Source organism: Coregonus clupeaformis, chromosome 15 (genome assembly GCF_020615455.1).
Source record: "Coregonus clupeaformis isolate EN_2021a chromosome 15, ASM2061545v1, whole genome shotgun sequence".
Taxonomy (NCBI): Eukaryota; Metazoa; Chordata; class Actinopteri; order Salmoniformes; family Salmonidae; genus Coregonus; species Coregonus clupeaformis.
The window spans coordinates 61704314-61820365 of NC_059206.1; the positions used below are offsets into that span (position 1 = coordinate 61704314).

At 44.3% G+C, this 116052-nt stretch overlaps 3 protein-coding genes across 4 annotated transcripts in view; 2 read left to right on the forward strand and 1 right to left on the reverse strand.

Moving 5' to 3' along the window:
* LOC121582277 (lysyl oxidase homolog 1-like) overlaps positions 1-12478 on the forward strand; it is a 13073-nt gene extending 595 nt beyond the window's left edge. Inside the window, exons 2-6 of the mRNA XM_045225464.1 lie at positions 273-410; positions 3812-3968; positions 5234-5329; positions 6820-6935; positions 10740-12478. Of these exons, the coding sequence (XP_045081399.1) occupies positions 273-410; positions 3812-3968; positions 5234-5329; positions 6820-6935; positions 10740-10746 (514 nt within the window). The 3' untranslated portion in view covers positions 10747-12478. The remainder of the gene's footprint in view (positions 1-272; positions 411-3811; positions 3969-5233; positions 5330-6819; positions 6936-10739) is intronic.
* Positions 12479-24354: 11876 nt separating this feature from the next.
* On the reverse strand, positions 24355-29799 carry LOC121582291 (secretory carrier-associated membrane protein 5). The gene is given in 6 exon segments (XM_045225465.1): positions 24355-24468; positions 24470-24547; positions 24761-24878; positions 26137-26238; positions 26522-26678; positions 29655-29799. Coding segments are annotated over 6 exon segments (714 nt in total).
* Positions 29800-43604: 13805 nt separating this feature from the next.
* Positions 43605-103106, forward strand: LOC121582906 (immunoglobulin superfamily DCC subclass member 4-like). Of its 2 annotated transcripts, XM_045225268.1 has the most exons (21): positions 43605-44040; positions 71765-72085; positions 74704-74845; positions 77805-77938; positions 82085-82222; positions 82826-82978; positions 84732-85142; positions 85358-85522; positions 87657-87794; positions 91893-92066; positions 93185-93421; positions 93623-93724; positions 93871-94054; positions 94317-94444; positions 95628-95798; positions 95940-96074; positions 97234-97336; positions 98418-98655; positions 98796-98924; positions 100196-100435; positions 100646-103106. In XM_045225268.1, exons 1-21 carry the CDS (start codon positions 43896-43898, stop codon positions 101324-101326), a joined length of 4269 nt encoding a protein of 1422 aa, XP_045081203.1. In that variant the 5' UTR covers positions 43605-43895; the 3' UTR covers positions 101327-103106. The 2 variants fall into 2 exon arrangements, with proteins under 2 accessions (XP_045081203.1, XP_045081202.1); XM_045225267.1 differs by having other exon boundaries at positions 43614-44040; positions 100196-103106.
* The last annotated feature ends 12946 nt before the right edge of the window (positions 103107-116052 follow it).

The following is a 116052-nucleotide window of genomic DNA, read 5'->3' on the forward strand; positions in this document are numbered from 1 at the left end:
TGTATGCCTGTCCACTACAAAAGCTTTCCTTGCTACAAGACTGAAAACATGTGCAGCAGGCTATGTAGATTAATCACAGTAATCTGTAGTGTGAATTATTTATTTAACATATTCCTTCCCTCCAGCTCAATTCTGTCTATTTGCAGGAACACATTGTGAGCCTGAGGTATCAGAAACTCACCGGGACAACCCATGGGAGACTAGTTCTCTGTAGCCATCTGTACTTTCCTTCACTCATTGCTATTCCATACTTTGTGTTTGTCTCCCCACAGCACTGCCTATAGCGCTGACACTACAGACTATGACGTTAGAGTCCTGCTTCGCTTCCCACAGAGGGTTAAGAACCAGGGGACAGCTGACTTCATGCCCAACCGACCCCGACACACCTGGGAGTGGCACAGCTGCCATCAGTGAGTAACCAGTCTCCCCAAACCCATATGCTATTGGGTTATTATACTCATCTTTGCTATGCTAAAAACTGTAAGATCCTTGCTCTACAGGGTTAGTCAGATTTGCTGTTTCATGTGGCTGTTTAGCTCATTCGTTTTCTATTAGTTTCGTTAGCTGAGGTCAGTGCGTTCACATTTGCTCTTTTTGGTGATATCATGACTTTACTTAATACATTCTGTCATGACATCAATGATATGTTTGGACACCCTCTGCCCTGCCCTTTCTCTATGACCTTGCGTTCCACAACGACTTCATTGGTCACAGTATGTCTGGGTTCCTTGGGTTTGTGCAACAAGTCTCAGGCTGTACTTACTGTCCTCAGCTCTGTGGAATGTTGACTGCCCATTAGCCGATTGGCAATGTTGCCTGGTGACATCACTGTTCGTTTATACATTGGTTTCCAGGGTGGGAGTTTGCCAATGCAACAGCTCGATATGACTGGCCAATGGAAAAGGGAATAGAATCCATAAATGTTCCTGTCAATCGGTGCCCTGGCATCATAGGCCTGGTGCCTGGTATTATATGATGACATGGATTTGTGTTAGTCGAACAGCACAGAACACAGTTACAAAGTGTGCTTGTTTTGAGAAAAGAACAACTCTTCCCCAAATTCTCACAATAAGCTTTACTGTCCTACATTCTGCCCCCTGATGGAATATTGGAATGCAATGTGTAGTCAGTGTATGCGCTCTCAATCCCTCCGGATTTTAATTTGTGTATTGAGCAAATGTTATGCGGTACAGAACGCTTAGGATAAAACCTTAGAATCAGTGTTTTATGGAGACAAACAGATAGCATGATATCTGTTTAATTTAAATACAGTGTGGATCATTATATTTAGATTTCTCTATAAAAAATGTGGTACATCTCAATATTAAATTTCTGTCCATTTACACAATAGAGTGATCAATAGTGATCAATCAGTACAATAGATGTCCAGAGTTAAAATCCGGATGACGTACATGCAGATATTCAGATGATGCTCCTCTTTGCTTCTCTTTATCTCTATGTAGCACAAGCATACAGTGACCCCTGACCTCTAAGTTCAAAGGCCATGGCTACTCTTTGTCCAGGTGCTATGTAATACATTTCTGGGCTTCCTGTAATCTGGTTGCACTGTATGGAATGCAAACACAATCCACTAAATATTTCCCACCCTTCTCCTGCCTGGCCTCCTGGAAGTATTTGTATTGCATTGCAACACAACTGGAAAATGACTCATGGGTATACAGTGCAAAGTTTGATTGGAATGTTTTGTATATTAGGATTACAAACCATTCTTATTCCAGCCTACTCCCTGTGTCCTTCCAAAAGTGCATTCTCTCTAGCTGACATTGTCACAGGGGGAGATCCAGGATTCCAAGGCGAGGGAAAGGGCCCTCCAGTCCAGACAGCTCTAGACCCAGTATCTCCCTGTCTGTCCCACTCTCACAGAGAGATAACAATCTCAAGGCTTCCATTTAAATAAACGTCTATCGCGGAAACCATATTTCAAACCCCCATTGCACTGAACACCCGCCTCCAAACCCCTGCCCATAGACACATACACACACACACACACAAACACACACACACACACACACCACATACAGAGGGTGTTTTACAGAGAGCTGCCCTCTCAGGATACCCAGTGTGCAGCCTTTCAATTCCTCTGTGTTTACAGATTCCCTGTGTAGTCGGTGCAGATCCCCCTTGGAGAATCACATGGTGTAGCTTTTAGCCTGTGGAAACACACTGTTCCTCACCTGAGAGGAGCTGTTTACCATCTCCAACTGCTATGGAAAGAATGACTTCTTCTTTCATTTGTCACCTCCTCCATTGGTGGAAAGTACCCGTCTGCCTTTCCTCCAAGCCTCCATTCAATCTTTAATGACTACGCCAGTAAAAGTTGTAGCTATGTTAAAACAGGGAGCATGAGGTAAGGGGAGGTTATTATTTATACAGTCTGAGTCCTACTGACTGAACCAGCTCCAGCTCATACCACACCTGCACTACATTCACCAAAACAAACACTGACAAAATTCTTAGTGTCTGGAATCTGGAATGTGACTTTCAGTAAAAATAGCAAGAAAGGGTGATTCATTTCAATAATTAGGATTAGGATACATTTAAGTGCCTGTGAGATGAATAGGTTGACAATGCACTCCAGCTTTTCAGCCATTAGACGCAGTGTTCACAGTTCAGATGACGTCTGTTATAGGAAATCTTACTTGGCTGAAATACGAGGCCATTACTGTATCTGGGAATCAAGATGCAATATGTTTTACATTTACCATGCTGCCATTTATTCCAAATAGCAGGAGACTGAATAAGACAGAGGAATCCTTCTTATTCACTGTACAACACTGTTTCTAATGCATATTTAAAGGAATCACCCATGTAAGCCACTTGTATTCTCAACATTACAGTGTATCAGTATCTGTCTGATTTATCTGCGTACTAGAGAGTTAAGAGTTAGTATGGAAAGGATATTCACAACATGCTGGTCTGCAGAGGGCAACAGTAAACAGCCAGCCCTCTCAGGTCACTGTCTGACACTTGGCATTGGTCCACATCCCAGCTACAAGATTGTGCTAGGTTATTACAGTAAATTATTTCAGATGGAGCAGCACCAGCAGTACACTGAGATACAGAGTGGTGTAACTCATTTCACATTCTGATGATATGATTTGTTCTCATGGGTATCCAGGCTAGCAGTGGCAAACCCCAGCATTCCAAAGCTGTTAAAGCTGTGTAAACACACACCATACACAAATGCAAGTACTGACACAGACACATTCACACACACACAACACGCACACATGCTCAATCCTTCACTTATCTTGCGGTAGTGATTAAAACATTCCAGATTGATATGAAGTAATTAACAAGCCCTCATACATCAATAGATTGTTGATGTCTTGCTTCATCAGTGCATGATTGTAGCTATTAATTAGATTATACTCTCCTTTTGTACTTTGTGATATGCTCAGTCAAGCTGCACCGAGTTTAAGTGTTGACAGGTGAGGGCAATAGGCTGTTCAAATAAAGAAGTGCATCTTATTTAAATATACGTACGGCTTGACTTTGAACAGTTTGCTTTGTGTTGGTTTACTGATTATCATGTAATTATATTTTATGCAAATTGAGCACATCTCTAGTATTGTTTGTTATACCTGTCATTTACTGAATTTGTAAATGTTAAAATTGGACTCTCCTTTGTTCCCCTACTGACTACCCTGTGCCATGCCTCTTCTCTCTCCTGCGCTACACACAGACACTTTTTACCTGTCACAAATGCATTTTTATATGGTAAAGATTGACATTTACTCCCCTCTATTTGCACTACCGACCACCTATTTGCCCCTCTGTCTACCCACAGACACTACCACAGCATGGATGAGTTCAGCCACTATGACCTGCTGGAGGTCACCACAGGAAGGAAGGTGGCTGAGGGACACAAGGCCAGCTTCTGTCTGGAGGACACCACCTGTGACTTTGGTCACCTGAAGCGTTATGCCTGCACATCTCACACTCAGGTAGATACACCAGCACATCTCACACTCAGGTAGATACACCAGCACATCTCACACTCAGGTAGATACACCAGCACATCTCACACTCACGTAGATACACCAGCACATCTCACACTCAGGGCACTACAGAGAGTACACCAGCACATCTCTGGCACTCCGATACACCAGGACATCTCTCACTCAGGTAGATACCAGCCTCTCATACTTAGGTCAGATACACCAGCACATCTCTCACTCAGGTAGATACACCAACACATCTCTCACTCAGATAGATACACCAGCACATCTCTCACTCAGGTAGATACACCAGCACATCTCTCACTCAGGTAGATACACCAACATATCTTACCGCACTCAGGTAGATACACCAGCACATCTCTCACTCAGGTAGATACACCAACACATCTCTCACTCAGATAGGTACACCAGCACATCTCTCAAGCTCAGGTAGATACACCATGTCACTTTATCTCTCACTCAGGTGGATACACCAACATATCTGCACTCAGGTAGATACACCAGCACATGTCTCACTCAGGTAGATACACCAGCACATCTGACACTCCGGATAGATACACCAGCATATCTCTCACTCAGGTAGATACACCAGCATATCTCTCACTCAGGTAGATACACCAGCACATCTCTCACTCAGGTAGATACACCAACACATCTCTCACTCAGGTAGATACACCAACACATCTCTCACTCAGGTAGATACACCAACACATCTCTCACTCAGGTAGATACACCAGCACATCTCACACTCAGGTAGATACACCAGCACATCTCACACTCAGGTAGATACACCAACACATCTCTCACTCAGGTAGATACACCAACACATCTCACACTCAGGTAGATACACCAGCACATCTCTCACTCAGGTAGATACACCAACACATCTATCACTCAGGTAGATACACCAGCACATCTCTCACTCAGGTAGATACACCAACAGATCTCTCACTCAGGTAGATACACCAACATATCTCTCACTCAGGCAGATTTGCCAATACACTTGGCATGGCATCATTCATTTGTCTGAAGGCAAGTCGGTGTCTTGGTCTTGCACCAGGTACTGCAACAATGTATAATCATCTGAGATTTCAGCTAGCAACCACAACATGACTCTTGTTTAACAGTTCTTCCACCCCACTCAGTCGTTCTATGAGTCAGAGATGGTGCAGGCACGTCTCTTTGGTGCTGAGCTATAGGCATAGTCTGTTGAAGTTCCACATGAATAACTCTCCTCTATGTTCCTCCAGGGTCTGAGTCCGGGCTGCTACGATACGTACAACGCTGATATTGATTGCCAGTGGATTGATATAACAGACATCCAACCTGGGAACTACATACTAAAGGTAAGACTAAGAGCAGAGGAAAGTTCAGCTGTGTACTTGGTAATCTTCCAGGAAGGCAACATTCCAAAGGCAACATTCCATAGGAAAAGGTACGCTCGACCAGGTTACTGGAACAAATAGATCTGAAAGTTTTACATTTGGAAAGTTGTCTAAAGCTATAAAAGAGTACATTTCCTAGACTGTGGCTCATACTGATCTACTAGTTTTGACTGTCATTCAGTCCCATCGCTGTCTGCCTTTCTGTGATCACTGAGGGACGAATCCTAACTTGGGTTGCATGTGGTGGACAATAATATTTGTCATGTGTATATACAGAATATATGATATTATAAAACCCTGCAACTCGTAATAAGACTAAGCAATTAGCCTATTAAAATGTTTATCTGACTCCGTAAAGATAATCAAAATATACAAGCAAGCATTAGGCAATGAGTTAACGTTGACTAGCATGAATTGGTCTGAGAATTGTCTATATCAAAGGCAGATATTTAATTAACATTGTACAATGAATGGATTCACCTACAAGGCATAAAGCTTAAGTTACAAAGCATTAACAAGCATTACAAGGCATTATTCTAAGCATATAGATCCTAAGGTTAACTTACAGGACAAAGCATGAACATGGAGATGCTTACTAGTCCAGAGGCCTAGAAGCCTAAGAAATGAGAATTGATCGTACAAACTTCCTCCATGGACTGGATACAGGATAAGATCAAAGGTATTTCATTCCATTTATAACATCTGAAGGTGTAACCTTTCAACCCAAAACCAACCACCATTGATCAAATGATACCAAGTTTACAGTAACCTAAACACTCCCAGGCCCAATCTCCACAGGGTGTCACAGCATTTAAAGGCTTGTGTGGGGGTTAAGATCAATGTAAATAAGACAGAATTCTGAGAGGACTATAAAACCTTTTTGCATATAGTAATTCAGAGTTCACCCTATACAGATACAAGTAACCAGAGAGATCATACAGACTGTACATAAAGATAGCATCAGAGTTATCCTCAGTGAACAAGTTTCAGATAGAAACCATACGTGGATACTATAGTATTATTCTATCAAATTCAATATTCAGTGCTCTGGATACTGTAACAGAGATAACAGAGATACAACAAAGGACAATACCCAAGGAATAGTCAGCCCTTCCCCCTCTGAGGGGGAAGGGCTGACTAGTCCTTGGGCATTGTCCTTTGTTCCTGGACCATTTGCCATGCAACTCCAGGTGTCAGAGAGTACATAAATTGGATCTGACTCTAAAGGACACATATATCTATCTTGATTCCTCATCAATTCCCCATTGATATCAACAGATGATTTAAGCAGCACTTCAAATGTTTTATTCACACATACAGTATCTCAAGTCAAGATTCTCCCTCCGATCTCTGACCAGAATTCCACTGATTAAAGTACTGTGTGAGTTATTGTTTTATTCCTACCTGCCTAGCTGTAGTGGTATCATCTTGTGTCCTCCTCTGCCTCTCAGCTCCAGGTCAACCCTAAGTACCTTATCTTGGAGTCAGACTTCACCAACAATGTGGTGAGGTGTAATATCCACTACACAGGACGCTTCGTCACAGCAACCAACTGCAAGATATCTCAGTGAGTACAGCAACGTCTCTTTTATGACACTATTCAACAGACAAGCTCTCATTATTATGCCAAACGACCTGATAGAACTCATGTTTTTTAGTTCATTACCTAATGATTCTGTGAATCATGTTCATCAATGTCACCAAGATGAATGATTACTGACGGTTTTCTATTGCCCCTCAAAAGGAGCAGTAAGGCTATTGGTACTTGCAATGGGTTGATTAGGAAGTGTTTTATTACACTCTGAAGTACTGCTAAATCCAACTCTTTTTATGAAAGAGACTCAGCTTTAGAACATACTTTATCTGAGCAATGAAATGTTACAAGTGAGGTGGCAAATCACCTCTAGTTCTGTGGAGTATATAGGGAGTACACAAATAATTAAATGGTGAGTGGGTTAAAGCATTCAGAAAACCAAGTTACCCTATGATACAGCAGTAATTTGTGGAGTTTTATTTGACATTGGAATGATATAGAAACGTATAATGACAGTATATACCCTCTGTGTATGTTATAGCTGTGAATAACTAACAACAAACATGGTAGGCTATACACTGACCCTCCTGAGCCCTCAGTCCAAGGTTCTTATAGTTTGTGTTTGTGTTTTCATTTCTATACTTTTTATTTGAAATTCAGTTTTATTTATATAGTTTGAGTTTTATAAAAATGTTTCCATTTCGGTTTTTTATTGTTTAGTTTCAGTTTTTGTGTTAGGGACAGAGAGCATGTGGGGAGGCTAGGAGCCATTTGTATTGTAAAGTGTGTTTTTTGGTCAGGTCATAGGTTAGGTTAAATTTAAATTATAAACTCAATCTCAATGTGACTTAGATTTAAATAGAAAAACGCTGAGACTGGTGCAAAAAAATACGGTGGAAGGAAACTCTCTCTCACCCATGTTTACACCAATCCAATGCTTTTTAACTTTAGTGGTACATATAAGAAGAACAGGGGCGGACTGGGACCAAAAATCGGCCCTGGCATTTCTAACACGCCAGCCATTTTTTTTCAATTGAGGCCTCATCACCAGCCCATTTTATTTATTTAAGACCCCCATTATTAGCCAGATAATGATGGTTTTGCGCAACAACAAAAAAAAGTTAGACAGGCCCACTTGGCGAAAAATGGACCAGCCCATCTGATATTTCGGCCAGTCTGTTCCTAAAGAAGAATCAAGTTAGCTACTTCGCCAATTTTTTCCCTGTTAGCTAGTAATAGCTAGTGATAGTGATGCACAAACTAGGCCTATTTGAAACTTTGCCATCTCCTGGCAGCATTTACCCGCCCGATTCAGTAGCTTTAAAACACTTCAAAAGCATGAAAACCCCATTGAAAACCCCTTTGAAAACCCCATTCGATTTCTGTTTTAGGGGAAAAAATGAAACTGAACATAATGAATGATGGTTATATTTTCTTTTAGTTCATTCAGGAGTCAAAGATTCTTTAAAAGTAATTTCCTCTCAATCTTAAATAAACATGCCCCATTCAAAAAATACAGAACTAAGAACAGATAAAGCCCCTGGTTCTCCTCAGACTTGACTGCCCTTGACCAGCACAAAAACATCCTGTGGCGTACTGCATTAGCATCAAATAGCCCCCACGATATGCACCTTTTCAGGGAAGTCAGGAACCAATATACACAAGCACGTAGGAAAGCAAAGGCTAACTCTTTTCAAACAGAAATATGCATCCTGTAGCACTAACTCCAAAAAGTTTTGGGACACTGTAAAGTCCATGGAGAATATGAGCACCTCCTCCCAGCTGCCCACTGCACTGAGGCTAGGAAACACTATCACCACCGATAAATCTACAATAATCGAGAAATTCAACAAGCATTTTGCTACGGCTGGCCATGCTTTACACCTGGATACATACCCCCCCCTCTGCACCCTCCGCTGCAACTTGCCTATGCCCCCCCCGCTTCTCCTTCACACAAATTCAGACAGCTGATGTTCTGAAAGAGCTGCAAAATCTGGACCCCTACAAATCATCTGGGCTAGACAATCTGGACCCTTTCTTTCTAAAACTAGCCACCCGAAATTGTCGCAACCCCTATTACTAGCCTGTTCAACCTCTCTTTCGTAATGTCTGAGATCCCCAGAGATTGGAAAGCTGCCGCGGTCATCCCCCTCTTCAAAGGTGGGTGACATTCTAGATCCAAACTGTTACAGACCTATATCCATCCTGCCCTGCCTTTCGAAAGTATTTGAAAGCCAAGTTAACAAACAGATCACCGACCATTTCGAATCCCACCGTACCTTCTCCGCTATGCAATCCGGTTTCCGAGCTGGTCATGGGTGCACCTCAGCCACGCTCAAGGTCCTAAATGATGTAATAACCGCGATCGATAATAGACAGTACTGTGCAGCCGTCTTCATCGACCTGGCCAAGGCTTTCGACTCTGTCAACCACCGCATTCTTATTGGCAGACTAAATAGCCTTGGTTTCTGAAATGACTGCCTCGCCTGGTTCACCAACTACTTCTCAGATAGAGTCCAATGTGTCAAATCGGAGGGCCTGTTGTCTGGACCTATGGCAGTCGCTGTGGGGGTGCCACAGGGTTAAATTCTTGGGCCGACTCTTTTCTCTGTGTATATCAATGATGTCGCTCTTGCTGCTGGTGACTCTCAGATCCACCTCTACGCAGACGACACCATTTTGTATACATCTGGCCCTTCATTGGACACTGTGTTAACAAAAAGAGAAGTAAAAAAAAAGAATAAATGCATGCTCTTATCGAACGCTGCTGGCACCCGCCCACCCGACTAGAATCACCACTCTCGGCGGGTCTGACCTAGAGTATGTGGACAACTACAAATACCTAGGTGTCTGGTTAGACTGTAAACTCTCCTTCCAGACTCACATTAAGAATCTCCAATCCAAAGTTAAATCTAGAATCGGCTTCCTATTTCGCAACAAAGCCTCTTTCACTCATGCTGCCAAACATGCCCTCGTAAAACTGACTATCCTACCGATCCTTGACTTCGGTGATGTCATTTCCAAAATAGCCTCAACAGTCTACTCAGCAAATTGGATGTAGCCTATCACAGTGCAATCCGTTTTGTCACCAGAGCCCCATATACTACCCACCACTGTGACCTGTACGCTCTTGTTGGCTGGTCCTCACTAAATATTCGTCGCCAAACCCACTGGCTCCAGGCCATCTATAAATCACTGCTAGGCAAATCCCCGCCTTATCTTAGCTCATTGGTCACCATAGCAACACCCACCCGTAGTATGAGCTCCAGCAGGTATATCTCACTGGTCATCCCCAAAGCCAACACCTCCTTTGGCCGCCATTCCTTCCAGTTCTCTGCTGCCAATGACTAAAATGAATTGCAAAAATAATTGTAATTATTTTGCACTATAGCCTATTTATTGCCTTACCTCCATAACTTGCTACATTTGCACACTCTGTATATATATATTTTCTGTTGTATTTTTGACTTTATGTTTTGTTTACAAGTATGTAACTCTGTGTTATTGTTTTTATCGCACTGATTTGCTTTATCTTGGCCAGGTCGCAGTTGTAAATGAGAACTTGTTCTCAACTGGCTTACCTGGTTAAATAAAGGTGAAATAAAATAAAAAATAAATAAAAAGATAATAATTTAAGTTTTTTAAACTGGTTTGTTAATTATTTTATTTCAGTTTCTAAATAGTTTTTTCATGATTGGTTTTCGGTTTAGCTTCAGTTTAAGTTTACTATAATAACCTTGCCTCAGTCTACAGAAAAGGCATTTTATTGACCACTCTGTCTCTATGTGTTATGAACACCAGCCTCATATTGTTGTTTGTTCTGTGTCCAACCTGAAGGTCCTGATTGGACGTGGGAAGGCTGCCCAGCCAGGGTGAGTCCTCCAGGACAGTGCTGTTCCATTGAAATGTGAATGGAATTATTTTTGTTGCTGTTGTTTTGTTTGTGCTGTTTTTGGTTTCCTGGGCCCAGAGTGAACAAGGGTTCCAGTGGCACTGAAGAGAACATGGGGATATTTACACAAGCACACACACTGAAAAACCCATACTAAACTCAACATTCCAGTCTCCCACAGTCTCCATTGTTGTTTCCCTTCTATGTAATCCATAACCTTCTCTCCCAGACCAACCCCACTGCTCTTATTTCTACTCTGACAGCTTTAAGGAGGCTTTTGTACATGAAATAGGAAACATCTTGGATATTGTGAGTGGCTTGGTTTGGTTTTAAATAAGTTGTGAAATGGAGCTGGTGCTGAAATTAGTGGTCCCAGACGAGTCTGTGTTCAACTGCAATCCAACCGAAAAAAAAATAATTGTGCATTCATCCATGCTGTCTGGGAGGAAGACATGCCAGCCCAGCCAGTGACTCACAAGGACCATTATAGTGCTGTTTTTCATCTTCTCTCTGTCTCTTTGTGCCAGGTTGAAAACAATGTGATTCTCTGAGCACATCTGCATAGTGTAATATTATCGAGAGACTAGAGAGAGGGGAGAAGCCAGGTCTTGTTTGTTTAAATACGTTAGTCTCCATCAAGTAGTCAGTCAACATAAAGAGGCTGTCAGAACCCAGAGCGTTACTGTCTCTAAATACCGTCAAAGTCAGTTTTGTATTTGTCTCACAAGAAAACACAAAGCTTAGCTGGCAGAACTGCCATTTGTTTTCAAAGAGGTGCTTTCCAGAATGAAACTTACATTGGGTTTTTCTTTTTCAACTACCAACACTGGTCAGATGCCAAATAGGTTATCTGTAGCTTTGTAAGAAGAATGTACATGACAATTAACCCACTGATGCATGGTTTTAGCTATGGAGAACTGTACTTGTTTTAATTGATTGTATTTTGATTATTCTCTTTTTTAATGAAAGGGTCTTTAGTACTGTGTTTGAATTGTTGCTGTATTTGTGAAATTCCAGGAACTCATATATCGTTTTTTATTGTGAATCCAGATCATACTTTTGGTTTGTTCAATTGAGTGTGTTGCGGCAGAGAGTGACTGTAAAAAAGAAACTACTGTTGTTAAAACCTATCATTGTTATGCCATTACACTAGTAGGTTTAGTTTGGCGTTACAGACAGACAGAGTGCCGAAATGCCATCTCTACCTACCTCTAAAAGAGTGAGCTATTGTTTCCAGTTGAGTGGAAGGTTTGTATTAGACATCCCTGTGATGGTGGCCCACTATGGCCTCCCACACACTCCGTTGCAGCACACACCTACAGTAAAACACTTAAGGGAAAGGATTTAGAAACATGAACAAGTGCAGAACAGGCATAGTCTTGTATTCTGTTTATATATCATATTACACATTAACATTTTAACATTGTACATAGTAGTCTATCAGTGCTATCATTGACCAACACTTCTTTGTATTCTGGTTGCTCATGATATTGTATGTTTACCAAGACAGGTGGGAAGTATTATTAGGAGATTCTATTCAATCAATGGAATTACAATATTAGACTTGTGGATTATAGCAAGTATCATTAAATATATGAGTGTATGTTGATTGGCTTGAATTCTTCTGTTCTTGAACACCTGTCAAAAATGGCATACCCAATAAAGACATACATTTACACCTCTATAAGGTCTTTGGACTGACATGTGAATGTTGTTTACAGGCTGTGGTTACCGATGTGGTTTCTGTCATTGTGTTAAAAAATGTGTTGCTTTTTGTGGGGATAATAGCACAATAATGGATAAAAAATGTGTTCAAGGTTGTTGGTCATCTGCATGTACTAGACTTAAACATTCGGCCAAACTTCAAAGCTGGAAAGTACTTAAAGTTCCAGTTTCATGTTTGTATCTCATGTTAGGATTTGGACATACATCCATTTTGTTGTGGCACCTTCATTTTATTGTCCCTATTATGAGTAAATAAGAATTCCATGGTCAGTTTGTGATTGCACTGCTCCAGAGCGTTCACATAATAGGCCACACATCCAAACAAACAGTGCTGTTGATTCTGAAACGCCCTGAGATTTGAATATTGAAAAGTTATTTATGGTTCCTACTCTGAAAATGTCAGGTGCGGTATGTTTAATGCATTATGGCATTTACTGTAGGTCTGTCTGTGTAGTCGTGTACATTTATCATGCACCACCCAGGCAGGAATGCAAAACAGACCTTTTCAGATTCACAAAAATATACAGTGAATACAAATATACAGACAGCTCTTCATGGCCAAGCAAGAGACACGGCTATCTCATTTGTATCATGCATTCATCATGTGATATCATACAACCAATTACTTTGTGTCTCCGAGCAGGCTTGGTGGTCATCAGTCTCTCTCTATGTTAGTAAGCCTGAAATGGAGCACACATCTCCTGTCCGGAGACATGTTGTAAGATCAGCTTGATTGGGTTGGCTTTACATTTGAACATCATTATGGGCATCCAATGCCATAATGTCCGTATAAGAATATGGATATGGACACACAGTGCCTTCGGTAAAGAAACAAAAATAAGTGTAGCCTTTTTTATAAAAAGCAAAAGCTTTCTCGAATGACCCCAATACTTAAAAGTTACATTTGTTGATGTGTTTCTCTATAATGATGCTTTTCCAACAGCAGCTGAAGGGCTAAGGCTTATTTTACTGAGCATTCCTGACCCCACAGTACAGGCCAATCTAAGCAGACTACAAATATGTGGGTTAGTGATACACACTTAGAGCAACACGAGGTAACAGGAAAGCCTGAGTAGGGGGTATAGAAAATATCACAGCAAGCAATATCCGCCCTTTTGAAGACTTCCTAAAAGGAGCAATCACCTTCAGTAGAAAGGGTTATTAGAAGGTTCTCCAAACATAGAAGAGTTGATTTGGTTTCTTTGAAAAACCCAATGGAAGAGAATGAAAGGAGAAGAGAATAGACACAACCCACCTACACACACACACACACACACACACACACACACACACACACACACACACACACACACACACAGTCAAAAGAAAGGAGAAGAGGCTGTGTGAAAGTGTTTGAGGATATTTCACAGGCTTGTCTCACCAGGAGAGTGGAGCAGCCTAGATTCATACTGTGAGGGAGGGACTGTTTGCCTGTGTAACTGTTTGCCTGTGTTACCTGTATTACTAATGCAGCAGGATAAGATTTTAAAAACATGGATTTGCCCTCTGTTAAACTCACTTAAACTTTACTTTTACTGTGATCTTTGAACGGCCCGGTGCAGTCAAAAATGAGATTTTCCAGTAAGGTACTTAATTGTTACCCAGAAATGTTTGATATTGAGATAAAAACGTCTGCATTGGACCTTGAAGGGAATTTTTTATCAAGCACTAACTGTATAGTTTATTATATAGCACATTATCGCTTATGATTGCGTAATGAATTATGATTTGAATATGTTGGGTGATGATAGTCAGTGGTGTTTGCTCAGGAAGCATTGTCATCCTTTGGAATGAAAATATTTTCCATCTCCGGAGAACAAAATGTCTAATATTTCCTGTGTCATCCCGATGGTTGTTATGTTCCTCCTGTTTGTCCCTGTATTACCCTGACCACTCTGAGGGGACTTCCTCTCTGTGATGGCTATTTGTTCAGGCTGCTCTCAGCCTTTTCCTTACAGTACACAGACACTTCCAAATGTACAAGACAATGTCAGTCCTCCAGATTATTGTGTGTGTGTGTGTCTGTGTGTGTGTGTGTGCGTGCGTGCATGTGCATGTGTGTGTGAGTGTGCGTGCTTGCTTGAAAGAGAGGACAGAGTAACAGAATACATTACAGTGAGTTACTGTACATAATTTGAAATCAGCTTTATTAACAGGGTGGGGAGGCATTTCTAGGCTCTTACTTGGAAAAGTGTGAATGTAATCAGAGTTATGGCAAGTGATTCAGTTTTGTGTAAACATTGGGAACACATTTTGGCCTCTAAGAACTCTCATGCTACAGGTGTGGCTCTATGGGGATCAACTGAGGTCTAGTACTTCTTAGGCTCTAGGAAAGGAAGCAGTGGGTGTGAAGAGGGTAGATGAGGGTGATGAGTGACTTGTAAAATGCATGGTGAGCTGTACAGTGTTGCAGAGTTAAATCTGACAATATCCTCATTGTGAGGGTGTCACAGACCGTCACTCATGACAAAGTTGAGGTCCATTCGCACCCATAGGAGAGGTACAGGACAGCTTATTGTCCTAGAGATCCATCTGTTAAAACCCACGAGGCCAGAGTGAGTGGACAGATAACTGAAGTATCTAATAACCAATCACAGAACACTTAATCATGCCATAGCTACATGGATCTTCATTCCATGGCCTGTCTATCTATCTCTGTATGTCTGTCTCCTCTCCATCAATATTAATTAGTCCACCTTTGGTCTTTACAGGGCTGAGACAGGGTGGGAGCCTGTAGGGTCTGTAGAGCCTCCCCTACCATCTTACTTCCTCTGACACAGTTACAAAGCTTCTAAGTGTTCTGACTTGGCCTTAGCATTCTATCCTTACTTACTCTCGGATCAATGATAGAACTAACTACCTACAAGCTCACTAAGCACTCCAACATAATTTGACCAGCTGGCTCGCGATGAGCTGAGGCTTGAAGACAACTTGAGACCGCTATTCTCCCCACTCAAGCTTTCTCTTGGTGAGGATAATTGATTTTAGAGGAAGGAGAGAAAATGAACTATTATGCAACCAGACAGTGCCAAAAACGAACCCCCAGACATGAGGTCTCATTCTGCAGAGCAGAGCCTGCCTGCTGCACACAGATTCTGTGGCACAACATCAAGGTCACAGGTAATTTGTCTTCTGGCTGTTACTGTGCTTTTCAATTGAATTCAATGAATAAAGACTCACCTTCGTTTTCAGGGAGGATAAACATGTTGCTCTATGGTTACAGATATTGTCTTTGGGAAAGGAGGGAAGAGAGAGCGGGAGCAGGAGAGATGGAACAGTCTGGTCTCATAGACTAGACGTAATATAGTCAACGTAAATCCGGGACACCAAATTAGAATGATATGTTAAGTTTGGTATGGTTACATAAGACAGAAGGTTACTTAAAGCAAAAACTAAAGGAGGGTGGTTGGTCGGGGAGAATGGGTCAGCATATAACACGAACGTCTAGCAACCCAACAGTAGCATTTTAGCTATTTAGAAACTTTGCAACTACTTACTACTTTTGAGCTACTTTTCAACTACTTAGCATGTTAGCTAACCCTTCCCCTATCCCTAACCTTAACTCCTAACTCCTAACCGTAACCCTATCCTTAACCCTTTGCTTAACCTTAACCCCTAACCCTAACCCCTAGCCTAGCTAACGTTAGCCACCTAGTTAACCTTAGCATTAGCCACCTAGCCACCTAGCTAACATTAGCCACAACAAATTGGAATTCGTAACAAATACGTTTTGCAAATTCGTAACATATTGTACAAATTGCAATTCGTGACATATCATACAAATTCTAATTTGTAACATATCATACGAAATGGATGATGGACATCCACAAATTAATACATACCAGTGGAGGCTCCTCAGAGAAGGAAGGGGAGGACCATCCTCCTCGGTGAATTTCATACAAATAAAAATAGCGAAACATTAAAAAAGTTATCCTTTTTAGATAAAACTATACTAAAATATATTTACATCACCAAATAATTGATTAAAACACACTGTTTTGCAATGAAGGTCTACAGTAGCCTCAACAGCACTCTGTAGGGTATCACCATGGTGTAGCCGGAGGACAGCTAGTTTCCTGACTTCAATACAAAACCTAAGGCTCATGGTACTCACCCCCTTCCATAGACTTACACAGTAATTATGACAACTTCTGGAGAACGTCCTCCAACCTATCCGAGCTCTTGCAACATGAACTGACATGTTGTCCACCCAATCAAAGGATCAGAGAATGAATCTAGTACTGAAAGCATAATCTACAGATAGCTAGCACTGCAGTGCATAAAATGCAGTGAGTAGTTGACTCAAAGAGAGAGGAAGACAATAGTTGAACAGTTCGGAACAAATTAATTTCTTTAAAAATGAGGGAGAAGCAAGAGAGAGAGAGAGCGCTAACAAATTAGCTAACAAATTAGCCTACTCAAACACCTGGCTCAAACAGAAAGGGATGCTATGTTAGCTAGCTGACTATGGCTATCCAACACTGGCACTCTTCCAAGTCAAAGTAAGCTTTTGGTTTGATTAATTTATTGTCACCGGGGCACGCCGGTGTAACTGCTTGTAGCGGGTTTAACAGCATGTTAGTTCTAGTAGCTATGTTGACTAGATATGACGTTAACTAATATGTTGACAAAGATGTAGGCTGTGTGTAGCGGTTATGATATGAAGGTTTGGCTTGCAAAGTTATTTTTGACTGGTCACAGACAGCTGATGTGTTGAGCACTGAAGTCTGCAAATGTCCATCATTTGAACAGTGAGAAAAATTTTTATTCTGATTTACATGCAGCTGCAGTCACTGGCTCATTTGTTTTGATAATGGCTCATCCTGCCACATCCTGCACATATTTTATACAGAGCCGAGTGTGCCGTATATATCTGAGATTACAAACATCTCACTTTTTTGTGTTAGCGCTCTGCATCGAAAGCGATGGGCGTTATACAAGGCAGGGAAGCAGCTTGAGTAGTAGACTGACGACACACTCGAGCGCACAGCCTGACAGTTTAAATGCCTCCTGCCTCATCTCTGAAACATCTGGCCCCGGCTTTGGTGTCGGCAGCAAAGATGTATTCTTCTTCAAACTTGGTTTCTCCCACTTTCTCCACTCATCATTATGCAAATATTCGTTCCTTCAGTATCCCTTCTTTGAAAGGGGAAGAAATTGAAGTTGGGATATTCGTGTTTATGATCCCAGACAATTGAAACAAATGACTGGATGTTCAGGAGGCGAGATGGGACTCCCCCAGTTAGTGAGGGGCCTCTGTCTGTCAGTGTGTATGTATGTCGGAAGACGTCATCCTTCCCAGTGGGCTCCACAGGGAAAGCTGATGAAGTCAGCCACAGGGAGTGATGGGGCCTCGGCTGCAGCCGCCCACGCCACTCTGCTCAGCATCTCCCCTCCTCTGACAGCGCCATATTTCACTGGACTCATTCTACACTACAGCCTGTACTGTCCCTGTTTCCTCTGGGTGTCAATGGGACGCCTCCCATCATCAGATGGGTGATTTCACAACCCGGTGGCGGCAGTGGTCTTTGCTGTAGCTGAGTAACGTGGCCTGACTCCAGACAGCTTGGTGACCCCACCTTAGTTCTTGGCTGGCTGCTCTGATCCATCTCGTAATGTGCGTGGAAGATGAGCCGGGTTGTGAATTCTTACCACATGATGCCTGCTACTCTTGGAGAGAGTATGTGTGCTTGCCTGTGTCCGGAATACATAATTTTGGTATGTACGGTAAGTTACACTCAAGAAAATAAGAACAGGAGATGCCTGTGGGTTTGCCATACTGCCTTTCTGTGTGCCTTCTACTAACAATTAATCACTTTGTTAGTTAACCGCTAAGCTGGTGATGTATTTATCCTACTGAGCCACTCGATGAGAGAAAGTCTGGCCTGCCAAGAGGCCTGGTCTACAAGGCCAACTGAGACCAGGTCACACCCAACCCGATCTTCAGCACCACCATGGTCCAGGTGACTCACCACACGCCTGAGTGATCCCAGAGAGAGAGCCTGAAGTCCAGGTTTGGTTTAGGTAAGTGACCGCAGACACACACCTCTTGGAGCATGGTTTAGCAGTAGCCAGGGTGTGAACCCTCAGCCCAGGTTCCTGGGAGTGTTTTTAACAGCCTGAAGGGGAACTCTCTGTCTGTCTCTATGCTGAATGGTAGCACATAAAGCCCCTCTGTGTTCAGCCTGCTCCAGGTCATACACTGTGGCCTCTGTGTGGACCCCTCCTTCCTAACACTGCCCTCCACCGCCTCTCCTCTCATGTAAGCTTGACTGATCGTGCGGAAGAGATGTGTTTACTGTATGAGGGATTTTTTTGCAGTTTACCATGGTAACGGTAATCAAAATATTGAAGGCGGAGGGGGATACACAGCCAGGTCAAAAGTTAATGCCGACACATTTTGAGGAATGGCTATTGACTTTATGTTGTAAATGCAACATCGAGAGCAGTTTTCACATCTTCGCTAAGACCTGGGTGAGATGTAGCTAAGCTGAGTTCCTGGTGTAGTCATGTCTACTACACTATCATGAAAGCCAAAACGATATGTTTTAAAAATAGCAACTGTCTAAATACTATTAATGTTACTAAATGCTTATAATATGCTGAGTATGATATGCACTATAACTATACAACCTTAGTTGTTTATGAATCAATGATGCAATTCCATAGCTGCCAACCAGAGCAATTTCATATTAACCAGAAGGCATCTATCTGACTTGTTCTTTCATAAAACGTGGGCCCAATTCAACAGATAGCTTTTCATGTTTATACCAATAACAGAGCTGGTCCATGACTGCTGGTGGGTCCTCTGGGTGCCTATATCACTGTGTATTTTCTTCTCCAGCTCCTCTGAGTGATTATATCACTCTCAACACAGGGAGAGTGGGAAGGCAAGGGGACATCCACAGTTAAAGGGCTTTTGAATCTAATCTATGATGAGGCACCTTCTCAGAGGATGTCCAGGGTGAAATTGTGCTCAGTAAATTTGAGTTGACCAAAAGTAAAGTCATTAGCCAGACAAGTAAATGCTGGCCGTATCGCTTTTATCACCTTGACTATATGGGATTTCTTTCTGTTCATGTTCAGGGCTGTGTCTCTGGGGAAATCACACCCTGGCAGAGAGAAACACAGATCATATACTGCCCCCAGTGGGTAGCTGGTTGAACAGTTAACAGCCCACCACTCACTCACACTGGATCAACACTGCCACCTATAGGCAGTCTCTGGTCACTGCCACCTGGATGCACAGGCTCACACTAGGTTTTCTCACTAGATAGAGAATAAATGTTTCTTGGTTTCATTTGTTGTGTTTAATGTTTTGGAAAGTATTTCAAAATCACATTTTAATTATGAAATGCAACTTCTTGATTAAAATGAAGAAAAGGCAATTGCAACAAATAGGTGCCATACATTGTGAGATGCTTTAGTGACTGCAGATTAATGATCTGCACAGAGACTGTGGGTAAACAAGGGACATGAATAACTTCCAGACAGCAAGTTAGAGATTGGAACAGGATCTTAAAGCGGCAATCAGCAGTTGAAACAATAGCAAAGTGATGTCCCTGCTCCCTGTTTCGGTAAAAAGCTGAGGGATGGGGCTGGAGAAATGTAACCACTCTCAAATTCATAGACAGAGCTATGGAGACAAGACTGACCATCCATGATATAAAACGTATAGTTTCAACCATGTTTTTATTCTATATCGTGTTTGTTTACATTTACCTTGTTAACAAACATTGGAGTAAAACAGTTGAACTAAGCTCATGAGGCAATTATAAGTTATATTCTTCAAGATTCAATGTCAACAAATTGATATAGCAACTGCAGATTGCCCCTTTAAGCACTTAACATATTGTATGAATTGGAATTTGTAACATATCATACGGATTGCGGGAGTGTTTCAGGACGTCTCATATCATATGAAATGGATGACATTGTACACAATTGTGCACAATTTCCGGGGACCCGTTTTGGCTCGTGAGCGCTACTTTGGCTCATGAGCGCTACAACCTTCATAACGCATATTTAACTGCCTGGTTCCAAAATCAGCATGGGACTGGAGAGCTATTACAGTGACAGCAACTAATAGACAGTCCCACTAACACTCATACCATGGCTCCACTTCCCGACAACACACAGTCAAGACACACAAAGACCAGAAAATATATATTCATAGCATAAGATGGAATAGAGTTTGTTTATTGTCCATAAGGGAATCAAAACATAAAATGACAAGACAAAACATTTTTTTTTTTTTATGTACATTACAACGTTTACACTTTATAATAAAATTCCCCTTCTAACTGTGCTTCAGAATACTGTCTAGTTGCCTCTCCAAGATGACCACACAACCTCACATGATCAGCATAAAGAGGATATCCCACTGGTTCAATGATCTCCTCACACATTTAATGACATGGACATGACAAAGAAGCAGCAGCATCTGCTGGTATGAGCTACGGTGGTTGCACGTGAATGTGTACCAGGGGAAAACTTTGGTCAATGCTTCTGCTTGATTACTGCAGAGATGCAGCTTATTGAATACTGATTATATCACAGTTTAAGCTAACAGTGCTCTACACATCTTTACATCAGTCGCTGGCTAATCTAAGCCTAAACAACTGTACTTACAAACACATCCCTTCCATAGTCAAGGGCTAACTGCATAGTTTACACCCCAGTTCCTACACTGGGTACATAGCTGATACCTTTTAGATGTAGGAGAGAAAAGAAGTATAGGTTTGGGGGATTTCTCTAAAGTAATGTGCATAATAATGTTGAATACAGCTACTTGAGGGGTTAAGAGGCCTTGGTATAGATAGATTAGGCCAGGTTAGGGATCTAGCTAGAACATGAACTAATGAACACCTGAGGTACACTGTTTTTCTACTGCTCTCTCTCTCCTTCCCTCAACTGGAGGCCATTTAGGTCATTTTCAAAGCCCTACTACCCCAGAGAAAGTGGTACCCATATTGTGCCATGAATGTCTCTCTTTCCCCTACAGCATAGAGCACACTGTAATGTGTTCACAGGGACCGCCTGCTCAGCCATCTGCCCCTGTGAGAGAGAGAGGTGGCAGGAGGGCATTATGAGCCAGGCTGAGGCTGACTGGAGCCCACTTAGATCTAAGGCTCTATCTCTCCCTTCCTTCCTGGTCACAGGTAGCTACCACCTGGGAACAGGAGGAACCCTTGACCTGTAGACTGAATACTGACTAACCTATAGGCCTAAAGTCTACTGTATGAAGAGCCAGACGACTGAGTGCAGGCAGCTTGTTTATCAGGGATTTTCTCTCATACAGATAAAAGGAACCATCAGCGCCCCTCTGTGGTCAAACAACCATACAACAAGCCATTCAGTCCAACGTTGCTGTCTAACAATGTCTACCATATAAGTACACACGTTTAAAAAAGAGCACCCTCTAAGACATGTAGACATTCAATGCAAAACAATTACATAACGAGAAACAAAATTGAAATCATAGCAATTAATTTATAGCTCACATTGATTCATTTACATTAGATGTTACATGTCTATCTAAAGCAGGGCTCTCCAACCCTGTTCCTGGAGAGATACCCTCCTGTAGGTTTTCGTTCCAACCCCAGTTGTAATTTACCTGATTCAGATGATCAAACAGCTAATTATTAGAATCAGGTGCGCAAGATTAGGATTGGAGCGAAAACCTATAGGACGGTAGCGCTCTCCAGGAACAGGGTTGGAGAGCCTTGCTCTAAAGACATATTGTACAATAGTCCCCTAAAAATAGTTCATTGTTTTGGTATGCATTCATTACTTCTCAGACTATTAGAAGAAAGTCCCATTTCCATGACTGTGGAAAATGAAAATGCGACTGGCCTGTAATCTTTCATCTCAGGTTGGGAGCTGGGAGCACACAGTTACCTCTCCATTGAAGCTCTTTAAAACAGCCTCTGAGCTAGCCTGATGAAAGATATCAGTGTAGACAGTGGGCCCCAGGGACACCAACACCAACATCCAGGCCAATTTCAAAGGAAGTGGAGTTCCAAATCTCACTACCTCCTCAATATTAAATCAAAGGCGGTGTATATTATGAATATGATAAAAACAGGAGTTATTGCTTCTTTCAGTGGTATCCAAATTCAGACGTCTGCAGTAAAATGTGAGATACTGCCATTTTGAGGACTTTCACACATTCAGTAGTTGAGTGCTGCTCTAATATCAAGTTTAAAGGGTTAAAATAATATTGATAAATAAGAGAAAGGAGCGTACTTTTCTACACGTCTCTAATACTACAGTACATACTGACCTTTACCTCACAGTAATACCTTGTCTTATTTTAGTGCAAACATTTTTTCAAGTTACATAATGAATCAAATAAAACTAATACTCCTGAGGCAACCGGATTATGGTTTCATTTGAAATACATATTATATAAGCTATCAAAAACATACACATGGACGTAAACAGAAAAGGTTCACAGTTTGTGTTCAGTGTTTATAGCTTTGCTTTACCTGAGAATCACAAAGCACCCTGATAGCTCAGAGGATAGCCCTTTTTGTTCAATCAACTGGAATTCACTTGATTGAGTAATGCATTCATAAACATACATATGTATTACCAAATAAGCTATCTCCTACTGTACATAAACACTCCTGGTCAAATATTAAAGTTATTTCAGTGCTACATTCTGTAATAAAATGTTTTTATCAATTTTTACATTTCAGTAGATAAAATAAATATGTTAATAGTACTGCATTCAAACACAGTCATACACGCCTCTCTTCCTACAGCCACTGACTACATTTATTCACGACAAAACCTAGAGTCCAGTAACTTACTGTATAAAACAAACAAATGTATAATTTAAATACTATATCATAAGCATTACTTTACAAGTCAAGAGCAGGAGGAGGCTACCAAAAACCACCACCACCCCAAAGACCACTGAGGAGAGGACAGTAGGTGATCAGAATGAGCTCTGACAAGCAGAGTTGATGCTGTGTGCAGGTGGCCACAGGGCCCTGCTAACACAGTGACATAACATAGGGACACATCTTTGATGTGACACGTCAAAACAAAGCAGCAGAAGCAGAAATATGACATCACACAGTAGAAACCAGATACTGTCATTCAGTGTAGATGCTGAGAACATGAAATGTCTTTACATTATGGGTGTTCCGAGTCAGCTGGTGTAGTGTGGTAGTGTAGTGTATTGCCCTGTATCAGGGGTATATCGCTAGCAACAACAGAATAAATGATTACAGTAGAAAAGAGGAGAATATCTTCTTTCTAATGATGTCAACATTATTTCTCAACTCCTAATATAGAGCATCTTACACTTGTTGGAGCCAATTACATAGGCTACCAGTGCGTCAAGTGCCACTGGCTGCTGGTAAGCTTTCTTGACTTGGACATACATTTTTGCCAACATATGGCTAACCTTTTGTTCAACCAGCTTAACAGCTGCTTTTAGCAAAAATGTGTTTGGAGTTACCTTTCTAGCTAATAGGCTATGTTAGAGTTTACACTTCCTTTCCCAATTATAATGTGGGGAGGTCAAAATAATGAAAAACTATCTACCAAATCTACTCATTTTTTAAATGTTGATTATTTCTCCTTGCCATTATCATTCACTTGATGTTAAGACAAGACATGTGAGAAGAAATTGCTAACGTATGATGGGGGTCCCTGGGTTGCCCGTTTGCCTGGGAGGGGGTCCCTGGGCAAAAAAGGTTGGCGACCCCTGCCCTATAGAAAGAGCTGCTGCGATAGAGACACACTTTATTGGGATGGGATAAACAGATACCCAACTCCTGCTCATGCTTTGACATGCCTCCCCTCCCTCCACTTCATCCCCTACATCTGGTTGTCGTTGTACTGTGGGGTGTTGCTGGAGTACTGTTGGTCCGGCATCATGGCCCCGTGGCGGCCCCCCATAGCTGCCTGCTGTGCTGCCTGTTGGATGTGGGGGGTTCTTCCAGGCCCCTGTGGTCCACTCCTCCTGGGCCTTGCCTATGCTGCCCCCGCTGCCACGGTAGAAGTTATGGACCTGGAGAGAAGGAGCAGAAGGACAACAGGAAAATGTCAGGCTGCACATAAAGATGACAGAGAGCAATGGAGACCTTTGTTGCTTCCCTATGCACCAGCCGGCACAATGGGCATGAGTGAGTGACATAAAGATCACCAGTCCTGTGAAACCATAAACATCTTCATGCTCTACGTTTCCCATGGTTGTGACGGAACACAGAGGACACAGACTTGCCTTGGTGAGGGCGATGAAGGACAGCGTTGCCGTGGCAGTGAAAAAGAGGGTGGGGATGAGCATCAGCAAGGCGATCCAAAGGTTGTAGCTGAAGAAAGAGATGGTGGCTAGCCAGCCGCTGACAGGTGTAGAGGAGAAGAAGACAGTTAACATTTGCTCCATTACACTGAGTATACCAAACATTAGGAACACCTTCCTAATATTGAGTTGCAGCTCCTTTTGCCCTCAGAACTGTCTCAATTTGTCAGGGCATGGACTCTACAAGGTGTTGAAATCGTTCCACAGGGATACTGGTCCATGTTGTTGCTTTCCACAGTTGTGTCAAGTTGCCTGGATGTCCTTTGGGTGGTGGACCATTCTTGATACTCATGGAATATTGTTGAGCGTAAAAAACCGAGCAGCGTTGCAGTTCTTGACACAAACCGGTGTGCCTGGCACATACTACCATACCCCGTTCAAAGGCACTTCAATATTTTGTCTTGCCCATTCACCCTCTTAATGGCACACATACACAATACATGTCTCAACTGTCTCAAGACTTTAAAATCCTTCTTTAAAAAGCTTTCTCCTCCCCTTCATCTACACTGATTGAAGTGGATTTAACAAGTGACATCAATAAGGGATCATGACTTTCACCTGGATTCACCTGATCAGTCTATGTCATGGAAAGAGCAGGTGTTCTTAATGTTTTGTATACTCAGTGTACAGTATGTCTGCAGGATAAATGCTTTATGAGAACACTGATGCACTGAAGCTAAAGCTAAAACTCTCATTGATGCTGAAAATAAGACTATTATCATCCTCATCATCGTCATGACAATGGTATCAATTGTAGTAAAGTAAAGTAATCCACTTCACAAAATAGTAGAAGACATGATGCTATAACGAACAGTTGAACTTAAAATGACAGCGATCAGGATCACTTTATGTAGTCGGTTAATATCATGGATCATCCTTAAAAAGGTTTTATGTCCCACACATATAACCATCCATTTCTGAATGTTGACATTTATACACTTGATGGAAGCTGCCATTACAATGATATCTGCTAATCAAAGTGAAGCCAGGTGACATTTAGCCCTTAACAGCCTTAAACTCAAATGACAGAATTAAGTTATAAATGTCCTGAGTGAGGCTATTTCCTGACTGTCACCTACGGCATTGTTAATGATATGACAGGGTGTGGTAATGTAGGAGGTTATACTGCTGTCGTTTTAAAGACATAATTTTTTTGGCTAAACAGAGTTTGTCGGTTACACAATAACTTTCATTTATAATACTTTATGGAGAATTTCTAAGCATTAATACATGTGTATAATCATTCATAATGGGCTTATTAATTAAGGTTATTTTAATGTGTAACCAGTTAGTCTTACCAGTTTCCCCAGCCTGGGATCCCTATGCATTGGATGATACTGATGCCCACCTGGGCCATGAACACAAAGAAGAACGCCATGAAGTTGAACGAGCTGTCAGTCCTAGGAGAACAACAAAAGGAATTGTAAGTCCACAGACACACAACACATTATACAGTGTGGTACTTGTTAATAAGTAAATCACTTTTCAAGATTTCTCTTGGCGGTAACTGATTTCCCTTGACTGACAGTATATCACTATGATCAAGCATAATGGTGTCAAAGTAGGACTGGAAGGTTTTCCTGACCACATAGCCTGATCAAGAAAAACTATGGGCACTAGTTATAGCTTAAAATGATCTAGTGATAGTTGGATACCTTATGGGTGTGTCTGAAATCCACTTACTTGAAGGCCTTGTAGATGGGCCTGAACCAGCACACATAGGAGCAGGGGGTGAAGAGAATCAACCATATGATGGCCATGCCAAAATTTGTCACGCCCCCTCCACCCAGCATCCAAACAAAGCAGCCCACCAGATTCACAGCCAGGGTGATTGCATGCACTACAAAACACACCACCGGGAGAACACACTGTTATTCACACCAGTAGAACAATGCAAAAGTATAACAATAACACCAGTCAGGGAACAATGGTGCATGGCAGGATAGAGAGCCAGTAAGTGCTACACTCCACTCAGTCAGAATAGCTCTTAGATAAATGTGCACTTTCTGTCCACTCCGGTTCCTTGAGTGCCCTTTCTGCGGGTGTCCACATTTTCTTTCTTCTTCTCTGTTTTGCTCTGTCTCAGTAATCTAGCAAACCTACTCCTCTTAAGATGGAATTGGTTGTAATAAGAGCACTGCGTGAGCTAGGGGTTCAGTTCCAGCCTGCTCCACAGAACTGCCACAGGCAGCCAATCAGCTTCAATTACTGGTCCACAAAGGGAAGAGATATCCCTACATCTGAGCTACAAACCCAACCAAAGCTATAATAATAGACTCATTAAGTGATTAGCCTTTTTTCATCTCCGGCAAAGAAACGAAGTGAAGGCTAGAAGTACTTTTGTTGTTTTCTGTACAATTCTGTCTATTCATTTAATGCAACAAGGGTGACTATTCAATGAGATGAGTTTAAGGGATTAAAATACATTTTAGAATGACTGAAATCATAGAAACATAAACTCATAGAAACATCAAACATGCAGAGCAAGCACAACACACAAAAGGAATGAGAGGAAGGATATAAGAGTTTATTCTATCAACACTGTTAGTGGTGTAGAAGTGCAAACGCAGAGGTACAGAATACCTGTTTAAATGTTTAAAAATCACTTAATGGGGGGATCTGCAGAGAGAGTAAAAGATAAGTCATTAGATGAGAAGAAGGGGCAGCAAATGCATAATCTCCCATGGGCCTGGATGACAAATACACCAGTGGAGGCTCCTCAGAGGAGGAAGGGGAGGACCATCCTCCTCAGTGAATTTCAGAAAAATGTAAATAGTGAAACAATAAAAAAGTTATCATTTTTAGATCGAATTATACTAAATATATTCAAGTCACCAAATAATTGATTAAAACACTGTTTTGCAATGAAGGTCTACAGTAGCCTCAACAGCACTCTCTGGGGTAGCACCATGGTGTAGCCGGGGGACAGCTAGCTTCTGTCCTCCTCTGGGTACATTGACTTCAATACAAAACCTAGGAAGCTAATGGTTCTCAACCCCTTCCATAGACTTACACAGTAATTATGACAACTTCCGGAGGATGTTCTCCAACCTATTAGAGCTCTTGTAGTATGAACTGACATGTTGTCATCCCAATCAAAGGATCAGAGAATGAATCTAGTACTGAAAGCATAAGCTACAGCTAGCTAGCACTGCAGTGTATAAAATGTGGTGAGTAGTTGACTCAAATTGACAAAGACAATAGTTGAACAGTTTTGAACAAATTAATTTTTTCAAAAATGAAGAAGCAAGAGAGAGAGAGAGAGTGAGAGAGAGAGAGAGAGAGAGAGAGAGAGAGAGAGAGAGAGAGAGAGAGAGAGAGAGAGAGAGAGAGAGAGAGCGAGAGCGAGAGAGAGCGAGAGCAAGAGCAGAGCTAGCTATATTTAGTTGTATTCTTTTTTCACATTCACTTTCACTTACCTAGCTAGCGAATGCAGATAGCTAGTTTAGCCTACTCAAACACCCAGCTCAAACAGAGAGGGATGCTATGTTAGCTAGTTGGCTATGGCTATCCAATACTGGAACTCTTCCAAGTCAAGGTAAGCTTTTGGTTTTTCTTAATTTATTGCCACCGGGGCCCGCCGGTGTAACTGCTAAACTGCTTGCTGTACACTGTACTGCATGATTGTAGTGGGTTTATTAGCGCATTACTTCTAGTAGCTAGCTATGTTGACTATGACGTTAGCTAATATGGTGACAATGATGTAGGCTGTGTGTACCGGTTAGCAGTTATGGTATGAAGGTTTGACTTGGAAAGGTTTTTTCGCCTGGTCACAGACAGCTGTTGTATTGTGCACTGAAGTCCACAACCGAAGGGAAAATGTGAGAGGAGAAGAGTGCGTAGATCTGAGAATAAATTATACAACGAGTAAATGATCATGCTGTTTGTATGTGGCTACTATGAAAGTGAACTGTGTTTGCGGTGATCATGGGTGTATTCATCCCGCCAAATTCTGATTAAAAACGTTTCTTAAACGGAAGCAAACGGAACAAAACTGGGATAAATCATACGTTTGCAACTATTGGACTTATGATTACGCCCTTAGATCAGCTAGATGCAGGCAAGAGTGTGCAAGGTGGTATTGAATGTGTCACTGTCTGTCACCTTGATTACTCACATTTTTCTCTCGACTCTGTGCACCTACATTGTAAACTTTAATTTGTTGGCTAGATTGTAGCAACCTCATGATGGGTATAGGGATAATTTGAGTATCATGTAGTAGCCTAAACCTATCGATGTTACAATGAGCTGGGTGAATGTAATATGAATGACTGTCATCCAATATGCTGTAATAGAAATAAAGCCATGCTCATTTTTAAAAATGGTCCTCCCTCATCTTAAACGGCACTGACCGCCACTGACATACAAATATCTAGTTACAGCAGAACACCCTCTGTCATTCTTTGTAGCTGTGGTGGATAAAGACAACCCATGTGGCATGGGAGAGGATAACTGTCAGCTCTCGTGTGTTCACCACAATGATCTAATCTAAACAGTAAGCTACACTGGAGAGAGGGCTACACAAAAACTCTGCACAGAGGGGAAACTTGTTTCACACTATTGTGGCTTCCTGAACCGTACTGTCCTTGCACAGTTATTTTCCTTTTACATGTTCCTTTCCAGCACAGTTCCAGCAACTATGGTTGATGTGTATTCAGGCCAGCGCAGTGCAGCTTGGCTAGGCTCACTTGGCTAGGCTCAGCAGTGTGAAAGAGGTATAACAACTCATAACTCCTAAATATGTGAACTCTATGACAGAGTGGCTGACTAGAGTTGTTCTAGTATGGGCTGTGGGTAGTAGGCCGTGGGCACTCACAGATCCACAGGTGGTAGAGTCTCTTGCACATGGTGCGATGCTGTTCAGGGATCTCCTCATCAAAGTCCTGGTAGAAACATGGCTGCAGGGGGATGAACCCCGGTATTGGAGGGAAGTTATTCTCTGCTGGAGAAATGGCAATCATTTCATGAGTCAATAATACATCGGTGGCATTGGTAGGTGTGTCATGTTAGGGTAGATACTAGTGTTTGTATGATTGGTTGATGAGAGACTAGCCAAACATTACAGTAAATGACTTTTATAGAACACCATGATTATGTACCAAAACATATGCATGCGTGTGTCAATTTCAATTCATGCAAATCCTTACCAGATGAGTGTTGATTTTGTTGTTTGGATTGTTTTGGTTCAATCTTTGAATTAAAAATAAAGGAAGTGTAGCTTTGTAAATGAGTATTTAAAACTCAGTAACAACACTAAACATCAGCTTTCACTCACAGGGAAATGTATTTGCACATTATATTAGTCGCCTAACATTATTAATTGAACAAAGATTATTGAAAGAAAAGAGATTAACTCAATTATGGCAGTGTGAGCCAGTGTGAACCACTTATGATATACTGTAGTATGCTTATCAATGCAGTGTTTAAGATCATAATCTTAATGTAGTACATTCGATGAAGAGATTTACTGACACACACAGAGACGGTTGGAGGAGGTAATGGTGGTTAGTTTAAAAAATTTGGTGTGGGAGTAAAAGTGGACATAATAAAGCAGCCAGAGTATTCACGAACACCCCAGTAATAACTAACATTCGCAGTGTTTTTGATTTTAATTTGTGAATAGAACCATATACTAGGTACTCGTTAAGTAAAGTATCTTTATAGTGATCCTGATAGGGACTCATCTGACCCCAACTGCCTGCATAGAATTCCTTTGTAAACATAATCGGCTTACCTCCCCCCCGTCCTGAGCGCACCGTTGCTATTTACAATGCTTCTGTCCCTCCGCTGCATGCGTTATCAGTTCACCTCATCGAATATGAGGAACGAGAAAGTCGATAATAAAGAGATAAAGTAGAATAAATCACCGTTCTTTTTTACTTTTTTATAGAGATCGTGGAGGTAATAAATAATGGAGTATATGTGGAAATCCTGTGCATAGTTCTGAAATCACACTGCCTAACGCGATATCTGCGTTTTAACATTAGTTCGAATCGCTACTTGCTCTCCCTCGTTCATGGCGGCTGCCTCAGGAGCTGAAGTTAATTTCCGTTAAGAGAAAGCATTAATCAGTGACCTATCTGGTGTATGGGATCATTGACTCATGATTGTACTCAAATGAATGTTTTGAGATTAATTAAATAGAGGATTATTGATCAATAATGATCAAGTAGTAGGTAATTTTGAGTTAATATTGGATAAAATATTTCACTTAATGGAATTGAGAAATAATGGTAGAAAGGTTGTGAGGGTTTATTTAGCATGTTGAATAGGGGCATGGGGTTTATAGGGAGGATAACAGTGTTTAAGTGTGTTAATGTTAGCAATAATGATAAACAGAAGGGATGTTAGCAGCAGATGGCATGTTGATATTGGTTGGTTTTGGTTTGCCAGCTAGGGGGTTCAGTTCAGTACAGCTTTATGATTAGAGTTACCCATCATCTATCTATCCCCTTGACATAATCCTCTGAATGTTTCATCTAACAGAGTAATATGACATTTATTTTGTAAAGATTTATGATGGATGAATTTAGCATGTGGATTTTTACTAAGCTTTCTTGTTTACAGTAAACCTCAACCTTTATTTTAACACTGGTTAAACATTTAACATCTATTACAACAGTAATGACTGGCATACCCAAAATGCACTGTCTGGTATAGGCCTTGTGTCTCAAATAGGCTTAGCATGACAAATTAGGATGTATTGACTATAGAGCCTCTCCAGCCCTTTTCACTACAGATAAGGAGCTTAACTGAGTGAAATAAGAATATTGATTTACACTACTTATTTTTTGTGATTAATTGAATTTTAGTTATTTAGCAGAGTTATCAGAGCGATTACAATTAGTGAGTGCATACATTTTTTCATATGGCCCTCATGGGAATCGAAACCACAACCCTTGCTTGCAAGCACCATACTCTACCAACTGAGCTACAGGGAGGGTTTTAATCCTCATAACTCAAAGCCCTGTAGTAACCTGATTCTGGTGTTGGCAGGCAGGGGCCTTGCTTTGAAAGACTGGAGGATGCCAAGAGCCCCATGCTGAGAGGAAGGGGGTGGGAGTCCTCACAACAAAGAAGGAGAACACAGGAATCCCGCAGTAGCACTCCTGTTGAACAACCATAGGGGGCACCTGTGATCCACCTTTCCTCAAACTGAATGAGTGTGATGAGCGTGGTCAGTATGCTACAGCTACTGCTACTGCTGAAGCTACCTTGGGTGACTATGGGTCGTTTTCCTGTACTATTTTAGATAGCCTAATGAAGATGATTTTTGGAGTGTTCCAAAAAATTGATTTGACTTGTGTGGTTACCTAGGAATAGTTGCTGTGCCATTTCTCGTTTGTGTAAGTAACTATTTTCATAGCTGGGGTTACGTTAGAGGTGGTTCTCTTTCACACACACACACACACACACACACACACACACACACACACACATACACACACACACACACACACACACACACACACACACACACACACACACACACACACAACAGAAAGAGAGACACACTCAGAGAGTACGCACTCTATCTCTTTCTCTCTCCTCCATCTTATCTCTCTCCTATCTCTCTCTCTCTCTCTCTCTCCTCTCTCTCTCACTCACACTCACTCACACACCTTTCCCGCTCCCTCACTCACCTACTCTCACTCTCTCTTCACACAGACACACACACACACACACACACACACTCACACTCAAAGTATATGCAGAGTAAATGCAAAACTAACATCCACATACAGAGACACCATGTTTGCACATGCACCAGTGGAGGTTGCTGAGGGGAGGACAGCTCATGATAATGGCTGCAGTGGAGTATAATGGTGGAATGGAGTGAATGGAATGGTATCCAAAATATTTATCATTCCAGCCATTATTATGAGCCGTCCCCTCAGCAGTCTCCACTGACATGCACCCAGTGCATGTGAGTTAAAAAACACTTCACTTGCATAAAACACACACACACTTACACACAGCATCCACATAACCCTGAGAAGGTGTTGGTATGTGTAGAGATGCATTGCTGTCTCAGGCTGCCAGTCGTGTAAACCCACAGCCACTTGGAGGCCAATACAGTAATGTAAGATGCCACAGACAATAGAACACTATGGAAAATCTGAGAAACCAGGCCTGCTATTATAGCAGACTTCGAAAAGGCATTTGATAAAGTAGACGGGTTTATATATAAATGCGGAGCATTTCAATTTTGGAGAATCTCTTATAAAATGGGTAAATTCATGTATAGTAACCCTAGGTGTAAAAGAGTAAATAATGGTATTTCTCAGAAAGTTTAAACTGTCAAGAGGAGGAAACAAGGTGTACTATGGCATATCTATTTATGTGTGGTATCGAGATGTTAGCTATTAAAATCAGATCCAACAATAATATCAGGGGATTAGAAAAGGGCTTAAAAACAGTATTGTACCGCTGATGATATGTTTTTTTTAAATCCACAACTAGAATCCCTCAAGCCTAGAATTAGATACATTTTTAACCCCCCTGGATTACAACCAAATTATGACAAATGTACTATATTACATATTGATCACTAAAAAATAAAACATTTTACATTAGCATGTAGTTTACAATAAAATGGTCTGATGGGAGTGGATATACGAATACAATCCCAAAGGAAATAAATGATCTCACTTCAATACATTTTAATAGAAAGTTAGCAAAAAAGATAAGATTTGTACATGGAAAGGTAAAACACAATTTGTGGAAAAATCACCCTGATTAACTCTTTAGTATTATCCCAGTTTACCTATTTGCTTATGGTCTTGCCTACGCCTAGCGAACAGGTTTTTTAATTATGGGAGAAAAAAAATATTCATTTTATTTGAACGGAAACAGACAAAATTAAAAGGGACTATTTATATAATGAATATAAATGGAGGATAGAAATTATTAAATATTAAAGATTAGACATCAATAAAAGCTTCAGTCATACAAAAGTTATATTAAATCCGAACTGGTTCTCAAGCAAATTAGTAAGATTGTTCACCCAATGTTCAAGAATGGCCTTTTAAGATAAACCACTCACAGTTATTTGAAAAGGAAATAATCTCCCAAATATCACTATTTCTAAAACAAGCTATAGAAAGTTGGTTGCAATTTCAATTTAATCCTCCAGAAACGACAGAACAAATAATGCAACAAATATTGTGGTTAAACTCAAATATACTAATTGACAAAAAACCCTGACAACATAAAAAAAAAGTATAATTTCGTAAATGATATATGGTAGGAATGGTGGAGTTATGGCTCGCATATGCAGCTAACAAAAATATATGGAAATGTCTGCTCTACCCAAAATTACAACCAAATAATTGCAGTTACTCGCAAAAATGTAAGAGGAAAGTGGAAGGGGGAGAAAGTAAGGAACTTGTCTGCTCGACCTTGCATTAAAGAACATAATTGGTTAAGGAAAACTGTGATAAATAAAAAAGAATAGTTCATAGGACTAAAGGATTGACAGCGTCCCATATAGATTGCAAAACAGTTGGGAAGAGATTTTTGACGCACATCCATGGCATAGTGTTTATGAACTGATAGTAAAACGACACCGGATTAAAATTAGAATCTTCAATTTAAATTATTATATACAATTCTTGCTACCAATAGAATGTTATTTATATGATGGATAAATCTTCCCAGCTGAAGATTTTGCTGTGAAGAGACAGAATCATTAGATCATTTGTTTTGGTATGTCATTTGTAGCTTGTTTTTGGACACAGGTCAGGAATGGCTAAAGGATTGCAATACTTACCTGGAGCTAACCTTGCAATAGATATGGGGATCTGAAAAGTATAGTAATGATCAATAACAAATAATACTTTTAGCAAAAAAATATATTTTAATTACAATCTGTAGAAACAATGAGAATAGAAAGGTTAGAACTTTTGTAAGACATCACAGTACAGTTGAAAATATATGGCAAATAGAAATCCTGTATGGACGAGTGTAAAAGATGATGGGAGGTGTTGAGGGAATTGAAGGATTGGACAATAACAACTAACAACAACTAATAACAAGGTAACTAATAATGTAAGCATAGTGTATAATAAGTATATAGTTGGAGGTTGGGAGCTTTTGTGAAAGAGACAAGAAAGATATATATAGAAGAAACCAATGGAATATGAAAATATGGAGAGGGAGAGAGAAGAAGTTAGGAGAAAAACAAACAAAAATATAATTATTGTAGATTGACGTGTCATAAAATGTAGATAGTAAGTATAAGCTGGAAGTAAAGGCCTAAGCATGTGTTACTAGTTACTAAGTTGGAAAGGTGGTGGGGTTGGAAAGTAAAAAGGGAAATATATAATATTTAGAGGATGTGATGAATGTATGTATGTATGAGATGTATGTATGTATGTATGTATGTATGTATGTGGGTATGTATGGGAGTATATATATATGTATATGTATGTGTATATGTATGTATGTGTGTATATATATATATACAGTGGGGAGAAAAGATTTGATACACTGCCGATTTTGCAGGTTTTTCTACTTAAAAGCATGTAGAGTTGTAATTTTTATACAGGTAACATCAACGTGAGAGAGGAATGAAAAAAAAAATCAGAAAATGACATTGTATGAATTTTTAAGAAAATAATTTGATTTTATTGATGATTAAGTATTTGATAATCAGAAAAGCAGAACTTAATATTTGTAAGAAACCTTTGTTTGCAATTACAGAGATCATAGCTTCCGTAGGTTTGAAGGTTTGCACACACTGGAGAAGGGATTTTACCCAAAATTAGATCCAGGGTGTGCTGGGCAATAAGATCAGCTCCCTCCAAAGATTTTATTGGTCAGGTTGGAGACTGGTAGGACAGGATGAGATGATTTTAGGAGCCACCTCCTTATGGGGGGGGTGTCATGCTGGAAGACCCAGCCACGACTCCATCTTCAATGCTTTACTGAGGGAAGGAGGTTGCTGGAAGATCTCACGATAATGGCCCATCCATTCCCCTAAGAGTCCCCTTTGCAGAAAAGCACCCCCAAAGAAGCTATTTTTGTTATCAGACCACATGATCCCCCCATTCCTCCTCTGGATCATCCAGATGGTCATTGGCAAACTTCAGACTCGGGCCTGGACATGGGCTGGCTTGAGCAGGGGGACTTTGAGTGGCTTGAGGATTTGAATCATGAGGGATAGGTGCATTACTAATGGTTTTGAGACTGTGGTCCAGTCTTTCAGGTATTGACCAGGTCTGCTGTGTATTGGGTGATCCCTCACCTTCCACATGATCATTGATGCCCCACGAGGTGAGATCTGGATGGAGCCCCGAGACCGAGGATGATGAGATTTGAACCTTTATTTTTAATAATTGGCCAACAGTTGTTGCCTTTCACCAAGCTGCTTGCCTATTGTCCTGGTAGCCCATCCCAGCCTTTGTGCAGGCTCCACAATTTATCCTGATCCGCCATTGGGCCAGAGAGGTTGGAGTGTTGATTGAGGTGTGGACAGGTGTTTTATAAGGTAACGAGTTAAACAGGTGCAGTTAATACAGGTAATGAGTGGAGAACAGGAGGGTTTTAAAGAAAAAACTAACAGGTAGTGAGGAGCCGGAATTAGGGATAGGTGATAAATACTTAATGTATGCAATAAATGCAAATTAATTATTAAAAATCATACAATTGATTTTTGGATTTTTGCTAGATTCGCGTCTCTCACAGCTGATGTGTACATGAGTAAAAAATACAGACCTCTACATGCTTTGTAAGTAGGAAAACCTTCAAAATCGGCAGTGTATCAAATACTGTTTCCCCACTGTATATATATATAAAACATGGGGGATTGGAAGTGATGCAGACAATTACATTGATGGAAGTTACAATCTATCTGCAATATTAAGCTGATCTACCCCCCCACCCAAAAAAAAAAAGAAGCAAAAAAAAAGATGTCACAGACAAGCCTCTCTGCAAACACGCATCACGAACTCACACACACACTCTCTTCCTCTCTCTCTCTCCCTCTCTCTCTCTCCCTCTCTCTCTCTCCCTCTCTCTCTCTCTCCCTCTCTCTCTCTCCCTCTCTCTCTCTCCTCTCTCTCTTCTCCCTCTCTCTCTCAATCTCTCTCTCTCAGTCTTATCTCTCTCTCTCTCTCTCTCTCTCTCTCTCTCTCTCTCTCTCTCTCTCTCTCTCTCTTTCACACACACACACAAATACAACACACACACACACACAGCTTCAGGGATAGGAAAGATTGGCCTGCACACTGTTTTCTCTACAAGAAGGTTGTTTGGCAGCCCACCTCATTCTTCTCCAATGACACAGAGAAGTATTTTGATGGCAGTTGACATGTCTGGCAACAACAAAAAAGCTTAAAATACTCATATTATAAAACCACAAGGACTATTTTATCTGCCTGATGTGTCACATTAAGAAGTTATGGCAGTAAATGTCAGTGATGAAATCCTTAAAAATAGCACGGCTGGCATCTGCTCGCCCAAGGAGACACAATACAGTCATTGTCTCGTCTCCTCTTCTCAAAACGCATGACACACATCACATACTATACGATTTAGCCTGTGTAAAACTGACAGTATCAGAGAGAGAGCTCTGAGAAATGAATAAACAAGCCAATTAGTATTCAAAGGCCCCCGTCTGCCTGTCCGCTGTTGCAGGTAGGCATCTGTCCACTTGTCCTCACTAGAGACAGGGGTGAGACAGGGGAGAGTGGCCTGTGAGAGAGAGAGGCACCGCTGGGCATCACAGACCTCCCCCTGAACACCCTGGCCCCTCAGCTCAGCTCAGCCAAACCCTCACTGCCTCCTATTGATCTGCAGTAGATGACTAAAATATCCATATTTCTCTCACCAACTAACGCAGCGGATGGATACACTTTGGAGCGTTGAGGATAAACAGGCCGTATTTAGAAAAGCCACATGGTATTTGGAAATTTCACCATCATTGAGATGAGCTACTACATCCTTAGAAAGAAAGGTGCTATCTAAACCTAAAAGGGTTATTCAGCTGTCCCCATAGGAGAACCCTTTGAATAACCCTTTTGGGTTCCATGTAGAACACTTTCCACAGAGGGTTCTTCATGAAACCCAAAAGGGTTCTACCTGGAACCAAAAAGGGTTTGCCTATGGGGACAGCTGAAGAACCGTTTTGGAACCCTTTTTTCTAAGAGTGTATAGTCCCAAATGGTGGATGTCATGTTTGAATCATTCCCCCAAATCTTCCCAGCCAGAAGAAATGTCTGTTTCCAGTTTATAAGATCTCTATGTTGGAATGGCTCTGAAGCTTTTCAGACGTAACAGGGGCCGACTGGGGGTCAGCACATCTCTGGGAGAGATCCTTCTTGCCTCCCTGGCAGCAGAGAATGCACAGACATAAGCTCCATTCTCTTTATGTGTGTGTATCATGAACATATTCCATGCTACACATAATCTTCATCAGAGACTCATAGATGGAAATGTGAATGTCTTTGAAATGTTCTGAACAGGCTTTCAGGAGCTCCTTGCTTCCCTTCTTAAGTCTGCTGCAACTCTTTCCTCTTATCTCTCCCCCTCCTTCCCTCCTTCCCCCCCTCTCCCCCGTCCTTACTCCTGTTCCTATCTGACCCTCTCTCTGTACTCAATGAATATTCACCAGCGGCAGGCCCAGTCTCGACAGTGCTTATTAAAACCATCTATAATGACATGCACCTTCAATAGAAAGTCAAAACACAGATAAGAGTGGGCTGGTGGTGGGGGCTCTCTCTCCCACAGCTAACAAGGCCCACATTGATGGGACACTTGAGACGACGACATGTTAGCAGAGCAGGACCGAGCTTTCCTTTCACAGCAACACAGCCTTTTACTGAGATTTAAAATCTACTTTTAAGCTAATTAGGATAAGAGCCGCTTCCTTCACAGAATATTGGTTATAGCCTGTGTTCTGAGGGATTCTGCCCACCCTGCTTCCCCTCCACTCCTCCTCCCTGGCTTCCCCTCTCTTTGCCCCTCTCAGCGGAGGAGATTAGGATGGGAAAGTCAGCTTTACCTCATCAGCTTGGCCAACACTGCATTGATGAGGCACAATGAGCCTTTTCTTGTTCTGGTTGATTACTTGATATATCTTCCCCTAGACAGAGGGCACATACTGTAAGAAATTAGGACTTGATGATGAGATGGTGAATGGTGCTACTAGTGGGTGTATTCCCTCTAGTGGGTGTATCCCCTCACCTCTCCCTCTGTAGGCAGATTGGTAGGAGTGGGCAGAAGGCTGGGCTTTTGTGCCTTTGCCCATGAGATCATAACCCAGGATGTGCTTAGAATAATGAAAAGAGGGAGGCATTACATCATGAACACTCACACACACACACACACACTGGTACCTCATTGAATAGTATTGTGTGTGTGTGTGTGTGTGTGTGTGTGTGTGTGTGTGTGTGTGTGTGTGTGTGTGTGTGTGTGTGTGTGTGTGTGTGTGTGTGTGTGTGCGTGTGTGCGTGCGTGCGTGCGTGCGTGCGTGCGTTCGTTCATTCGTTCGTTTGTGCGCATGTGTGAGTGTCTCTGTGTGTGATGTAAGTACATATTTGCCTTGTTAAACCCTGAATATGAATGTCCTCCTCCCACCCTGTTCCCCCCTCAGTGCTCCAGGGTTGGGCATGCTGCCAGTGCACCCTGGTGGTATTGTACTACTAAAGTAAACCATTTGCCCAGTCACCCTCTATGCCCATGTGCCACCCCTAAGTCTTGGTTTCTATGGAGACCCCTTCCTCTTTGCCAAGCATGCACTCAGCACCCCGCCAGTGGAAGGGGGTGGGATAACACCAAGCCGGCCAATCACACACACTAACCTCATTTACATATGCAAACATGGACCATGAACTTCACCATAGTGCACAGTTTGCTCCCCAAATTATTCTACTAGTGTTGGTTGAATGGCTGTTCTGAGAAGAAAAAGGGGTAGTAAAAAGCTATTAATTTCACCCAAACCACTTTTGTTGTTTGAGTTGCGCACAAATTGCATCATCTGACGTGTAAATGAAAAGATAAGCACATAAGATACTTATTTTTGTATTTTGTCTTTTCTCGTCCCCAGTAGCATGTTCTTTGTTAACATAACTCATGGTATGTTTGTCTGATGTAACTTCCCCTCAGCTCTTCCACCAGAGGGCAGTGTTCTGTCAGTGTCTTCTCCTCTCCTTATCGTAGGGCAGTCGTACCGCTGCTTGTCAGACAGATAGACCTGACCTTGGGGGGATGAAATGCAGCCACTACAGCAGTCAGCACGACCAAAATACAAACACCTCAGCACTTCAACAACACTGTGACCTCTACAGAGCACAAAGGCCAGGGCAGGAACCACAGCCAGAGACAGAGGCCAGGAGAGATATGGGACCGTACAGGTGGGTGGGAGGGGCGAGGCAAGAGAGGAAAATGGATGCTTATCTCAGCTAATTTGCATGGCCTTTTTGACAACCATTAAAAGTGTACAGCGAGACAGGACAGGGTTTGGGCCTGTTAAGTTTTACAATCGCTCTGCCTCAGCCTGTCCTCTGAGCATGGTAATCCTGTCTACTACTGCCATCCATTGTCCAAGATGTAAAACCCCACACACAACTAATTACGTTTTAACAGGCCCAAGGAGAATAAGGAAAAATCTGATTTGTTCACATACAGGAAAAACACAAACGTTTGGTTCATTGCCAAAAAAAAAACGACTTTCCCTGTTCACTCAAGCCTGACAACTTTACTATCCCAATTGGCCTCATTAAGTGGAACCTCAAAGTGTTTAAATAATTTGTCTGCAATAAGCTTGCTCTATCTTTAGCTCTCTTGGCTCGCTCTCTCTGACTTGTTTACGTCGTGAAGAGAAAGGAGGCCCAGAGTTAAAATAGCAGTCCATAGTTCCTGGAGCAGATGTAGGATCTTAATTTGATCACCCTGTTGAAGAAGGACGTTCCAGCAATTTAAAACCTGTATTGTATTTGAGTTTTAAAAAGGCGTCTGAAGTTTGTAATTCCCACTTTTAAATTTCAGACTTGATTTTCCCTTACGAAAAATGTATCAACCCCTACAAAATGTCCATCGATTATAATCCACATCATAATTCACATTTCCTGTTGTTGCAGGATTATTTTCTTGCTATAGCAAACAAGCTCAAATTAAGATCCTATATCTGTATTGTGTTATCCTGTGTCAAAAATAACCTTTGATGTGGTAATGAGAGAGACCAGTGTAGAATCGCAGCGCCACAGACCTCAAAATGCGTTCCATCTGAACACAGTCTACTGCGAGGCTTGTTTCTGTAGTGTTAACAAATCACAGATGGGGTACTCTTGTTGATGTTCTGGTGGGTTCTGTCGGTCTATGGTTTGGGGGGATATTGTGAATTAGGATCAGAGCACAGTTGCTCAGGACCATGTCTCTTCTGCTGTCTCTAGCTCTTTGGCACTAGGAGGACAAATCACGTCTCATCACTATGTAAACATGCATGTCTGGAGCACTGCGACTTTGTTTCTACCATGGGCTAACTAACATTCATGTAGTACCGGGATGGGCAACTGGCGGCCCTTTTGTAGGCCCCACGGATCAATTTCTGAAAAATATTTACAAAGAATAATTTGCTAAAATAATTTCTGAACTTGGTCGGGGTCTCAACTTACTATTGAGAGTTGGAATAGTAGAACACATAAGGTGCAATTTCTATATTTGTTTTGTGCATCAGCAGTTTTTTTTACTTCTTATGTCAGTCACTGACAGTCACCCATGTCAGCTAACGTTTGTTAGATTGGTTAATTAGTCTAGCCAGCTATCTAAACTTGTAGTAACCGTGGTCGAATTACTGACCTGGGGGCCCCCATTGATTTTGTTAGTCACTCTCACTCAGATATCATATTAAAAACTGCAAACATTTCTCTTCACTCTATAGCAAAATGTGTAGAATTGCAGGACATTAGCTGTAAAACTGATAACTTTTCTTCTCTGCCCGATCACGAAATGAATAGAATTGCATGAAACTTGTTATAAAATTACAAAATCATCTCTCCGCCCCATGGCAAAATGTGTAGAATTGCAGGAAACTTGCTTTAAAACTACAACATTGCACCCTTTGCTCCTGTCATGTTACATGTCACATGTCACATGTCACACACATAGAGGTTGTCCTCTCTGTCTCTTTTTCTTTCTCAATACTGTTTGAGATCACACTTTGAACAAACAACTTTAAAAGGCATTTCTAAAGTCTTCCTAAGCATCATATAGCTTATAAAGGGTTTATAAAGGCTTCATTCATTTATGTTTTGGTTAAAGTAGGAACATATTCCTTTTAGGTAAGTAATCACTTTTAGAATGCAGCCTACTACACTTTGCATGGTGATGGAGAGTTTTAATTACAGGGGTCATACTATTTACGGTACTACCTCTCACTGACAGCTGTTCCTGTATTGAAGTAACCAATGCACTCAGTATTTTAATGACGGCTGAAGAAAGGAGAGAAAGCGTTGTCAGACCACAAGCACTCAGGTCCAAACCACATCTGGTATTACGCTCAAAAGGAACGTTACTAATCCAATAACAAATGATCCAGATAACAACACAATCACAGGATTTGTGTCCGCACATGGTATTGAAATTCATCCCACCTGGCCCAAAACACCAATCTCTCTGAATGTGGCCATAATCCAACCACACAGGACACATTTCAACACCAGGTGTAGAAAGAGAGCATTGTACATTGGCGAGGCATTGAACAGGAGATGGGAGGAGTACTTCTTAGCCATTCACCACAATGTGGTCCTCTGTAGCTCAATTGGTAGAGCATGGCGCTTGTAACGCCAGGGTAGTGGGTTCGATCCCTGGGACCACTCATACGTAAAAATGTATGCACACATGACTGTAACTCGCTTTGGATAAAAGCGTCTGCTAAATGGCATATTATTATTATGACAGGACAGACTCAGATCGACCCGTCAGATCCTAGAAGACCCTGGAAACAATGGTCTGCAATGCAAAGTGTCTGTGCAGACACTAATCCCTCAGCCACATTTCCCCAAGTTGACCCAACCCATCTCCTCCTGTATGCTATACCATTCCCCTGGCTGCAGAGCGGAAATGGCACATGGGGCTGCTGGGTATACCACAGCATGTTATTGTCTCCTCTCTCTCAGAGGGCTGGGGTCCAGCTGGCTCCTGCTGTGTGTTTGCATGTGAAAACCAAAGGCGGGTCCCTTAACACATGGTGCAGGGCAGGGCAGGCCAGGCGGCAACTAGATGGGTGATTGGGATGCATTTAGAGCCCCTTCACTAGTGCGGGAACACATGTTCCATCCCTGGTCCCCATCTTTACCTTTTTCCACCTCCCTCTCTCTTCTCTCCCCCTCTCTCTCTCTCTCAGCTCTCTGGATAGGGGAGAGGGTGAGGCTGCCTGCCCTGAGAGTTGAGCTAAAAAAATTATCTATCTATTCAACTGATTCAAGGGTGTTGGTTAAACCATGGAGCACTAAGGGGCATATATTATGTTGGCTATCATAATGATGTGTGATATGAATAGTTATCTGGGAGAAAGCTTGTTTTGCTGTAGGCTGTATGAGTGCCACATGTGCATCTTGAACACTTGGCATGTGCACCCAACCTCTGGTTGGACACCACTTCTGTTTTAAACATCAGCTGATTCACCTGCGCAAGCTGTGTCTTCCAAATGAAACTGCAGAATACAGGGAGTTTGATTCTATTCGCAAGTGTAGAGCTCAACAACGAATAATGGGGGGTAGGTGGGGTGAATTATTGGCAGCGTTAATTATTGGCAGCGTTTCAGGTGACTCCAGTGGACACCTAAAGCAGGATTTGCCAGTGTGTTCGAGGGAGAGTGTGTATGTGTGCATACGTCCGTGCTTGTGTGTGTGTACGAGTGTGTGTGTGGAGCAGCCAACACACTTGCATTCGCTCACAGCATGGCGATGAAGCGCCGAGAGACACGACGGCTCTCTCCCGACTAAATGCGACCCTGTTCTGAGTGAAAGCAGGGGACTATGCCAAAGGGATATACATTAACTAATAGCCAACTAATATTCTACTTCAGAGAGGAGATTATTGCGGATTCCATTATATGCATGTTGCTAGCGGTATAGCTGGCTGTAGAGACCCACACGCTGCTTTACCCCTCTGCTGGAAATCAATGCTTTACATGGCGGTGGAGACTATCTGGTTTTTCTATCTACTTTCGTTGGGCTTCTGTGGACCATCCGTTCAAGGTAAGTCGCGTATCTTAATAGAAATGTAATTGACTTGCGCATGCCTTTCAAGTTAGTAGTGTATTCTATTATAGTTATCTGTCAGAACATGCAGGTGCGATAAGAAGAGATTGGTTGGTGAACACATTTTGCACCTTGCTCGTTACAGTGTGTGTATCTAACTGTTTAGTCTAGGTATCAGTTCTATGGTAGAGCTATCTAGCAAAGGCTGTAACATTCTTACTTTTTTCAATAGCCTATTCGTCTTCCAACACACACTGTCGGTTTTCTCTTTATACCCAATGCTGGACTGCCCGTTACAAAGTTAGTTGCACATCTGCAACTATGTAACCATTATCAGCACATAACGTATTTAATGTTACAGTGGAGGCATGCGTTATTTGAAGAGGTGCTGTGGAGTTGAGTTTGAGGAATGTGGGGTGCGTTTCAAGAGGTTTAAATAATGAGCGTTAAACATGTGGCCTGTGGCTTTTCTGCACAAATATCATTTTTCAAAATTAAAAAACGTTGCCGATGGTACAAAATAATTATTCAGGCATCACGATTTATAAATCCAATGCAAAATGTAGCTTAGCCAATACCCCATATTGCTAGGAGAGGAGTTTGCCTCTAGTAAGGTGTAGGCCTAAATAACACTGTTATTACAATTATTAATGAGCTGCTCTCATACCTTACACACGATCTGGATTTTAAAAAATGCCTTCAAAAATAATGTTTCTTATCTATTGTCACACAATTTAATGTATGTTTGTGCTCTTGCCTCGAAACAAATGAAGGCTTATTATATTTTGTGATGTTTCAATCGTCCTATCGAACATCGTGCCTTATGTTTTGGGGGCTTGGGAGAGGATGCATTCGCTCGCTGCCTTTCAGGCATTGCGGTGGCCTTCAGATCCAGAAGGGAAGCGGTGAGTTGAGAGTCAGGGAGCCACCGATAGGCGGCGAGGTAGGGGAGGGGAAGCGGGGCAGGCAGGCAGGCAGGCAGGCATTGAGCGAGAGACCAGCCACAGCATTTACATGACAAAGAACAGTTCAAGAGGAGCACGGGAGTAAAAACATGAAATAGGCTGATGGGATTTTGTTCTGCTTTAGCCAATCTGGCATAGCTCAGGTTAGAGGAAAGGCAAACATATTGGATCATTGCTTTGAAAAACGTAGAGGGGTGGTGGTATCAGGACTGACAATGATTTCCTGTTCATCAAGATTGACATTTTAGTCATTTAGCAGAGGCTCTTATACAGAGCAACTAGGGTAAAGTGCCTTACTAAAGGGCACATCAACAGATTGTTCACCTAGTCAGTCAGGGATTCGAACCAGCAACATTTCGGTTATTGTCCCAACAGTCTTAACCGCTAGGCTACTTGGAGGAGCTTCCCTGTTCTACCTGTAGATGTACAAGTGAGACTTCCAAGTATGGCTCGCAACCCTAAAGGATGGGTAAAGAAGTTGTTGATAATGTAATTTGGACTAATGCATTTTCAATGCTCAAGAGCACGAACTGTGTTCTATGAGAATGCATTTTCTACCCACTCTATCCATAATGTTGTCGCAATGTGGTTTAAGATGGAGATACAAACTACAGTACATTACCTTGAGGGGTTGTGTGTGTGTGTGTGTGTGTGTGTGTGTGTGTGTGTGTGTGTGTGTGTGTGTGTGTGTGTTTGTAGCAGGCAACAGTGGCATGTGCTCATCACAAGGCCCACAGTAGTGTGTGTGAGCATCTCCCTCAGCCCCCATACACCCTGGGGTGTGTTCCCACAGCCCACAGTCGAGCACTGTAGAGCCTTCGCTGGACTGGTGGGAGCATTCCTGTGTGTGTGAGTGTGTGTGTGTGTGTGTGTGCCAGGTTTGGAGAGAGGAATGTTATGGGTGGTGGGTTGGTTGGGAGGGCATTGTGGGAACTGGAGCTGGCGAATGAAGGTTGCTGGGTGGGAGTAGGGGGTGATAGTGGGGCAGGGATGAATTGACGGGAGAGAGTTTGGGTGCATGGGATGTCGCTACATCAGATCCACAAACAAAGAGCTTGTTTTTTCCATTCGAAAGATCAAATGAAAATATGTCAACTCCGCTGAACTCCGCTGAACAAATGAGTGCTGTGAGAGTGAGTGAGTGTGTGTTTAGACAAGCTCTCTCTCTCTCTCTCTCTCTCTCTCTCTCTCTCTCTCTCTCTCTCTCTCTCTCTCTCTCTCTCTCTCCCTCTCTCTCTAACCCGGGACTCCTGCTAGGAGTGTCACATGCACACCGACCAAATTATTGGGCTTTCACTGAACCCTCATCACTACTTCACTCAGAGGAGGCCTCCTCTCTATGTTTCCCAGCACTGTCTCCCATTCTCCTTTTACTCTCTACTCTTGACTCCCCCTAGTCATCCTATCTCATCCATGGTCAATGATTTAATGCTCAGTGTTAATCAGCCCACTGACCCCTACTTCCAATTGACTCCTCCTCACTCTCTTCCTACCTCTGTCTGAGGCTCTACTGACCTCTGGCCCTCCTAGTGCTTCGTCAGTGGCCCTGTTCAGTGCATCCCTCCCCTTTATTCCTACCTTCCTTAATGTAATCACAGATCTAAACTGGTTGTGATTGGTGAAAGTAGTAGGTTGGTAGGTAACCTTAGTTACCCATCCAATCACATATACAGTGCCTTCGTTAAGTATTCAGACCCCTTTACTTTTTCCACATTTTGTTACGTTACAGCTTTATTCTAAAATGGATTAAATAGATAAAAATCCTCAGCAATCTACGCACAATACCCCATAATGACAAAGTGAAAACAGGTTTTTAGACATTTTTGCAAATGTATTACAAATAAAAAACTGAAATACCTTATTTACATAAGTATTCAGACCCTTTGCTATGATACTCGAAATTCAGCTCAGGTGCATCCTGTTTCCATTGATCATCCTTGAGATGTTTCTATAACTTGATTGGAGTCCACCTTTGGTAAATTCAATTGATTGGACATGATTTGGAAAGGCGCACACCTGTCTATATAAGGTCCCATAGTTGACAGTGCATGTCAGAGCAAAAACCAAGCCATGAGGTCAAATCAATTGTCCGTAGAGCTCCGAGACAGGATTGTGTCGAGGCACAGATCTGGGGAAGGGTACCACAACATTTCTGCAGCATTGAAGGTCCCCAAGAACACAGTGGCCTCCATCATTCTTAAATAGAAGAAGTTTGGAACCACCAAGACTCTTCCTAGAGCTGGCCGCCCGGCCAAACTGAGCAATCGGGGGAGAAGGGCCTTGGTCAGGGAGGTGACCAAGAACCCGATGGTCACTCTGACAGGGCTCTAGAGTTTGTCTGTGGAGATGTGTTAGAGTGGCCAGACGGAAGCCACTCCTTAGTAAAAGGCACATGACAGCCCGCTTGGAAACAAGATTTTCTGGTCTGATGAAACCCAAGATTGAACTCTTTGGCCTGAATGTCAAGCGCCACATCTGGAGGAAACCTGGCACCATCCTTACGGTGAAGCATGGTGGTGGCAGCATCATGCTGTGGGGATGTTTTTCAGCGGCAGGGACTGGGAGACTAGTCAGAATCGAGGCAAAGATGAACGGAGCAAAGTACAGACAGATCCTTGATGAAAACCTGCTCCAGAGCGCTCAGGACCTGACTGGGGCGAAGGTTCACCTTCCAACAGGACAACGACCCTAAGCACACAGCCAAGACAACGCAGGAGTGGCTTCGGGACAAGTCTCTGAATGTCCTTGAGTGGTCCAGCCAGACCCCGGACTTGAACCCGATCTAACATCGCTGGAGAGACCTGAAAATAGCTGTGCAGTGACGCTCCCCATCCAACCTGACAGAGCTTGAGAGGATCTGCAGAGAAGAATGGGAGAAACTCCCCAAATATAGATGTGCCAAGCTTGTAGAGTCATACCCAAGAAGACTCGATGCTGTAATCGCTGCTAAAGGTGCTTCAACAAAATACTGAGTAAAGGGTCTGAATACTTATGTAAATGTGATATTAACGTTTTTCGTTTTTTATAAATTAACAAACATTTCTAAAAACCTGTTTTTTTCTTTGTCATTATGGAGTATTGTGTGTAGATTGATGAGGGGGGAAAAAAACAATTTAATCAATTTTAGAATAAGGCTGTAACATAACAAAATGTGGAAAAAGTCAAAGGGTCTGAATACTTTCCAAAGGCATTGTAGATCTGTTTTTTCCCAGCAGTTGAGAAAGGAAGGATATCTTAATTGGAACAGGGCCTATATCCACCCAATCCATTTCTATCACGTGCAGCTGACAGTCCTAGTCTACCTCAGCCCCTGTCTGCAGCACCCTACATCAGCCCCTGTCTGCAGCTACCTCAGCACCCTACCCTCGAGGATGCTTGTGAACAAGTCCTGCTTAATAAAGATAATTGCATTTCTTTGTCCTTAATGAGCTGTTCTGTAAATTGAGTAATTATGTTAAATCTGTTGCATCAATGACTATGCTCTTGGCTAAAGTCATTAGCGTTATTTGAACTTTGTCTGGCAACAATCTGCTTGTAATCCAAGCCGTCTTATTTTATTTATTGTGCCCATATCTCAATCCCTTGGTCATTGAGGTGTGATTGCTGTGTTTCTGACAGCCCAGTGGGTTGGAAATGGCATGTTTATAAGCATGATGAGAGTATTATGTGTCTGACTGTGTGTCTGACTGTGTGTCTGACTGTGTGTCTGACTGTGTGTCTGACTGTGTGTCTGACTGTGTGTCTGACTGTGTGTCTGACTGTGTGTCTGACTGTATGTCTGACTGTGTGTCTGACTGTGTGTCTGACTGTATGTCTGACTGTGTGTCTGACTGTGTGTCTGACTGTGTGTCTGACTGTGTGTCTGACTGTGTGTCTGACTGTATGTCTGACTGTGTGTCTGACTGTGTGTCTGACTGTGTGTCTGACTGTGTGTCTGACTGTGTGTCTGACTGTGTGTCTGACTGTGTGTCTGACTGTGTGTCTGACTGTGTGTCTGACTGTGTGTCTGACTGTGTGTCTGACTGTATGTCTGACTGTGTGTCTGACTGTGCCTACGTGTGTGCCTACTAGGGTTGGGAGGTATCCAGATTTTCATACTGTCATACCGTTTCTGTACCATACCGGGGTATACGGTATTACTGAATGTGCACACATGGGGGGCAATTTTTTTGACGCACAAAACAATTTAGGCAACAGCTATCTTAATCCAGGAGGGGATTGAATGTCTCTGCTGTAACCAAGAAACTGGATCTTGACATCTAGCCACTTAGCTAGCAAGTTAGCAAACCAAATGCATAGATGTAGCCCTAAGCTGGATATCATTTATTTATCTTAGATTTCTTATAGTTATACTTAACTTATAGTTATAAGCAGTGGCATAGGACGCACACCCCGCAACAGTATTGAAAATCATAACGTTGGTATTTCGAAATATCCCAGTATACGGTATAAATGGTATATCGCCCAAGCCTAGTGTCTACTCTATTTGTATGTGAGTGCATCTTGATCCCCTTGGAGATAGCCAGCTAAATTAGGATACATATTATTTAAAGAGGCCCCAGGCTGAATTTGAGCTGCATATCTTTGTCCAGTGAAGATGTTGGTTTGTATGGCTGGCTGAGTGTGTCTATTCATGTTTGGTAGTGTCAGAGGACCAATCCCAGTCCCAGAGGTGGTATAAGGGACAGTTCAGTGACAGAGGGAAGCCTGGCTTGAATGAGACAGGAAGTCTTTCACTTTTCCTGTATGTCTGGCCTCTGGTGTTTACTGTGCTCTTTATTGTGGTCGTCTTTAGGTTCAGGGTTTCTGTGGTTGCACAAGTTGGTGGTTGCCTGTAAGTGGTTCAGAGAGCTTCCCTTTGACTTTAACCACATTACTGTCAAACATTAGATGAGTAGTCAGAAAGCTTACGATGCAGAGGTATTCATGTTAGTAAAACCTGCCTTTGTTGTGGATTACAATACCAGTCAAAATGTTATTCACCCAATTTTACGATAGAAGTTCCATGATTATTTCACTCAATACATTTCAGTATCTGGAAATATTTGACTGGTTACACTTCATACTATCATGTGTGTGTAGTAACACTGTAATTACCTCCTAGTAACGCTATTGTAATGGAGTGGAACGTCTTTTGTTGTTATTACTGGTGCACCAGTTAGACTTTTCTGTGGTATACCTTTGATCTGCACCAGACAGTTTTATTTGTATGTGTAATGTCCACCATGATGTTGAGATCCATCCACCTGTGAATGTAAGACTTTTATCCTCCTGCACTGTTAGAGATGTCTGGTCTCTAAAGCCTCTGTCCCTGCTCTGATGGCTGCCAGCTGGGACAAGAGCAGATCCCATTCTGTTCAATTAGACTGCACCTAAATCTCTGTAGGCTGACGTCTAGGATTCCTCGAAGTTTCTCAAAACATCCTTAAGCCAACTCCGCACTAAAAAGGCTAATTGGTTTTTAAGTTATCTATAGCTACTTATTTGCCTTATCTCTGTAGTCGGTTTGGGATGATTATTTAATCAACTACACCACAACGCATAGGCCTACTCCGTTTAGATGGTCACAGACGACTGCTGCACTGCATGACTCTCTCAAGTCCATTCCCAGTACTGGCTGTGGGGAGTTCAATGTTTTGATGTTTTCTAGAAACTTCAGAGAGAGCGTTATGAGTATTGATGCCCCCCCGGCCATAAACAGCCCAGGATCAATCAATAGTGCTGGATCAATATGCTGTGTGATACGTTTGTCACAAGCTCAGGGATGGGTCCAGTCAGGTGATCCCCAGAGCATTACACTACAGCCAGGGCTGAATGTTAAACACTCAGGTGCTGCTGCTGTGTGCCCACTGCCTACTGTCGGTTCCTTTTAACAAGATGATACTGCTATCTTGAAGAAAAGTAGTTATATGATTTGCTTGATTCTTTTTTTGTATTGTATAATGCCACACGGTAGCTTCATCAAAATATTTATTTTAGATTGTAGTCATTTATTATGTCTGATTCATCATGGTTTGTGAGCTGTGTTATCTAAGGGATAATCATTTAGCTGTTAAAAGATGTGTCTATGTGTGGTAAGCGATTCACAAGCTATAGGCTACATGTTTTTGTTCTGTTGCTAGTGTGTATGTGTGTGCTTTAGGCAGAGATGGTGATTTGTGTGTGTGTGTGTGTGTAAGAGCAGGGTCTCTTCCTCACGGCGCTGGTTGGGTAAACAGTCATGCGATCACATTCCTTCCATTCCGCACTGCTGTCCGCTCAGTCACATGACCAAGGAGGAGTAGCATGGGGCTTGCAGTGGGGAGGGGGACTGAGTAGGGGGAGGGGCCGCTGCATGAGGGGAGAGAACCCTGATTGAGTAGGCAAGGTGCAGAGTAGGGCCCAGTCCCAAATCAATCCCTAGCCCCTACCTCTAAACACTTTTTGCATATCTGAAAAGATAAGAAGGGTATAAACAATATGGTATGGATCTACTTAGCCGTCTTTTATGCTAGGTGGGGTTTTCCACCATATTTGTTAAATTTAAATCCACAGCGACTTACAGTTAGTGAGTGCATCATATTTTTTTGTTTATATCCTCCTAATCATGACTGTATATATGAATGGACAAAGCCATTGATCACATGAACCCATTCATTCCTATGTGAAGACTCAATAGCACTTGAAGCCAAATTAAGTTGGTTAAGATGGCGTCTCATAGAGACATAACATGCGCAGTTTGAGCTACTCCAGGAAGTGACGTTGCATGCTAGCTCAGTGCTGCCCCCTTCTCATTGAGTAACTCAATTTGAAGGCCAACCGGGGTACGGTATGCTGCCATTAGCAACTAAATTAGCCTTATAGCTTCTTTTGTGTGCGATTTTAAAATAATAATTTTAAGGACATACATCTGGTGTATTAGAAGCAATTATTTACATTTAGATTGACCACGAAGATCGCCATTTTTCCATTAGCTATAATGGGGGATCCTGTTTTCTGCTAACAATGCCTGCAATACCGTGTCTTGCCTGGCATTCTTTAGCGAGAAGAGGGGGCTGCGCTCTTCCCCTGAAGAGAATTGAAGAGTGTGGAGGGGCCGGGGGGGGGGGCTAGGGTGGTGGAAAGAGGAAGAGACACACACGGGCGTACAATATACACAGAAAACTCTGTAGCCTGTGAAACAAATCCAACCATAATAATAATAATATGCTATATAGGAGACGTTTTTCAGAACGCACAAAGCTTGCGTACAATATTTATGGGTGGGCGAAAACCCCTTACGCGCGCCCACCACCATGATGTATGTATGTACAGTATGTACAGTTGTGGTCAAATATATTGTCCCCCTTGCACCATTCACTATTTCTTCTAAAATAAGTTGAAATTGAAATAACTTTTGGTGTTCACACGTATTTGTTTGATTTACAACTGCACAGAACCCCCCCCAAAAAAATCTAAACTTAAATTGATATATTTCACTTAAAAGTAAAAAAAATTACCTGGACTAAGTTATTCAAAAATTTGAATTAATTTGGTTGGTCGCAAGTGAGTCTCGTTTACTGTGTAGTTTATCTCACCTTGGTAAGTTGCAGGTGGCTACAGGGTGAAAATAGCAATTTAACCAGTTGAAATAAGAGAAAACAGAACATTCTAACCAGTATATGACCAATATATCATCTTGATTCATAACACACCACCACTGTCTATCAGTGCTGTTGATATCTGCCTCGTGGAACTATCAAGTGTCTCCCTCCGAAACCACTTGGTTGAATTGATCAAATCAAATCTCACAGACACAATAAAACGTCAGGGGGGAGTTCTGTTTTTTTAAAAGTCTATGTCCCTCTCTCAACAACCCTGCAGCTACAGTATATGACCTTGTGGTTACCCTGGATGGGCTTTCCCTTCCTGCAGCCTCCCGTCCGTTCCATGTTAGTTTTGTTGCTGGTGTTGTTGACCCATTGATGTAGCCGTGGCCGCACGGAGGCCCCTAGCCCCATGCTGCTCTGAGGCCCTTTGTAAAGCCTATAGGAACACAAGGCTGTGATTGGAGCAGCCCAGGATTTGCATGAATGAGTACTGTACATAGAGCGAGCACACCAGCAGTCATGAAGCACTGGAGGGGAACAAATGTTAGCTCAGGCCATGTTTCTCTTCTCTGTTGTTTCTCTCTCTCTCTCTCTCTCTCTCTCTCTCTCTCTCTATCTCTCTCTCTCTCTCTCCCCCTCTCTCTCTCTCTGTTTATCTCTCTCTGTTTTTTATCTCTCTCTCCATCTATGTATCTGTCTGCCTCCTATTGTTAATATGTTGCAGACTGTCCTTTCAAGTATAAATGTATACATGAGTTGGGAAGAGTTTAGCTCCCTGGGCCTCTGCTACCTCTCCTGAACTGCATTATGATTGGTCATTTTACTGTAGGCCTGGCCTATATGATAAACAGTAGAAATGTGATAAAGAGTATAAATTCAGCTTGTGCCAACTTGAGAGCGGTGTGAAAACTCATGTGGGTGACTGTGTGAATCATGCTGTAGCTGAACCGCTGGCGGGCGCAGCTGGAACGGCCAGCACCTGACACTGCAGCTGCTGCTGGGGTTGCGTGCCTGTCTCCACTCAGTGTGTGGCTGAAACTCTACTCAGTCTGCCCTGTCCTGGATGGAATTACAGCATGTGGATATTACTCTTGAGAATCCAACTGAAAATCACCACCAAGGCAATGTAGTGTTTAGTGTTTCCCAACTTCTCCATTGTTGGGTCCAGAGCAAGACAAGGTACATAGATGGAGCGTAATGGAAATGACTGTGTGAAATCTAAGGCAATATGCAGTATATTCCATGTCATTTGCCAGAAATGGACTGGCCATAGGGCAGTTTTGGCAAATGCCAGACGGGCTGGTCCATCTTCAGTCCAGTGGGCCTGTCTAACTGCGTAGAATGATCATTATTTGGCTAATAATGTGGGCCTAGAGGAAAAATTGTGACTAAAACAAGAGCCAAAATGTGTAAACAGGGGAAGGTCCCCTTGCCTCCCCTTCAGAGAGACATATTCATGTGCTTTACCTCTTCACCCTCAACTTGAGAGTGGCGACAATGATTCCGTTTTTTCCATGAAGGATCTGATAACATTATACCCCCACTTCAGCAGGCCATAGGTGGCGCAGATAAAAGCTATTAGGTTAAATGTTTAGACAATTGTGAGGTATGTTTGGCTGTATAACATTGGCAGCATGTCAATGTTATTGTACACGGAGCTCCCTGGCTCGTGGTGAAACTGGAGAGTCCCTCCCTGCCCACCTTGGTTTATGGCTGCCTGGGACTTAGCCTTTCTTCCTCCTCGTTGCTGCAATGTTTGACAAATGATTTTGATTACCCTTCATGCTATGCATACCTGTTATGATAAATGTCTTTATTGTACAGTTATTCATTTAGAGACAATATCTGGTATTTGTGTAATAATTATGAGGATATGGTCATTAGCAGGTACCTTTTCCAAAGCAACATACAGTTGATATACATGTTTTCAACTACTGTAGCTAAGCCACTTGGACCACAAATTGTAAAAAAATATATATATATATATATATATATATATATATATATATATATATATATATGATTTAATATTCCTGTGAGTGAGTGGGTAGGCATAAGCCCGTTGTCTTCATGCACATAAAGTTGGTTGATTTTTATGCTGACACACACACAAACAGGGGCAAACGCATGTTCCAACGTCCTGCTGATCATCAGACTGTATTTGCACAGTGCTATCAATCAGCCCATCTGTCTCTGTCCACCCATTCTGTGGGGCTGGCGCAGTGCACATAATGTTCCCTGCTCCTGTAGGCACACACGTACACACACACGTACACATGCAAACAGTCATGCACGTGCACACACACACATACCATGGTTTCCGTTAGCCGTTATAGCATTGCTGCGCGTATAATGAGAATAAATAATAGTTTATAAACATTTTAAGCTAAACGTTCTAATCTGTTGCATGAGTCACTTTGCTTTTTCATGTTTTTTTGTGAATTTGGGATCTATTGTCCCACAACTGTCCCAGAGTCAGTTTGGAATAGGCTATTTCTTTCTCGCACAAAACGACAAGCAGACCAATAGAATTGGTCAACTTGTCTACTATGGGGGATAGTAGATTGACATAGGCTAGTGATTATAAGGGATCGGGGTTTGGCTGGGTCTAGACAGAGTCTGACACTCCCCCGATCTACAGAGAGGGGGAGTCATCAGACTCGATCTGTTTCACCTGAGTTCTGAGCACCCCTGTCAGTAATTAGAGTTAGGATATAAGGTGTGCTCAGAAGTTCAGTCGGTGCGAGGTATTGTTCCATCGTGACTTGCTAAGCGTTTTGTTCAGAGAGAGAGAGAGAGAGAGAGAGAGAGAGAGAGAGTTTGTTATTTTGATTACCAGTGTATCAGACCTGTGCTTCGTTGTTTGACTCCCCGAATTGCTTAATCCTCTGCTTGTTTCTCCCAGTGATTACCGTACTCTGATCCTGTGCCCGTGCCCTCGACTACGACCACGCCCGCTCCCTTTGTACCTCTGCCTGTCTCTGCCTTGCCCGGTTTTGACCACAGCTCGCCCGACCACGATTAAGCAATTCCCTTGTCTGTACTTTAATAAAACATCGCAATTCTGCGATTGGATCTTACCACTCTGTCCGAGTATTCATTACAGAATACCTCGCCACAACCATGGATCCAGCGGAATTACAGAGGCGATGGGAGATACAGGAGAAACGGATGGATGAACTCCTGCAGCTACTCAATGCTGGTGCGGCTGAAGGCACCACCCCGAGCACGGTCAGTCCTCGTCATGCACCTCCGATTTCTCTACCGACAAAGTACGACGGGGAACCTGGCAAATGTCAGGGGTTTCTACTCCAGACGTCCCCTGTATACGTCCTATAATCGTACTATGTTTCCCGATGACCGTAGCAGGGTGGATTTCATGATTTCTCTGCTAACGGGAAGAGCACTGGATTGGGCTACTGCGCTGTGGGCAGCTGAGGTCCCCGAATTGAATGCGGAAGTTCAGTTTAAGAAACTGTTCCGAGAGGTGTTCGACCACCCAGTATCTGGGCGTAGTGTGGGAGACCAACTATGCGAACTTCAGCAGGGCCGTCGCACAGTAGCCGACTACGCATTAGAGTTCCGTACAATAGCAGCCGGTAGCGGATGGAGCGAGACTGCTTTGCTCACCGTTTTCCGAAGAGGGCTGCGCAAAGAAGTGCAGACTGAGTTGGCATGTCGGGGAGATATCACTGCGCTGCATGAGTTTATCAACATAGCCATCTCTATTGATAATTTGTTAGTGCAACACAAGGTATCCGCAGTCCGGGAGCCCTCGGTCACTGGTCCTAAGCAATCGACAGAGCGGAGGAGAGAATCTGAGGAGGAACCCATGCAACTGGGACGGTCACCCTTACAAAGCTCGGTGAGACAACAACGTCGGCAAGACGGACTATGCCTGTACTGTGGTCAGTCGGGTCATTTCATTCGTCAATGTCCGGTGCGACCAAACCGTACCCCAGAATATCGCCTCGGAACTGCCAAACCGGTGAGTGAGACTCAAGTTTTCAACATTACATCTAAACAAATGTATGTGCCAGTTACCTTATCTGTCGGAGAGAGAGTGCGCAGGTTGGAAGGTCTTATTGATTCCGGGCGGCTGCCAGTTTTATGGATGTGGGCCTCGCTGAGGAATTGGGAGTACAACTTATCCCAATTCAACCACCCCTGCGAGTCAACGCGCTAGACGGTGAGCCCATGGGCACTGGGTTCATTACGCACCGTACAGAGGTAATAAAGTTACAAGTGGGCTCCATGCACCATGAGAACATCATTCTGTTCGTCATCTCCGCTCCACGGGAGCCGCTAGTTCTCGGCCACCCCTGGCTGCGTCACCCATGATCCGGTCATCTCCTGGAAATCTGGTACTATCACTGCTTGGAGTGAGGTATGTAGGGCGGAGTGCCTTAATTTACCTTGCAAAACGTCTACTGTGGAGGATGCGCAGGGTGCGGTGTCTACTGTCGTTCCAACAGAATACCAGGATTACGCGCAGTTGTTCTCCAAGGAGAGGGCTACCGTGTTACCACCTCATCGGGCCTGGGACTGCGCAATTGATCTGCTATCCGGGGCTACACCTCCTCGCGGAAGAATTTATCCTTTTTCACAGCCGGAACGAGAATCTATGAGCAAGTATATTGATGAGGCGCTACAGCAAGGGGCCATTCGCCCATCCACGTCTCCCGCCGCATCCAGTTTTTTCTTCGTTAATAAAAAGGATGGCGGACTGCGTCCTTGTATAGACTATCGAGGTTTGAACGATATTACCATTAAAAATCGTTACCCTCTTCCTTTGATTCCGGCAGCCCTCGAGCAGGTGGGGCAGGCCTCAATCTACAGTAAACTGGACCTCAGGAGTGCGTACAATCTGGTGCGCATTAGAGAAGGGGATGAATGGAAGACCGCCTTCATCACACATCGAGGGCATTATGAATAGTGCTTTTGAGACTTTGAAACAACGCTTTACCACCGTTCCCATTTTATGTCAGCCGGATCCTACCTTGCCGTTTATCGTGGAGGTGGACGCCTCGGAGGTTGGAGTTGGAGCCGTGCTATCCCAGCGCCAAGGTGAGCCGCCTAAATCACGACCCTGTGCTTTCTTTTCTAAGAAACTGAATTCGGCCGAGCAGAACTACAACGTGGGAAATCGTGAATTACTGGCGGTGAAGTTAGCACTGGAGGAGTGGAGACATTGGCTGGAGGGAGCAGATCATCCTTTCCAAGTGCTCACGGACCACCGCAACCTGGAGTATCTTCACAGTGCTAAACGACTGAACTCCCGACAGGCAAGGTGGTCTCTATTCTTCAACCGTTTCCGATTCACGGTCTTTTATATCCCCGGGTCCAAGAATGGCAAGGCGGACGCGCTTTCCCGACGGTTCGAGCGCGCGGAAAGACCCGTGGAACCAGAACCTATCCTCCCCATGAGTTGCCGTGCTGGTCCTGTGAGGTGGGCTATCGATGACACTATTCAGGAGAGCCTACAAGCGGAACCAGCCCCTCCAGAAACCCCGGTGTCAAAGGTGTTTGTACCAGCTCTGCTTCGACCTCTGTTGGAATGGTGCCACACGTCGCTGGGATCTGGTCATCCCGGAATCACTCGAACTACACGACTCATCAGCCGAAAATACTGGTGGGATTCCCTAACAGATGACGTCAGAGACTATGTCTTATCCTGTCCAGTATGTGCTCAATCCAAGGCGCCTCGTGCACTACCGGAGGGTAAGCTGATGCCATTTCCAACTCCTCAACGACCCTGGTCTCACATTGCAATGGACTTTGTTACAGATCTACCAGAATCAGAGGGCCATACTGTAATTCTCGTGGTCATCGACCGATTCTCCAAGATGTGCCGGTTAGTACCCATGACCCGTTTGCCTAATGCCAATCAGATGGCTGAGACTGTGTTTAACCAGGTGTTCCGGCAGTTTGGAGTTCCGGAGGATATTGTGTCAGACCGAGGACCCCAGTTTGTATCCCGGGTATGGAAGGCCTTCTGCGAACGCTTGGGCATCTCGGTGAGCCTAACCTCCGGATATCATCCCCAGGCCAATGGGCAGACAGAGCGGCTCAACCAAGAAATTGGGAAATATCTACGGCAACAATGTTCGCGGCAGCCGCAAGAGTGGAGCCGATTCCTTCCTTGGGTAGAGTATGCTCAGAACTCCCTCATTCACACCTCCCTACGTCTAACACCCTTCCAGTGTGTTCTAGGGTATCAACCACCCCTGTTCCCGTGGGATACCGAACCAGGGATGGTACCGGCTGTAGACGAGTGGTTCCGTCGGAATGCGCAGGTCTGGGAGACGGCCCATCAACATCTCAGTCAGGCCTCACAACAGCAAAAGACCTACGCCGACCGACGCCGGAGACCTACTCCCACTTATCAACCCGGGCAACGAGTGTGGCTGTCTACCCGGGACCTGCGTCTCCGACGGAGCTGCAAGAAGCTCCAACCCAGGTACATCGGGCCTTTCAAGGTACTGAGACGTATTAACCCTGTCACCTACCGTCTGTTACTCCTCGACACTACAGGATAGCCCCTACGTTCCACGTCTCTCTGTTGAAACCTGTCCACTATAGCCCGATGTACCCCCCAATCGCTCAACAACCTACTACACCACCTTTGGAGGATGAACAGGACACCACCTATACAGTCCACGAGATACTGGATTCAAGACGGAGACGAGGGGGCATCGAATATCTCGTGGACTGGGAGGGATATGGACCTGAGGAACGGTCCTGGATCCCTGCTAAAGACATACTGGATTCCGCTCTCAAGGCCACTTTCCACGCTGAACACCCAGATCATCCAGGACCCCGACCCAGAGGAAGACCACCCGGTAGAGGAAGAAGGCCGTCAGGAGCCGGCCCTGGGGAGGGGGATACTATAAGGGATCGGGGTTTGGCTGGGTCTAGACAGAGTCTGACACTCCCCCGATCTACAGAGAGGGGGAGTCATCAGACTCGATCTGTTTCACCTGAGTTCTGAGCACCCCTGTCAGTAATTAGAGTTAGGATATAAGGTGTGCTCAGAAGTTCAGACGGTGCGAGGTATTGTTCCATCGTGACTTGCTAAGTGTTTTGTTCAGAGAGAGAGAGAGTTTGTTATTTTGATTACCAGTGTATCAGACCTGTGCTTCGTTGTTTGACTCCCCGAATTGCTTAATTCTCTGCTTGTTTCTCCCAGTGATTACCGTACTCTGATCCTGTGCCCGTGCCCTCGACTACGACCACGCCCGCTCCCTTTGTACCTCTACCTGTCTCTGCCTTGCCCGGTTTTGACCACAGCTCGCCCGACCACGATTAAGCAATTCCCTTGTCTGTACTTTAATAAAACATCGCAATTCTGCGATTGGATCTTACCACTCTGTCCGAGTATTCATTACAGTGATGTTGCTGTTCATTAGGCCTTCTCGTCTTGTTGGTAAATGTGGACAGTTATTCTAACATCTTCAAATTGCGCATCGGAATTCAGATAGATGGATGCACGCTGTTGCATCATCGACTTGCAGGTTCTGTTAAAATGAATTACCATAATCTAAATGTGATTTCTGTCATTCTGAGCACCGTGGGTGGACGCCCTAATCAGATTAAGCACCCAATGCATGGGTCCGGTACATTTCTTGAATGTCCGATAAATTAAAATGCTACGGGTCAAATGTCTGCCGCCACATTTTCCTAATGGAAACCCTGAGATTAACACACAAAAGTACAGGCACTCTTCCATGCATCATACATTCGCGGTTCAACAAGAAAACAGCCGTTGTGTGACAGATCCCAGTATGCTATCTATCGTTCCTGAATAGATATGGACAAATGTGTTTAAACTATTTATATTGAAATATGGCCCATTTAGTCAAACCAGAGCCACTGTTATGTGCTGTGATAATGTTTCTGATAACAATAGAGATTTATATCCAGACAGTTCATTGATTGAATGACCAGTGTCTGTATGTCTGTATGGAAGTTACCTTATCATTTGCTTTGCTAAGAAATAAAAGCCCAAAATAAAACAGCAAAAGAGATCCTAGAAATACAATTATTTTGGGTTGTATATGCTTTAGTGAAAGTAGAGTTAATCTATTTTATAAAGGCCTAGCTGATCTAGTCTTTTATGACAACTGGTGTATGTCCTATATACATTATCCACCTGTTTACACACTCTCTCTCTCTCTCTCTCTCTCTCTCTCTCTCTCTCTCTCTCTCTCTCTATCTCTCTCTCTCTCTCTATCTCTCTCTCTCTCTCTCTCTCTCTCTCTCTCTCTCTCTCTCTCTCTCTCTCTCTCTCTCTCTCTCTCTCTCTCTCTCTCTCTCTCTCTCTCTCTCTCTCTCTCTCTCTCTCTCCCTCTCCCTCCCTCCCTCTATCTCTATCTCTATCTCGGCTCCTCCTCCCAGTGACTCTGGTATGCAGGACTTGCCATTTCCTACCCTCTAGAAGTTATTAGAAGGGTGAGATATTGTATAACTAAACAGCAGGCATGGAAACATTAGCCTCTCACTCTCTGCCTCTCTACCCCTCTCAAATCAAATCAAATTAAATTGTATTGGTCGCGTACACATATTTGCAGATGTTATCGCAGGTGCAGTGAAATGCTTATGTTTCTATCACCAACAGTGCAGTAATACCTAACAATACAAAACAATACACACAAATCCAAAGAATAAAAATTAAGAAATTAAGAAATATCAGAACGAGCACTGTCAGAGTCCGGAATATATATATATATATATATATATATATACAGTGCCTTCAGAAATTATTCATACCCCTTGATTTATTCCCCATTTTGTTGTGTTACAGCCTAGGAATGGTCGATATGGCCAAAATATCATATCACGGTATTTGACAGTATTTTATATTTTTGAATAATAAAAGTTCAAAATTTGCTTTATGAGTAGTGATTTCAATGGGTCTTTCTCCATTCTGATTGTTTTAAACTGTTCACTTCAACTTCAACCTAAAATAATTTCCTGCATTTCCATCAATTTCTGCACTTCCTGCACTCATTTGAGATAATTTCCACGCTGCCACATAGGGCTGCACGATATTGGCAAAAAAAAACTAGGCCTTATTTTTAACCAAATGTTGCAATTGCCATTTGACTTGCTATTTAGATCAAACCACTTGGGTGAACTGTTGGAATCATGGAAATAGAAGGATTATTATAATTATATAGTTAGAATATAATAGTGGGCACTTTGAATACAGTGTTGTTTGACATGACAATTAATGAAAATGCCAGGGAGGAGTTATTGTGACAGGGTAGGAAACCAAAATGATGGTCAGTGTTTCCTAGGGGACCCTATAATATTTGGCTACATTAAATGTTTCTTCATGTAGCCAACATATTCATGCTTTGCCTATTCCTCTTTGATATAGAAGATACTGTTGCACAAACAACATGCTGATTTAGGCCTACACCAGCACTGGTATCAGGCTGTATTAGCTACTGTAGCTACGTTTGCTCTGACTTAGTACATTTATTAGCTAGCTAGCCAGCTAACTAGCGATTAGCATTAGTGGCTAACACAATTTAGCTTAAACTTGCTAAGAAAAGACAAACTAGCTGTTTGCAGATGTAAGAAATACAAACTAATTGTGTAATTATAGAACGATTGTGGATTTATAGGTTATTGTCCTGCTGAAAGGTGAATTTGTCTCCCAGTGTCTGTTGGAAAGCAGACTGAACTAGGTTTTCCTCTAGGATTTTGCCTGTGCTTAGCTCTATTCCTTTTATTTTTATCCTAAAAAACTCCCTGGTCCTTGCCGATGACAAGCAAACCCATACCATGATGCAGCCACCAGCATGCTTGAAAATATGAAGACTGTGTTGTGTCGGATTTGCCCAAACATAACGCTTTGTATTCAGGACATAAAGTTAATTTCTTTGCCATATTTTTTGCAGGTTTACCTTAGTGCCTTGTTGCAAATAGGATGCATGTTTTGGATATTCTGTACAGGCTTCCTTCTTTTCACTGTAATTTAGGTTAGTATTGTGGAATAACTACAATGATGTTGATCCATCCTCAGTTTTCTCCATTAAACACTGTGACTGTTTTAAAGTCACCATTGGCATCATGGTGAAAACCCTGAGTGGTTTCCTTCCTCTCTGGCAACTGAGTTAGGAAGGATGCCTGTATCTTTGTAGTGACTGGGTGTATTGATACACCATCCAAAGTGTAATTAATAACTTCACCAAGCTCAAAGGGATATTCAATGTCTGCGTTTTTTTTTTACCCATCTACCAATAGGTGCCCTTCTTTGCAAGGCATTGGAAAACCTCCCTGGTCTTTGTGGTTGAATCTGTATTTGAAATTCACTGCTCGACTGAGGGACCTAACAGATAATTGTATGTGTGGGGTACAGAGAAGCGGTAGTCATTCAAAAACATGTTAAACACTATTATCGCCCACAGAGTGATTCCATTAAACTTATTATGTGACTTGTTAAGCACATTTTAACTCCTGAACTTATTTAGGCTTGCCTTAACAAAGGGGTTGAATTCTGATTGACTCAAGACATTACAGCATTTCATTTTAATTCATTTGTAAAAATTTCTAGAAACATAATTCCACTTTGACATTATGGCTTATTGTGTGTAGGCCAGTGACACAACATCTCAATTTAATCCATTTTAAATTCAGGGTGTAACACAACAACATTTGGAAAAAGTCAAGGGGTGTGAATACTTTCTGAAGGCACTGTATGGACATATAGGTAGGGGTAAAGTGACTAGGCAACAGGATATATAATAAGCAGTAGCAGCAGCATATGTGTTGAGTCAAAAGAGTAAGCACAAAGGGGGGTCAATGCAGATAGTCCGGGTAGCTATTTGGTTAACTATTCTTATGGCTTGGGGGTAAAAGCTGTTCAGAGTCCTGTTGGTTCCAGACTTCGGTACCGCTTGTCATGCGGTAGCAGAGAGAACAGTATATGACTTGGGTGGCTGGAGTCTTTGACAACTTTTAGGGCCTTCCTCTGACACCGCCTGGTATAGAGGTCCTGGATGGCAGGGAGCTCGTCCCCAGTGTACTGGGCCATACGCACTACCCTCTGTCATAACCACAGGAAGTAGGGGTGCTGAGGATGCTGCAGCACCCCCTAAAAAATCAGGAATATTTAAAAAAAAAAATCAGTTACGGAATTACTGCAACTGAATTGGCTACAATGGGAAATCATAATAGTCACAACCCACAGTTGAGTTACCTGCTACTGTCCCCTTCCACTGGCATACTGTTATGTTCAGCTCATTACTGTTTTATTTGTCTTTCTGTTGTCTGGTGGTCAAACCAAGAGTGTTGAAACAGTCTGGACAACCCCTCCCTATCTCTTTCCCTCTCTCTGTCTCTGCCTTTCTCTCTTTCTGCCTCTCTCTCTCACTCTCCAGCTAATGTCACCTCTCCCACCTCTTACTGACACCTACCCATGAGCCCCCTCTCTTTCCATTTACTTTAACCAGCATCCTCACCCACTGAGCACCGACCATGGATGTTGAAAAGTACACTATAAATACAAAAGTATGTGGACACCCCTTCAAATTAGTGGTTGCTTACAGGTGTATAAAATCGAGCACACTGCCATGCAATCTCCATAGTCAAACATTGGCAGTAGAATGGCCTTACTGAAGAGCTCAGTGACTTTAAACATGGCACCGTCATAGGTTTGTCAAACTTCTGCCCTGCTAGAGCTGTCCCGGTGAACTGTAAGTGCTGTTATTGTGAAGTGGAAACGTCTAGGAGCAACAACGGCTCAGCCGCAAAGTGGTAGGCCACACAAGCTCATAGAACGGGACTGTCGAGTGCTGAAGCGCGTAGCGCATATAAATCGTCTGTCCTCGGTTGCAACACTCACTCACTAGTTCCAAACTGCCTCTGGAAGCAACGTGAGCACAAGAACTGTTCGTCGGGAGCTTCATGAAATGGGTTTCCATGGACGACCAGCCGCACACAAGCCTAAGATCATCATGCGCAATGCCAAGTGTCGGCTGGAGTGGTGTAAAGCTCGCCGCCATTGTACTCTGGAGCAGTGGAAACATGTTCTGCGGAGTGATGAATCACGCTTCACCATCTGGCAGTCCGACGGACAAATCTGGGTTTGGTGGATGCCAAGAGAACGCTACCTGCCCCAATGCGTAGTGCCAACTGTAAAGTTTGGTGGAGGAGGAATAATGGTCTGGGGCTGTTTTTCATGGTTCGCGCTAGGCCCCTCAGTGGATGGAAATCTTAACGCTACAGCATACAATGACATTCTAGACGATTCTGTGCTTCCAACTTTTTGGCAACAGTTTGGGGAAGGACCTTTCCTGTTTCAGCATGACAATGCCCCCGTGCACAAAGTGAGGTCCATACAGAAATGGTTTGTCGAGATCGGTGTGGAAGAACTTGACTGGCCTGCACAGAGGCCTGACCTCAACCCCATCGAATTGGAATTGGATGAATTGGAACACCGACTGCGAGCCAGGCCTAATCGGCCAACATCAGTGCCCGACCTCAGTAATGCTCTTGTGGCTGAATGGAAGCAAGTCCTCACAGCAATGTTCCAACATCTAGTCGAAAGCCTTCCCAGATGAGTGGAGGCTGTTATAGCAGCAAAGGGGCTGTTATTGCAGCAAAGGGGGAACCAACTCCATATTAATGCCCATGATTTTGGAATGAGATGTTTGACGACCAGGTGTCCACATACTGGTCATGTAGTGTAGTTGAAATTTGGTCAGTGCACCCTGGCGTTGATGTTAACGTCCACAGACAGACTGGACTGGACTAAATCTGAACCTATAATAGACATATGTTTCACAAGTTTGGATATCGCAGTATTGTACAGTACAGTGAGTAGAGCACAGTAGAGTACAGTCCAATCCAATATAGTAGTACAGTACAATACAGTACAGTACAGTGAAGAAAAGTACATTATACTGTACTGAACTATACTGTACTCTAGTGCACTGTACTGAACTATACTCTACCCTACTCTTCAATGATTATCCATGATAATTCTGTGGACCAGACCAAGTTGAATTAATACTACTCTTTTGTCCACAGATAGCCAGCCTAGCTGCTTAAAATGCTCGACCTCCAGATGAGTATGAGGGGGGAGTTTAAGTACAATTCTTACAAACTTGTTTTGCCTGGTCTGCTGGTGAACAATGATGTGCAGGCATAATCGAAGTGACAACAAGCGCACTTGCCAGAGTCTATAGCTAGGTTTCCATCCAATTGGAGACAGATTTTCATGCACATTTTCTAAAATCCGCATAAAAACAATATGCTCATTTCCCCCATCAGAGTTGTGTTTCAATCAAATTGACTTGTTGCGGATAAAAGTTTGTGCATAAATACGTAATGCACATAAAAAAAACTTTTGAGGTTAAATTCCCATGTACGGAATAAAAATACCAGTTAAATGGGTTTCCATCGCATTTTCAACTCTCGACCTACTGATGGTTATGTCACTAACAATGTTCCGTAAATATAGCGAATGTGCCCACATTGTCACATGCGCTCTAGCCAACAGCTCACAAATACAGTGTGGGTATAGTCTACATGATGAGATTATTATGGACAAAAGTGCAAGATTATTTTATTTGTCAAACGGTAGCCAAGCATCGATCATCATGTCACCAGAATATAACCCTCGATATTTAGCATTGAAGGAGGATCAAGCTCATCACCGTGCACTATCACCACCCTGTGAAGTTCATCATTATTTAATTAAACTGTAGCCTAATAAAATACATGCTTTCCCGAATCGTAGTGGGAGGACCACACACCATATCATCACGTGACTCCAAATTTACTTCGATATGATGGTTATTATATCAACATTTGCGCATAAAAAACGTTTCCACCGACATTTCTCGCATAATTTCAAGACTAAAGGCTGGTTTATACTACGTCTATGGACAATTGTCGCAATGACATCATGAACATTCTATTGTCGTCCGACATCAAAATTGTCGTTGTCATTATGAAAAAGTATTAACTCTAAAACTACAGGCTGCATGACATCAGCAGCCTGGTGGTCCAAAAATGCATTACTGGAGTATTTTAACACCAATAACCCCACCCGTTTAAAAATGAATTTAGTATATGTCAATCTAGCAAACCAGGCAACTAAAAGCAACTTTCTAAACAATGTTTTGGTTCGTTTATAGCTTGTTAGCTAGCTAGCTAGCTAATGTTACGTTAGCTGGCTTGCCAGTTCAAATAATGACCATATCATATAGCTGACAACGTCTTCACTTTAGCTCATTTGTATTCATTATTACAGGAAAATAAACTCACAACAAGATCATTATTTACAAGTTAATGGCAAGCCAATTACAGAAAATAGCTTACGGTTGTGAGTGTGATTACATTTACATACATTTTAGTCATTTAGCAGACGCTCTTATCCAGAGCGACTTACAGTTAGTGCATACATTATTTTATTTTTCATACCCCCTGTGGGAATCGAACCCACAACCCTGGCGTTGCAAACGCCATGCTCTATCAACTGAGCTACATCCCTGCCGGCCATTCGCTCCCCTACCCTGGGCCAATTGCACGCCGCCCCATGGGTCTCCCGGTCGCGGCCAGCTACGACAGAGCCTGGATTCGAACCAGGATCTCTAGTGGCACAGCTAGCACTGCGATGCAGTGCCTTAGACCACTGCGCCACTCGGGAGACTAAATAAAAGCAAGGCATTCTTCCGGAGAATTTTACGAACGTGGACACTTTGGTGCAGGTCATGTTGTTCTTCACATTGCTGTCTCTGGCAAACACATACAGTGCATTCGGTAAGTATTCAGACTCCTTGACTTTTTCCACATTTTGTTACGTAACAGCCTTGTTCTAAAAATGATTAAATGTTTTTTTTATCAATCTACACACAATACCCCATAATGACAAAGCAAAAACAGGTTTTTCAATTTTTTTGTTAATTTATTAAAAATTAAAAATTGAAATATCACATTTACATAAGTATTCAGACCCTTTACTCATTACTTTCTCCCCTGATTGCTTAGTTTGGCCGGGCGGCCAGCTCTAGGAAGAGTCTTGGCGGTTCCAAACTTCTTCCATTTAAGAATGATGGACGCCACTGTGTTCTTGAGGACCTTCAATGCTGCAGAATTTTTTTGGTATCCTTCCCCAGATCTGTGCCTCGACAACAATCCTGTCTCAGAGCTCTACGGACAATTCCTTCGACCTCATGGCTTAGTTTTTGCTCTGACATGCATTGTCAACTGTGGGACCTTATATAGACAGGTGTGCGCCTTTCCAAATCATGTCCAATCAATTGAATTTACCACAGGTGGACTCCAATCAAGTTGTAGAAACATCTCAAGGGTGATTAATGAACGTTACTACCCTGCATGAATGATCAATAACGTTACTACCCTGCATGAATCTGCAGGTAGCTAACCAACCAGGTTCAATGTTAGTTAGCTAGCTAACATTAGGCTATAACTAGCAATGCAAATGACTCTGTGATACGAATAATATTACTACACAGATCATACACGTAACATTAGCTTGCGAGCCAGCCCGCTAACGTTAGCTAGCTAGCTAACAGTACACTTTAACTTGCAATGAAAAACGAATTTCTGACAAAATTAGAAACAATAAATGTCTGATTGTAGCTAGCTAGACTGGTTGCCTTTAGTTTGAAGAGACAGGTGTTTTATACAACAGCCTTCTGTGTGTTCTCTTTTCGACTCCCTCTGAATATTTTCAATCAAACGCCAGAATTTTCTCCATCTCCTTAGCTATCATACTCTGCTTCCACCGGGCATTCCACTGATTTCAAAACTCGGTCCTCCAGAAAGTGGAGAGCAACACTTTTTCAGTTCTACTACGTGATATCTTTTTTTTTTAAAGCCACGTTAGAAAGGATTACCTACACATACTGACCAGCTCATGTTATAGACAGAAGCGTGCTACATGGCAGACCAATCCGAACTCATCTCTCGGCATGTCCAGTCCATCCATTACCTCAGCCAATCATGGCTAGCGGGAAGGTTCCTGTCTTTTTCCGTGGCTAAACCAACTAGGCTTGTAATTTAACAATTGTATTCATATTTACAGATGGTATACAAGTTTGTTATTAAGGCACCTGAAAGTTCACATGTTCCAGGAGGCATTTCTGCCAAAAAACGCATTTTGATCAACAAAAAAAATGTAGTGACGCGCGACATACGCCTAGTTTCCTGAAACGAGTCACAAATACAGCAAGACTGTCCTGCTACTGTGCCTTTCTAGACCTTATAAACTGTCAAGAGTAGACCCACAATTGATCCAAATGGAATAAAACATTCAAATCACAGGGCTTTTGCGTCATTATTCAAATGACATTTTTCACTAGATTAGGATATTGTACTCACATGAAAATAATAATGCAATTATTCATTGCATTGTGGTGTTGTAGGCTAGTCTAGGATAATTGTATTGTCCCTTAACAGGATCAATAGGGGAGCTTTTTGAGCTGCGTGTCTCATGTCTTTACTGTTCTTTCATGTGCAATGATGCACCTGGCCCCTCCTCTGCCTATCAGCTATTCCTATTTGTTCTTGTGGATTCACATTGAAAATTGATGCAGCTTTGAATGCTTTTATGTGTGGTACGATTGCTAGTTAGCCTATTGCAGATCTGGACAAACGATCCACCTACCACTATTGTCACTATGAATGGTGGATAGAGGGCAGGATATACAGTTAGACTGGTAGACTATATTGACCTGTGGTATAGTCAAAGTTAGCATGTGGAAAAGCGTAGTGCATAAGGGAAGTACCAAAGCAGCCTTGATATAGGGGAGGCTCATGCAAACAGATGAGGAAATGTGGCTAGGATGGAAGACATTATATTGTAAAACCTGCAAAAGATCTCATGTTTATCAGGAAAAAAAACGCACTACCCTCCTCTGTGCCCAATAAAAACCACACAACACTCCCAAAGCAAAGAGTTAGACACCAATTTAGTTTTGGTACATTTTGTATGGTTTGATAAACTTGAGTTGCCCAGCATCCACCCCCATCCTGTTGCCTTCCTCACCTCCATCCCTCCCTCTCTCACTCCTTTTCTTCCCCCTCTCTGTATTGTGATTTTTCTCTCTCTTGCTTCCTCTCTCCCTCTTTCAGTCTCTCTCTCTCTCTCTCTCTCTCTCTCTCTCTCTCTCTCTCTCTCTCTCTCTCTCTCTCTCTCTCTCTCTCTCTCTCTCTCTCTCTCTCTCTCTCTCTCTCTCTCTCTCTCTCTCTCTCTCTCTCTCTCTCTCTCTCTCTCTCTCTCTCTCTCTCTCTCTCTCTCTCTCTCTCTCTCTCTCTCTCTCTCTCTCTCTCTCTCTCCTTCCCTCCCTCAGCCAGAGTGTGTGCGTGTAAGCCAGGAGCTCCCTGCCATGTTGTCCATTCACCATGGCTCAGTATGAATGCCCAGCAGGGGTCTTCTGGAGTGGACCCCACCCCCTGAGCCCCCTGAGCCCCCACTCTACTGCACATGTTCAGATGGATAACTCACAGCCCCCCTGCTCGCCATCCGTACTGGACAGGCATAGCATCTCTGAGTGCTGATTATAACTTTGTGTGTGTGTGCGCGTGCGTGCGTGCGTAAGCGTGTGTGTGTGCCTCCGTGTGCGTTTGTGTGTGTGTTTATGTGTCTGTTAAGGACGGTCTGCTCTAGTGTAGTCTGTCTCAGTGCTGTAATATGTTGCGGTTGTGGTCTGTCGCTCTTCACAGGGTGGTTGATGTGATTACTATAGCTGGAGGTGGTAGTGTGGGTCGTTGTGTGTATGTGGGGTAATGACTTCCACACAGAATGGTCCAGAATCCCGGCTAAGTAAAACCTCTGGCAGTGAGAAGGGAAATGGCTGCAAACGGTTTAATGACTTAATAAGACCCAATTAGTGTAAATGGAGGAGAAGAGAGAGGAGCAGTGGAGGTGAGCTGGGGTGACTGAGTGTTCCTTGGCTATAGCAGCCAGCCCTCTTCTATTAGCTGATGAAAAGTAGGCCTCTGATGTGTTTTCCATCCCAGGAACACCTCTGGATAACAGAACAGCACACTGCTGCTTTCGGGTGCTCTCGTGCTATCTCTTTCACACACACACACACACACACACACACACACACACACACACACACACACACACACACACACACACACACACACACACACAACAAACAAACACAAAAAGCCATATGCCCACATACAAGGACAATGGAGTTTTGTGTGTGTAAGTGCGTGTGTGCGTTTGTTATGTGTGTTATGTATGTATGTGTGTGTTACAGGTGTATGCCAGGGTGTGGTGTGTGTAGTGTGTAGTGGAGCCTTTGAGAGCATTACCCTGCTCTGAGACAGGGGTGGTGGGGGGTCAGCCCTCATTTAATCAAGGAAATAATTCCATCTCCCATTAAGTTAATTAATCCAAGGCCTTGCTCAAAACAGAACCAGAGGGAAACACACCCGGAACACTACTTGTGTGGGTGTGTGTGTGTGTGTGTGTGTGTGTGTGTGTGTGTGTGTGTGTGTGTGTGGGTGGGTGGGTGGGTGGGTGAGTGTGTGTGTGGTGTACGCACACGTGTTTGAGTGAGATGTGCATGTTCAGTTATGCTCCTGTATGGTTAGCCACATGGTTCTTTTGACATGAACAGTATGTTCACTAGGAGACAGCTCTAAATGGTACATTGATCGTGGCTTTTCAGCCAAACAACAGAAGGAAATCCACTGACACCAACTATACAGATCAATAGATACAAATCCTTGTTATTTGTTGTTTGCAATCAATGTGTTTTTGGACTTTTCGGTATGGGAATAGTCTCTCACTTCAAAATGTATGATTGTTGGTTGTTGTTTGCCCAACACTTTTCTGGGCATATTACAACTCCGTAAACCTGTTAAACTCTCATACACTGACAGTACACAGGTTGATCAACAGGATGTGAAGTTGTTTACCTATGCCGCTGCAAACGGGGTATGCATACAGCCAAAGATAAAAACTGGAATGTGCGAACTACAGGGAATAGCCTTGAAGCATTCTAAAGATATCCAGTTGAATGCAATTTAACATTTTCTGGTTTGGCCCCTTCATTCCTTCTCTCCCTCCGCCATCTCTCACGCTAACCTGTCTCCCCATGCACACTAATCTCAGACCACTCATGTCAGTCAGGATTTGGAGTCTAACTCTCTCTCCCCCCCCTCCCCCCTTCTCTCCCCCTCCAGAGAAGCCTGTGATGGTGGAGCTGAGCTGTGGGGCAGGGCCTGTCCTCGTGGTACTGGAGCTGGGACAGCCCCTGCTGTTGGAATGTCACCTGGGGGCCACGCCCCTGGACACGCCTCTCAACGTCACCTGGCTGCAGGATGGGCTACCCGTGCTGGAGGGGGAGGGGGACTCCCTCAGGACCCTGGCCAACGGCTCACTGCTGGTGCTGCCCACCTCTGTGGATGGCCGGACCCCTCAGGGGGTGGAGGGGGGCTACAGCTGTGTGAGCGCCGGCCCCTTTGGAGCCCTGACCAGCCGCACCATCACCGTTCACCTGGCCAGTGAGTATTACTATTTCTCAGACAGGGCGGGGCTGTGCCCGCTCAACTCCACCAGGGTCAGACTCACATGGAATGGCATGATGGTCTGGTGTCCCCACACAGGCGCACAGCCACATTCCTCAGGGAGATTTCTGTGCTTGGTTGAAAATGATCTTGGTCCTCCTCTGTCTCAGACAAGGGTTTGATTATGTGGCTGGTCGGCCGCACCGGTGGTGTCCTGGGAATAGGTAGGCTCCACACCGGTGGTGTCCTGGGAACAGATAGGCTCCACACCAGTGGTGTCCTGGGAACAGGTAGGCTCCACACCGGTGGTGTCCTGGGAAAAGGTAGGCTCCACACCGGTGGTGTCCTGGGAACAGGTAGGCTCCACACCGGTGGTGTCCTGGGAACAGGTAGGCTCCACACCGGTGGTGTCCTGGGAACAGGTAGGCTCCACACCGGTGGGCTGAGGACAGACAGGGGGAAGGGGGAAGAGCAAGAGAGTGAGTGGGATTGAGAGAGAGGGAGGGATAGAGAGATAGAGAGAGGGTAGCAAGAGATCCGGCTTACCCCCTCTCCTCCCTCTCCCCTCTCCTCTCCCCTCCCTCTGTCCTCTCCCCTCACTCTCTCCTCCCGTAGAGCTGCTTTCATTATCCTCTGTAAAAGTGGCAGTCTTTATTCAGTCATTAGCTTTGTGTAGAATGGGACTGTATCCTCTATGGAGGTTCTTCCTTTTGTCAGCTGTCACATGCCTATTTATGAGGATGCCTTGTTTGGGGGGAACGAGGGGACAATGAGGGAGGGCGGTGAGGACTGAGAGGGAGGGAGGGAGGGAGGGAGGGAGGGAGGGAGGTGGCTGAGGAGTTAGGATTGGTGAAAAGAGAGGGAAGTAGGAAGGTAGGGGAGGATACGTTGGGGAGGAAGGGGTGGGAGATTTGGGTGGGAGGTGACTGAGGAGTTTGGGATGGTGAAGGCAGAGGCTGGTCTGGGAGAGAGACTAATAAGTGTGTCCTTCAAAAGGTGTCTGTGGAGGGAGCTGTTAATGTAATGTGCTGTAGACTGCTACTGCTGTGAGATGGATGGGCTGCTGGAGACAGGGCCAGGGGGCTGCATGCAATGGGCCTCAACGAGCACACTGACATTGAGCAGACAGAGCAGAGGCCCCTGTCTGTCTGTCTTTCTGTCTGTCTGTTTCATGTCTTTACCACCACCAATTAGGAGGCAGAACAACATCACATGAGAGAAATGTGTGACAGTCCTTTGTCTTCAACACCCTAAACATGTTTTATTTGCATGGCTCTTCTAAATGCTCCCTTCGTGTGACTTTGTCCAAAAAGCAAGTGAGTTTGTTAAAGAGAGTGGGGGGAGGGGTAAATCGTGGTAGAGAAGGAGGGGAGGAGGGGAGGAGAGGAGTTGGTGGACATGCCGACAGACAGAGAGCAGGGAAGCCATGGGTTGTGGTTGGAGAGTACAAGGGGAGGGGAAGAAAGTTGCAATCTGATCGCTGAGGGGCCAAAGAATGGGGCAGAGACAGAAAGAGGGAGAGAGAGGGGGAACGGAGAGGACAGGAGAAAGAAAGAGAGGGGAGGCACAGAGAGAACAGGAACAGACAGAGAAGGGGGAGACTATAGATAAACGTGCTATGGATTGAACTCATAGAGCACAAGACATGCTAACAGATTTAGTAGGTACAGTAATCAATTTCATCTGGTCCATTCACTCAGTAGGTTAATCATTAGCCCAGTTGGCCACAACAGTTACAAGTGCTAGCTTACTTTACAGTATTGGATGACCTGTTATCTAGCTAGCTGCTCTGTGTGCTCATTGAGAAACTTTGCTCCGTTTGGGCTTTTGTGTGTGTGTGTGTGTGTGTGTGTGTGTGTGTGTGTGTGTGTGTGTGTGTGTGTGTGTGTGTGTGTGTGTGTGTGTGTGTGTACAGTAACTCGTTTTTGCCATGACAGTTGCTGAGCTTATTTGTGCTGTTAGTCAACTGATAATATGTGGCTTTCTGAAGAACTGTGCCATGTGAGAATCTGCTCAGACAGTCATGGAAAGTAGTTGTGACAGATTTATGTTTGGTCGCTAGGTAGGATTAGTCCTTACATGTTTTATGAAGCATGGCTAATGCGTCACATTTGCAAATCATTTCCACATTTATTTTTAAGTGCATGTCTTGGGCATTTACAGTCCAATGGAGAAATTAGGAAAAACTTCAGGATGTAAGGATGATTTCTTCAAGTGCTTTATGTATGGCTGAATGTGTAGTCTGTCACAACGGTTTGGTGAGAATACAATTTGAAGGTAATCTTGGATTGGTATGTTCAGTTCTTTAGGACTGCGGGCTGGACAGAACAGCTTACAACCCTGGAGCTGATTGATAAGGTAGTCAGAGCTCTTGTGTTTCCCCATAATGCCCCAACTCAGTCTGGCCTGAGGTCGGGGCCCCCTCAGCCCTATAAGACTCAGCTCCAGGACTCACTGCTGCCCCCTGCTGTTAACTACATTTATTACGTGTGGGCTACAGACTTGCTGACTGCATCTCTCTCTCTGTCTCTCTCTCTTTCTCTTTCTCCCTCTCTCTTGATGTCTGTCTCTCTATCTCTATCTCTCTCTCCCTCACCTTTCTCCAACACTCCCAGCGCTGTCTCGTTTCCATCAGGACCCAGAGGCCCAGGTGGTGCCCGTGGGGGGTGCTTCCCGCTTTGAGTGCCAGATAGACGGAGTGCCCACGCCAAGGATAACCTGGGAGAAGGACCAGGAACCCATCCCCAGCCAGCCTAGGTGAAACTCACGCACACACACACACGCACACACAGACACACACACACACAGACACACACACACACACACACACACTCACAAACACACATGGTGATGCACTCCAGTAGAGCCTGGCAGTAAGTGATTGTCTGTTCTACTTGGTCCCAATGTTGTCCCCTGAGAGAGCTCCAGCTGGCCAGCAGAGACTGGATCTGTACTAAGGTCCATGCTGACACTGATCATGTGAGGGCTGTGCTCCCTCCACCATTCTACTTCATTGCATAATGGCAGTCAGGGAATATCCTGAGAATCTGGTTGGAAGTTAAATGAAACGAGTACATTTTGGTCTTTTTCAGTAGTGCGGAGTTCAGCGATAAGGGATGGACACAGGTCTGTTGCTTTCCTCTCTGTCTGTCAGCCAGAGGCTGAAGGTCAGGGCCACAAAGTGCAGCCTGGTCACTTCTGTCTTCTGTTTGTTCTACTCCCAAAACCCCTCCTGCATCTCCCTTTCACATGGCTACAGGCTGCCAGTCCAGTGCCTAGGAACTGATGTGCTTTGAATCTAATTGGGTGGAAAGATGCACATAATCTACTGCACATGACTCCGCTCCCTCCCTTCTCCTCCCTGGCCTTTCCTCTCTCCTCGCTCCCTTCGTCTCCCTCATGGGAGAGATTTGGCCCTTTTAAAATTAAGTTACACTTTTTTCCACCTGCTCTGTCCTTATCAATCGTAGAAAGACTGGCAGCTGTTTGTTAGTAATTTAGATGCATATCACACACACACACTTATACAGTATACAGGATAAAGTGAATGACTGTTCATGGCTTGCCTCGGCGTGATCATGTGTTGAGTTGATGGCCTGTATATTTTTGCCCTTCAAAGGCCATGGCCAACATATGGCTGTTCACATTACTACTTGTTTGTATGTGTGTAACATGGTTAAACTGACTAACATTATTATAACGTTTGAGGACCCTTGCCGCTGAACATTCTTGACCACACAGAGTGGACAAGGGCATCAAAGGAACAGAGAGGGGGGCAGGACCAGTTTGCTAACAATACCCTGTGCATTGACAGCCAGGGCTGAACAGTGGACAATCATGCAGCGCTACACTCAATTAAAGCCTTCCCGTCTGCCTGAAAACTCAAATGCACACTCTCACAGCCGAGCAGCGGCTACACACACACACACACACTCTCACTAGTCACCAGAAACGGTCACACTCTCATGCTCATTTACCCAAGCACTTAACGCTATTGATGTTTCTGCCTCAGCTCTGCTGTTGGCTATACATTTGTGCCTGCCTGACATTATTAGAGGCATCTGGCTCAAAAAGGGTCTATCCCTGTGTGACCCAAAGCCCAATGCTGAACCACGCTGTACAGTGCTGTGATGTTGTTGGGCTGACACACAGTGGTACTAATGGGCAGCAGTAGAGATGAGACCCAGACCAGAGACCAGGGTTGTGTACAGTCTCTCTGTTACAATGATGAGCTCTGTCTGTCTGCCTGTCTGCCTGTCTGCCTGTCTGCCTGTCTGTCTGTCTGTCTGTCTGTCTGTCTGTCTGTCTGTCTGTCTGTCTGTCATTCTGTCAGGGGATTAGTAGTCCATCATCATAGAGTTAAAAGGCTGTGGAATAGGAGTTGAATAGTTGAAAGCCCAGGCCTCAGGCTCAGAGGATCCATCCAGACGTGAGTGTGTGTGTGTGCGTGCGCGCGTGAGTGTGTGTGTGGAACCTGACCTGTCTTCCATGGCAGAAGGGAGGGAGGGAGGGAGGGGGGAGGGAGGAGGAAGAGGAGCTGGTGGGATAAATATTGACAAGAGTCGGCACAACCAGAAGCCATGGCTGCTTCTAAAAGCTGTTTTGCAATGCGCAATCTCTCTGACCTAGATTGAGAGCTCTTTGTTCCCTTATATCTATCAGTAAAGATTTTTCTGAGTGTTTTCTAGTCTCTTCTTCTTCTCCCCTCTTTATGTCTTCTCTCTCATTAGGTAGGCAATGGGAATACTATGTATCTTGTGTCATTTCCTTTTTTTCCTTTCTTTTGTCTACTTTTATTTTACATTCTCAATGTTTGGACGGTGTTATGCTAAATAGCTGTTAGATGTAAGGATAGTGTAGCCTAATGGCTGTCCCTGGAGACCTACTCCTGTAGTTCTGTATGGTGGTAATGAGCTGGGGAGAGAGTGTACACAGTGGGAGATTACCAGTGAGGTGTTATTATCAGTGGTGGAGAAAGTACTCAATTGTCATACTTGAGTAAAAGTAAAGATACCTTAATAGAAAATGACTCAAGTAAAAGTAAAGTCACCCAGTAAAATACTACTTGAGTAAAAGTCTAAAAGTATTTGGTTTGAAATATACTTAAGTATTACAATTAAATGGAATTGCTCAAATGTACTTAAGTATCAAAAGTAAAAGTATAAACCATTTCAAATTCCTTATTTTAAGCAAACCAGACGGCACCATTTTCTTGTTTTGTATTTATTGACAGATCGCCAGGGGCACACTCCAACACTCAGACATAATTTACAAACGTAGCATTTGTGTTTAGTGACTCCACCAGATCAGAGGCAGTAGGGATGACATGGGATGTTCTCTTGATGTGTGTGAATCTGACCATTTTCCTGTCAAAATGTAACAAGTAATTTTGGGTGTCAGGGAAAATGTATGGAGTATGAAGTACATTATTTTCTTTAGGAATGTAGTGAAGTAAAAGTGAGGCAAAAATAGAAATAGTAAAGTAAAGTACAGATACCCCAAAAATCGACTTAAGTAGTACTTTAAAGTATTTGTACTTAAATACTTTACACCACAGGTTATTATATCTCACTTCTGAGATCTAAGCACTAGTTCTCACTTTCTCCTTTCTCTCTCCCCCCACACTCTCTCTCTCTCTCCTTCCCACCCTCTCTCTTTCTCTCTCCCTTTCCCTCTCTCTCTCTCTCTCTCTCTCTCTCCATCCCTCTGTCTCCAGGTTCATCTCTCTCCCTAACGGTGTGCTCCAGATCTTGGGGGTGGTTAAGGAGGATGGGGGTGCGTACCGCTGTGTGGCCTCCAACTCTGCCCGGAAACGCTTCAGCCAGGATGCCATCCTCACTGTCACTACAGGTATGTTATGCTCTCTCTCTCTCTCTCTCTCTCTCTCTCTCTCTCTCTCTCTCTCTCTCTCTCTCTCTCTCTCTCTCTCTCTCTCTCTCTCTCTCTCTCTCTCTCTCTCTCTCTCTCTTTCTCTCTTTCTCTCTCTTTCTCTCTCTCTCTCTCTCTCTCTCTCTCTCTCTCTCTCTCGCTCTCTCGCTCTCTCTCTCTCTCGCTCTCTCGCTCTCTCTCTCTCTCTCTCTCAATCTCTCAATCTCTCTCTCTTTCTGATGAAGTCTGTAGGCAAATTATCCCTTTGGATGTGCTTGATCCCTCTGTCTGGGTCTGCTCTTTCAATGCCCTATTTAGTGGATGGCTTCCTGCTTATATGTATTTCCTGTAAGTGTATGCTGGAATGAGAGAGCTAAAGAGACAGAGATGGCTTCAGACCTATGGTCTCATGTCTGATATCAGCAGGCTGGAAGCAGTATACACAGCCTCGCTCTGCTCTCCACACCCACGTCTCTTCACTTTGTACTAAAGGTACATTACTAGTGGAGATCAATCCTAGCCTTTAATTGGCTCTGTTAAACTTTAGTGTCTGTGGAAGGTCTATGTCTAGGTCTATTTCTAGAGAGAGAGAGAGAGAGAGAGAGAGAGAGAGAGAGAGAGAGAGAGAGAGAGAGAGAGAGAGAGAGAGAGAGAGAGAGAGAGAGAGAGAGAGAGAGAGAGAGAGAGAGAGAGAGAGAGAGAGAGAGAGAGAGAGAGAGAGAGAGAGAGAGAGAGAGAGAGAGAGAGAGAGAGAGAGAGAGAGAGAGAGAGAGAGAGAGAGAGAGACAGAACTCTGAGCATCAGAAACATGTCTGAGTCTTAATACTCGTTGGCCCTATTGAGCTTGTTGCCTGGACACAAGACTGAACTGTGTGGAAATGCCTGCAACCTGTGGAACAGCAAGGGAAACAGAGATGACTCACCGCTCTGCACCCTGCAGCATGTCCACACACACACATACACACATAGAGACACGCACACACACAAATAGACATGCACACGTAGAGACACACACACAGGCAGACGCCCAAAAATCTTGAGATTCACAGAGACATGCATAGAAACAAATGGTAGACTGATGGTGAGGACATTAAATTCACTCATTCAACTGTGCGTTATATTGATGACTCGATACTACTTGACTCACTTATACCTTCTCTCTCTCCCACATATGCACAGATGCGCACACAAACACCACACACACTTTCACATGCACACACACATAGTCACATACCACACATATTTCACACACGCAGAAATGCACATAAACACGCACGCACAGTCACACAGACAGCCTGAGCAGGAAATAAGTGAAGAAATTACAGCATTCCTGCCTTTTTCACACCACCCAGTATCCAACAGACTGTGTGAAGTGATGCTAACTTACAGTAGCAGGTATTTGGTGTGACCCCAAGCCTGCTGCCTTAGAAACCTGGAGGTCAGAGAAGAAAGCACTCCCAGATTTTTTATGAGGTGTTACGTAAAACGCACGTCAAATCTAATGCCATCACATCTCTTGCCTTCACTTTGGAAGAGGTCTATGAATAAAATGCCTGAACACCAATGCCATCTTCCTGACAGAATGTTGGTGAGCACATCAACTCCACTTATTCAATTGTACATTATGTCTATACCTTTATATTCTGAACAAAAATATAAACGCAACATGCAACAATTTCAACGATTTTACTGAGTTACAGTTCATATAAGAAAATCAGTCAATTGAAATAAATTAATTAGGCCCTAATCTATGGATTTCACATGACTGGGCAGGGGCGTAGCCATGGGTGGGCCTGGGAGGGCATAGGCCACCCACTTGGCAGCCAGGCCCACCCACTGGGGAGCCAGGCCCAGCCAATCAGAATGAGTTTGTCCCCACAAAATGTCTTTATTACAGACAGAAATACTCCTCAGCCCCCCCCGGTTTATGGTAGAGAAATTAACATTAAATTATCTGGCAACAGCTCTGGCGGACATTCTTGCAGTCAGCATGCCAATTGCACGCTCCCTCAAAACTTGAGAAATCTGTGGCATTGAGTTGTGTGACAAAACTGCACATTTTAAAGTGGCCTTTTATTGTCCACAGCACAAGGTGCACCTGTGTAATGATCATGCTGTTTATCTTGGCAAAGGAGAAATGTTCACTAACAGGGATGTAAACAAATTTGTGCACTAAATCTGAGATAAATACATTTTTTGTGTGTATGGAAAATGTCAGGGATTTTCAGCTCATGAAACATAGGACCAACACTTTACATGTTGCATTTATATTTTTGTTCAGTGTACTTTCTCTCTCTCATCCACGCATACACACGCATGTGCGCTTGCAACGCACACACACACACGTACACACACACTCTGAGCACAGAACTTACACAAAACCATATCAAGGCACATCCTGCAATCCTGGGAGAACTCGACTGGCCCATTTAAAACCCTGAGCCCTCATGCATAACCAAGTAGTGCTGTATGTATGCTCAATTATTAATTTATAATGTGCTTACAGTATCCCAGGAACCCTGCTGGAGCTCATTATCATAATGTAGGCTCTGAGCAGAGAGACAGGCAGAGCACCCAGTCCCAGGCAGTGTGATGGGCCTCCCTTCCTACAATAATTGCCCCTAGAGGCACTCACACAGAGCCACTAAAAATAAGGGCCTCATCTGCTCTGCTAATGCACACTTTTACTCCTCCAAGAAAATGATGGAGATTTATTTAGTCATATAGTTTGGCAGAATTACAGCACCATGCTCTCAGAGTAAGGCCCTCACTGCCTCTCCTCCAATATCTGATTCACCCCTCTCCCTGAGATGCCCTCACTTTCTTTCTCTTCCTCCCTCCATCTTCCCCTCATTTACTCTCTCTGTCAATCCATCTCAACAATAAGTGACTCCAAAGAGGTTTAGCATACTAAATATAGAGCCTTCTTCTCCTCTCTTAAGCCCATTGGGGTAGCTAGCTAACCTGGTTAACATTATTTCTGGTTTAACCAGGCTAATAGCTAGCTCTGTCTCCTCCACTCCTCTTCCTGACAGAGCTGCTAGTTGTCCTAAACAGTGTTGGCAACAATTTTTCAGTGAGAATCTCTAGAAGTCGCTAGATGACGTTTTGCATTGCTGCGACGACGTCACAGCACCAATTTGCCTTGCTGCGGCACAGCTGCGGTCCCCGACATCACATTTTTGCCCCCTCTCCTGCCGCAAACCCCCTCCCCTTGTGCTTCTCTACCTGTGTGTGCGCCGTTGTTGTGATTTCTGTTACACAGACAGCTTCTCCCATTCTTGTTAGTGGCAGAATTGTGTGGGAAAAGTCGCTAAATGCTATCAAAACCATAGAAACTCCCCAAAGGCAGCCTGAAAAGTAGCTGAATTTGTCGCTAGCCTCTTACCAATAAAAGTAACTGGAGGGGTCTGAAAACTTGCTAAATATAGCGACAAAGTCGCTAAATTGGTAACACTGGTCCTAACTAACCGAGAGGGCCAAGCTTTAATCCCTGTGGGCCCAAGGGGAAACTAGAGTGGTGTCAGGTGATCTTACCTCCCCTATTGAGAGCTGCTGTGATGTCATAGTGATGGACAGGACAGGACAGGACTGGTGGTGCTTTCAAGACAACTGGGAACTCGGGGAAAAAATATGGTCAAATCATGACGTCAGTGATCTTCAGGTCAGAAAGTCAGAGTTCTAGATAAATGCCAGAGTTTCCAACTTGGAATTCCAAGTTGGATGACCATTCAAAACGATTTTCCCAGTCAGAGCTAGTTTTTTTCTGAGTTCCCAGTTGTCTTGAACGCACTGAAGTCGGAAGTCTGAGATTTCCGAGTTCTGAGTTCCTAGTTCCGAGTTGTTTTGAACGCGGCATCGGTTCTGCTCTGCTCTCTACTGCCCCCTGCTTCCTGTCCAAGGGACCCAGCATTGTCTTACATCAGATAGCGCCACAACTCTGCCTGCACTGAGTTCATTAGTAGGGCATTTGTGACACGTGGCGTTAGAATGACGCTATCTGATATAAGACATTGAGGGTTAGAGGTGGTTGTAAGGCAGTTGTTGATTCCTGTGTCTGTCTGTGTTGTGTCTGTGTTGTGTCTGTGATGTGTCTGTGATGTGTTTGTGATGTAACTGTGTGCCCAGGTCCTGTCCCTGCCCAGAGTGAGGTGGTGATCATGGCACCTCCTCAGAATGCCACGGTGGTGCAGGGGCATCCAGCGGTGATGGAGTGTGTGGCCCAGGGGGGGCAGCCCAAACCCCTGGTGTCCTGGAGCAGACAGGGTAAGACTCTCTCTCAATCCCTCCCATCGGTCCCTCTTCAGACTCACTACCAATGTCACAGCGAGAGCCTGCTCCATACTTTGGTACTAAGCTCCTGTGTCATTCCTGTAATATCATCTTCATTGTGTTTCATATTTGTACCATCGCATTCGATCATCCATCTGTTATTTACAAGCTGTAATTGTTGCCTTATCCTTCCAGTTTCAGTCATTTCATTCATGTTAGTAGTGACTCATATCATTGATTTCAAGGATAAAGCGGGGTAAGCTGACCACTAATGAATGATGTTGTTGGACTTACTTGACTCCTGTTTTTTGAAATGCTTAACAAGTCTTTACCTAAGGAGACTTGTAAACAACATAGTAGAGTGAGAATGAATGACGCCCTGTGAAATTTGAGGAATTCCCTCCTCCTGCTGTCAGAGAGTTGGCAGCTTCTCCACTGTATCCTCCAGCTCTAGAGCAGCAGAGACAAAACAACTCCCCTGTCATCACAGAGATCTCACAGTGCCACCTAGTGTTTTTAATTGCTTTAGTTTGGTGTTTCCTGATCTTTTTTCTCTGAAATCGCTTGCTTCCTTTCTGCTCTCACTCCTGGACACAGATGGGAAGCCCATCGCCACCGACGTGGTTGTCCTGGAAACCAACCTCGTGATCCCCAACACACGGCGTTACCATGCGGGGGTCTACGTCTGCCGTGCCAACAAACCCAAGACCCGCGAGTTTGTCATCGCTGCGGCTGAACTGCATGTGCCAGGTAAGAAGAAGAGTATGTGAGTGTGAGAATGGGGTATAGATTGCATGTTTGGCTTCGATCTTAGATCTCTGGTCCTCTAGTAAATTGTAATACAGTGGGGAGAACAAGTATTTGATACACTGCCGATTTTGCAGGTTTTCCTACTTACAAAGCATGTAGAGGTCTGTAATTTTTATCATAGGTACACTTCAACTGTGAGAGACGGAATCTAAAACAAAAATCCAGAAAATCGCATTGTATGATTTTTAAGTAATTAATTTGCATTTTATTGCATGACATAAGTATTTGATCACCTACCAACCAGTAAGAATTCCGGCACTCACAGATCTGTTAGTTTTTCTTTAAGAAGCCCTCCTGTTCGCCACTCATTACCTGTATTAACTGCACCTGTTTGAACTCGTTACCTGTATAAAAGACACCTGTCCACACACTCAATCAAACAGACTCCAACCTCTCCACAATGGCCAAGACCAGAGAGCTGTGTAAGGACATCAGGGATAAAATTGTAGACCTGCACAAGGCTGGGATGGGCTACAGGACAATAGGCAAGCAGCTTGGTGAGAAGGCAACAACTGTTGGCGCAATTATTAGAAAATGGAAGAAGTTCAAGATGACGGTCAATCACCCTCGGTCTGGGGCTCCATGCAAGATCTCACCTCGTGGGGCATCAATGATCATGAGGAAGGTGAGGGATCAGCCCAGAACTACACGGCAGGACCTGGTCAATGACCTGAAGAGAGCTGGGACCACAGTCTCAAAGAAAACCACTACGTCGTCATGGATTAAAATCCTGCAGCGCACGCAAGGTCCCCCTGCTCAAGCCAGCGCATGTCCAGGCCCGTCTGAAGTTTGCCAATGACCATCTGGATGATCCAGAGGAGGAATAGGAGAAGGTCATGTGGTCTGATGAGACAAAAATAGAGCTTTTTGGTCTAAACTCCACTCACCGTGTTTGGAGGAAGAAGAAGGATGAGTACAACCCCAAGAACACCATCCCAACTGTGACGCATGGAGGTGGAAACATCATTCTTTGGGGATGCTTTTCTGCAAAGGGGACAGGATGACTGCACTGTATTGAGGGGAGGATGGATGGGGCCATGTATCGCGAGATCTTGGGCAACAACCTCCTTCCCTCAGTAAGATCATTGAAGATGGGTCGTGGCTGGGTCTTCCAGCATGACAACGACCCGAAACACACAGCCAGGGCAACTAAGGAGTGGCTCCGTAAGAAGCATCTCAAGGTCCTGGAGTGGCCTAGCCAGTCTCCAGACCTGAACCCAATAGAAAATATTTGGAGGGAGCTGAAAGTCCGTATTGCCCAGCGACAGCCCCGAAACCTGAAGGATCTGGAGAAGGTCTGTATGGAGGAGTGGGCCAAAATCCCTGCTGCAGTGTGTGCAAACCTGGTCAAGACCTACAGGAAACGTATGATCTCTGTAATTGCAAACAAAGGTTTCTGTACCAAATATTAAGTTCTGCTTTTCTGATGTATCAAATACTTATGTCATGCAATAAAATGCAAATTAATTACTTAAAAATCATACAATGTGATTTTCTGGATTTTTGTTTTAGATTCCGTCTCTCACAGTTGAAGTGTACCTATGATAAAACTTACAGACCTCTACATGCTTTGTAAGTAGGAAAACATGCAAAATCGGCAGTGTATCAAATACTTGTTCTCCCCACTGTATATGTGTTGCTGTGAAGGATTTTTTTTCCTAAGAAGGATGTTTCTCTATTCGTATTCTCCCAGCCCCACCAGTGATCCTCCAGCCCCCAGAGACGGTGTCTCTCTCTCGGGGAAACACAGCAAGGTTTGTGTGTAACAGCTCTGGGGAGCCTCCCCCGGCGCTGCACTGGCTGAAGAATGGCAAGCCGGTCAAGTCTAACGGGCGGGTGAAGACCCAGAGCCCTGGGGTTCTGCTCATCAACCAGCTGGGCCTGGATGACGCAGGGTACTACCAGTGCATCGCTGACAACGCTCTGGGAACGGCCTGTGCTACAGCCAAGCTGTCTGTCATCGTGAGAGAAGGTCTACCCAGCCCGCCACGCCAGCTCTCTGCCACACCCCACTCAAGCACCACCGCCCTCCTCACCTGGGAACGGCCCGAACACAACAGCGACCAGATTATAGGCTTCTCTGTGCACTACCAGCCAACTTCAGGTGTGTGTGTGTTTGTGTGTGTGTGTTTGATGGACAAACCTATAGGCCTGTACGTATGATATCTATGCACAAGGATGCTAGCTAGTTTCAAGTGTATAGGCATTAACATGCATTGGTGTCTGGTTCATCGGTAGCATGGTAAAGAATGACACTGTCAGGTCAAGCTGAGTGTGTCCTGTGCTCCTGGTAAAACACTGAACTTGTATGGTCCACAGGCTCTGATAACATGGAATACCAGTTTGCTGTGAACAACGACACCACAGAGTACCATGTGAAGGAGCTACTGCCACACACAACCTATACCTTCTACGTGGTGGCCTACTCCCCCATGGGAGCCAGCCGCCCGTCACTGCCCGTCACCGTGGAGATGCTGGAGGACGGTGAGTAGGCATGAAGACCAAAGACCTCACTTCTCAAAGGAAAATAACAGTGACACAGTTAGATCTAATGCATCTATATGACAGCCTACATGAGTCATCATACACTTGAGGATAAATAGAACGTATGACACGGTCAATTTTAATACAACCTATTTTATACATGAATGACGCACCAAAGTAGATATTGTTGCCCGATAATGTAATGAATAAAGTGGTATAGTGGCCTGTAGAATAGTATGGGGGATGTGTGGATACTAACAGTGTCCTTGTACCTGATCTGACATGATCTACTCCCCAGTGCCCCTCCAGAGTATATGATAGGCTACTTAAGTCAACAGACACTAGCTGTAATGCAAACTACAGTGCATTCAGAAAGTATTCAGACCCCTTGACCTTTTCCACATTTTGTTACATTACAGCCTTGTTCTAAAATGGATGAAATTATTTTTTCCCCTCATCAATATACACACAATACCCCATAACGACAAAGTGAAAACAGGTTTTTAGAATTTTTTGCACATTTATTAAAAATAAAAAACAGAAATATCTTATTTACGTAAGTATTCAGACCCTTTGCTATGAGACTCGAAATTGAGCTCAGGTGCATCCTGTTTCCATTGATCACCCTTGAGATGTTTCTACAACTTGATTGGAGTCCACCTGTGGTAAATTCAATTCATTGGACATGATTTGGAAAGGCGCACACCTGTCTATATAAGGTCCCAGAGTTGACAGTGCATGTCAGAGCAAAAACTAAGCCATGTGGTCGAAGGAATTGTCCGTTGAGCTCCGAGACAGGATTGTGTTGAGGCACAGATCTGGGGAAGGATACCAAAAAATGTCTGCAGCATTGAAGGTCCTCAAGAACACAGTCGCCTCCATCATTCTTAAATGGAAGGAGTTTGGAACCACCAAGATTCTTCCTATAGCTGGCCGCCCGGCCAAACTGAGCAATCGCGGGAGAAGGGCCTTGGTCAGGGAAGTGACCAAGAACCCGATGGTCACTCTGACAGAGCTCCAGATTTCCTCTGTGGAGATGGGAGAACCTTCCAGAAGGACAACTTCACCAATCAGGCCTTTATGGTAGTGGGCAGACGGAAGCCACTCCTCAGTAAAAGGCACATGACATCCCGCTTGGAGTTTGCCAAAAGGCACCTAAAGGACTCTCAGACCATGAGAAACAAAATTCTCTGGTCTGAGGAAACCAAGATTGAACTCTTTGGCCTGAATGCCAAGTGTCACGTCTGGAGGAAACCTGGCACCATCCCTACGGTGAAGCATGGTGGTGGCAGCATCATGCTGTGGGGATGTTTCTCAGCGGCAGGGACTGGGAGACTAGTCAGGATCGAGGGAAAGATGAACGGAGCAAAGTACAGAGAGATACTTGATGAAAACCTGCTCCAAAGCGCTCAGAACCTCAGACTGGGGCGAAGTTCACCTTCCAACAGGACAACAACACTAAGCACACAGCCAAGACAACGCAGGAGTGGCTTCGGGACAAGTCTCTGAATGTCCTTGAGTGGCCCAGCCAGAGCCCAGACTTGAACCCGATCGAACAACTCTGGGGAGACCTGAAAATGGCTGTGCAGCAACGTTCCCCATCCAACCTGACAGAGCTTGAGAGGATCTGCAGAGAAGAATGGGAGAAACTCCCCAAATACAGGTGTGCCAAGCTTGTAGCGTCATACCCAAGAAGACTCGAGGCTGATATCGCTGCCAAAGGTGTTTCAACAAAGTACTGAGTAAAGGTTCTGAATACTTATGTAAATGTGATATTTCAGTTTTTTATGTTTAATAAATTTGCTAAAATTCCTAAAAACCTGTTTTTGCTTTGTCATTATGGGGTATTGTGTGTAGATTGATGAGGGGGGGAAAATAATTTAATCAATTTTAGAATAATGCTGTAACATAACAAAATGTGGAAAAAGTCAAGGGGTCTGAATACTTTCCGAATGCACTGTATATGATACATGAATGATGCCCCAAAGTAGTTATCGTTTCCTGTCAACTATGTGATTCTACTGGGTTGTTAAGTGATAATGTGATGAATAAAGTGGTTGACCTATACGTATAGCCTTGATTATATGTTCAATGTATGGATACTAAGAATGTCCTGCCATGCTCTACCCCACAGTACCCAGTGCCCCTCCACAGCTGTCCCTGCTCAGCACCTCCCCTACAGACATCAGAGTGATGTGGCTGCCCCTGTCCTCCCAGCACAGCAGAGGAGCTGTCACCCGCTACCGCATCGACTACTGCAAACTGGAACAGGGTGAGCACAGCGCCATCTACTGGCACGGATGCCACAGGACTACACTGCTGTCCTGTATTATTACAACGCTGTCCTGTATTAGAATGTGGTGGTACATGTGTTCATGTTTCAGTAAGGCACAAACCCAAATCAGTGCATGATTTATGCAACCATAAAGCATCGACATCTAAAGTTAGGATTCCTGTAGTAGCGTAGGATGTTAATTATGCCTGAATGTGTGCCTGTTTGTGTGCTTACATCTATGTTTATGCCCTGTTGGCATGTATATCAGTATGCAACAACAGAGAGACAGACAGGCAGTAGTTGTTGGGGAGTGTGTCCTGAATGACTACAAAAGACTCTTAAACTCAGTCAAACACATTTTGGCTCAAAGAACAACTGTGGATTCTAAGCATTAAGTATTGAAGAGTGACTTGTGGTATAAGCCCAAAGCATAAAGTGTTCTATGTTCTATCCATGGTATATAAGGAGTCATCGGGTCTTGCATAATAAGTGTGGCATACCAGGAGGTTTGGTCAAGACGTTTACACAGATCAGACATGGACAGAATTGTATTAGCTCGGTTTCAATGGTGTTTATTTAAATAATAAACAAAGAGAAAATAATAGGTCTCCTCCAGGAGACCTCCTCCGGGATACCGTCTTCTGGGCTCCGGTGTCTTGCTGTATCCTGTAGGGAACAAAACCGAGCTCCCTCCGTTATCTCTGGTACTGAGCACGAATATATGGGAGTAACCTCTCTTCCCCACCCACATGTGCTGACCTTCTGGCAGCTTTATGGGACTCATCCAGCTGGTGAGCAATCAGCCCCTTGATTACTCACCAACCACAATCAGCTCCAATTAGTCCTGGCCGGAGAGCCCGTCGAGACCTGCCCCGTCCAGCAGAGGGAGCCATCGCTGCGTGATGTAGACTCGACGAGTGTCCCCCTGGTGGCGAACCTGCGGTACGCCACCCCCCCTAGCTCTGACGGGGAGGGGGCTGTCGTCAATGTGACGTATGTCTCCCTTCTCAATAGGGCATCCGCGTTCCCATGCTTCGCCCCGACCTGTGCCCAACAGAAAAAGAGAAGCGTTGAAGGGACAAGAACCACCTGGTGACCCGATCATTTTTGGCCCTTCCCCTGGCCATCCAGACCAGGGGAGCATGGTCTGTGACCAGGGTGAAGTGGGTGCACAACAGGTAATACTTGAGAATGTCTAGCGCCCACTTCACCGCTAGACACTCTTTCTCGACAATCTAGTACTTTTTTTCTCTGGGTATTAGCTTTCGGCTTATGTACATGATGGGGTGCCCCTCCCCATCGTGTACCTGGGACAGGACGGCCCCTAGTCCCGTGTCGAATGCGTCCGTCTGGACCAACATCGGTCCCTGGAAATTGGGCGTTACGAGAATCGGATGAGAGCACAGTGCTTCCTTCAGGCGGCTGAACGGCGCTTCGGTCTCGCCCGTCCATTTCACTGTTTTCGGGAGGCGGGCCCTGGTTAGATCGGTAAGGGGGAGGCTATAGCCACAAAGTTGGGGATAAACAGGCTGTAGTATCCTGCCAGTCCCAGGAAGGACTCGACCTGTGTCTTGGTGCGTGGTACAGCCAGTCACGTACCGCGTGGACCTTCCTCTCTTGGGGCTTGACGTTCCCCTGTCCGATCAAATACCCCAGGTACTCCACCTCCTCGAACCCTAGCTTGCATTTCTTGGGGTTCGCTGTCAACCCGGCTTGTCTGAGCGTGTCCAGCACCGCCTGGAGGCGCGTTCAGTGCTCTTGGCTGTGGATGATGATATCATCCAAATAGGCCGCTGCATACTGTTGTTGGGATCGGAGGACTCGGTCCATTAGGCGCTGGAACGTGGGCGGGGTTCCGTGGAGACTGAATGGGAGCACCCGGTACTGATATAAGCCGTCCGTTGTCAAAAACGCTGTCTTCTCCCGGGAGGAGTCTGCCAACGGTACCAGACAATATCCTTTGGTCAGGTCGAGGGTGCTGATGTATCGGGCCTTTCCCAATCGGTTGATGAGCTCATCCACCCTTGGCATAGGTTAGGCGTCGAACAAGCTGATGTTCACACACAGGAAGTCATTACAGAAGCACAGGCCACCGTCCAGTTTGGGCACCAACACGATGGGGCTGCACCATGCACTGTGGGACTCTTTGATCACCCACATCCTCAGCACGGTCTTCCTTCGGGCCTCGGGGATCCGGTATGGCCTCTTTCGTACCGTTTCCCTGGGCCGGGTGTGGACGTGGTGTTCAATGAGGGTCGTGCGGCCCGGCTTCCCGGAGAACACCGCCGTGTTCCGATCAACGAGCTCCCGGAGCGTTTGCTTCTGGGCTGGGTCGAGGTCCTCATTACTCGGGACCACCTCTGGTACCTTTGGTGTCCTGGGTCCCGACCATCACACGGCCAAGGCTGTCCTCTCGTGCCACCTCTTCAATAGGTTCACATGGTACATTTGTTGGGGTTTCCGTCTCCCCGACTGCCGTACGCCCTATGGATGGATTCCAGCTTCTCTATCACCTCGTACGGCCCGTGCCATGTTGCCAGGAACTTACTTTCTGCCGTGGGGATTAAGACCAGCACTTTGTCTCCCACCTGGAATTCTCGGGGCTGGGTTCCCCAATTGTAGACCTGGGCTTGGGCGCGTGGGCCTTCTCCATATGTTCCCTTACCACTGGCCATATGGCTGTCATCCGCTCCCTCATCGTCTCCACGTGTTCTACCATGCTGCTTAAGGGGGTCGGCTGGGCTTCCCACACCTCCTTGGTGAGGTCCAGTATGCCGCATGGCCTCCTCCTGTAGAGGAGTTCGAATGGGGAAAACCCAGTGGATGACTGGGGCACTTCTCGGACCGAGACCATTAGGTGGGGTAGTAGCTGGTCCCAGTTCTTCCCGTCCTGCTCGATGACCTTCCGCAGCATTTGTTTGAGCGTTTTATTGAACCCCTCAACGAGCCCATCCGGCATCCCCTCGGACTCCGACTCCGGACCCGTAGATACGGGGTATGTCAACCATTTGCTTCCGGGCCATGCAGGCGATGGGCCACGAACCTCCAGTCGTGGACCAGTTGGGCTCGATGGGCCTAGGCTGTACCCGTAGCGGCTGAGTATCTCCCGTTTGAGACCGTTGTAGTAAGCCGCCTGTTCGTCGTTAAGGTCACAAATACGCCTTTTGGGCATTCCCGGACAGGAACAGGGCCAGCAGACTTGCCCACTTAGGCCTTGGCCATCCTTCCCGTAGCGCTGTCCGTTCAAACGTGCAGAGGTATGTTTCGATGTCGTCGACCTCTGTTAGCTTGATTAAAAACTGGTTTGGATGCGATTCAGTAGGCGTTCCTCCTTGCAGCTTCCTGATTTCCTCAACGAGGCGGACATTTTGTAGCCGCTGTTCCTCCAGCGTTCTTTCCTGAACCGTCTGTTTTGCTTGTTAGGCCCGAACGAACTGAGGCTATCAACTCGTTTATGCTGATGCTGCGTACCCTGATCTGACCACGTTATCAGAATGCCCGCATCCTCCACCACTTGTGGCAGACCAGGGGGTTTGGTCAAGACGTTTACACAGATCAGACACGGACAGAATTGTATTAGCTCGGTTTAAAGGGTGTTTATTTAAATAATAAACAAAGAGAAAAGAATAGGTCTCTTCCAGGAGACCTCCTCCGGGATACCGTCTTCTGGGCTCCGGTGTCTTGCTGTATCCTGTGGGGAACAAAACCGAGCTCCCTCCATTATCTCTGGGACTGCGCACAACTATATGGGAGTAACCTCTCTTCCCCAGTCCCCACCCCCATGTGCTGCCCTTCTGGCAGCTTTATGGGACTCGTCCAGCTGGTGAGCAATCAGCCCCTTGATTACTCACCAACCACAATCAGCCCCAATTAGTCCTGGCCGGAGAGCCCGTTGAGACCTGGCACGTCCAGCAGAGGGAGCCATCGTCGCGTGATGTAGACTCCGTCTGTCACCAGGCCTCGACGAGTCTCCCCCTGGTGGCTAACCTGCGGTACGCCACATAAGATAATGGATAATGGTGATAGTATGCCATGAGTGGCCTTGCATGAAGATGGGCTGCATCTAATGTGTGTGTATGTGTGTGTTTCCTGCAGTGGACAATGTGTTGTCTGTGGAGGTGGGGGGGAATGAGACTCAGCTTACCTTGCGGGAGCTGCAGCCTAACCAGGCCTATCGACTGCGGATGGCAGCGGGAACGAGAGCAGGCTTTGGTGTGCCATCTGAGTGGGCTCAGCACCACACCCCAGACCACTTTAACCACAGCATGGGTGAGACCTCTCTCTCTTTCCCTCTTTCTCTCTCTCTCTCACACACACACAAACACACCCTTCAACTTTGGCATCAATAGCCTACACTATGTGAAAGTATCCACCACAATCAGTGACCTGACCCGGTATGGTCCTTATTTTATTTAACCTTTATTTATCCAGGTAATCTCAATGAGATCAAATCTATTTTTCAAGAGAGACCTAGGTCCAATCAAGACAGCAGCAGGGGGGAACAAAGTTTCAGACACATCTCAGGCATACAGTAATAACTTAAAGACAGAAGCACACCATAAACAAATTATAGATGTAGACAAATAGATATCCATATATATTATTATTATCCTTGTCCAAAGAGCAGCCTTCACTTTCCCATTATCATCCTATAACTGTAACCATACTAGCACTGAAAAGAACACTGCAGCCTTTCATTCAAGCTGACTGTTCATGGCTGGGCAATGTCAGGTTGTGTATACACCTTCTCCTACACATTTGCATCAGCCATACAATTGCTCTCCATTCAGGAGCAAGGCAACGCGGCTGACTCTGTGCCTCTTACAATGTGTGTGTGTGTGTGTGTGTGTGTGTGTGTCTGAGGTTCTTGGGAAAGGCAGAAGATTAATTTCTAAGAAATAGACAGAAATCTATACAATCCTTTTCTATTGAGTGACTGAGCTCTCACAAATTCCCTTAATGCACACGAGAAGAAAATCTGTTAATGCACACAATAAGAAAATCTCACTGAATAGGACCTCATTGTCAGTTCATGTGGATTACTGGAAGCTGCTGAGGGGAGGACGGCTCATAATAATGTCTGGAATAGAATAAATGGAATGGTATTAAAACGCATAGAAAACATGTGTTTGATGTGTTCGATACCATTTCATTAATTACTATAAGCCATTACTATTACTGTAAGCCCGTCCTCCCCACTTAATGTGGCACCTGTTCTAGTTACAGGTCTATATAATTACATGATTTACTGTTATAGCCATTAGGAGATTGGTAAATTGAGTTGGTAAAATAAATCAATGTCTGGATCTTGTTTTCTTGAATCATGTTATGAGCGCTAGTAATGTTATTTCACGCAGGCTCCTTGTTTGCTTTTCGGTCTTTCCCAGTGATCTTTGCTCCCACAGAGCTGAAGGTTAGGGCCAAAATGAACTCCCTCCATGTCACATGGCAACCCCCGCCCAATCACACGCAGATCTCCGGCTACAAGCTATTTTGCAGGGAGGTGGTTGGTGAGGATCTGACCAATGGGGAGGCTCATCCTGAGAGGGAGAGGGTCAGGAGGATGGAGGCCCATACCATCAAGCTCCGTAAGAGAATCAAACATCATGAGGTCACTAGTCTGGGTGAGTCTGGGATGTTCACATGCCAATGTTGTTTAAATCACTTTCTACTGCTACAGGTGATATTATTTGTATGGAAAAATTTGACTATTAATAATATGTTTGGAACTCGTGGTCATTATGCCAGGCTTTCTTGTGGTTATGTATAATTTGGTGTGTTTATGTGTTGAGATACATTTCTATATATTTATGTGTGTGTGTCAGTTCCTGACAGACTATATGAAGTGAAGGTGTGGGCCTTCAATAAGCAGACGGATGGCTATGCTGCAGGATGGAAGGGCAGGACGGAGAAGGCACATGGCAAAGGTCTGTCTATTTATCGGTGTGTGTGTCTCTGTGTGTGTGCGTGCGAGTTTGTGTGTCAGTGTGTCTGTCTGTCAGTGTTAGAGTTAAAGAAAGTCTGTACAATACCAATATTTGTGTATAAACTGTCTGTGTGTGTGTTTTTACAGCGCCCCCTAAGGGGAACCCCCCTCCACTGCCCCCCAGCAGCATCAAGGCTACAGCCAACAGCTCCACATCCATCTGGTTGCGCTGGGAGAAACCTCGCTTCAGCAACGTCCGCATCATCAACTACACTGTACGCTGTAGCCCGGCCGGCATCAGAAACGCATCGCTTGTGTCCTACTACACCAGGTCAGTCAGGGACCATCACCACCCCAAACTGGACCTGGGTCACACACAGGATAATTGAAGAGATATCCAGCCTCTCTTGGAGGAAAATGGAAGTTCCAAAAATGGAAGTTCGATCAGATTAAAGAAGCGCTTTTTATGAAATGTAATATTTCTTCCAGAATGGCTAAATCGATGTTCAGGTTATGAATGGAAGAAAGGATGTGTCCCATTTGTGACTCTTCATTCATTCATTAATTTTTTCTCTCCCAAACGTGTTTTGCAGCTCTGCTCAGGAGATCCTCTTGGGGGCGCTAAAACCCTACACCCGCTACGAGCTGGCTGTGCAGTCCAATGGAGTAGACGTGGTTGGTCCCTTCAGCGGCACCGTGGAGGAGTCCACTCTCACTGACAGTAAGTCTCTACTCTTCTCATCAGTGTAGTGGAAAAATCTATGCATCAGTGTAACATATAGGTGGATGTTTGTATTCAATATGCTCTGTCGCTCACTTTCTCTTCCTCTGTGTGGGTGTTTTTTGTTTCTGACAGTGGTGTGTAGTTGGTTGGTGTATGTGTGTGTGTGTGTGTTTTTGTTTTACTATCCTTGTGGGTGCCATAAGTCCTATATAGTAAAACAAGGAAAATTTGGACCAGTGGGGAGATTTTGACGGTCCCCACAAGGAAAAATTATATTTTAGGCTTAGGGGTTAGGTTTAGGGTTAGGGTTACAATTAGGGTTACAATTAAGGTTGGTGTTAGGGTTAGGGGTTACGGTTAGGGTTAGGAGTTAGGGTTAGGTTAGTTTTAGGGGTTTGGGGTTAAGGTTAGGGTTATGGTTAGGTTAAGGTTAGAGTTAGATGTAGGGTTAGGGTAAATGGGATTTTGGATGGGAATCAATTATTTGGTCCCCACAAGGATAGCAATACAAAACTCTGTGTGTGTGTGTGTGTGTGTGTGAGAGAGAGAGAGAGAGAGAGAGAGAGAGAGAGAGAGAGAGAGAGAGAGAGAGAGATAGAGGGAGTCTGAGCAAGTGTGATTGAGGCAGGTTAACAGAGAAGGGATTAATCTTTAGCGGCGTAGGGAGATAATTGGCTGTAATTAAATGTCCAGATGGAAGTGGCCCTTGTGTTGGCCAAGAGCTGTCTGGGACAGGGCCCGTCAATCAGCTCAGCCAAGTGGTGTCAGGGAGGGGCCAGGGACGAGTGCTGATCTAGGATCAAGTCCTCTCTGTCCATATAATCTTATTCATTACGATCTAAAAGGTCAAACTGATCCTAGATCAGCATTGAGACACTTTGTGAATACTGGCCAGGAGGGGCCAGCAGGGGATTCGTTACCAGGGCAACGAAGAAGGGGTCTTTGGTTTGACACAGCAGGGGTAGCTGCCTGCCGGACCCCATACTACCGCCCTCTGTCACCTGAGACCCAGCCCCAGTCCCTGCCCTCTGCCCCCCCTCTATGACCAGGTGGCAAGGGTACCTTGTCCCAAAGGGGTGGCACACCTGTCCCAGTCAACCGCACAAAGCCTGTGTGGCCAGCCCGCTGTGGTGCTTTATTTCTGGGGTGTAATTACTGACTTCACCCCCTGTGTCCCCAGTACCCTCCACCCCCCCAGCGGAGCTGCAGCTCAGTGCCTTGGACTCCTCCTCTGTGTTGGTGAACTGGCGCCCCCCTGTGGAGCCCAATGGCGTCATCATCAGCTACAGGATCCTATACACCATCAACCTCAGCCAGCCTGAGCATCTGTGGAACAACCTCTCCCAAGATGGTGGGTGGCTGAAACTGCTGCTGTTGCGAGGAACTGTGTGGGTGATATAAGTGGATGCAAATGTGACTGTTAATGTTAATGACTGTGACTGTTAATGACTCACACACACTCGCTCTCTCTCTCTCTCTCTCCCCCTCTCAGGGACCATCATGAGTGCTGAGGTAACAGGGCTGTCTAGTGGGTCACAATACTTCTTTAAGATGGGGGCGTCCACTGAGGTGGGGGTGGGGCCTTATTCCCCAGTGAAGGATGTGCACACTCCTCCCAAGAAATATGGTGAGTGGGTCTACTGTCTACACATTCTGTGATGGTGTGTGTGTGTTTGTGTGTGTGCGTCATCACTTACATAAGTATCTCTCAACACTCTCAATCACACACACACACACACACACACACACACACACACACACACACACATACACACACACACACACACACATAGTCCTTTAAAGTAGTTAATCCATCCCTGTCAGTGGGAGAGAGAGAAGCCTGCAGGAGACAGTCACTTTGGGGAGCCTGTGTAATTTCTCTCCTCACTCTCTGGCCAGCTGAGGTGAATATTAAAGGGGAGTATTAAAGGGGTGACCACAGCAGCCGCTGCACCCAGAGAGCTCTGTGAATCAACTTCATATCTGACTTTGAGAAGCAGAAGAGCTGTGGATGAAACCTTATCGATAACCACAGTGAAGGGGCCTGTGACAGAGCGGCTCGTTCTACAAGGGCAGGGAAAAAGAAAGCTAGATATGTGCACACTGTTGAATGCTCCTGCAGTTTAATTGGGCTTCTCGAAGAGACCTCCATCAATCATCATCTATTTGTAGCCCAATGACACTTTGTCCATCAGAGAATAATGAACCCAACAGCTAAACTTGAGAATCTAGAAGCAAGCCAGGAGAGAGCTCCATTCAGAAACTAAAGGTCACAATATTGTAACTAGGGGAGTCCATCCTCCTCTGGTTGGCACAGGGCATTAGCTGAAACCACTGAGACGTAGAAAGACAGTGTAAGAAGACTGAGTAGCAGGTTTATTCTGGTCCTGCAGAGTTCGCCCCATATTGGGCTCCATCAGTCTTGCCAATAGTAAATGCAATGTGAATGAGGGCGACGTGGTTGGTGGGCGAGCGAGAGTAGACCGAGCACCATCTGTCCTCTCTCCACTCTGCTGCCAGATAGACAGCCATTTTCCCAAGCTCAGTTAATATCTCCCTCCCTGGAAGTGTGAATTGGTTCCTTCATGGTCCGCTGAATTGATTGAGAGGTGACAGAATGGGTTTCATCGTACTGCATATACAGTATGTTATCATCCATCCTCCCACTTACCTTCTGTTCTCTAACTGTGTCCTGTGCTGACAGGTTTAAACACTCATCCAGTATCTTGTCTGCTTTCTCTCCCCTTTCCTGCATGCCTTCCTGGGCTGTTCTCTGTTCTCTATAGAGCTGGACATCCATGCAGTGACAGGCATCATAGTTGGTGTGTGTCTGGGGCTGCTCAGCATTCTCCTTTGTATGTGTGTCAGCTTCCGCAACGGCAAGGCCAGGTAAGAAGGGGCCACTTGAAAGCAAATTACTGTGTCTATTTTAGTATGTCTACTTCAGTATGTACGTCTAGGATTTTAGGATCATTAAGCTTTCACTGGCATTGTAAGATTTAAGGGAAGGTGTGTGTGTGAAGCTGCAGCTGCAGAGAGACAGACAGGCAGATGTTGGGGAGTGTATCCTGAAAGACAGAGCACCACAGATGGCTGCTCTTGGTCTATTGTGAAGCTGTGCGATTAATGAGCAGGAAAGAATATGAAATATCATGTTTCCCTGCATTGGGTTTGGCAGGGTGTGCAGTAAACTGATTTAAATAGAAGTGGAGGATTTGGAGATGTTTTGTATAGCTACAGTATTAGGGTGACTTTTGTGTTAGACCCAGGGGGGGTCCATGTCTTCATGCTGCACATTTGACATTTCAGATTTGAATATTTTTGAATAATTTTGCATTAATACGGAACCATTATTATTACTGTCTGTTTAGCTCAACTGTTTGAATTTCAGTGTGTACTATAGTGAATCCAGCTAGCCATCACAATTTGAGATGGTGCGACAATATTTTGTTCATCTTACTGTTATAGTTTTAATGACTGCCTATGACAATGCATTCCTCATATTTGTTTTTAAAGGGATACTTCGGGATGTTGGCAATAAGGCCTTCCTTTATCTACTTCCCCAGAGGCAGATGAAATCATGGATAACATTTTTATGTCTCTTTGTCCAGTATGAAGGAAGTTAGAGACGGTTTTGTGTTAGCGCAATGACTGGAAGTCTATGGGTATCTGCTAGCATGCTAGTATATACCCATAGACTTCCAGGCATTGCGCTAACGCTAGTTAGCATTGGCTTGAGAAACTACCTCCAACTTCCTTCATACTGGACACATAGACATAAAAATGGTATCCACAAGTTCATCTGACTCTGGGGACGTAGATAAAGGGCCAAAATCCTGAAGTATTCCTATAAAAACGACAATTGTTTAATGATCATCCTTGTATTTATACTGTGCTCTGAGTTGAGACCATGTGCAGTGAGTTAACCCTAACCCCTAACCAGTGTCCCTCCTCTGTGCTGTGTAACCAGAGAGGTGTCTGGGGGGCTGGACTCCACAGCTCTGCCCCCACAGTACCGTCGTGGGGGTAGGTCTGTACCCACCATGGTGCCAGAATGCAGTGATTGCCATGAGCTAGAGACCCTGATGCCCCTGGGCAGCCTGGACCATGACCATGACCCCGCCCAACCCCTCACAGAGCCCACTGAGGAGCACAGCCTCATGGGTAATGTAGGAGTAGGGGACGATGCCCTAGGAGCTGAGCTCAAGGTGAGTAGTCAGGACACAACTACAAATGCAGCACTTAGTGTGACAAATATAGTACTTTTCAAGGTTACTTGTGTAAGTGAGGAACCGGTTGTCTTCGTTTGGTTCAGTCGTGTTTTTCTTCTGACTTTGTCATTCTCCAGGCTGCTTGGAATGGGTCAGTTAGTCGTAACTGGGCCAACCGGATCACCAGATACAGGGATACCATCACAGAGGACTCTCCAACTCTCAACAATGGAACTCTGGACATGGCCAAAACAGAGAATGGCAAGGTATGTGAGCAGAGTTTGTGTGTATGTGTGTATTTGTGTGTTTGTGTGCGTGTGTAAAAGAATAAGAGGTAGATGGGGTAGAGAGTGGTTTGTGTGTGAGCGTAGTTTGTGTGTGTGTGCGAGTGTGCGTGTAGAAGAGCAGTAAGAGAGAGTTGGTGTGGAGGTAGAGTGGTTTGTGTGAAAGCTGAACAGGAAGTAATGAAACAGTGAACGAGGGACTAATAACAAATAACAACAAATAATAACAAAGATAGCTAATAATGTAAGCATACTGTGTCCATAATAAGTATATAGGTTGTATGTTGGGAGCTTTTGGGAAAGAGCACAGTTAGAAAGATATGGCATTTAGAAGCAAACCGGATGGACATCATGAAAATGATCGGAGAGGTTGAGAGTAGAAGAAGTTCAGGAGCAAAAAAATAAATAAATATATATATATATATATATATATATATATATATAGATAGATATAGAATTATTGTAAAATTAACTCTGTCCATAAGGTGTAGATAGTAAGTATAGACCGGAAGTAGAGGCCTGGGCGTTGTTGTTCACTAATTTACTCCAAGTAGGGAAAGGATGGTGGGGTTGAAAAGTAATAAAGGGGAATATATATATAAAAAATAAAAATAAACATGGGGGATTGGAAGTGATGCAGACAATTACATTGATAGAAGATACAATCTATCTGCAATATTAAGCTGATCCATCCCCCCAAAAAAATAAAAATAAAATAAATAAATAAATAAACAGTGAACGAGGTATCAGGATGACGTATAGCTAATTAGAACGTGACACTCTGGCTGAAAACTAAATGAGCCGCTTGATCATGCATCTGATAAATGAATTACTCTGCCACTGTTAAGGCGCTCTCATACCCTTCAAAAGTGTGGGAGTGGAGAGCTATAATTAATCTATAATGAATCCCTAATTTATTTTGCAGTCACGCCACATACCACCACTGCTCTATTTTGCTGGTGACATTTAAATCGTATTCTCAATGATTTAATTTAGACAATGGTATGCAGTTCAGAAAGCTGGATAGCATAGCAAGAAATAATGACTGTGTTATATTGTATTATGGCTGCCTTTCTGTTATGATTGACACCACTGCTGTAAGGTCATTTACAGTTGTATGTTAATACAGAACAACAGGAGTAAAAACACACTGCCTTGTAGGACTCCACTGTTACATGGGCTGACTGTATGAAATTAAAGAATGAAATGTCTGCTAACTGTGTGTGTGTGTGTGTGTGTGTGGTGTGTTTCAGGGCGACCCTGAGGACCGACTGGGCTCCTCCCTGTGCAGCAGTAACCAGGTGGAGGCAGAGGTAATAGTTCACTCTGAGCTGTCCGACCTGGAGAAGGAGCAGCAGGAGGCGCAGAGTGACGGGGAGGAGGACTCTCAGGCCACCAGGGGGCCCTCACTGTCCGAGGCATCTTACTCCCCAGTCAGACAGCCTGCCCAGGCACCACAACATCCACGAGAGCCAGTCAGACAGCCTGCCCAGGAACCACAATATCCAGGGGAGCCAGTCAGACAGCCTGCCCAGGCACCACAACATCTAGGGGAGCCAGTCAGACAGCCTGCCCAGGCACCACAACATCCAGGGGAGCCAGTCAGACAGCCTGCCCAGGCACCACAACATCCAGGGGAGCCAGTCAGACAGCCTGCCAAGGCACCACAACATCCAGGGGAGCCAGTCAGACAGCCTGCCCAGGAACCACAATATCCAGGGGAGCCAGTCAGACAGCCTGCCCAGGCACCACAACATCTAGGGGAGCCAGTCAGACAGCCTGCCAAGGCACCACAACATCCAGGGGAGCCAGTCAGACAGCCTGCCCAGGCACCACAACATCCAGGGGAGCCAGTCAGACAGCCTGCCCAGGCACCACAACATCCAGGGGAGCCAGTCAGACAGCCTGCCCAGGCACCACAACATCTAGGGGAGCCAGTCAGACAGCCTGCCAAGGCACCACAACATCCAGGGGAGCCAGTCAGACAGCCTGCCCAGGCACCACAACATCCAGGGGAGCCAGTCAGACAGCCTGCCCAGGCACCACAACGTCCATCACAAGGGGAGGAGTCCCTAGAGACACAACCCCTGCCCAAGGTCCCATCCGGCCCTGTCCTGGAGCCAGTGTCCAATCACAATGGGCAGCCAGAGGGCATGGTTGGGGGCATGATGGGCGTGGCAGTCCAACTGACTGTAGATGTGGGGCGGCACCCAGGAATGGGGCTAACCAACGGCTTCCACTCCACCAAGCCCCTGCGGCCGGGGCAGGAGACCCTGGGGAACGGGGACTCCAGACACTGCCCTGCTCCCCCGTCCCCCTCTCCTTTTGTCAGCGCCGGCCTTGTCCACTCTAACTCAGCAGCGCACAGCTACCTGTGCCCTTAGCAAGAGGAGAAACAAACCCCCACACCAAGACTAGTTGGAATTCTTTCTTTTTCTCATCCATGATGAATCAAAGGATTTTTTTAAAAGCGCCTCAGTATCTGATTTTCTTCTTCCTGGCTCGGTTTTATAGGTACTTTGAATCCATTGTTTTATATGTGTATATATACAGTATATATTTTTAGTGCTAGTATGTATGGGTATTCATTTTGTTGCATAGCAGCAGTATGTTAGTCTGGCCTTACTCTGTACTTTGCTACAGGCTCCTATTACAGACGTACGACGACGGAAGCATATTGTAGAAAGGAGGCTATTCCTTTTTTCATAAGCCTTGACCTGTTGGACCTGTTGGACTCTGAGAATGAGCGTGGGTGTGTGGTACATCAGGACCGACCTTTGGTTAACTGATTATGGTGGAGAGGCTCTTGATTCAGCACCACGGATGAAGATAGAGCAGAACCATGACCATGTGGCCCTTTCACTCTCACCCTGGCTCCTTTCAAATGACTGAGCTGTTCCTATTGGCTTCACTGTATGGATGCTGCCTGCCCCAGCACCAGGAAAGAAGCCTTATATTTACACACTCTGAGAGTGCAGACCTCCTGTCTCTCTCTCCAACCTCCTGCTGTCTCAGGATCCACACACACACAAATGCAAACACACACACACACACACACACATTCCCTGACTGGAGCTTGTGGGTCTCAGGTGCCTAATATTTTAGGCGCATTTTTAACCTCTGTATATTTATATAGATGATTATATTCAATAAAAATAGGACAAATATGTTGAAAATGAAGAAAAAGGAAAATAAATGAGGCAATTGAAGAAAATATGAAGGAACCGCATACAGTACATGTAGTTGATATAGGTTGCATTATTTTGGGGGGAGGACTAGATGAGACGTGTACTGTAATCTTATAGCAGTGGTCTCTTGGTTTTGCTCCCAGTCAACAGCACTACCTCATTTCTTTACAGGATGGTTTGTTGGTGATTTTAATAGTGTCGTGCAGATAGGTGCAACTTTTAGAATCCGTTTTTTAACTGTTTGATTCAATACTTTCATGAATAACTGCCTATCCTCTTCTTTCTGTGTACATCAATGTGTATTACATTTACATTTTACATTTCCATTTTAGTCATTTAGCAGACCTACAGGAAATGACACGTATGGTACATAACGGCCTGTCTCAGATCTCTGTTTATTGCCCTTTTCCTCTTAATCAGTTGTTCCATTAGATCTGGGTTTCCAACTGTCGTCACTCCCCCCAATGTTACATCTACTTTGGATGGGAGCAGAAAAACATTTTTTATTTACCAATTACCTCAAATCACTTTTCACCTTAGGTAAATAATGCAGCAGTTTAGTTACCAGGCCTACTATATGGTAGCCTGTTACTAGACCTACTACAAATGAACAAGCCTCCATCAGGAGGCCTCACCCTTTGTGATGTCATCTCACTCATCCTTTCTCAGCTGTGTCTGAGCTCCTCCCTCTGCAGGTGAGAGGGGGATGGAAATTTCATAGAGAAATAGACCTAGAAACCACTTCTATTTTCAGCCATATTTCCAGTCTTTCTTTGTACTTTTGACACTCGCAAGCCTGAGGTCTTTCACAATACCGCATGTAAAGTCTACACCACTTTGAACTTTTTTCACATTTTGTTGCGTTACAAAGTGGAATTAAAATTGATCTAATTGTCTTTTTTGTATACTCTGTAATTTCAGTGGAAGAAAACGTTTTTTAAAGATTCATGAAAAATAAAACACGAATATACCTTGATTAGGTATTCACCCTCCTGAGTCAATACATGTTAGAAACACCTTTGGCAGCGATTACAGCTGTGAGTCTTCTTGGGTAAATCTCATAAGAGCTTTGCATACCTGTATTGTGCAATATTTGCCCATTATTCTTTTTACAATTCTTCAAGCTCTGTCAAGGTGTTGGGGATCATGGCTAGACAGCAACTTTCAAGTCTTGCCAAAAAATGTTCATGCAGATTTATGTCAAAACTGTAACTTGGCCACTCAGGAACATTCACTGTCTTCTTGGTAAGCAACTCCAGTGTAGATTTGGCTTTGTGTTATAGGTTATTGTCCTGCTGAAAGGTGAATTCCTCTCCAGGTGTTTTGTGTAAAGCAGACTGAAGCAGGTTTTCCCCTAGGATTTTGCCAGTGCTTAGCTCCATCCGTTTTCTTTTCATCCTGAAAAACTCCCCAGTCTTTGCCGATGGCAAGCTTACCCATACCATGATGCAGCCACCACCATGCAGTTACTCAGTGATGTGATGTGTTGTGTTGGATTTGGCCCAATCATAAGGCTTTGTATTTAGGCCAAAAAGTCTATTCATTTTGCCGTGTTTTTTTGCAGTATTACTTTAGTGCCTTGTTGCATACATATGCATGTTATGGAATATTTGTATTCTGTATATTTGTATTCTTCTTTTCACTCTGTCATTTAGGTCATTATTGTGGAGTCACTACAATGTTGTTGATCCATCCTCAGTTTTCTCCCATCACATCCATTGAACTCTGTAACTGTTTTAAAATCACCTTATGACCTAATGGTGACATCCCTAAGCAGTTTCCTTCCTGTCCTGCAGCTCAGTTCAGAAGGAAGACTGCGTCTTTGATGTCTCTGGGTGATTTAATACATCATCCACAGCATAATTATTGACTTTGCTTAAAGAGATATTCAATGTCTGATTTGTTATTGTTACCCATCTACCAATCACTGCCTTTTTTTATGAGGCTTTCCAAAAGCACACCTGGTCTTTGTAGTTGAATCTGTGCTTGAAATTCATAACTTGGATTAATTTCCATGTGTCCTACCTTACAAAAAGTATGTCAACCCCTATTATTTCACACAGAGCGAGTCCATATAACTTATTATGTGATTTGTTAAGACAAATTTTACTTCTGAACTACTTTAGGCTTGCCTAAACAAAGGGGGTGAATACTTATGCAACAACTATATTTTAGTTATTTAATTTTTATTAATTTATAAACATACCATTTTCTTTTCACTTTCACATTATGGAGTATTTTGTGTAGATCAATGACAAGATAAATACAATTAAATCTACTTCAATCCCACTTTGTAACGCAACAAAATGTGAAAACAGTTCAGGGGGGTGTAGACTTTATATTGGCACTGTAAATAATCCTTCTGACAAACACTGATACTCTATTTCGTATTACCATCATGTTTTAATTTCTTCCTTTATAGCATTTTTAAACAAGGATTATTTAAACTTTTTATGGACGCTTACATTTCTTACACTTACCTTTGTGTACCCTAACAAAATATTTTTTTATTCAAAATAGTCTCTCCACACAAGGACAAGAATATCTCGTCATACTTTGTGTGAGGCTTTTTGTCTAAATTATAGTATACCTATATCAAAGACTACACAGGTATACTGGGCCTGTTGTAAACGTGGCCCAAGACATTGAGTCTTATGGTCTGTCAGGAGAATGAGGCCTCAGCTAGTCTAGATAGGTGCTAGAACTCAGAGGCATATAGAAGATCCTCATAACTAAAGCATTCCAGTTTTATACTTTGAACAGACCTCACTCAGGATCAGGCATGCTCAAACTTTCTCTAAGCAAAATAATGTCCATTTTGTGTTCTCATCTGACAACCCTTAAATGCATTGAAAACCCCATAAATTCTCAGTTGCGTACACTACATGCACTTGTTCTGGCTTTTTTTTCTCAAGACATATCCTTCTGGTCTATTGGGAACAATAGATCAGCACTTTGTTCCTCTGCAGCATGATCTTCAGGAAAACTTTCTCAGTCCATCTATAATCTATACAATTAGTCCAGTCATTATGGACACAAAATTCCTTTTAGAAATGGATCATTGTGCTCTGATTAACTCATTCAGGTTTATTTAGTCAGTTACATTTTGATGAAAGTGTCCACCCAATACAATATTTAGTAGGACTGAGTGTACAGTATAACTACCAATATCTATTTTAGACTGAGTGTAGCTGTGAGAAGGTGATTGTTTACAGCTAATTATAATATCACAAGCATACAGCATATTGTATCTTTGTAACATTAGAGAAGGTGTTACATGTTCTTTACTCACATTTCTACTGAAGCGTCTGTTTTTAATATACACATCTTGTAGTGTCAATCTTAGCTCGGTTTCAAACTCTTACTCAAGGGGCACCTATTGCAGCGGCTTTGTGTGGTCTGTTGAAAACAGCCAACATTGAAGACATAAAACCGCCTCCAGCATAAGGAATGTGTGCTCTCACTGAAGAAGTTCAGTTAGTTATTTTTACTATTTCCTTCTAACTAAATATCTTACAGTACATAGTGTTCCTTAGTGTAAGCATCTTTGCCCAGAGTAAGCAGATATGATGCTCAATGTAGTAATATCTTGCTCTAATTTGATCAAATATGCACATTAGTTCAATAGCGGGATCCTATCTTTTTTATAGAAGTTTTATCAATAGAATACCTCATTTTGTTGGTTAATTGTTCATTTAATGAAAATCATTACGAATAAAGAAATTATGTTTATGAGAATCCTTTTGTGGGAGCCAAGCTTGCAGAAGATTACGTAATACATTACACTGATTGTCTTGTCTTACCTCAGCTGGAAATATCACTTGTTGTAGTGGATTTCTTTTTGACTCTAAGCATAAACCCTTGAGTGGTGAGTGGATGCAGGTGCAGGACAGGGAGGTAAGGGGAGGAGGGTGAAGGCAAGTAGGGGTGAGGTTAGGGAAAGTAGTGCAGGGAAACCCCTGTGATATCAGTGCCAAGAAGAGTGGAGTTGTGGAGCTGTGATTGATTGTTGAAGAGGAATGTCTCCCTGCAGGTCTTACCTCTCAGTGCAGACATTTCTGTAGAATACTGGTCTTTACTGTTCTCTACTCAGGTGGCCTGTCTTTGCATAAAACTGTAGAGGAACATGCCAGCATGTACAGTATACCCGACTCTGAAGCATGTCATTGGTGGTCAAAAAAAACCTCACCACTTGTCCTCCTGAAAAACACCAAACAAACGCTGATACACAGATTTGGATAAAAGTTTCTGCAAAATGGCATATATTATTTTGCTTTTAGTTTTGTAAAACAATAATAATAATCGAAACAATGTATTCTGGCTCTGTGTCCTCTCTGGTGCTTTGTGGTGAGCTACCTTGTCCAGTGATGTCACATTTGTGCATTCTTCTTCTTCTACTTCTTAACCAGCTGAAATGTGCTTTATCCAGAATGTCCAAGCATAGAGACCCTGGTCTTGTGCCACCAGCTGAACTCTGCAGTCTTTTTTTACAGTACATGATTTTGATTGTGTCGTATGTATGCAACCTCTTTCACGTCATACTCACTTGCGATATCATCATCAACTCTTGTTGTTGGAGCACTTCTTGTGAATTAGCACTTATATTATCTTCATATGTGTATGTGTGCAGTGTCTTGAAAAAGCGTTTGCATTGTAAAAGTAGGAATAACATGTTGCCGGTGGTATCACTGCGTGAGAGAGGCAGTAGACGGTGTCTAGTCGGTGCTACATTACGTACGTCGGGCAGTGCTCTGATGCTCTTCTCTCGCTCTCACACAGTGTCGTCTCAGCCATCATCGCTGATTAACACACCTGTCCACTGCTGAACACCTGTCCATCAATACACATGGCCCCTTCCCTGTTGGCATCAGCTTTGCACAGTAATATGTCTTCCCCTTTTTATGCATTCCAGCATTGGTTTTATTAAAGTGTTATGGAAGTTGGGGCCATGGCAACTTCAGACTGTCAGTCTCAAAAATGTCATGAAGTGCAATTTAACTTGGTCTTTAAAAATGAGAGGATGTTTGGAGCCATAAATCCCTGATGAAACCTTTCGTTTTGGAGGTGGCTGTAACACCGCTGAGTGTACAAAACATTAGGATCACCATCCTATTATTGAGTTGCACCCCTTTTGGCTGGATGTCCTTTGGGTGGTGGACTATTCTTGATACACATAGGAAACTGTTGATCGTGAAAAAAAAACAGCAGCATTGCAGTTCTTGACACACTCAAACCAGTGCGCCTGGCACCTACTACCATACCCTGTTCAAAGGCACTTAAATATTTTGTCTTGCCCATTCACCCTCTGAATGGCACCCATACACAATCCATGTCTCAATTGTCTCAAGTCTTAAAATTCCTTCTTTAACCTGTCTCCTCCCCTTCATCTACACTGATTGAAGTGGATTTAACAAGTGACATCAATAGGAGATCATAGCTTTCACCTGGATTCACCTGGTCAGTCTAACTCATGGAAAGAGCATGTTTTGTATACTCAGTGTACATATGGCTGGTCAAAGTGGTGGACATGGATGAGAAGTAATCTTGTTTTTTTAGAAGTTTATCCACACTGTGTTACCATCTGTGAACTTGTCAAACTCACAGCAACTCAAGATGTCTGAGCAAACTACTACAACATCTTAATAAAGAGATTAGGATAACTGAGCAAAGATTTGTCTGACTGTTTCTAACCCTTCGTTGACCACCTTCTGATAATCTTTGGTCTTGATGTTTCACTAATATTACAGTCACCCATGAACAACCATGCATGGATACTTATGGACATGGAGAGCTCTGCCTTGACTGTTCTTGGTTCTCTGTTCTCTGTGTAACCGGTGTCAGTGCCCAGCTAGCACATAAGATCAGGTGTGGCATCAACGGGCGCGGCCAACACACCTGAACACACTTAACAAGATAGAGGATAGAGAGAGTTTTGTTGACACTGAGAATGGAATGTATGTTTTTAAATAACATTCTTAGAAAGTTCTTTGAACTTTACTGTTTTCTTGTGGTTTTTATGGAAAGTTTTCTTAATGTTCTGAGAACATGACTTTAAATAGAACAATGAGGAAACCTGCAGAAAACATTATACTGAAGTACTGAAATTCCCACAGAAGAACATTGTTTCTTAAGGTTCTCTGAACGTTTTGAGAACATTACTTTAAATAGAATCATGAGGAAGCCTGTAAGAAACGTTATGCTGAAGTATTCAAATTCCCACAGTATTCAAATTTGACATTCAAAATAACCATAGGACAACCACGCTCTCACCAAGCTCTAAGAAACATTTGGTTCTCAGAATGTTATTGAGTGCTTGTTTCCTTTTAAATGGGGTCTGTTTGAATAGACTAAATTGAACAGCTTTGTATGAGTAAAAAAAAAACATGGCATGCTAGCTCCATCCTTGTCACGCCCTGACTCAGGGGATTCTTATATGTTGAGTCAGGGTGTGAATGTTCTATGTTGTATTTTCTATGTTTGTGATCTAGGTTGTAGTTCTATGTTTGGCCGGGTGTGTTTCCCAATCAGAGGCAGCTGTCGCTCGTTGTCTCTGATTGGGGAGCATACTTAGGCAGCCTATTGGCATTCATAGGTTGTGGGATCTTGTTCCGTGTTTAGGCTAGTTTTGTGTTCAGCCTTTGGACTTCACGTTTCGTTGGTTTGTTGTTTTGTTAGTGTGTTAATCGTTGTAATAAACATGTACGCATTTCACGCTGCGCCTTGGTCTGACCCGTCCTTAAACGAACGTGACAGAAGATCCCACCAAACACGGACCAAGCAGCGTGCCCAGGAGCAAACACCCTGGACACAGGTGGGGAAGATTTGGTCTTGGGAGGAGATATTTGCGGGAAAAGCACCCTGGGCGAAGAAGGAAGCCCAGGCAGGAGAGGAGCAACGACAACACAGAAGCCGGCCGAAGAGGAGGCCCGAGAAGCAGCCCCAATAAAACATTTTGGGGGGGGGCTAAAGGGGTGGTCGGGGAGCGAGAGAGAAGAGCCCCTACCACTGCACCCGATGGGTTTCCAGATTGATTCCCTACAACCATGGGAAGAAGAGTGGGAACAGTTCTATACGGAGGAGTCGGAGGATGACGACGACGATGAGTTTCTGTTCCCTAACTCGTGGGGGCTCCAGGAGGAGTCCTCACTGGAGGAGGAGTGCCGAGAGAGAGAGAAGGATCTGCAGGGTAAGAGAGGAGGCCACCACATTACGGGGGCTGATAGATAGAATAGAGCGGGAGAGATCCAGTCAAGAGGAGGCACTGCAGGAGGCTCATAGGGAGAAGGAGGAAGTAGAGGCATGGAGAGAGGAGCTGGTTAGGCAGCAGAAGGAGCGGGGGTTAATAAAGGAACCCAGTCCTGCTCCCCGCTCCAAGCCAGTGGTGCGTGTTCCCAGTCCGGTCCGGCCCGTTCCTGCTCCCCGCACCAAGCCAGTGGTGCGTGTCGTCAGCCCGGTACGGCCCGTTCCTGCTCCTCGCACCAAGCCAGTGGTGCGTGTTCCCAGTCTGGCCCGGCCTGTTCCTGCTCCCCGCACCAACCTAGTGGTGCGTGTCGCCAGTCCGGCCTGTTCCTGCTCCCCGCACCAAGCCAGTGGTGCGTGTTCCCAGTCCGGCCTGTTCCTGCTCCTCGCACCAAGCCAGTGGTGCGTGTTCCCAGTCCGGCCCAGCCTGTTCCTGTTCCTCGTACCAAGCCAGTGGTGCGTGTTCCCAGTCCGGCCCGGCCCGTTCCTGCTCCGCGCACCAAGCCAGTGGCTACGGGTATTTAGGAAAAGGAGGGAGAAATAACAGAGAATATTATGAAGGACTTCCTGCATACAGCGCTACAAATCCCACTCGAGGCTGTCGATAAAATCCAACTCGAACGTGTACACCGTTTCGGAAAAAGAGGACAGAAATATGAGCGCCCAATCGTTGCCAAATTTGCTTTTTTTAAGGATAAAGCAATGGTTAAAAGCCTAGGGAAAAGACTTGCTGGTACGAAAATAGGCATGAATGATCAGTTCCCGAGGGAGATTGCAGAAAGGCGCAAAGTTCTGTATCCAATCTTCAAGGGAAACAGATTAAAAGGGAAACGTGTTGCACTCGTGGTGGATAAACTGTATATCGACAACCAAATGTTCAGAGACACAAAGATTACTCCATGGCTATTCTAAAAGTTGTAATAGAGGAGTCGAATAATGGAGCACCCAATACTAGCAATGATAGGGATTGTAATATTAAAGAACATTTATAGTAAGTATAGTATTTTATAAAAGGATAAAACGATATAACAAGAAAAGATAACAAGCAGAATAATACATATTTAAATACAAATAATTAGAACATGGCTTTTTTGGCGGGCGGTTGTTGTTTTGGCGGATGGTTGTTGTAGTTGGACCTGTGTTCTCTCTGGCGTCCTTTTCCCCTTGCGGCAGGTGTGGATGCGGGTGCGTTTGCACACTCGGCCCATTTCTACCGCAGTCAACCATGTGGTGTGCATTTTTGTGTTTGAAAAGGTGCGGCTTTAAGTGAGTGAGAGGGGAAATGGTTGCATATCCCAGAGCCGACGGGGGTCTATGAGCAGGGGTAGTGAGAGAGAGCTTTCAATTTTGTGTAGATGAGGGATATACATTTTTAAATATAGTATACATCTAATCTAATTTTTTATTGTCCTATCATGATGGAAAGATCCCTAACCCTATATCGTGGACACTCACCTGAGCGACCCATACACCAAAGAGAAGTTCCCATCTCTTTTATGGACCTGCTGTGAGTATGCAGCCTAAACAGAGAAATAAATGCGGTCAGAGACCTACTTGAGCAGCACCGCCCCCTCAAGATTCTGAGCCTGCCTGGCAGGGTTGGTCCTACAAAGCCAGAGCCCCCTGATGGGAGAGCATTATATACAAGGAAATTCTCAAAGCTGCTAATGAGAATCTTGACGACCTTTTACCTAGCCGGTGGGGATTCCGGTCGGGTACCCCCACCCAGGTAGTGGCAGTGCTGGCAACACTGGCTGCAGTAACCCATGGGGAGGGGGTCACACTTGGACAATCAGAGAGGGGGTTTATCATTGTGGCACAGGTGGCACAAAATAATCAATGGTCTGACTGCACGGAGATGCTTGGGAAAATGGTTACAACAGGGGATCCGCGTGTTTGTGTCTCAGGTGAAGAGGGTGGATCTGATCTCCATCACCTAGGACTTGACATAGATTAAGTAGATTAATCAAATCTCACATTGTTGTCAATTTCTGCTCAATCTGCATGCTTTCTCAATCAGCTTTAACTGTATGTGCACTCGTAAATCAGGTCCTTTCTTGAGTTGGGCTCTGGGATATAACAGCCGTTGAGTATCTGATTTTATGATGGATTGTGGAGGAGGGGGGTTGAGTGTGTTGGAGTATGTGAGTATGTGCGTGTGTGTTTGTCCGGCATCTGTTGTGGGGGGGTGGGGATGTTGGGGAGGGGGTATGGGATGGACCATGGGAATTATTTGCTAGGATAATAATTGCTTGTCAATAAATTAAATGTAATACAATGGCAATCCGGGTTATATGTTAAAATCCTAACAATGGATTAATTATATTACGCATATTAATTAATAATGATGGAAAATAGGATATGCATATTTTTTTTTTAATAGTTATATATATAGAGAGAGAGAGGTGACAGCATTGGAAATGCTTTTGGCGGTTAATCTGCTTCTGTTTTGTGGGTGGCACTGTGTGCTGTTTTCGATGGATGGGTCCTGGCCTCTCGGGGCCTTAGGGATCCGGAGGGACGTGGGTGGGATGCTGATCACTGGGATGACGGCTCAACTTGGGATGGGGAGGGGCTTTAGCAGGGGAATTAGTGGAGAACAATTGAAGGGTTACTCAGTAGCAATGCAAATATCACGGTACAGCTATATGGACACTCAATCATTACGGTATTTTTTATTGGTAAATTTACAAACATATACAGTGGGGAGAACAAGTATTTGATACACTGCCGATTTTGCAGGTTTTCCTACTTACAAAGCATGTAGAGGTCTGTAATTTTTATCATAGGTACACTTCAACTGTGAGAGACGGAATCTAAAACAAAAATCCAGAAAATCACATTGTATGATTTTTAAGTAATTAATTTGCATTTTATTGCATGACATAAGTATTTGATACATCAGAAAAGCAGAACTTAATATTTGGTACAGAAACCTTTGTTTGCAATTACAGAGATCATACGTTTCCTGTAGGTCTTGACCAGGTTTGCACACACTGTAGCAGGGATTTTGGCCCACTCCTCCATACAGACCTTCTCCAGATCCTTCAGGTTTCGGGGCTGTCGCTGGGCAATACGGACTTTCAGCTCCCTCCAAAGATTTTCTATTGGGTTCAGGTCTGGAGACTGGCTAAGCCACTCCAGGACCTTGAGATGCTTCTTACGGAGCCACTCCTTAGTTGCCCTGGCTGTGTGTTTCGGGTCGTTGTCATGCTGGAAGACCCAGCCACGACCCATCTTCAATGCTCTTACTGAGGGAAGGAGGTTGTTGGCCAAGATCTCGCGATAGATGGCCCCTTCCAACCTCCCCTCAATACAGTGCAGTCGTCCTGTCCCCTTTGCAGAAAAGCATCCCCAAAGAATGATTTTTCCACCTCCATGCTTCACAGTTGGGATGGTGTTCTTGGGGTTGTACTCATCCTTCTTCTTCCTCCAAACACGGCGAGTGGAGTTTAGACCAAAATGCTCTATTTTTGTCTCATCAGATCACATGACCTTCTCCCATTCCTCCTCTGGATCATCCAGATGGTCATTGGCAAACTTCAGACGGGCCTGGACATGCGCTGGCTTGAGCAGGGGGACCTTGCGTGCGCTGCAGGATTTTAATCCATGACGGCGTAGTGTGTTACTAATGGTTTTCTTTGAGACTGTGGTCCCAGCTCTCTTCAGGTCATTGACCAGGTCCTGCCGTGTAGTTCTGGGCTGATCCCTCACCTTCCTCATGATCATTGATGCCCCACGAGGTGAGATCTTGCATGGAGCCCCAGACCGAGGGTGATTGACCGTCATCTTGAACTTCCTCCATTTTCTAATAATTGCGCCAACAGTTGTTGCCTTCTTACCAAGCTGCTTGCCTATTGTCCTGTAGCCCATCCCAGCCTTGTGCAGGTCTACAAATTTAACCCTGATGTCCTTACACAGCGCTCTGGTCTTGGCCTTGGTGGAGAGGTTGGAGCCTGTTTGATTGAGTGTGTGGACAGGTGTATTTTATACAGGTAACGAGTTCAAACAGGTGCAGTTAATACAGGTAATGAGTGGAGAACAGGAGGGCTTCTTAAAGAAAAACTAACAGGTCTGTGAGAGCCGGAATTCTTACTGGTTGGTAGGTGATCAAATACTTATGTCATGCAATAAAATGCAAATTAATATACATTTACATTTACATTTTTAGTCATTTAGCAGACGCTCTTATCCAGAGCGACTTACAGGAGCAATTAGGGTTAAGTGCCTTGCTCAAGGGCACATTTACGTCATTTAGCAGACGCTCTTATCCAGAGCGACTCAACAATTGGTGCGTTCACCCTATAGCCAGTGGGATAATCACTGGCTATAGGGTAGAAGGATTACTTTATCCTATCCCAGGTATTCCTTAAAAAGGTGGGGTTTCAAATGTCTCCGGAAGGTGGTGAGTGACTCCGCTGTCCTGGCGTCGTGAGGGAGCTTGTTCCACCATTGGGGTGCCAGAGCAGCGAACAGTTTTGACTGGGCTGAGCGGGAACTATGCTTCCGCAGAGGAAGGGAGCCAGCAGGCCAGAGGTGGATGAACGCAATGCCCTCGTTTGGGTGTAGGGACTGATCAGAGCCCGAAGGTACAGAGGTGCCGTTCCCCTCACTGCTCCATAGGCAAGCACCATGGTCTTGTAGCGGATGCGAGCTTCAACTGGAAGCCAGTGGAGTGTGCGGAGGAGGAGGGTGACGTGAGAGAACTTGGGAAGGTTGAACACCAGACGGGCTGCGGCATTCTGGATGAGTTGTAGGGGTTTAATGGCCCAGGCAGGGAGGCCAGCCAACAGCGAGTTGCAGTAGTCCAGACGGGAGATGACAAGTGCCTGGATTAGGACCTGTGCCGCTTCCTGTGTAAGGCAGGGTCGTACTCTCCGAATGTTGTAGAGCATGAACCTGCAGGAGCGGGTCACCGCCTTGATGTTGGCGGGAGAAACGACAGGGTGTTGTCCAGGGTCACGCCTAGGCTCTTCGCACTCTGGGAGGAGGACACAGCGGAGTTGTCAACCGTGATGGCGAGATCATGGAACGGGCAGTCCTTCCCCGGGAGGAAGAGCAGCTCCGTCTTGCCAGGGTTCAGCTTGAGGTGGTGATCCGTCATCCATACTGATATGTCTGCCAGACATGCAGAGATGCGATTCGCCACCTGGTTATCAGAAGGGGAAAGGAGAAGATTAGTTGTGTATCGTCAGCGTAGCAATGATAGGAGAGGCCATGTGAGGATATGACAGAGCCAAGTGACTTGGTGTATAGGGAGAAAAGGAGAGGGCCTAGAACTGAGCCCTGGGGGACACCAGTGGTGAGAGCACGTGGTGCGGAGACAGCTTCTCGCCACGCCACTTGGTAGGAGCGACCGGTCAGGTAGGACGCAATCCAGGAGTGAGCCGCGCCGGAGATGCCCAGCTCGGAGAGGGTGGAGAGGAGGATCTGATGGTTCACAGTATCAAAGGCAGCAGACAGGTCTAGAAGGACAAGAGCAGAGGAGAGAGAGTTAGCTTTAGCAGTGCGGAGAGCCTCCGTGACACAGAGAAGAGCAGTCTCAGTTGAATGACCAGTCCTGAAACCTGACTGGTTTGGATCAAGAAGGTCATTCTGAGAGAGATAGCAAGAGAGTTGGCTAAAGACGGCACGCTCAATAGTTTTGGAAAGAAAAGAAAGAAGGGATACTGGTCTGTAGTTGTTGACATCAGTGGGATCGAGTGTTGGTTTTTTGAGAAGGGGAGCAACTCTCGCTCTCTTGAAGACGGAAGGGACATGGCCAGCGGTCAAGGATGAGTTGATCAGCGAGGTGAGGTAGGGGAGAAGGTCACCGGAGATGGTCTGGAGAAGAGAGGAGGGGATGGGGTCAAGCGGGCAGGTTGTTGGGCGGCCTGCAGTCACAAGTCGCAGGATTTTATCTGGAGAGAGAGGGGAGAAAGAAGTCAAAGCATAGGGTAGGGCAGTGTGAGTAGGACCAGCAGTGTCATTAGACTTAACAAACGAGGATCGGATGTCGTCAACCTTCTTTTCAAAGTGGTTGACGAAGTCATCCACAGAGAGAGAGGAAGGGGGCGGGGGGAGGATTCAGGAGGGAGGAAAATGTGGCAAAGAGCTTCCTAGGGTTAGAGGCAGATGCTTGGAATTTAGAGTGGTAGAAAGTGGCCTTAGCAGCAGAAACAGATGAAGAAAATGTAGAGAGGAGGGAGTGAAAAGATGCCAGGTCGGCAGGGAGTTTAGTTTTCTTCCATTTCCGCTCCGCTGCCCGGAGCTCTGTTCTGTGAGCTCGCAATGAGTCATCAAGCCACGGAGCTGGAGGGGAGGACCGAGCCGGCCGGGAGGATAGGGGACACAGAGAGTCAAAGGATGCAGAAAGGGAGGAGAGGAGGGTTGAGGAGGCAGAATCAGGCGATTGGAGGGAGAAGGATTGAGCAGAGGGAAGAGATGATAGGATGGAAGAGGAGAGAGTAGTGGGAGAGAGAGAGCGAAGGTTGCGGCGGCGCATTACCATCTGTGTAGGGGCAGAGTGAGTAGTGTGGGAGGAGAGCGAGAGAGAAAAGGAAACAAAGTAGTGGTCGGAGACATGGAGGGTAGTTGCAGTGAGATTAGTAGAAGAGCAGCATCTAGTAAAGATGAGGTCAAGCGTGTTGCCTGCCTTGTGAGTAGGGGGGGACGGTGAGAGGGTGAGGTCAAAAGAGGAGAGA

Coding starts and splice junctions, on each gene's coding strand:
- LOC121582906 (XM_045225267.1), top strand. CDS start 43,896: ATGCATGTTGCTAGCGGTATAGCTGGCTGTAGAGACCCACACGCTGCT. Junction 94,445..95,627: donor GGAGTCCACTCTCACTGACA/GTAAGTCTCTAC, acceptor CTGTGTCCCCAG/TACCCTCCACCCCCCCAGCG. Junction 98,656..98,795: donor CCCTAGGAGCTGAGCTCAAG/GTGAGTAGTCAG, acceptor GTCATTCTCCAG/GCTGCTTGGAATGGGTCAGT.